This window comes from Canis lupus, chromosome 20 (assembly GCF_003254725.2).
Source record: "Canis lupus dingo isolate Sandy chromosome 20, ASM325472v2, whole genome shotgun sequence".
Lineage (NCBI taxonomy): Eukaryota > Metazoa > Chordata > Mammalia > Carnivora > Canidae > Canis > Canis lupus.
Window position 1 is genome coordinate 11963337 of NC_064262.1, and position 144179 is coordinate 12107515.

At 36.3% G+C, this 144179-nt stretch overlaps 2 long non-coding RNA genes across 11 annotated transcripts; one reads left to right on the forward strand and one right to left on the reverse strand.

Annotated features, from left to right (window-relative positions):
* Nucleotides 1-13427: 13427 nt before the first annotated feature.
* Nucleotides 13428-112643, reverse strand: LOC112662466 (uncharacterized). 6 transcript variants are annotated; one of them, XR_007404228.1, is made up of 10 exons: nt 111179-112643; nt 109959-110049; nt 108572-108754; nt 58715-58750; nt 56649-56730; nt 52564-52665; nt 39726-39891; nt 38957-39124; nt 32178-32267; nt 13428-14679 (listed from the first exon to the last, which is right to left on the reverse strand). It is a non-coding gene; the product is annotated as an uncharacterized LOC112662466 (long non-coding RNA). The 6 variants fall into 6 exon arrangements; XR_004807512.2 differs by lacking the exon at nt 13428-14679 and adding an exon at nt 22421-22868 and having other exon boundaries at nt 111179-112641; XR_004807510.2 differs by lacking the exons at nt 13428-14679; nt 111179-112643 and adding exons at nt 22421-22868; nt 110915-111162.
* On the forward strand, nt 42948-114339 carry LOC112662463 (uncharacterized). 5 transcript variants are annotated; one of them, XR_004807508.2, is made up of 6 exons: nt 42948-43138; nt 66976-67062; nt 67849-67945; nt 70301-70366; nt 92279-92366; nt 113101-114339. It is a non-coding gene; the product is annotated as an uncharacterized LOC112662463 (long non-coding RNA). The 5 variants fall into 5 exon arrangements; XR_004807509.2 differs by lacking the exon at nt 67849-67945 and having other exon boundaries at nt 113101-114337; XR_003138581.3 differs by lacking the exon at nt 92279-92366 and having other exon boundaries at nt 113101-114336.
* Nucleotides 114340-144179: the final 29840 nt, after the last annotated feature.

The window sequence follows — 144179 nt, forward strand, 5'->3', positions numbered from 1 at the left end:
TAATTAAATGAATGTTTGATTTTAATTTTAGCTCTGCATTCAAATGCAATGCTCCAAAGCTAGCCCTGCTACTCATGGATATATAGACCCTGTGCTCCAGCAGTCTGATTCAGACACTTGCCAAAAATATTCTAAGGATACCACAGCTTTTCTGTTTTCATCCTACTCAGGAGTATGCTATTCCTTCAGTGATGCATGCACAGAAGAGGTTGAGTTCCAAGCTGTGCAGACAGATAGCCCTGAGTTTAGAGAGCTCAGATCTACCACAAACCTGACGTATGACCTTAACTCCTTTACTTCTGCTATCTTATCCATAAAATGGGTATAATAATGTAAACTATTTAATAGGGTTTTTATAAAGATTAAATAAATGTTTTTAAACCATGTGTGAAAACGCTAACATAGACAGCTACTAATGTCTAGCTTCTATTTAACTCATTTCTACTATTAAGGCCCAGATCTTACTCTGGAAAATCATGCATTCCTCATAACCAGTCTGTAAGTTTCAGGTGTATCCCAACTACTTCTTCCAAGGGTGAAGCATGTCACCTAGATATAAACTAACAATCTCATTCTATCATATTTCTACTTGCTTCAGGAACCAACACAATGATCAAAACAAGGTGAAAGAGCCCATTAGTGCCAATCCCTAGCTTCTTCCCTAATTGTGAGAAAGTAGCCTTTGTCACTAGACTCAAATCAAAGATGTGAAACTCAAGTTGTCAGGGCCATCCCAGTCACCCAACTTTCTATCCCTCATAAGGCCTGAGATGGACCCCAACACTGACTGTCACATCATTTGTGTGCATGGTTCAGTGGTCTCTGACACTAATTCTATCCATGGATTTTCAGCTATGTAAGCCTGCAAATTCCTTATTTCTTTTTCTTACTTGGAACTACAAAAATTATGGCAGATGTGAATGCCTGGAAAATAGTATTTATTAAGTGCTTTTACTATTATTAGCTATAGGATTCCTTTGTGTCTTTCAGGACCTCCATCTTCCATTGAAACAAACTCTATGCAAATATTTAGAAGAAAATGGATTATTCCTACGGGTCATGGTGGGAAAAGTTCATGTCATTGATGGTTTCTTAGCTACAGACAGATACTTGTTGGCTTAGGAAAGGAGAAGGGAAGTAAAAATCACTTATTCTTTCTCCACTAACACATGTTTTAGAAGGGGAATTCGTCTTCTTGCCAGATTCAACATTACCAAAGATTTAATCAGATGACTCTACTTTCTGGAAATGTCAAAGGTGTAAGACTCCTCCTTTTACAATTTCTTAAATGAAAACAGTGCTTATTAATTGCATTATTGATTTGTGCCTTTTCAGTTTCTTAGTCCTCTTACAGAAATAAGGGAACTATGCAGTGAGCTTCCCATATAATAAATGAACCAATTTCCTTGATATTGTATTCCATACTGGAAATTCTCAGCATTCAAAAAGAGACTAAAGGACAAATATCACTTTACCAGTGGAATTATTTGCTAATGTTTTGCTCATCCTTTCTCCTGATTCTTTCACCTTGGTTCTAAAAGGGTATTTGATACTAGTTTTTGCTGTTGTCATTTGTTTGTTTTGCTTTTGGTGGGGGAGGGGGCGGATAAGAATCACAGATATTAGAGAAATTCCAGCGAAACATGTGTAGGTGTGTGCATGGGGGTAGGGTGCAGATATTGGGAAAAGAATAAGTTTGTTAAACTGGCCAGCAAAGAAGTCAAGTTACTCATTGCTCAGTTACTAATGTGCTAATGTAATAATGTGAGATAGTCAGAGGCTCTCCAGATATTAAATATAGGTTCACTCTTCATATTAGAAAGCACAAGTTGTCTTAGGTAACATTTTCATCTGTGTCTTAGAAGATTCCACTTACAATTAACTATAAACTAGCAATTTTTGAGTTTAGGCATGGCTAAGGAAACCTCAGTACACAAGGTCATGTGAAAATTAGTAACGGGAAGCTCATTCAAATGGAGTGGGGAGGCCAGCAGGTGAAGCTCTCACCATCTACTGCTCTTAGTCAATTGCAAAGCCAATAAGAAAAGAACTTGACCTTATACAGACTTGACCTTGCTTGTGGATACTACTCTACTACCCAAGCCAGGGAAAGACACACTTTCCTCATCCTCCTGGGCAACAGCTCCAAGAAGCCACCACACTGTGAACTCCCATCTACTTCCATAGATTTTAAGTTCAGAACTGCCTTCCCAACTTACCCCTTTTCTCCAGAGAAAAGTGTGCCTTTCCTTCCCCTGATCCTCCCATCCCCGCAACTGGCCTAAGGTTTTTTTTTTTTTTTTTTTTGGCCTAAGGTTTTGCACAGCTTACCTGTCCCAGATCAAAAATTTCCTTTATTCCCAAAAAACCCATCTCTGGCTGGTAAAATAACTTGGCAGTGTCTATTTTTAAGATTAATAGTAAAAAGGTGATATTCTGTGCTTTTCCTGAAGGAAAAGAGGAAGTCAACCCTGTAGTTCACCCAGCATTCAGGATATTACCACCTGTGAAAAGAAATAACAATGCTCCTCTAACCACTATGGTGAATCCTAGATTTACAACTAAAGAATGATTCTACATTCTCTTGGATGCATTGTCAAAATAAAGCCATCTTTTATAGGGACATGTGTTTTGCTCTCAGCTCTCAGCCATAGAGCAGAGTCCTCCTACCAGTCTATCCAAAAGTTTCTATCAGAGTCTAGTTTCTAGTTAACTTGGTATTGCTCATTTAAAAACAGCTAAGTCCAAAGCATGTTATGAAAGGGTCAGGTGATAGTTCCTGGGAAGTCTATAAATCTTGAGCTTCAGATTATAGCGTTAAAAAAAAGAATCTCAAAATGGAGTGACTCGTGCTAAGCCCTACATCAGCAAATCAAGACTTAATACCTAACCTAACTGCAGTTTCAGTCCTTCCAGGAATGTGACCTTTAACCAGTCAATCTGGAATTATCTGATCAGCACTGGTAAAGTGATTTGCCTAATAAAACTCTGCAGTCCCCCAAAAGAAGGTGCCCTTGCCTGCAATAATGTACTCTTCGCTAGAGTATCTTTCTTGCCCTGTTCCCCTGTACCTACAGAAGTCTCACATTTTGTACAGCTCCTCATACTTCCTTTCTATCTGCTAAAATGGGTTGCTGCCTAATTAATGAATCCTTAAAGCCAATAGGATCTTCAAACTTACTCAGTTGAATTTTGTTTTTTAACAATAGATTTGAGTTATCCAATAAATTCAGGTGTTTAAAAGTTAACACCTCTTTGTCAAACGACTTAATATCTGTGTCTGTGTGCATGTATGTATGTGTATGTGAGAAATACTGTAATTTAAAATAAAAAAAAATCTCAGTATTGTGATTTATAATAAGGAACATATATTTGGTCTTCATCCCTGTTTCTGGCATAGAACTAAAATACTTGGCATTTCCTAAATGATGAGAGCAATAAAGGTGTGTTTTGTTATGTTAATGGGTTGACTTTTGGAAGTCACCTAAGGATGCAGGCTGGTTACCAGTAGAGCCAACCATGTGATTAAAAGGCTGGGACTTTCAGTTTCACCCTCAGCCCTCCAACCTCTGCTATGGGGGAGAGGAACTGGAGAGTGAATTCTCTCAGCAATAGCCAAGGATTTAATCAATCATGCCTATGTAATAAAGTCTCCATAAAACCCCAAAGGACAGGTTTCAGAGACCTTCTGAATGGTGAACATGTGAAGGTGCTGAGAAGTTCCCTGTACTTTCCCCCAAACTTTGCCCTATGTATCTTCTCCATTTGGCTATTTCTGAGTTATATCCTTTCATTTTTAAAAAGGTGATCTAGTCAGTAAAATGTTTCTCTGTGTTCAATGAGCTACTCTAGCAAATTAATTGAACCTGAGGAGGAGGTTGTGAGAACCTCTAATTTATAGCCAGTTGGTCAGACGTACCAATAAACAGCCCAAACTTGTGACTGGCTTCTGAAGTGGGTTGGGGGAAACAGTTTTGTAGTACTGAACCCTCTACCTGTGGAATATGATGCTATCTCCAGGTAGATAGTGTCAGTGAGTTAAATTCTGGTATCTGAGAGTTGTTTAATAGTGTGGGGCAAACCTCCCCATGCCACGACATCAGAATTGGTACCAGAACCCTTGTACTGTGTGCTCAAATAATATGATAGCCTAGTCATTTATTTTAGGGATAAATATAAAAAGCAAGTTAGTTAATACAGTAAATTTGGGAGAAACTATATTTGGGTAAAAATCTTGTTATCTAAATGATTTCTGTGTGATGTGGGAGATGCCTCTAAACACAAAAAATGTTGGCTGCCATTTAAACATACAGTCAAATATTGATAATTCTAGGTACCCTGGTTCAAATAGAATAAAAAGATAATTTATATTTGGACTGGCATTTATTTAATGTAAATATTAAATAAAATTCTGTGATTCTTTGCCTTTTTGAACTCAAAAAAACTAAAGAAGAAAGAAAAATCTCATCTGCCATATGAAATTAGTAGTGGAGTTTCTACTTAATAGATAATCTACTCATAGATAATCAGGAGGCAATTTCATACATTATTTAGCACATCAGGAGATTTGAAAATAGGCTTTTTAAAAATCTAATGTGTGCCCAGTTCAAAGGAAAAACTTAAACACAGTGGGCCTAAATTAGTATATTTTTTAGGGGGAAAATAGAAGTATGCCATTAATTTTCTTTATGGTTGTAAGATGTTTCTAAGTCAATTTAATTTAAAACACTAATAATTTCATCAAAGGAAAAAAACAATTAGTGAGCATTAAAAGTTATTCAAATATGTAACTGAACATCCATCTAAATAGAATTTGTATTTCTCTAATTGTAGCAAGTCAATTAGAGAGTTAAACACAAATAATGGTGCTTGTGATTTAGTCTCCTAAATGCCATAGGCAATAAAATGTATTATTTTAATATACTGTGTGTTCTGAAGTTTTAAAGGTTTATTAACATTTTATGTTATTCACTGTGAACTAAAGTAACAGACCAATTACTTATATGGAATGAAGCCCTTAAAGTGATTCATGTTCAGAGTGACTGCTTGAAGACAGCACTAAAAAAACACAATGTTGTAATGCTCTGACATTAATACTTTTTTGGGAATGTAGCTGGTAACATCTCAGAGCTTCACCTCATTAGACTTTAACCTCATGCAATGAATCTGGTTCTATTTCTAAGTCATCTTTCCTGTGTAGTATAGAATTATTAAGTTGGGCACTGTTCCTTCCTCTGTTTTTATTTTACACTATTACTTAATTCTGAATTAGGATCATCTAGGACTGAAGCTCCTTTATGCAAATTGTAATCTTCTTTTCCCAGTCTACTTGGTGGCAATGAGGGAAATAAACTGTCAACTTTCTGAAGAGCAGAGCTTAACCTATAAGTCTAGGCTTGCCAAATCTTAGCCTCTGTGGAAGCTGGGTCACTGAGAGTGGTCAGGAGCAGAATATGAATTTGCCACAAGGACCACATATGGCCTCATATGTGTTCCAATACTTTCTGTCATTTTGCAGAGTCTTAGGTCACTGTCCTCTGTAGCAGTCAGCTCCCAGCTATCTCTCAATGATTTGAAAAATGAACTTTTTACTTGTAAGGTAGTATAGTATCCAGATGAGGGCTCAGGTTTAGACCCAAACCAACCTGGGTTCCAATCCACCAAGAATGACATAGGTACCCCTAAGTAAGCTCCTGAACATCTTAGCCTCAGTTTTATTAATGGGAATGAAAATGGTACTAACCTCACAAAATTATTGTGAAGGTTAAACGTGACAATGCATGTAAGCCTTTTACCACCACACTTGCCATATGTTAAGCATTCAATAAATGTTTATGTATTACAATAAGTTGGAATAATTAATTATTTATTTCAAATTTTACATTAGGGTCCTTTATCATGAATCACAACTTTGTATTTCTTTTACTACAGATGTCTGTGACATTATGTGCTTGGTTTGAAGGTTAGCAAATACAAATGAATTTAAATGATATAGACTGTTACTACCTTTGCCAAAGCAACAGTCATAACATGCATTCAAAACCAAAGGAAAATGGATGTTGAATTACTCCCCTTTCTTATTCGTTGATCATGATTCTTCCTCCACTGAATCCTTAGCCATATTTTCGACAGATATTTGGGTAAGTCTGAACTAGAAGATCCAGATCCAGATCGCTGCTGCAGCCCTAATCCCATCCTGGCAAGATTCCCCAGGTTTGGAGGGTTACGAGAAGCTAACAGACCCGCCTCCACTCTCAGCTCAGAGGAGGGAGAAAGGAAAGATCAAGATTAGCTGTAAGATTCCTTTGAGTGCCTAGGACACACACACCCTTCTCTGAGCTGTCAGACTCCAGTCATATACGTGATAGCCAAATGTCCTACTTTATTGCCACATACCTATGGCTGATTGAATCAGGGTGGATACTGACCTGAACCAGACCAATAACAGTCATTCCTTTGGGAATTTCTAACTACAGCTGACAGAGCTCATTGTCTTCCTTAGTCACCTGGATTAAAGAAAAGGAGACTCAGACACTGGTGAGCAGCCCTCAGCTGCCCTATAAATAGGAAAGCCAAGGAAGCTGTCCAGAGAAGGAAGAATGAAAGGAATAAAAAGGATATTCAGGAAATCTGAAAGAATCTGGCCTTTGTTTCCCATGTGTTTGGTTTCATTTGCTGCCTCTTTTACTTTATTCTTGGTCTAGAAGACAGCGTATATCCTTATAATTACTCCCCCTTTTTTCCCCCCTAAACCCATTTAAGTAAGCTTCTATTTGATCTGGCCGAAGTAAACATGAACAAAACAGTTGTTCTCACCATTGTCCTTTTCCTCACTAATTCAGAAAGTTTACTAGTTCTTTAAGGGATTTTTGTCTTTTTGGTCCCAGTAAGAATAAAGTATGATTTATGCTCCACATAAAAAATACAACTGTTGTTCTTTCAAAATAGAACCAAAAAAATCATGAATATACTTCCTCAGGGTGTTTGTGTGTGTGTGTGTTAGCCACAATAGGGAAACGCATAAATATACAAAATATATTTGTTTCCAGTATTTTGTAAATTTTTGGAAAATATACTGTAAAAGAAAATACTACAGGTAACATAAAAATGCACAAGTTTGTTGTTGTTTTTTTTTCAATGTGCCATCACATTTATTGCAGTTGACTCTCACAATGGCCCTGGGAAGGAGGCCAGTGAGACCATGAAGCATGAGAAGGCAAGTGACAAGTCCAAGATCACACATCAAATAATTCATCTGTCTTGGATATGACTCCAGGATATATGAATTAAAAGCCTTAATATTTCTTCCTTTATGTTGCTGTTGTTTTATTTTCTTTGTGTTTCCCAAAATGTATTCCATATTAGACTACTCTCATGGAATATTCCATAGTCCAGTAAATTTGGGAACTACTAAATACTCAATCCCTCTCTTAGAGATTTATAATGTACACTTATAGTCTATAAAGAAATGTATTCAACTTCATTGAATCCAGGGTTTGACCAACCTATTTTCCAAGGAATCATTTTAAAACATTGTTAAACCCATGTTGCCAAAAGAGCTGTTAATAAATTGAAGAGTGAATGGTCAGTTGGTTAAAAATTAAGACATCTGTAAATTTTGACATCTGTAACTACTATACTTTTTGAATATAACATTTTCCTACTGCTAAAAATACTAAAATACATTAAAATATGAAGATATAAAAATCAGCTTAAGTCTTGTGGCCCAGGGAGAACCACTGTCAAACCACTGTCAACACTTCATTGAGCGTAGTGTCATATATCTCTATCCATTTCTATGTGCAATTACAAATGGTTTTGCATCAATCAGATCTTATCATGTGATGATTCATCATGAATATCTCCACTTTCCTCCTTTTTTTTTTTTTTAAGATTTTATTTATTTATTCACAAGAGACACAGAGGGAGGCAGACGGAAAAGCAGGCCCCGTACAAGGAACCCGATGTGGAACTCGATCCTGGATCCTAGGATAACACCCTGAGCCAAAGACTGCTGAGCCATCCAGGCATCCGGACTTTCCTAACTCTACCTGCAGCATATGACCAATGTTGAAAATGTGGTGTGTAGTTTTCCATGATTAGATAGATGACCAACATTATATATGTATCTTTTCTCACTTTACAATATGAAAACTCCTGCAAGTTAACTGGCATAGAAAATAAAAAAGAAAACATTTGGTGCATATAATTAAATAATCTAGGAAAAGATATAGCTTCAGGTACAGTTGCCACAGAGGCTCAAACAATATCTCCATCTTTCCTTTTTCCTAGAATGATTATTTTTTTTTAGATAGACTTATCCCTTGAGGGGGACAAAAAGTAGCCTTTGGCAACCCAAAGGCTACATCCCTGCTGGTTTACTTTTTCAGCCAGAAGTGAGCATTTTTATCCAAATTCCCCTTACCACTCTTTCCCTCTGATTGAGTTGACTTAAGTCCTCTGCTTTTCTCCAAAAATCCCCAGGGTTAGGGAAATGCAAATCCCCAATGAGTGTAGCCCTTTGAACTGAGCATTCAGCCTTTTCAGACCTGATGGATTGAAATGAAGATGGTAAATCCCCAGCTAAAATCTGAGAGGGGCCAGGCCAGTAATAAGGTGAATGAAACTGGATTGCCACAAATAACCAAGGTCTTATAAATATGCTAAAATATGGAAACCAAAATCCAAAAGCATAATATTCCACTAAACATAGCATGGTTGTATTTCTCATTCTTAGAGAGTGAACTCTAGCATGGAACATTAGGACCAAATGAAACTGTTTACCAAAATGTATCCTGGATATCTTGGTCAGTCATCATAGGCTGCAAGGAACAGAAGTTATTTCACCTGGTTTAAGGTGGCGGGGACTTTATCACAAGTCTCCAGTAGAAGCTTAGAGAACCCCTTAGTGAGAAGTATAGCAAGTATAGCTGGGTCTCTTGAGAGATTAGAGTTTCTCAAGAAGGTTATCAAGGATTTTAGAGTTTTCTATCATTAGATTTCTCTGCACACATGCATCACTCTCTTGGCTTTAGATACATTTCCTCCATAGTCTAGGAATAATGATGTTCACTCTCTTGCTGATAAAAATGAGGTTTCTATCCCCTTTTTTTCTATCTTTGTGTAACTTACCACTGGAATGTTATTCATTTCCTGATACATCTGCCCAAAAGTGTTCTGTCAGTGGTTTTGAAATAAAAAAATGCTGACTCTGTTGTGCCCAGGATCGCAAATCGGAGAAACCACCAAGGAGCTAACACCGATGCAAGTGCATGAGGCTTTATTTGCAAGCTCGAGCTTGGGTCCAAGTATACCCCACACAGCAGAGCAGGGACTTGGACTCTGAAGTGGGTTACAGCTGGGTTTTTTATAGGCTGGTCTAGGGGATTTTCAGAGGGGTGGAGGAATTTCTCAAGTTCTGTTTAGATTCTGATAATAGGGCTTTCAAAGGCATTGAGCTCTGTTCTCATTCTAATATGGGACTTTCTACCATGTGCGTGGGCTCTGTTGTCTTTCCGAAGGACATTCTGCAGTTTTTCCTGTAAAGTTCAGCTCTTATTCACAGGGGCCCAAGATGGCTGTACTTGGGCTAATGCTAAACTGGAGGTGGAATGGCCTTGATTTTTCTCAGCCTCCACTACTCCAGTCCCATCTCCATGTGATCTTTCATTTGGAATATACTCCTCTATTTCTTCTTTTTCTTTATTTCTGTCTATTAAGTAAAACAGCCACCTCTCCCACTCTTGAAGGTGTGGCCTTTATAGATGAATCATTGAAGCCTGCCCTGGCCTTTGGTTGTCTCTCAACCCTTTGCCATCCTCCAAGCGGTCTATTTCGTTCTTTCACAGTTGAGCATGTGGCAAGTCAGTGTTCCAAGGGGGAGGATGAGGAGTCAGACCCTCGGGCAGCAGGTTTTAAAGTATGCAGACATATACAGTCCTATGGGGCTGGCTAGCGGGCCAGGTGGCCTACAAGGTGCCCCTTAAAGGGCAGTTGGAAATATCGGGGCTCCAGACCAGTGTGTAAGCTCCTTTCTGGGAGATCTGGCCAGGGTGAGTGAGGGAGAGAGAGAAGACAAGGATGGCATCCTCCAGCCTCCCCTGAGAGAAAGTCCGCAGGCCTCAGGCAGGTGTGCGCCACACCCGAGGCCTCCCCTCAGGCGGAAGCTCCATGCTCTCGGCGCCTGCGCTGCGGCGGGAGCCTGCCGGGAGCCGCGTGACCGTGCCAGCCGCGGGTTCAGGCCCGCAAGCCCTGCCGAGAGCGCCTGGTGGTCTGGAAGGTGGCAGCTGGGGCAGCGCGTGCCAAGCGCCGCCCCCGGCCCTGGGAAGGTTTACTCTCCCGCAAGAGCCGCGCTGGCCACCAGAGCCCAGGACGCACAGGCGTCCTCCTGCAACGGCCGCCAACACCCAGACGCCAGCTGCTCTCCAGGAGGCACCTGTGCCCAGGAGCGAGGCGGGCACCGCCAGCCTGCCAGCCCCCGTGAGCAGCCCAGCAGGTTCCCAGATGTGCAAGGCAGAAGCCTGCCTCGCTCACTGAGGCTCTGAGACAAGCAAAGAAGCTTCTCCCACGTGAAGTTGGGCGCCCCTGTAGCCGCTCGAACCAGGGCAGGTGAGTTGGAGCATGCCAGGCGTTTAATTTTTATTTATTTATTTATTTATTTATTTATTTATTTATTTATTTATTTATTTATGATAGTCACAGAGAGAGAGAGAGAGAGAGAGAGAGAGGCAGAGACATAGGCAGAGGGAGAAGCAGGCTCCATGCACCGGGAGCCCAACGTGGGATTCCATCCCGGGTCTCCAGGATCGCGCCCTGGGCCAAAGGCAGGCGCCAAACCGCTGCGCCACCCAGGGATCCCATGCCAGGCGTTTAAGAACAGCCTTGTGGGGCTCAGGTCACAGCCCTGTTGGCTCTCAAAGCTAGATGTTTGGGGGGCTCATCTCCCAGGTGGGGGTCATAATAGGTGGAGGAGTCTGGCCTGGCGTTCACACCCTTCACTCCGCAGGGCAAAGCTCTGGGTTTTGCTTGCCTTCTGGATGACTGCACCGAGAATGGAGTCCACGGTGAACTTGTGCCCCAGCCTCTCCTACTTTGTTGTGAGCCTCCTCTTTCTACTGGATGCATAAGGATCCCTCAGCCAGGTGGTGGTGGTGGCGGTGGTGGTAGTGGTGGTGGTGGTGGTGGTTTTTTTAAGAGAAATTCTTCCAAGCTGGAGATTCCATGTTATTGTGGGAGGAGGTGAGTTCAGGATCCTCTTGCATTTTCACCTTAAACGGGAACCTTATCTCCATGTGATCTTATAACCCCAGATTGGGTCCGACTGTGTAATTTAAAGTCTGTTTCTTAATTCTTATTTCTTGGATTGTGATATCGTGTGTCAAGTGTGCATTCCTGGTACAATCAGCCACAGCTGACAGGGGCAATTTGCATGTTATCCAAAGGATGTCTAAGAAGATGTGGCCAGGGGAGAAATGCAGGGCAATTTGCTGGAGGATTTGGAAAACCAACAGTTCTCAGACCTGATCTTGAGGCACTGTCATTAAACGTGCTGGTGCTGAAGGCAGACAGCCTAAATTTGAGTCATAGGTCCATAACCTATTTCCTATGTGGCTGGGAGATTTTTAAAATCTCATGTGCAAATATAAATAATGATAATACCTATCTCGTAGGGTTGCTCTGAACAACAAAGAAGCTAATTAGGCTAAAATTCTTAGATTCATGGTTGACACATAGTAAACACTAAATAAATATTAGCTATTATTAAAATAGTAGGTGCATAAACTGTGTCCAAACAGTTTCAGACAAGGACTCAATGCATTGAATGAAATGTACAGCAAAGAGTGCTGCAAATAGATCATCCGTGATCTTAGGTCTTAGTAATCAAAAGAACAGGGAATGGAGACTAAAGTTCTACCTGAGGGCAAAGGTCCCTGGCCCCCACGTTTATGAACCCCTGGCTGACTTGGCAGCTACTACACATTGCACCAAGGAGACCTGCTTCAGCCTCCAATGGACTTATTCAGTTCAAAACTCCTTGCTAAACTGCTGAGGCTTCTCTTGATCAACTTTATATGGAGTGAGAACCTGTCCCACTGAAAGGTTGTGGGTGGGTGAAGCCCAACATGGCATAGCCTCATTAAGGCAGGGAGTGAAAGGCAAGAAAGCCAATTATAGCAGCCTGCAGCCCCTGTGCAGATGCTGCCATCAGGGGCTGCCAGCCACTCTTGCCTCGGGGCACCAGATAATAACTTCAGAATAGGAACTTGGACAGCCAGCCAGGCTCAGCTTCTACTTCACAGCTCATGGACATGAAAGGCAATACCTTTCAGAACAGCAAAAATGTCCTGAAAGCAGCAGGGAGATGGAGTATTTAATAGGTATGTTCTCCTGGTGGGCGGGTGTCAAGGAAAATGGTCTCTGGTTGCTCATTAAATGTTACCAAGACATTGAGACAGAGAAGGCACAAGGCGCTGAAGAAAAACTCAAACACTTTCACAGCTAGGATGAGTGGGCAGGTTTTGTGAGAATAAACTTGGCTAACTCATGAGAGGTTCTCTATTCTGAAGGCACCACAGGTGTGGGATGAAATTACAGAGAAAGTCAAGAAGAGTTTAATAAGTTCACAGATGTTCCTAATGCGAGTAAAAGTTAGGAAAAGTCAGGCTCCACTTTCACTGGATCTATGGTCCTGCCTCCCCCAGGACACTGATTATAACCTTCATAATTATAGGGTATTTAGAAAAGACTTTTCATGACTCGTGTTTCAATATATGACTCTCTTTTGAAAATCGACCCATGTAGAAGAGGTCAACACGATCGTGTAAATAAAATGTAAAGCACAGTGCCTGACATACAGTAGACATTCAAAACTCTGGCCACTTTTTTCCTTTCCCTGTTTTGTGTAACTTTTCATCTGGACTAAGAGTTTCTCATTTATTTCTTTATATTTATATTTGTTTGACATACATGTATATAGTGTAACTATGTGCCAATCTTAGCACTTTATATTAATGCATTTAATCCTAACAATAAATTTATAGGATAGGGTCAATTATAAACACTACTTTACAAATAGGGAAACTGAGCTTTGGGATGTTAAGTAGTGTTTTAAAAAATTAACTGGGTAGGGATCCCTGGGTGGCTCAGTGGTTTGGCACCTGCCTTTGGCCCAGGGCGCAATCCTGGAGGCCCGGGATGGAGTCCCACATCGGGCTCCTGGCATGGAGCCTGCTTCTCCCTCCTCCTGTGTCTCTGTCTCTCTCTCTCTCTCTTTCTATCATAAATAAAAATAAATTAATTAAAAAATTAACTGGGTAAATTTAAAGTTCTAATTGGCTTTATTAAATGGTTCTTGAATCTGGAGGCATCCCATCTAGCAAGTAGAGGGATGCTCCAAGGAGTTGTGCGAAATGGAAGGTTTTTATAGGACGGAGGCAGGACGGGAAAAGTTATTAGCAAAAGTAAAGAAAGAACTGTTTCAGGCAAGATGAAACAGTTTCCTTCCTTTAGATGAAAGATAAAGGGGTCTTACTAAACAGATTAACTCATCTTCCTTTGGGGAGTAGAGAAGGCCCATGTGACAGATTACATCATTTATGCTGATCAGAAAATTCCTGACTGGTCAAGACGGTATTTCTGGGGGAGGTTGAAATTACAATTAGATTAGGCATTAAGCCCTGGTGTACTGACTTGGGGCCTTACTGTAAGTGATGCCATTTTGTACTTATGGTTTTCTTCTCTCTTCTTTTATTTTCCTTTCGCTCTTTACTTTTTTTCTTTTTAATACTAGTAAAGGGTGAAGCCAGAATTTGAAGCTATAAATAAATGTATGGTTTTAGTCAACAGTGGTCTCAGAGGACAGAAAGGAAATATATTTATCTGTGTTTTATTTGGCCTCAGGTAGTTCCTCCCCCCCGGGAGGCATTCAGTATCTGCTTATCAAACTTTGGAAGAGCAAGCAATACACCTTCCTAAGACTCTAGTACAAACCTTCCCCATGTATACTGAAAGGATTCAGATTCTCACTTAAGAACTTAGAAGTAAAAGAAATTAATGGACAGAAGTAGCTTCTTGCCTGTGTGCTATACCAGTTTAGTTGGAGACCAGACAGCAAGTATAATCATAAAAAATGTATACAATTTTCATTCCATTTTCCAGGCGCAGAACCAAAATTCAGAGGCTCTATGTTGAATCATCTTATCCAATTCTCAGGCTGCTTCCAGTCCTGTTTTAATCCCTGCTTCTGCCACAGTGGGACAAAAGACATCTTCTGTTAGGATGCCCTCTTCTTATGAGTCTTTTGATTGCAAGGGAGTGAGTCCATCTTCAGGTACAGCTGGATTTCAGACTTTAATGGTGGTGTTGGTATTTGGTTACTCTTCCCTATCTTCCATCTGCCTTTCCCAATTTGGCTGCATTCCAAGAATCCTCCTTTAGCATAGTCAAATAGCTACATCAGCACCCAACTTTATGTTTCCTCATTTTTATAGCCCATATGAAAGACAGAATTTCTCAGAAATTCTAGGCAGTTTGGTTATAATGCATAGGATTGGGTTGGGTTATATGCCATATATGAAAAAATCAATTAACCACTCTGGATCATGGGAATCAAGTTAGCAATCACTTTGAATCAAGGGAATCTGCTGTACTGATTGATTTCAGTCAGGACTAAGTGCTCTTCTGCAGAACAAAAAGAATAGATTAGTGGCTTTGCAAACAAATGCTACACAGTATTGACATAATGATTGTTCCTGCAGATGCAAACAACCTCCTTAATAGCTTCCACCTTTTTTCTCATCTGCCCTCCCACTTTTCGACCCTCAGGGTTTGTCTTTCTAAGGACATTTTCGTTTGGCTTTAAACTTGCCATTATTGGAAGATCTAAAGGCCACAGGCAGGATCCTGAGACATATAAGAACAGGAACAGGGTTTTGTCATCTTAAAAGAATTATCAGCCAAGGTTTATTCCCTGAACTACTTATAAGCATCTTTTCTCTCTCTCTCTTCCCCAAATGCCAAAATGAATCAATTGCTTACAGATAGATAAGTACATCTTCCTAGCTGTTAGATTCAAAGATGGGGCTTTTGATGCATTTCCTATTCCCACAGAAGAAGGCATACCAGGGGGACTCTGTGTGCTGTCAGGTTTGGAGTGAATAAGCAGCTCCCACTTAACTTTACAAATAATTTCTATAAGCAAATTTGAGTAGGAACAATGTTATTTGTGAGAAATTGTAAGAGTTAAAGAATAAGGACACAACGAACCCTTTTGCCCACCTCACAGCCTAAGAAGATATATTAACATTACTTTTGAAGGCCCCTCTGTATCCCTCAGTTATCTCCTCTCAAGTTCCCATGATTTTCACCATAATTTTTCCTCACATGGATATCCCTAACAACATACTGATTAGTTTGCAGATTTCAAATCAACTCAATAAAATCTTAACAGTTATATTTTATTGTGACTTGCTTTTTCACTCATATTCCCAAGAATTATCCAATTATACATAACTATACTATAGTTCATTTCACTGTATATGGCATTCAACTGCATGACTAGTCCTTGATTTATCCTATATTCTTGATAGGCACTTGTACCTTTTTCATTATTTGGCATTTATTAACATTTTCACACATGTGTCCGGGTACAATCTTTAGGGATTATCCTAGGGACTACTTTGCTGGGTCGTAGGGCTTGCCCATCTTCAATTTGACTACATAATGCCAACCTGTTTGCCAAATTGATTAAAACAATAGACACTTCCACCAACAGTGTGTCTGTTTTTGAGTAGATCCACATCCATGCCAACATTGATGTTGAAATACTTTTAATTACATTTTTACTTTTGAACACTTTAAAATTAATAGATAACTTGCGAAGAGAGTACAGTATGCCCCATACCAAATTTCTTCCATTAACTTTAGTATGATATGTTATTATATATTTATTTATTTATAGATGTATTTATTTTTTTATTTATTCATGATAGACATAGAGAGAGAGAGAGGCAGAGACACAGGCAGGAGAAGCAGGCTCCATGCCGGAGCCCAACACAGGACTCGATCCCGGGACTCCAGGATCGCGCCCTGGGCCAAAGGCAGGCGCCAAACCGCTGAGCCACTCAGGGATCCCATGATATGCTATTATATTTAATGCATGAATAATACTGAGACATTGTCATTAATGAAAGTCTACACTGTATTCAGATTTTTATAGTTGTTTCCTAATGTCCTTTTACAGTTCCCAGATATCATTGAAGATACCCATATTATATTTAGTCCCGTGTCTCCTTAGACTCCTCTTGGTTGTGACAGTTAATCAGATTTTATTTTTGTTTTTGATGATCTTGGCAGTTTGTAAGAGTACTGGTCAGGTATTTTGTAGAATGTCTCTCCATTGAGATTTGTCTGATGTTTGTTCTCATGATTACACTGGGACTATGTATTCTTGGGAAGAAGACCACAGAGGTAGAGTACCATTCTCATCAAATCACTGCAGGGACACATGTTATCAACATGACTTATTATTGCTGATGTTGACCTTGATCACCTGGCCAAGGTAGTGTTTGTCAGATTCCTTCACTGCAAAGTTACTCTTTTCCCCTTTTTTCCATAATTGTGTTATTTGAAAGGACATCACTGTGCAGTAGTGCACAGTTATAGAGAGGAGGATATGCTTTAGCTCCCTGAGGGTGGAGTATCAATACAAATTATTTGGAATTTTTCCGCATGGGAGATTTATACTATTCTATTTATTCAATCATTTATATGATTGATGTAAATTCATCTATATTTTATATTTTGGTTATAATTCAACACTATTTTATTTATTGTGCTGCTCAAATTGCTCTAGCTTTGGCTACTGGTAGCTCCTTGAAAGGCTTTTTGCTTTTGTCAGTATGTGTGAGTGAATGTGGTATCTCCTCAGGATTTCAATCTGCACTTCTGTAACCCTTTACTCTGAGAATCACATTTGCTAGTTTTTCTATTGGATTGTAGGTGTTTTATTTTTTTTTCATTTGTCTCAATTTCTTTCTTTTTTGCTAAGTAATTATTTTTAGTTATATGTGTTAGAGATATTAGTGTTTCCCAATTTTGTGCTTCTCTTTTATTTATGAACACTCTTGGCATACTGAAATTCTAAGGATTAGTACAAATAAATAGTGATTTTTTTTAAGGTTGTAACTTTATAAGATTAAGAATCTCTTGACTTCCTGGGATGCCTGGGTGGTTTAGTTGGTTAACTGTCCAACTCTTGGTTTCAGCACAGGTCGTGATCTCAGAAGCCTGATATTGATCAGGATCTGTATTCAGCAGGGAGTTGGCTTGAGATTCTCTCCCTCTCTCTCTCTCTACCCCTCTCCCTGCTCACACACTCTGTCTCTTAAATAAATAAATAAAATCTTTCAAAACACCTCTCTACTTCCTGAGATTATAAAGATATTCTCCAAAATATTCTTTTGTAGACTGCCTTTCACCTCAGTGAAATTGATTTGTGTACATAGTGTGATTTAGGGTCCAATTGATATTTTTTCCATGTAGATGACTAATTATCTCAGCAGCATTCATTGAAGAGTAAATTATTTTGTTAATGATCTAACAACATTTTAACAGTATTGTAAATTGAGTTTCCATAATTGTGGATCCTTGTCTAGAATCACTGTCTTAATTCCATTCTTAAAATTTCTGTCCTTCTTAGGATATCACATGTCCTTAATTATGAAAGCCATATTTATCTATTTATTTTATTTAGTAAGGCAAGTTCTACCAAGATATATTTTTTTTTAATTTTTTATTTATTTATGATAGTCACAGAGAGAGAGAGGCAGAGACACAGGCAGAGGGAGAAGCAGGCTCCATGCACCGGGAGCCCGACGTGGGATTCGATCCCGGGTCTCCAGGATCGCGCCCTAGGCCAAAGGCAGGCGCTAAACCGCTGCGCCACCCAGGGATCCCCTCTACCAAGATATTATCTTTAGGATTGACTTGGACATTTTTTGCCATTTGCTTTAACATATAAATTCTAGTATTGTTTTGTGAAGTTCCACAAAGATCAACCCAAAACATAACAAAAGAGTTGATGGAATTTAATTGAATCTATAGATCAACTTGGAAACAATCTCTGTACAATATTGAGCTCTTTACTATATTCTAATCCATGTATGTGGCATATCTCTTCATTAAAGAATCTTTAATGTCTTTCAATACATTTTTAGGATTTCTTGCATAATAATATTATCTTCAGCAGGATGCCTGAGTGGTTTGGTGGTTAAAGCATCTGCCTTTGGCTCAGGGTTTCATCCTGGAGTCCTGGGATCAAGTCGCACATTGGGCTCCCTGATGGAGCCTGCTTCTCCCTCTGCCTTTCTCCCTCTGCTTTTCTCTCTGTGTTTATCATGAATAAATAAATATTTTTTAAAAATTAAAAGTAAATAAAAATAAAAAATATCTGTACAGATAGCATCTATTAAGACCACCCGGTGCACAGAATAAACTAAATATATATATTGGATAATAGGAAGAAAGTAAGTAAAACAAGGAAAGAGACAGGAAGAAGGATAAGCAGGGACTGTTTCTTCTGGAGCCTTACAAGTCAGCCTTGAATTCTGTCCAGGAGATGAGAAATCTGTAGAGTCTTAGGGAATTTTTTTTAAAAATCAAATACATCTGGCAACCTCAAGAAAAATGAATCAAGGAGGAGCAAGAATGAATGTTGAAAGGAAACTACGGTGGCCAGATGAACCATTTGTAGGAAGTCTGCAGTGTTAAGCAGGTTGGAAAGAAAGATATTTATGTATTTGGTATGGAGAAATAAAGGAGTGATCCATTGAGAAAGCAAGTAATTTTAGGAATATTCTATGCTGTAATGCACTATAATTTATATCTGAAATTTAAGAGTTAGAGCAATTTAAAATTTATATCTATTTTTATAGGTTTCAGTTCTACTCTGGAACTTCAAAGATGTGGTGAGTCATTCATAGGTATGACAACTTGAGAGTTGAAGTTCCTATGTGTATGTCATTTTACCTCAACTGGTTATTTCTTCATTTTATATGAATTATTTCCTAATTTTATATGATTTAAGAATTTGATTTAGATTACTGAAGTGCCACCATATAATAAAGGGTTACGATTATGTCTTTTTATGAGAATAACTTGATATTGAAGCTGAACTGGCCTAATAAACACCAGATAGGTTTAAAGTTGCTAATTTAGAGGATATTCTCACTTTCTTTGGATAGGGGATATGGGTAAAACATATGGAAATTCCTAGATGAGGAGACATTGTTGAGAATGGAGAGAAAAAAATAGTATTCTACATGCAGACTCCTATTGTTAATTTAATCAGCATTTCCATAATATTTCCACTCATGGCCCAACTAACGTCCTATGTGCCATAAGGTAGCAGCACAGTTAGACTATTACATGAATCCTACTAAAGGACAAATTTAATGCCTGACTCATCTTTGAACTCCCAATGTTGAGAATGGGGCTTTGCACGTAATAAGTGCCCAATACAACAGATGTTTCAAAGAGAACCGTTCTGTCATTTTACTTGAAATAGCCAGTGATTTGTAGGCACATGCTTAGTGTCCCCTGGAGGTAATCCAGCCCTGCAAATGGTTATTTCTGCTGGGTTCCTGGGATCCCCACAAGGTACCAAAAGGGTTCTTATTAGATCTACTCAAAAATAGCTTCAGAAGAAGTTATGTGGGTATTGAAAAGTATCAGGAAGTGGAGGAAAATTTAAATGTTTGTACCGTTTACATGAATACCAAAATCATCTTTGTTAAAAGATCAAGAAACAAAGTATCAGGTAGTCTCTTCTCTTTTAGAATTAACCTTCCATAAATAATTCTTCTATTTGTGGCCAGTTAGTTGAAGCCAAGAACTAACTTCTCTGAGATAAATTTCAAATTTTCTCCCTTTTAAAATGAGATATTTGAGAAGTAATATCACTTGTAATTCAAATCAGGCCAAAGAGGCACAACTAGCATTTTTTCAAAGATTAAGGTATGAATGTTTTCAAACATACAGCAAAGTTGAAATAATTTCACAGTAAACATAAAAATACCTGCCACCTACATTCTCTCACTCATATTTCACTAAACTTGTTTTGTTATGTATCTATCCATCTATTCATATCTCTATGTGTAAATCTTTCTTGTGTTTAAGCATTTCAAACTCATTACAAACATCAGTAGGCTTTTCCCAAATATCTCAGCATGCATACCATTTACTACAAAATTGTAAGACACTGCATTTACCACCTTATGGATTATGTATAATGAGATAGTAGTAGCTCTCCAAAGCGTGGGCTGCTAAGATTTTCTAATTTTCTGTCTTCTTTGCTGACTGACACCAAAGATTGAGATTGAGAATCTCAGTATCAATGCCATTGAGATTGAGAATGCTCGACTTGTTACATAGATCATAATTAGTATTGTGTATTACAAGATAAAGAAGTTATTTCAGTAGAAAAACTTTCATATATGATATATAATTTGGCTGGATCACGAGCTACAAGTAGAATTTCAACATCAATGCACATAGCACAGTGCCCTGCCCCAAGGAAATACTTTAATGTATTTTCAAATCCATTTTAATATTTGTATACATACTTCCCACATTCAGTATTTATCTCATATGACTAACCTGAATTAGTGTAAAGATCTTTTACTCCCCAGAGCCCTTACCCTGTGCTGCTTTTTCTGATGATCAAACACTATACAATATAAAATAAAAAATAAAAATCTGCTCTTTCCCCACATTAATGATGTACTTCCACACTCTTCCTCTCATCATGGCATTTTAGTTTTTGGATACACATCTTACACGCTATAATGTGCACAGTCTGGTAACTTTCCTTTCTGCCCTATTATTTTTAGGAGTTGTGGTTTTTAAGTAAAGGAAAAGAATAAGTATTAAGACAGGAATTTAACTAGTCACTTCAAAAATCAATATCTATGCAGTGGAGCCTGGGTGAACAGTTTTTTGGCTGGCATGTTGACTTCCTTTTAAGTGATAATGTGTGTATCTATGCCTTGTCTGCCACCATTATGATTAATAATTTTGTTCTTAGCTCCAAAGAGGAAAATCTAATAATCTGGTTAACAGATCCATCCACAAAGGATGATTTCCCCAACTACTGGCCAATACATTGATATTGCAGTGAGTCTTAGTTTCTCCAACATAAATGAGATGAACTACATCTAAAGTCACTGATGCTGTTTATGCCTATGATTGGCTACTCCCCACCTAACAAGGGGCCTGGTACATAGTAGACATTCTATAAATGTTTTAATGCATAGATCTTACACTGTTATTTACTCTAACTGCAAAATCATTTTGAAATATGAATATAACAACATACTTTATTATATTGTAAATAGGCTATAATAACATGAAATCAAAACCTACAAGAATATACAGAATAGGTAGTGTGTTAATTTCCTAGAGTTGCAGTAATAAATTGCTACAAGCTCAATGGATTAAAAAAACAGAAATTCATTCTCTCACAGTTCCAGAGGCTAAAAATCTGAAATCTAGGTGTTGGCAGGACTCAACTCCTTTCTGAGACTCTGAGGGAGAATTTTGCCTTGCATCTACCAGCTTTTGGTGGCTCCAGACATTCCATGTGGATGCATTGCTCTGATTTCTACCTCTGTCTTTACCTGGCCTTGTCCTCTGTGTCTCTGTCTCCTTCTCATCTATCTCAAATCTCCCTCAACTTTTCTTTATAAGGACACCTGTCTTTGGATTTAGGGCCCAGTCAGATAATAAACCTCATCTTGACCTTCTTAATTCCATCTACAGAGACCTCTTTTCTAAGGAAGCTTACATTCACAGATTGTAGGGGTTAGGACAGGGACATAACTTTTTGAGGGCTACATTCAACCCACTACTCACTCAGTATGCTATGCACTCACATACTTTCCTGTAGAATAATGCAAATCAAGAGAATGTTGTGCAGCAAAGCTTTTAAATGAACATGCTGTATTTAAGGAACAGCTGAGAAATATAACTGATGTATTTTTAACCAAGGCTGCAATTTCCCTTTGTTAATATCTTTGCTCTATAAAATGTATCTGGAACTTAAATCATCCAAAAGTGTAGCAAACTGTTGCTGTAAAGAAAATTTCATTATTTACTACCAACAAAATTAAATTAAAACTACTATAGATCTTAAAGCTGCAATTCTAATGACAGAAACCCTCCTTGGAACATCTCCTCTATGAAGGTGGAATCACTCAGAAACTCTTCAAAATTTCTATAACCAAGGTTGTTGGCCACTGAACTGTAATCAGTGCAGTAATGAGAGACAGGAGTTAACATAAACTATGTATCTGATAGCTTTATTGATGCTTTTTCCCTCCTCTAAGTGAAAACATTCTTCAGTCATTTGAACACTTTCTTCAGTCATTTAATGACAATTGAATTTGGCACATCTAAAAAAAAATGTATGTAACCACTAGCTTGAATTAAGATTAATATTCTTTCATGTTTTTCTTCTGCTGTTGTCTGAGCAACCTCTAAGCTACTGATTCCATAGAAACCTAACAAAATTATTTGTGTGACAAGACAAAAAGGTATCTTAGACCCATGGTATAATATAAATCACATATGCTTTATTTTTGGGGTGGGGGGGACTTTCTTTCTGAGCTACACAATAGCAGATGACTGTGCTTTCATTTTATTTAGTGGACATTGCCCCGAGATTGGTGCTGTAGGTTGACTGATTGTTGTAGTTTTTCCATGCCATTCTAAACTTATATCCATTTTCTGGTCCTCCATAGGTATTTTAGAAGGATAATAGTCAGATGCCATCAAACTTAAAGCTGAATTTGGCAGGGCTTTGATATCTGAAACTAGAGGTAAGGTCTTTTATAGGCAGTAAATGTATGAAACAAGACAAAGAAGCCAATATCCAAGAGGCCTAGGTGAGGAGACCACAGATAGAAGAAGACTCATTGGTTGCTTCACTACAGGATACAAAGGGAAATGAATGGGACATGGGAAGGGAGGAGGAGGAGCATGCAGTGAGGTGGGGGAATGGTGACAAAGATTTGTGAAAACATCCAGAATGAGTGTTCACCATCAGGCACCACATGGTTGAAATAATGTGCAACTCCCTCTACTTTATAGGGTGGTCTACAGTTATTTTGTCCAAATGGTACTCTAGCATTTCATTGTTTCAGGCAGAAGGAAATATAGTCTACAAGTCATAGAATGAGCTTACCCATTCAAAAGATATTTATTTTTTTAAAAAGGTCTTCCAGGAAAACAAACAAACAAACAAACAAACAAACTATAGACACCTCTACTTTCTTTTCCCATCCATTCCTCACAAGATAGCAAAGTGACCCAGATAGTGGTATTTTCATGTAAAAGGGACCTGCAGAAAGTTAGAGGGATCTTCTGATCCTGGTTTAGCCTAAAGTTGTAGTTTGTCAAAGAGTTGAATTGGATAAGATATACAGTTTTGATTTTGGACTGGCTTTTTCTTTTTAAATCCTAAAAATGAGCCCATCTGTAAGTACCCAAAAGTTTCTAGAGGAACTATGTGATTTCCCCAAGGCTTGGTGATACCAAACAACATGTGCCAGAAGGCACTTTTTCTTTTAAATTTTTATTTATTTATGATAGTCACACAGAGAGAGAGAGAGAGAGAGGCAGAGACACAGGCAGAGGGAGAAGCAGGCTCCATGTACTGGGAGCCTGACGTGGGATTTGATCCCGGGTCTCTAGGATCGTGCCCTGGGCCAAAGGCAGGCGCCAAACTGTTGCGCCACCCAGGGATCCCCAGAAGGCACTTTTTAAAGAATATGGACAGGGCAGCCCTGGTGTCTCAGCGGTTTAGGGCTGCCTTCAGCCCAGGATGTGATCCTGGAGACTCGGGACCGAATCCCACGTCAGGCTCCCTGCATGGGGGAGTCTGCTTCTCCCTCTGCCTGTGTCTCTCTTTCTCTCTCTCTGTGTCTCTCATGAATAAATAAAATCTTTAAAAAAATAAAAAATAAAAATAAAAAATATGGACAAAGAAAAATGAAAGCGCTGTTTGCATCCTACTGAGTCCTGCCGACTCTTACATTGATTACAAGTTTGCAATTATATGGGGATCCCTGGGTGGCGCAGCGGTTTGGCGCCTGCCTTTGGCCCGGGGCGCGATCCTGGAGACCCGGGATCAAATCCCACATCAGGCTCCCGGTGCATGGAGCCTGCTTCTCCCTCTGCCTGTGTCTCTGCCTCTCTCTCTCTCTCTCTCTCTCTCTGTGACCATCATAAATAAATAAAAATTAAAAAAAAAAAAAAAAAAAAAAACAAGTTTGCAATTATAGAGATGAGAGCTGTGAAGGAAAAGAGCATAGTCCCTCAAAGCAATGACTTTGATTAGTGAAAGGGAAGAATAGGGAAACTGGATAAAAGAGAATTGTCATATGGTGACATCAGCATATGCAAAGGATAGGTGAGAAATAGGAGCTTGGTACATCAATGAACTGAGGATCACTAATGCAGCAAGATGTTAAAAAATAAGGGGGAAAGTGGCAGGACATGAGGCTTTGGAGTAGCCAGAGTTAGAGGTTACCTCCTAACTCTGTCTTTAAGCCTTGAATAAGAATTGTCTAGGGAGCGTGCATGGTTGGATGCATGTTCATTCCCTCTAGTGGGTGATGGGATGGGACAAATTGGAAGAATAGTACTATTCATGTGATGCAACTTGTCAAATATACATTTTCCTTCCTTGAAGCCTTTATGATGACACATCATTTTTCTTTTAACTTACTTCATTTACTTTAATCTGTCTGGTATTATAGTTTCTGGTATCCCTCTCTAATCCTCTTCATTAGATTGTAAGCTCCTAGCCTAGTACTCTTATAATAAATATTTGCTGAGCTCAAAGAAAAGGCATTGCAAATACCATGCTTATCCATGGATTAGCAGCAGATCACCAGGCCTGTGGGGCCCTGGTGGTATTTCAAGTTGCGGTTAAAATGTGTGAAATATATTTCTGGTCTTTGGAGGTTTTTTTTTTTTTTTTTCCCCCCCTCATGTATCAGCATTTTTCATAGTTCTTATTTTGGTTTCTTTTGTATGTTTTTAAAGTTTTATTTATTTATTTATTTATTTATTTATTTATTTATTTATTTAGAGGGAGAGGTGCAGAAAGAGAGGGAGAGAGAAAACCTCAAGTAGATTTGGCGCTGAGTGTGAAGCCTATGCAGGGCTTGATCTCATGATCCTGAGATCACAACCTGAGCCAAAACCAAGAGTTGGGTGCTCAACCAACTAAGCCACCAAGGCACTCCTATTTTCTTTTCTATTTTACAAAATTATTTCATATATTCAATACCCCAGACATTATATTAATTCATTCATGCATGCATGCATGAAATCATGCATTCATTATTCATGCATATTCATGCATGCATTTATATATACCACAGTGGGCACTAGAAAGTACTTAAGTTACCATTTGTGGGAATAAATTAATAGCCCTCCTGTCAATATGAGCATATTACTCAAAGTTTCTGGATCTCAATTTCCTGATAGCACTGATGATAAATACTGTGAGGCTTAAATGAGATCAACCACGTAAGGCACAACATCTATAATATTAAGTCATGAATCTATGTTACCAACCATTATTCTTTCTGTAATGTTATAATGCTAATAATGGGGGGGGAGGTGGAAAATGATATTTTCCAATGTAATAAATATATTTTCCATGTACTTTATAATAATATTTTCCATTTACTTTAATTATATTTGGTATTGACTTAATTAATCCATCATTAGTAGTGAATGTAGACATTTCAGGTATTCTGAATCCTGTGTTTACTTAAGTAAAATCATGAATAACAATAATTGCTACCATTTACTGAGTGCCTACTAAATGCTGAAGTGTGGGCAGTACTTTACATATACTAATTTATTTCATACATCAACCTTGCAAGACAGGTATGATTAATTCCATTATAATTGAAAAAGGTAAGGCTTAGACTTGCCAAAGGCACATTGCTTATAAACTATGGAACCTATGTCTGGCCTCATGAAAACGTGGAAGCATGATTTCTTATGATTCCTTTATACCATGTCAAGAAGCTGTCTTTATGTCATGTTCTGAGAGATCTACTTCTGCTCCAGTGTCAGTATATAACTTATTCTAGCACTTATATGTTATATCAATATCTTCTGTTTACTCTTTTTTCTGACATTCTTCCTTAAAGACAAGGAGAATAGGGTTTGTATCTATATATCTTCTGTTTAGCATCAGTTCAAACACACTGACTCAATGAATGATGAATCAGTGAGTGAGTGATGAAGAATGGCTAATATCCACATACGTGTTCATAAACATATTTGAATGCTACCTTGAAATGCAAATCTAGTTGTTCTAATGACTTGGAAAGTGTTATAATGGTAGGATTAGAAAGCAGTAGCTATACTCCTGGACTGAACTTCAAGAAAACCTGGGTCTAGTGCTGGATGAATAAGAATTCATAAATACTTGTAATTATAGATTAATGTTTTAGCATCTAATTTTTCTCATCTCTAAACTAAAACTATAGGACTAGATTACTTTGAAATACTCTTCTTGTTTTAACATATTATGACTCTGGATTTTTTTTTTAAGATTTTATTTATTTATTCATAGAGACACACACAGAGAGAGAGAGGCAGAGGGAGAAGCAGGCTCCATGCAGGGAGCCTGACTTGGGACCCAATCCTTGGTCTCCAGGATCATGCCCTGGACTGAAGGTGGCGCTAAACTGCTGAGCCACCTGGGCTGCCCAATGACTCTGGATTTGAAGGAGTTCTTTCTTTCCTATGCATACAGAACACCATACCTCCCAGCCTACCATGCAGATTGGTAGGAGACATGTGAGTAGTTCTGATGAGCCATAAGTGAAAATAACGTATAAGGGAACCTATGCATTCTTCCTCTGACTTAGCAGAAAGAAGCAATGTGTTGAGATGGCAGAGGAGTAAGATAGAAGTTTAGGGACAGTTGCCCTGGAGGGAATTTCCATTAGAAAAAAAAGGAGGGGGGTCGGGGGGAATCCCTGGGTGGCTCAGCGGTTTAAAGCCTACCTTGAGCTCAGGGCCTGATCCTGGAGTCCCGGAATCGCGTCCCACATCGGGCTCCCTGCATGGAGCCTGCTTCTCCCTCTGCCTGTATCTCAGCCTCTCTCTCTGTGTGTCTCTCATGAATAAATAAATAATTATAAAAAAGAAAGAAAAAAAGAAAAAAAGGAGGGGGGGGTGTCTGGGTGGCTCAGTTGGTTAAGCTTCTGACTCTTGATTTCCACTCAGGTCATGATCTTAAGATTGTAAGATCAAGCTCTGTGAAGAGCTCTGCACTGGGTGTGGAGCCTGCTTAAGATTCTCTTTCTCCCTATCCCTCTGCCCTGCTTTCTCTTAAAAAAAAGGAGGAAGAGGAGAAGGAGGAGGAGGAGGAGTATGAAAAAAAAAATCAATCCTCCTCCAAAGCCTGATAGGCACATTGAGTTGAGAAGGATGGAGGTGAGAGAGCAAAGAAATTTAAGACTTAAGAAAATCTGGGAATAAATCCTAAGTGTGGTCATTGGCACATACCGGGAAGTAGATTATGAAAAGATTAGCAAGATTTTTTAGGTCATTTGTTGCCAAAGAAACCTGAGTCTGGAGTTTAAAAAAAAAAAAAAGGCCTATGATTTAACATGAAACTTAAAATGGCCCTTGGTCTACCAATTCTTCTTGGATGAGAAAGCTTTGTAGCCCCTAAAGAGAGCATATGCCCCATGTCAACTTTACATGTGGCCAAGAAGGATAATGGAAGGAATGTGTCTCCAAGAAGGTAGAACCAGAGAACATGAATAACAGCAGCATGGAAAGCCAAGTCTTAAGAAGGCGGAGTCATAATATTGGAGCAGACGTGAACTTAGATGATAGATGACCCACAGGAGCTGGACCCAAAGCAGACTTGTGTAAGCCAGAAATACATTTGTATGTGTTAAGCCACTGAGCTTTGGAAGTTGGTGTGTTAACCCAGCATAGGCTAACTTAATCTGAACATTACAAGTCTATCTTTCATTTCTTTAATAGATGGTAACTTACATCTTACCAACCATACATCAATGACCAACAGATTCCCAGATAAAAGTCATCCCTATTTAGGTAAAGCATCCTAGGGCACTAGCCATCTCTAAGAGTTAAGGTCTAAAAAAAGCTTTCTAAAACATCTGGTGAGTATTCAGGGAACAAAACTTGAGAAGAAACTGGTCATTTTCCTGATTTTAAAAATTACTTTTAAAATTACATTACTTTTTAATTCCATAAACATGAAAAACCATTCTTCCTCTTAGGAAACTGAAGTCCTAAAAACATTTTTTAAATCTATCAGAGATTTGGGGGACACCTGGGTGGCTCAGTGGTTGCGCATCTGCCTTTGGCTCAGGTCGTAGTCCCAGGGTCCTGGGATTGAGTCCCACACCAGGCTCCCCAGAGGGAGCCTGCTTCTCCCTTTGCCTATGTCTGCCTCTCTGTGTGTCTCTCATGAATAAATAAATAAATAATCTTAAAAATAAAAATCTGTCAGAGATTTAAAGTAAGAAACATGTAGCTATGTTTAGAGTTCATTTAAAAATAATTGTAAGAGGGGATCCCTGGGTGGCGCAGCAGTTTAGTGCCTGCCTTCGGCCCAGGGCACGATCCTGGAGACCCGGGATCGAATCCCACGTCGGGCTCCCGGTGCATGGAGCCTGCTTCTCCCTCTGCCTATGTCTCTGCCTCCCTCCCTCTCTCTCTCTCTCTCTCTGTGTGACTATCATAAATAAATAATTTTTAAAAATTAAAAATGATTGCAAGAGAACTGTACTTTAACTCTTTCTGAGATCAAAGTATTTGTGTGTGTGTGTGTGTGTGTATGATATAGGTGGGACATGGACTGGGTATGTCCCAAGGACTCTTTTAATAACTTTATTCATGATTTACTAAGTTACTTTCATAGGTCAAATCCTTCTACTACATGTATTACGTGAAGACATTGTGAGAACAATGTGAAACCAAAGTTGGAGCTATTCTAAAACAGTTCACTTTTTGGTGAGCATCCAGGTTTGTCAGCCAGAGTGATTAAAAGCTTAAGAGCTACAGGGCTATAAGTGGCAATACTTTGGAGGTGTCAAGATGAGAATCCACTGGAGACCAAGTCCACTCACATACAAGGGGCCTCTGGGAGTCTATTTTAGAACTGTGTTTCTGATCTTGACAACAGGAAACACTAACACACTCCCTTTCCAAAAAGCAAAACTCCTTTCCCATTTATCACAAGGACCAAATTCACTGCCTTTTATTTTGTAGTTATTAGTGACTTAAGCATATTTATTACCATTTTATAAGTGAGGAAATAAATAGCATCAAAACATCCAGGATGTCAGGCCTTTCTCCAAAAGGGTCTCCAAAGCTTCTTATATGGAATTCCCACAAATAGCAATGTGAAGGGAGACCAGAGAAATACAAGAAAAAAGGAAAATTTTTTCCCTATTTAGTCAACATATTTTCCACACAAATATTGAGCCCCTCTACCCTTGCTTTCTGGATGAGAATCAGGGTTCTTGAAATTAACTGGAATACAACAGGCACAGAAGGGTCTCAGTGGCTTGAGACTGAAGTAATTCAATTCATGGTTAGATACTGCCCTTTGAGAGTTTGAAATCAGCCCCCAAAAGAACTTGAAAACGTACAATTCCAAAACAATCTATTCCAAGATGCCATAAAGGACATACAAAATAAGCTAAAGACATTTGTTATGTCAAAACAATCATTTCCTTTTAATTGACTCTGGGTTTTAAATATTGTGCTAATCCTAGATATGCTATCTTGAAAAAAATTAGAAGTGCCAGTCTACATCCTAAAATTTGTTTGCACAAAATCTTTTTAATATTTGGGTATTTGGGAAGCAGTTTGATATTTATTATAGGGGATTGCCTTCTTGACTAGGAAAGTAAGGCTTAGAGGTTTAATGACACGCTGAACCCATCAGGAGAGATGACGTCATGCTGCAGTAACCATCAATGCATGAATCTCAAAGTCTTAAACAACTAAGCTCAATTTTTCCTCATGTCATTCCATTGAGGATTGGGAAGAAGGCTTAACTGAACAAAGTCATTCAAGAACTTAGACTCAAGGAGGTTCCCCTCCAGACATGTATTTCTCAGAAGGTAAAGCAAGGAGCCAGGGGAATTGTATGGCAGTTCTTAAAGTCTCTGTTAGAAGTGACATATCACTTCTATACACACATCATTGGCCAGAGCAAGACAAAGGCCAACTCTAATGTCAACCCTATGAAGGAAAGTATGTTTCCCCAGTGTGCCATTTTCATTAGCCAATCCAGTGTCTCTTCCATCCTTTTAGACCCTGCTTTCCATCCCAGGGAGCTTATAGAAACTATCTCAATGGGTGTCCTGCCCTCTGGGATATTCAAGGGAGAAAGAAAAGCCAGGTGAAGGTGTTTAGTCCCCTGGCAACCTCCCTGTAAGGTCACTTCCAGATTGCTATATTTCTGAACCCTAAAATCACTGCTTCTCTCAAAGCTTTTTTTTTTTTTTTTTTTTTCTCTATAGAATTCTCTCCTTTCAGGTTCTGGCTCCTACTCCCTGCTCTCATCCATTTATGCTTAGATTAGTAACACCTTCCCCACATTTTTGGCCATAAGTTTTTAGAGTAGTAAACCTATATTCCATCCTGTCTTTATAAACAGTCCCTTCATAAATAACAACAACTGGGGTTTATCTTATTTTGGGTACACCATTGGTTTTCTATTGGGACAGAAGGAGGGCAAGGCAACAAATATCAGTGATCAGTAACTTGGTCTTCTACAAGTCCTGTGATGACAAAGTGGTTAGAGCAGGATGACATGATGACATAGTGGTTAGAGCAGGAAAGAGGGATAAGTAATGAGACCTCACTGATTTAGTGACAATATATCAGGAACTATCCTACAGGCATAAGAATATGCCTGTCAAATAATCAAAAGTATGATACTTCTTACCTGCAAATTCCTCAGAATAAGAACTTAAAATCTAAGAATATCCTTCCAGGCATTTCTGGGAATATTAAAAAATTTGTTGTCTGCTCTTTTCCCAAATAATACCCACTGCTAATTAGCTCAAAGTAATTCCTAAATAGTGTAGCAGGAATCCAAGAGATATGCGTTTAGATATCCGATAGATTAAACATTGATTATATTGAGGGTTTTATCTAAAAATCACTTCATCATAGCTTGTCATACTATCTTTATTGATTTGTTACTGGCCACACTGTTCATTAAAATGCCAGAGAGCAAGGAATTCATTTTTAGTGCTCTTCCAAGTACCAGACTTTTTTTTTTTTTTTTTATCTCTTAACAGTATAATTCAAGGTCAAGGGTGCTTATTGTGTTTAGACAGAAAAGCAATCAAAGTAGCTTGGGTTTAAAAACACACAGAGAGGGAAGTTTGCAGTTTTTGCTTACCCCAAGGACTGCAGCTTTGATCACAATATGCGATCTGAAGAGTCTCTGGATATTTGCTGAGGTTTTAAGGTTTAGAGTGGGAGTTGTCTTTTTTCCTTTTTTTATTTCACTAGTTGCAGAAAGAGTGATAGTAATTATTGCCTTTTATTCCCAAGCAATTTTGCTTTCTGAGTGACTGCATTTTAAATGCTGTGATCTATCTCCAAGGTAATCTTAAAGTCAACAGCCTGCTTAATTCACTACTTTCTGGGGCAGAAGGTTGAGTTTAGAAATGTCTCCAGCCAGCTTCACCTAATCTTAAAGTTCTCCAGAAATAAGATGTTCAATATTTTATGTTTGATCCCCATGAACCTGATGGACCTTTAAGAAAATCCAATCAAAAGGTGACAAAATGACATCTAGTCTTTTGAAGACACTATACTATGAACTTCCCAGATGAGAAAGTATAAAATTTTATTTCTAGTTATGTGCAAATTCCAAAAGCTCCCAATCAATTGATGAGAAAAAGAAACACATTTCCATAGAAAGGTTGTAAGTAGACAATTTTCAGGAAAGAGAAGGAGTAAGGTCAATACATGTGGTAAGAGGGCCTGAGCTGAATATTAGGAAAGAACATGTAAATTAGGTGAAAATGAGATAGCATTTCTCTTGCGATGAGAAGGACAAAATTTATCTGAACACTTACCCAGTCCTGAGGAACAGAGGGGAAAATGACTGCTTTTATGCGTGGTTGGTGAAAAATAAATGTTGTACCTCTTTTGAAATTTGGCAGCATCTATGGAAATAAAGAAGTAGAATACCAACTTGTGATCAAGCAATCTCAGTTTTGGTAGCCCGTATAGAAATGAAGGCAAAAATATATGTAAAAGGATATTTATTACCTTATTTGTACTTCTAGAAAACTGTGGACAGCCTGAGTCAGTAGGAGTGGAATAAATTAGTTCTAATGTTAGCTGCAATGTAAAGAATGACTTAGATCCTTATCTACAAATCCGGAGAAAGGATAGCAAGGTATTTTTCTATGAAAAAATTTTTAAAAAGGATTGCAAAGAAATATATATATCATGATTATATTTTTATAAAAATAATATTCCAAACTGAGTATATGGGTGGCAGCCAGCCTCCACACTGGTCCCCAAGGACGTTGGCCTCCTGGTGTTCAAACCCTCATGTAAGCCCCTTCCACACTATAGGGGGTTGGTCTGTGTGACCCACAAAATACACCAGAATAAATGATATGTGATTTTTGTAGGCTCGGTTATCAAAGGCATTGTAGCTTATGCCTTGTTATTTTAATTGAATTGTGGATTTTTTTGCCTTCATTTTTATTTTTCCTGAGGGAAGCCAGTGGCCATGTAATGAGGACTCTCAAGGAGCAATATGGAGACATTCATATGGGAGGGAACTGAAGCTACAACGAACAAATATGGAGTCCCCTTAAAATTCTCCAGATTCTCCAGCTTTAGTTAAATCATCAAATGACTATAGCTTGTGTCAAAACCTCAACTTTAATCAGAAGAGACTTTGAGCCAGAACCACCCAGCTAAGCTGCTCCTTAGTTCCTGACTCTCTGAAGCTGTGATGTAAGAAATATTTGTCGTTTTTGCAAGTGCTAAATTTCTGGGTAATTTGTTGCAGAGCAACAGTTCACCAATACAATATGGAAGAAGTTGTGGAAGGACACATCATACTGTTAAATTGTTTACGTCAGCAAGGTAGAGGTGGAAACGATTTTAGAAATGTTTTTATTTCCATTTTTATATTTTATGCTCTAAAGTTACCATGCAGAGCAATTAAATGCTCCAAACATCATCCTGGTGATCTATTCATTTAACCAACAAATACTGAAAATATTGACTGAGTAATTACTCTGAGTCAAGCACTGTTAGATGAAAAGGTAAATAACACTCTGTGTTCTCAAGAAGACCTCTGATATAGGAAATAAAAACTGATATCTACTTTCTCCCATCTTAAATCATCATAAATGTTATAACAGTGTACATCAAATGTCATTGGAACACAGGGGGAAAAGAGGATAATTCTATTGATGGAAAATTTCTGACAATTTTGCAAAGAAATTTACCTCTAAGGTGCATCTTGGGGGACCAAGTAGAGTTTTCCAGGAAGGGAAAAAGGGGTCAGGTGGGAATAACAATACTGGAAAATACTAGAATTTGAGATTTATATAATTTGGGTTATTCTCTCAACACATACTTCCACAAGTGTCTTCACGATCCCAGAAAATAAAAATTAAGAACCTGTGTTCAAAAGCATAAGACAAGTGATCCTTATTTACTTATATGTTGATTTGCTATGAGACATTAAGGGGGAAAAAACAGCTCAGTTTTTTCATTTCAAAATCTGTTTTTGATGGAATCCGATGATCTAGAGCAGCATCAGAGAACACGGTAGCTTGCTTGGGATCAGTCCTTACACAATGTATGGCCGCAGTCCAAAGAGCCAGAGGAAGTGCTCACCTGCATATTACCACGGATTCTCCAGGGCTAGAGACTAAATGACTGGCAGGCTGAGTGATGTTACTTTATAGTCAGTGCCAGTTTAATTGTACTTATGATAATGGGTGGTTTGGATTAACTCTGCCTTTTGTTTTTCACAGCTCTCCCTGGTTTTCAAAGACATCAGCGCTCATAAGCATCCCTTAAGTTACAAATGGTAATTACAAATAAGGCTTTTTATTTTTTTTAAAGCTCATGTGTGTGCAGAGCAAATATCAGCCTAATTTTTTTTTAGAAAACAGGATCTGGCGAAAATACAGGACAAAATATTAAATAAGTGAAAGGGTGCCATTTTCTTCCTCATCCCTACCTCTTACCCTGTGATTATGGAGACCTCAGGGATCCATCTCTGTTATTTTATTTTTTTATAGCAGTCAATTTCTGCATTTATAGGAAATGAGAGTTGTGTATCTTTTATTTGCCTTATGCCATTTGGATAGCAATAATGAACTGGCATTACAATAAGAAAATTGACAATTCTCTCAATGAAACTGTTAATGTTACATCTCTTAAATTCTAGACACTTATGCTCAGATCAGTGCAGTAGGGGACAGCTGATTTTGTGGACTTGTCATTTGCATAGCTGGTTTCAAAGACAAAGAATTATAGAATGTTGGAGCTAGAAAGGAGTTATGTAAATTAAGATTCTGCAAATTGTAACCGACAGTAAATCTGACCAATTTTTAGCTTAGCCAAACAAATAACGTATTGACTTAAGTAATAGGAAATCTAAAGGCCAGGATCACTTCAAGGAAGATTTCAGTCAAGCCTGGTGGGTCTTTGCTGTCTGTAGTCTGATCCCCCACCATGAATTGGATTGACTCCATTCTCAAGGGTCCTTTGCCCCCTTATAGCACCTAGATGGCTGTTGAAGTTCTGCCCTTGCATTTTCTCAGGGTCAAATCCACCAACCTAGAGGACCTCTCTTTTGTCCTAGCATCTCCTGAATAAGACAGCACTGTTTGCTGATTGGATAGCTAGATCTAATGCAACACCAGTCATATGGCCCAGGGAATAGGCCTCAGACACAGGCCAGCCCTTGGACTCAGGGGTTGGGTCAAAATCATTAGAGCTATAAGGACAGGGAGTTTCAAACCCATGATTCTGAATCTTTTTAAAACAGCACTACCTAGTATACTGATGAAAAGTATCAAAAGCATCATGAGGCCTCAAAGTCTACATTGTAGTCTGACTGCCAACCCTTGTCTAGGACTTTGCCATAGACGGAATATTTATTTCTCCCTAAAATTCATATGTTGATGCCCAGTACTCAATGTGATAGTATTTACAAGTGTGGTCTTGGGAGGTGATTAGGTTTGGATGAGGTTGTAGAGGTGGAGCCCCATGATGAAATTGGTGCCTTATAAGGGATGAAGAGCTCAGATTTTCCTCTGTCATGTGAGGACACAAAAAGAGATAGCTATCTCTGAACCAGGAACTGAGGTCTCATCAGACACCAAATCCGTGTACAGATTGATCTTAGATTTCCAGCCTCCAAAACTTCAGGATCTAAGTGTTTGTTGTCTAAACTAGTCAATGGTACTTTTCTTATAGCAGCCCAAACTAAGACAAACTTTCAAACTACTTATTTCATTTCCCCTGCTTTTCTTAAATTTTCTTGCCTCCTGAGCTTTCCAGAATTCCAACAAGAGAGAAGAAGGCATTTAAAGCCTACTAAGTCTACTTGGACTTCAACATTAGGAGAGTACTTTCAACTCTGTATACCGGTCTCTCCTCCTTACATATCTCATGCTCTAGGGCAGAGACCAATAACCACTTGAGTGTTTAAGGCCCATGAGCTAAGTGATTTTAATAAATCCAAAGAAAAGTACTATCTCATGAAACAGGTAAAGTACATGAAATTCAGATATCATGCCCATAGGAAGACCTTTATTGGGACACAGCTACACTCATTCATTTATATACTGTCTAAGCCCAATTTTATGCTGTAGTGACACAGTTGTGTAGTTGTGACAGAGCACATAGCCAGCAAAGCTGAACGTATTTACTATCTGGCCCTTTGGAGAAAAAAAGTTTGACAACACCTGTTCCAGAGCCGTTCTCTTTCTGTTATAACACTGGAGTTACTAGAGGTGCTGTAACAAACAGACCCTCCACAGAAAGTTTGATTCTAATTAGTAACACTGACTCCTAGGTTGGGGCCCAAGGATCTGCATTTAAAAATGTCTATGGTTGCTTCTATGAATGTCTTCTAAAGGTCACACTTCAGAAAAATCACGTCTTTCTCATAAAATATTCTAAGGAGGAGAATCTTGATAATGTACATTTGGATATTCCTTCAACACAGCATTCTGTTGGAAAGCAACATAAGGGCCTTGGCCATTAGAAGGACAAAAGTAAAAACCAAAGGCTATTTTCAAATTAACAATGGCACCTCATCAAAGGCAGTAGAAAATCATTGGCTTCTTTCCTGGTTCTTTCAGAGGAGTTTTTGTAGATGAGATAGGCTGCCATTTTCAAAATCAATGTTTTATGCTCCTTAGAGCCACAGCTTGGTTGAGTGTCTGACTTTTGGTTTTGGCTCAGGTTGTGATCTCAGGGTCATGAGATTGAGCCCCCAGTCAGGCTCCCCATTCAGTGCAGAGTCTGTTTAAGATTCTCTCTCTCTCCCCCTCTCCCCCTTCCTATCATGCTCTCTCTCTCAAATAAGTCTCTGAAAACAAAATGCAAATTCTTAGGTATACTATAGATCCCTTGAATCAGTAACTCTAGGGGTTAGATCCAGCCATCTGTATTTTAATGAGCCTAGTAGGTGATTCCGATGCAAGATTCAATGTTGTGGTCCTCCATTGCCTCATTTATAAAATAGGGTTAGTGATACTTTATATGCTTACAGATATAGCCCATGCTATACTGGGGATGAAATACTGAGTATCAGCCCATGCTGCCTCTTAACAAAGGCTGTGGGGAGGATGGTTAATAGTGTTACGCACAAGTGTCCAAAGTTGTACGGAGAGGAGGATCTTGTTCAATTCTTCTCAAATCTCAAAGGTCTCTCTCTACGGACTTAAAAGTAGCCTCCCATCAACACAGCACATGGAGTCCACAGTTACATAGAGGAACAACTTAAGTCCAAGCAGAAAGAAAACATAGAGTCACCAAGCTACTGCTTTCCAATGCCAGTTCCCTGCTAAAAAGATAGATTCAGAACCTTCTAGGATCATTTGGAGGCATCTTAACACATAAATCAGACATCCTGGGGCACATCACATGAGAAAACAGTGGTGTCACTTCCAACTAGATGAGTTTTATTCTCTTGCCACACAGACTAGAAAAGTAATAGAGCCTGGGTCTGAATTCCTTAGATAGGAAACTCAGTCTGTACTGTATTATCCATTGATACTGTCTAGAAGTGGGTGGAACATGTATATAATTTTCCTCACAGATTGACCCAATCTCAATAAATCCCTTTCTCATGTTTGCAAAGTCCTGTAAGGGACACTGTTGTCACACATCCCATATCCTCCAGCCCACCTCTTAGATCATTTGCTCACGCTCATGAGCTCCCCTGTTCATCAAGTGCCAGCCTCCCTCTGACTCCCTGCCTGTCTGGGGGCTTTGGAGGAGCTTTTGCAGCTCCTGGGTGGGCCCCTCAGATACAGCCCTTTGAGCAGGAACTCTCAGTGATGAGAAATGGGTCCACCTTCCCTGTCTTTCTGGGTGGCAGTTCCTAAACACATTCTACAGGGAATCTCAGAGAGGTCCTAGCTGCATTAGGTCCCCCTTGCCCACTGTGCTACCCAGCCAGTAACACAACACCATTGGTTTCTCTCTACCTTGTCTCCTTTTCCCTGCTCCTTCATCTGTGCTTCCTGATACCACCTTCCAAATGGACTATTCATACTAAGTCCCTGTCTCAGGGTTGGCTTTGAGAAGCAGGTGAGTTCACACAGCTCGAACATGGGAGAGCTGTGTTCCAAATGTAGATAACCCAACTCCACATCCTGTGTTTTTTTTTTTTTCACTATATTATACTTCTCAGTGTAGTACCTTAAATCTACAGAAGCACTGATCCTTGTCCTACATAATCTAGGAGATGAAAAATTCAATCTCAAGGAAATTAATCCCCAAACTTCATGAACTTTGATCAGAAATCACTGGGAAAAAAATCACTCCATCACTTAAAGAAAAATCCCTTTTTTAATTTATAAAACTATGAAGAACCTTCAAACCTAAGAATAATCTCTAGGTCACCAAACCATCAAGAGTATTGTTTGATGCTTGTCTCTGGGGAGACCACTAAGCACCATAAATGAATTCCAGCTTTTCCAAAGATGTCCACTGTAACAAAGGCACATTCAATATTTCCACCCGTTGAAACATTGTTGATTTTGTTATGCATCTCTGCATTTCAGAGACAGTCATTTAAAAAGCCAACTTGAATTACATGTATTTAAAAGAAGCTGCACTTCAGCTCATCTAAATACTTTTATTGTATAAACCTATAAAGAAAATAGCAGATTTCAGTAAGCAGAATAATCCCAGAGGAAAGTACCAGGAAGAAATAATGCTCTCAGCCATTTTCAGAGACAAGTAGAGAGATTAAAATGCCTTTGAGATCCATTCCATCTCAATGATCCTGCAATAAAAAGAGGAGGTGGAAACAAAACCTCTATATCCATCCATTAGCTCTATTTGAATCCCTTTTCTCCAGGAATCTTTCCTTCTGAAACTTACAAATGTTATCAAGTCCATAGCAATGATTTTGGCTTAACGTGTGAGATGGCAAACAGAAAAATGGGTAATGTAGATTTACTCTTATGAATATTTACTAATTATCATATACATTGTCATTATTATTGAAATGTTTGGCTTCTAATTTTACTCCCCCGCATTATTCTCCTATATTAAATTAAATCTGACTTGGAGATCCCACTAGCCAGAGTGATAAGAAATCAATTTAACTCTTTTTAAAAATATCACTTACTCGGGATCTCTGGGTGGCGCCGCGTTTTGGGCAACCAGAGTATTGAACAATCAGGACACAGAGGTGGTGGGGGCAGAGGAAGGCACAGAAGTTGATGAATCCCACGTCGGGCTCCCGGTGCATGGAACCTGCTTCTCCCTCTGCCTCTCTCTCTCTCTCTCTGTGTGACTATCATAAATAAATTTAAAAAAAATTTTTTTAAAATATCACTTACTCTTCTTAGGTTGTAAAAGAATCCAAGGGCATTATGCCATGTTTGGAAAATTGGGGAAGGGCTTATTAATCGTTATTCGGTCACAGTAGGCATGTGAATTGTGAATTGTCCAGTGAGATCCATTGGAGACAGGCTGGGTCCTCTGTGCCCTCTATGGGACCCAGAGTTATTTAATAAAATTGTCAAAGCCATACCTCTCTCTGACTCTCTTTTATTGAAGTATGATTGACACACAATGTTCCATTAGTCTCCAGTGTATGTCTAGTGATTCAACAACTCTGTTCGTTATGCTCATCACAAGTGTAGCTCCCATCTGTCACCATACAAGGCTATTTCAATACCATTGACTCTACTCCCTATGATGTATGTTTTATTCCTATAACATATTCATTCCATAAATGGAAACCTGAATCTCCCACCCTCCTTCACCCATTTTGCCCATCCTCGCACCCCATCAAAGGTCAAAGCCACATCTCTTATGATTTAGGCCTCTAGCATCCTTATGGCCCCACATCATCACCGAAATAGTGCTCTGTGGTGGACACTGTTGCTCACCACTCCTAGACCAAAACAGGCCTTTTCAGTCTGCAGTGTGCTCCAGGATTCCTGCTTGACTTCCAGCTCCTTTCCACCTAGCCTTTCCTTCCATCGAATCCCCTTCCAAGAGAAGTACTCTCTCCTCTCATTGAGCTTGTAGAAACACCAATGCCAGATCTCCTTCCTGTGGGTGGAAGTGAGTAGGTGGGAGAAGAAATAAAAAATAATATTTTTTTCCCTCTGAACTCACCATCCTCCACCTGCAATATCTGATAATAACCAAGAATTCTGTTACCAATCTAATGACAATAACTATGTGCTAAGCTCTTTGCAGATATTAACTCATTTAATCCATTAACTCATTAATGAAATAGTATTATTCATGCTATTTTGCAGATTATAAGCTGAAACTCAGAGAAAATCATGGCTCAACAATGTCGTATCACTAGGAAGATCCTGACTTGGGATTTGGTAATAGACTATCTGACTAATAGTTATTATATTCTTGCTAAGTCACACCTCAGTTGGATTAATAATAAAATGTCTTAATAGCTAAGAAGTTTTGAGCATTTACTATGCCCCAGGCATTGAATTTAACATTATTCTAGGCCCTGAAGATAAAAGAAGGAGAAATCTTCTCTGCTTTCATTGTGCAGGACCAAAGACAACAGTGGGGGGACATCTAAAGAGTTAACTGAGAAGACTCTAATCAGACAGCTACAGGATCCAGCTCACATGAATTCTCCTGTCAGGTGAAGAGTACAGGAAAATGTCAAAGATAGGAGTAAATAAAAATTGGGAGAATTCAGAGGCACCTGGGTGGCTCAATTAGATAAGCGTCTGCCTTTGGCTCAAGTTATGATCTCAGGGTCCTGGGATCAAGCCCCACATGAGGGGAGGGTCCCTGCTCAGCACGGAGTCTGTTTCTCCCTCTGCCCTCCTCCTGGCTCATGCACTTGCGTATTCTCTCTCTCTCTCTCTCCCTTTCTCTCTCTCTCTCTTCTTTCAAATAAATAAATAAAATCTTTAAAAAAAAAAAAAGCTGGGGAGAATTCATCTGGAAGTTTTGTCAAGTAAGGGATGTAATAGACTAGAGAAGCCAAGAATAGATTCACAATCAACGCAATTCAGTTATTTCCTTATTTTTAAATTTTTTTTCTGTGGATAGTAAAAGTATAAAGCCCATAATGTCTCTTCTGTTTTATTTCTTGCAATATCTGTCCCTTATATTTATAATAAAATGCAAACCCTTATAATGTTCTGCTAGACCCATCATGTTTTTGCCTACCTATCTGACATCAGGGGTCTCCTTGAATACTCAAACTCCAGAGTCATTGGCCTCTGCCACTTTCTCAAACACAGAAAACTCATTTCCTCCTTAGGCCCTTGGTATTTGCTATTCCTTGTATCTGGAATTTCATGTTCTTTTTCTTTTCTTGATCAGCTTTTTCTCATCAGTTAAGTCTCATTTCATATGTTGGAGAAATCTCTGCTACCCATTCTACAGTAACATTGCTCCACCTTCATTCATTCATTCATTCATTCATTCATCAGATGAATCTTTTGATTTATTTTTTATTGAGGTATAATTAACAGATAATTGAGGTAAAATTAATCTTTTGATTAATTTTTTATTGAGGTATAACAGTGTTATATTACTTTCAGGTGTACAATATAATGATTCAACAATTCTGTATATTACTCAGTGCTGAATGCTGTAAGTGTATTTTTAGACCCTTTTATATATTTCATCCATCCCCCTGCCCACTTCTCCTCTGGCAACTACCAGCTTCTTCTCTGTATTTGAGTCTTTTGTTTGTTTGTCCTTTTTTCTCTTTGTTTGTTCATTTGTTTTGTTTCTTAAATTCCACATACAAATGAAATCATATGGTATTTGTCTTTCTCTCTCTGATTTAGTTCCCTTAGTATTATACCCTCTGATGATAGATATATACAATGGAATATTACTCAGTAATAAAATAAAATGAGATCTTGTTATTTACAACATTATTTGATCAGTGTTGAGCACTGTGTTTCAACATTGTTCTTGGCCCAGGGGATAAAGCAGGGAATGAAATTGGCTAAGCACATACTTGCCCTCATGATACTTATATTCTAGTGAGAGTGTTGTCAATAATAAGACAGGGAGGAGAGCTTCTGAGGAGCATTACTTTCCTGGCTTGCTCCCTCTGATACTGCCATGAGCTGACTACATGCCTGCATGGAAGGTAATGGCTCCTCCTGGATTGTCCTCACCACATAGCCATGTACCAAGTTCTTATAATTGTTTCTTCTCCTTGAATCCCTCTTCATTGATCCCAGGGACTACATTTTCCCCTGTAGTTTCTCCATAACCTGCCTGTACCTTTAGTGTCTCTCTATTCAAATTCTCAAATTACCCAATAAATGAGTGCCAGGAGCCTAAGAATTATGGAAGACATCACTGGGGAGAAAGTAATTAGTTAGAAACCTGTAGGAAGTGAGGGAACAAGCAGAGAATAGCTAGGAAAAACATTCTAGAAAAGAACAGCAAATGCAAAGAAACTGTGTTAGTTTTGCATCACTGCCTAGCAAATTAAAACAAACTTAATGACTTAAAACAACATATATGTACTATTTCATAATTCCTATAGATCAGAAGTCTGGGCACAGGATGACCAGGTTCTCTGTTCAGGGTCTCGCACGGCTGAAATCAAAGTGTTAGCTGGGCGGCCGTAGGCTGCTGTATCAGGTGAGGCTCAAGATTGTCTCCCAGCTCATCCAGAATTCAGTTCTTTGCAGTTACCAAGCTGAGGTTCCTATCAGCTGGGAACTGCTCTCAGCAACAGGAGGCCACTTGCATTCACTGCCATGTGGCCTCTTCCACCCTCGAGCTAGCAACAGACAACACTTCAAATGTCAACTTCCCCTCCTGCCTTGAGCCTTTGACTTCTTTGTCTCTGACCTCTCAATCCAGATTTAAAGGATGATGTAATCAGACCAGGCTCTCCCAAATAATCTCCACATCTTAAAGTCAACTGATTGTAGACTTCACTTATATCTGCAAAATCCTTTCACAGCAGTACCTAGATTTATGTTTGGCTAATTAACTGGCAGGTGGTGTGTGTACATCAGAGCCTAGGAATCTTAGGAGACCATCTTGGACTTCTGCCTATCACACAGCCTAAGGCAAGAGCTAGCCTCCTGTACTTAAAAAATAACAAGGAAGCCAGTGTTCTAGGTCTCCATGGGCAACCAGAGTATTGAACAATCAGGACACAGAGGTGGTGGGGGCAGAGGAAGGCACAGAAGTTGATGAAAGGCCAGAGGACAGGCCACTGCAGGGACTTCAGCTTTTACTCTGAGATCATAAGCCATTGAACTTAGTGGCATGATTCCACTCATATGGTAGAAGTATTACTCTGGCTGCATGAAAATAGGCTGCAGGGGAGGTAAGAACAAAATCAGAGAGACCACTAGGAGGTTACTATGATAATACAAATGAGAGAGGATGCTGGCTTGGAGTAGGATGGAGATGTTGAGGGTTGAGAAGGAGTAAGATTCTGGGTATAATTTTGAAGAGGGGGTTAACAGGTTTTGCTAATGGATTGAATATGAGCTGTGAGGGAATGAGGGGTCAAGGTTTATTCTTCATCCTACTGTCATTCTTTAAATTATTTATGTATGTATTGCCCTCTTAAAATATTTTATATACTTATTTAACTATTGTCTGTTGTCTCCTTCTACAAAGAAAGCTTCATTAAGGGAAGGACACTCTTGTCTAATGCTGTAACACTGGTGCCTAACATGGACTCTGACACAGAGTAGGCATTTATAGACACTTGTTGAATGAATGAATGAATGGCTAATTAACCGGCAGGTGACCTTTGAACTTCAGGCATTCATGTTCTTTTCACAAGTTATTCCAATGCAGTAAGAGTGGAAAGCAGACGTCTCCTTTAATACGAGATCAGATCCAAATTTATCAAAGTATTTTGTTCTAATATATTAGAATATATTGGCTAATATATATGAATATATACATATATTCTAATATATTGGCTTCCTGATGAAAAAATAATTGATTTTTCCAATTGTTTACTTGAATTAGTATTTTAGATCGTCTCCAATGTGTCCTAGGTGTTTCACATCTAGATGTTTCAATATTCTCTTCCATCACCTCAGATTTCAATTAAGTAGTTCAAGTTTTTCTTTCTTTTCCTGTTTCTTTTTTTGTTTTGTTTTGTTTTCTTTTTTATCTCCAGCAGTCATATTTTTCCAGTTTTCAATTTTGTAGACTTTCTGGAATAGAATTCCACTGCATGCACTAAACATTAAAATGCATTGCCAGTTTTCAAGGCAATGTTCCCTTGGTTCCTTTTTGGGCAATATGAGCTTTGTAAACAGCAGAATTTCATGACAACCTGCCCATGTTGTGCTTAAAAAAAAACACTAAGACTGAAAGGGATGATGTGTCAAAGAGGTCAAGGCCTAATAGTCAGTAGAGAAAAGAAAGCCTGATAAATTTTAGGAATACTAGATAGTGACATAAAATCCAGCGTAAAAAGAACTTTTTTTTAAAAAAGAAGTTCTATGTTCAAGGTGGGGTTGGATCAAGAGTCACATGCTCTACCAAGTGAGTCAGTCAGGCACCCCAACAAGGCCTTTTAATTGGCAAAACATGTGAGTCATTGAAACCATGAAAGGTTATTACAAGGATGTTCATGGTAAATATATGAAGTGGATTATAAATAATGAAAATAGATTAAGCAAAATCCACTTTTTTTACTCATTACTTTTTAATGCAACTTCAGATTTAAAAAAATAGACTCTTATCAAGTATAGACTAAGATTTCCTACCCAGGAACAACTGAGAGCCTTTTTCCTAAGATAAGGAACATGACAGGGATGTCCACTCTCACCACTGTTATTCATCATAGTACTAGAAGTCTTAGCCTCAGGAATCAGACAAAAAGAAATAAAAAGCATTCAAATTGGCAAAGAAGAAGTCAAACTCTCATTCTTTGCAGGTGACATGATAATGTATATGGAGAACCCAAAAGACTCCACCCCAAAATTGCTAGAACTCATACAACAATTCAGCAACATGGCAGGATGCAAAATCAATGAACAAAAATCAGTTGCATTTCTATACACTAACAATGAGACTGAAGAAAGAGAAATTAAGGAATTGATCCCTTTATAAATTGCACCAAAAACCATAAGATACCTAGGAATGAATAAACCTAACCAAAGAGACATAGGATCTGTACTCTAAAAACTACAGAACACTTATGAAAGAAATTGAAGAAGACACAAAGAAATAGAAAAACATTCCATGCTTATGGATTGGAAGAATAAATATTGTGAAAATGTCTATGGTACCCAGAGAAATTTGCACATTCAGTACAATTCCAATCAAAATACTATGGACTTTTTTCACAGAGTTGGAACAAATAATCCTAAAATTTGTATGGAACCAGAAAAGACCCTGAATAGCCAGAAGAATGTTGAAAAAGAAAAAACAAAGCTAGGGGCATCACAATGCCTGACTTCAAGTATATTACAAAGTTGTGGTCATCAAGACAGCATAGTACTGGCACAAAAACAGAGACATAGATCAATGGAACAGAATAGAGAACCCAGAAATGGACCCTCAACTTTATGGTCAACTCATCTTCAATGAAGCAGGAAAGAATATCCAATGGAAAAAAGACAATTTCTTCAATAGTGTTGGGAAAACTGGACAGCCACATGCAGAAGAATGAAACTGAACCATCATCTTATATCATACACAAAGATAAACTAAAAATGGATGAAAGATCTAAATGTGAGACAGGAATCCATCAAAATTCTAGAGGAAAACACAGGCAGCAACCTTTTTGTCCTCAGCCACAGCAATTTCTTGCAAGACATGTCTCTAAAGGCAAGGGAAACAAAAGCAAAAATGAACTATTGGGACTTCATCAAGATAAAAAGCTTCTGCACAGCAAAGGAAAGAATCAACAAAACTAAAAGACAACCTACAGAACGGGAGAAGATTTGCAAATGACATAGCAGATAAAGGGCTAGTATCTAGGATCTATAAAGAACTTATCAAACTCAACACCCAAAAACCAAACAATCCAGTCAAGAAATGGGCCCTCTATTATTTCCTCATGTGTGTAGAACCTATGTTTTCTTCTGTTCTGTCTTGTTTCCTTAAACCCCTGATATTATCACAACATTAAGGTATGATAATCCAGAGGTAGACAGAGGGATAGGGATGGAGTAAAGGAGAAGGATGGAAGGGTGGGAAGGAGGAAAAGAGGAAGGAATTCCATTTCTCAAATATGTAACAACTAGACTTGCAAGATACTCAGAATGCTCTTCTATAGCTCTTAGGATCAAGTAAGTTCTTAACCAAGTCAAAATTAGCATGTGAGGGATGAGCTGTGTGGAGGAATCACAAACAATTCCCTTGACTTTAGACAATTACATTTGGTTGTTTGGAGAGAGCAGAGCAGATTGTGTTCTTTGGGATGTAATACTAAGCACCCCAAACCAATGTAAGACACTGTCAGGAGGGCAGCCCGGTGGCTCAGCTGTTTAGCGTCGCCTTCGGCCCAGGTTGTGATCCTGGAGACGCTGGATCAAGTCCCACATCAGGTTCCCTGCATGGAGCTTGCTTTTCTCCCTCTGCCTGTGTCTCTGCCTCTTTCTCTCTCTCTGTCTCTCATGAATAAATAAACCAAATCTTTTTTTTTTAAAGAAAGAAAAAGAAACTGTCAGGAAAAATGTCATTTAGAGACCTCCAGTTTTGTCAATGCCTTTTGACAGAGCACCTTCACTGTGTGATTCTTTTATCATTGCAAAGGCCACACTGTGAGAACTGTTCATGCTAAAATCAGATTCTTTTTTAAGGATCCACAGAGATATAAAAACACACTCTGCATGTGTGTTCTTTAAAAATACTCAGTGTGAACAAATACTGATAAGACTTGACTGGTGGGGAAACCACCATAATTTTCCTTGATGCCTAGAACAAACAGGGAGTTTCTTCTCTACTTCTTCCTCCATCATATTCCTTATCTTCCAACCAGTTCTAAGCCCTGTCCATTTTATTTATTTATTTCCCTAGTATATCTCTTCTCCATCACCAATGACATTAATTTAAACCATGCTTCTAAATCTCTGGCCAATGTGGATGGCTCCTAAAACTTCAACATTTTCTAAATTTATACATGTATTCTCAATGCATTTGATTCTTTTTTTTTTTTTTTTTTATTTACTTATGATAGCCACAGAGAGAGAGAGAGAGGCAGAGACACAGGCAGAGGGAGAAGCAGGCTCCATGCACCGGGAGCCCGACGTGGGATTCGATCCAGGGTCTCCAGGATCGCGCCCTGGGCCAAAGGCAGGCGCCAAACCGCTGCGCCACCCAGGGATCCCTGCATTTGATTCTTTAGGTGCTTTGTGCTGATTTCTTTTCTCTAGTGTTTCCATCTGGAGAGTCAACAGTTCCCCACCCTTCACCCCTGCTAAATATCAATCATTTGTGGCATTCAGGATTCAGGCCTTTTTCTTTGATTGTATACATTCATTTTGGAACATCTCTTCCATTCTTGGGACTTTTGTTAACATCTATATGTTGATAGTTTCTGGATTTTTTCCTACTAAGTTTCAGACCTATATATTGAATCTCTACTTGACTATATTGAGTATATATTGACATTTCTAAATAGGTATCTTACAGGAACCTCAAATTCAAGGTGACCCAAACTATACCCATTACCTTATTCCTAGACCCATAGTATTTCATAAGAAGGGTTTCCCTCTTATTTAGTGTACTACAACCAATCCAGTTGGTCAGTCTAGAAACCTGGAACTTACTTTGATTTTTCTCTTGCCCTCATCCCTGACATCTAATCTGTCAATAAACATGTCCTGGATATTATAACTCCAAATTTCAAAACTCTCCACTTTTATCCATTTTACTGCTATCACTGTCATTTAAGCCAAGGACATCTCTGGTCAGCTTTATCCCTACAGCATCATACAGGGCTCCTAATTCCAGGCTTGCTCCACAAATGGGCATTCATCATCCTCAAGCCAAAGGGTCTACCTACAATTATCACATTATTCCTGTGGTGGTTAATTTTTTCAGTGGTTTCCCTTTACTTTAGGAGCTATCTGCCTTTGTAGGTTTATTTCTCACCATCCTCACCTCCCCACAAAATGAACTGCTTTTGGTTTCCCAATTGTATGTACCATTTTCTCCATCATTCCTGGATCTTCATACTTGTTCTCTTCTGTAACTTGCACATTCTTCCCCAAATCTGCCTTTTCCTGGCTGACTCCCAGTCAGTCTCCATCTTTAGTTTATACTTCACTTCTTTTGAGAGGCCTTCCCTGAACTCTTGATTGGGTCCTACACTGTTGTTACTTGGTTTTCTGTACTAACTCTTAGTCCATAGGACATAGGCTGTATCTACCACTTTACTGCTATTAACACCATAGTCTGGCATAATACTTGGAAAACAGCAGGAGCTTAATAAATGATTGTTGAATTAGTCAATCAACTTATATGCTTGCTTCTGTTTTTCTCATGAGACTGTGATATTTGTTAGTATAGATTGTCTAACTCTTACCTCTGGGTCCAAAGTACTTTATATATAATAGACATTCAATACATATGTATTAAATGGACAGATTCATGGATGGATGAATAAATCATTATAAAATAACAGAAAAAAATGTTATTTTTTGAAAATATTTCCAGTAGTCCTTTTGGAGATTTCACAATAATGCACACAGGAGGTTACCAAAGTTGAGTAAGAAAAGAAGTCAGAGGAAATAAGGGATAGCAATAAAAGTTATGAAGAAATAAACTAGGGAGAAGATGTCATGACTCATCAACCAAATTATATCTTTATGTCCTTTGTTAAAATTATAAAATATGTATTTTATTAAATATATCGAGATAATTTTTAACTCTTTCAGGCCACTTTGGTCCCATACCAAGCTGTCCTATTGATACTTAGGGGAAAATGAGACTTTATTTTTGTATCCCCTTATCTCTGGCAAAAAAGAGAGTCAACTCACAGATGAGGGAAAAAAAAGAAAGATGGAAAGAAAGGAAGAGGAAAAGAAGGAGAAAGGAAGGAAGGAAATGAAGGAAGGAAGGGAAAAAAAGAAAGAAAGAAGAAGAAAGAAAGAAAGAAAGAAGAAAGAAAGAAAGAAAGAAAGAAAGAAAGAAAGAAAGAAAGAAAGAAAGAAAGAAAGAAAGAAAGAAAGAAAGAAAAAGAAAGAAGAGACAAGGGGGAGGGAAGGAGAAAAACATACTAAACTATCATTAATGAAGAAGCTTAATATTTTCCCTTAATTTTAAATTCCAAATTCATGACATTGAACATAATACCCTTTTATTTTTAAAAAAATCAACTAAACTGGTCCAGTTATTTATTGTCTTAAACTTAGTGACTAAAACAACACAAATTGCTCACAATCAACAATCTGACAGTTTGGTGCAAAGTAATCTTTGCTGTACTTGATGTCAGCTGGGGTGACTCAAAAGCTGGGAGCTAGAATCATCTGAAGATTTGCTTACATGTGTGAGGCTGATGCTGCCTATTCACTGAGACCTCAGCTAGGACTGTAGTCAGAACCCATACATGGTGTCTCTGGTTGCTTGGGTATCTTCACAAAACTGGTGGCTATATTCTAAGTAGAAGTGTCCCAAGGAAGACATCCAATAGGAGGCAGTATTGCCTTTTATGACCTAGCTTCAAGTCATGCAACATAAATTCTGCTTCATTCTATTCACTCAGATGTCATGAAAGCCCACCTAGCTTCAAGAGGAGGTGAAAAAAGCTTCCATCTTGCTATGGGGGAAGTGCCAAAATTAGTAAAACACGTGTAAAATATTACTGTAACCATTTTTATAAACTACAGTCTGCCTGTGCAATCTATATAAAGTTAGTTCATAACTGATCTTTCATGGATGGGAGGATTTGGAATGGAAATGGCTGATGGGCAAGTCCACAGTGCTAAAACAAGACCACCATGGGTTTAGGAACCATCAGAATTATGGGTAGCTTTACTTCTGCTTTTACTCCTTTCTCTCCTGATAATGGAATGACATTCTGCCTACTTTTTACTTGCCCTCATCTCATACTTAGACCTAAAAGGCAAAATTATGGGGTGGGACTGAACCTTTTCCCTGGTCTCCAAAAAAAATAAAACACCGGCAGCCACCAGGAAAGAGTAATGAAGCCTGTCACTTAGTCTGTCCTCATGTAGTGCGGCTGGTGACTTCCACAGAAGACAGACACATGAAGCAGAAACACAGAGACTCAAAAACTATGGGGGGAAAAAGAGACAAATGTCAGAGACTCAATCCTCAATGTGACAAGGAAAGAGAGCTTGGATTGTCCTTGCCACAGTTGTTATTTTATTGGTTCAAGACAGATAATAGAAAGTCACAAAGGCTTGAAGAAAAATTGTTTATTCCTAACCTGCTACAAGGAATCTGTCATCTAAGTGAAAGCAGTAACCCTTATATTATAGGAAGGTCAGCGTTATCAGAAGGGTAGACAGAAGAAGGTTCTCTCTGTGAGTTAAACCTAGTTCACGTTTATTTACAACTTCACACAATTCATACCATATCCACATTCCTTTACCGCGTAGCTGGTACAGTAGACCATCAAGTTTCCTTCATTTTCTACATCCCAAGAAAGATTGGAAAAGGCGGCTATGATGATTTGGGGGACTCCCAACCTTGTAATATTCTCTATAGAGGCTATGAAATGTAGGGGTGAGAAAACTGATATGAATATTGTAGTTCTAATTCCTTGGCTGAAGACTTTAGGGCTTCTTCTCAATATGGCATCCACATTTCTTTCTTTTTAACAACCCCTATGTTTCTTAGAGATCTATCCCTTGTCCACTTTTATTTCACGTGGTCTGAGTAGAGGCTGCACCTGAGATCCCAGGTGGACATGTGAGTCAATGATTCGTTTGGGCCTCAGCATAGAGCTCAATTAGATCAAATCAGAGCTAATCCTTCAACTTTCTGGAATGAATGTTTGATTTGATGTTGTAAAAATGTGAACCTGGAAGTGCCAGAACATAAAGGAAACTAGGATGAGAGATAGAAAAAGAGAGGCTGGATCCTGATGATAGCATTCAAATCCTTGGGTCCAACTCTACCTGAACCTGCTCTCTGAACTTCTTTCTACATTATGTAAGCTAATTAACTCCCTTTGACACCAGTCTGAGTTGTTTTATTCTACTATTTGTCTTATTTGAAAAGCAGTAGATAGAACTTTCTACCATTACGGGTCAGATTAATTGGCCTTGGTTTACAACTGTTTTTCTAACCTCTGTGTATGATCCTACAAGTGGGTACAGCACAGCTGATCCCAACTTTATAGTTGAAATTATGACCACAGCAGCAATAAGGATTTTTTCCACCGGTCTCAACTCAGGCCTTTGCTTTGGCATCCAGATTGTTCAGTCAAACTTAAGAATAAATTTTATTCATAACTGCTTTTTCAACTTTAAGCAATATTTAGATTGTGACTAAAGAACACACAAAATAATGGCAAAAGATGGTGGACTCAAGTTTCCAATTGTGTGGATTTCATAGCTAATTTAGAAAAACCCTATGTTCAAAGCTTTGTTATATTTTTTATTCCGGATTTGCAAGCTGTGATCTGAGACAAGTCACTTTTATAGTTAGTTTTAATACTACGAAGTTAAAGGCATTATAACCTATTAATGGTTAAATATCAATGGTATTATTAATGGTTAAATATCAATGGTATTATTATTACTAATCTTAATGTTAGAATCCAGCTTATTTTGACCTTATCCTTTTGATGTCATTCCTCAGGTATAGAAAATAGTTCACATTTTCATCATAAAACTGATCAGTTTTATGATGAAAATGTTACCAATATAGTAAAATCCAACATTAAAATGCATGAAGTCGAGCACCTAAACTTCTAGTATTTGTTGTCACAAACAAAGCTATACTCCTCTTTCTGTTGCTTATCATTATTTTTAAAATTCTAAAAATACTATGTTTCTTTAAAGGCTCATTAAACTATTTTTTTATGGGATTTTGCAATGTTCCTGAGAATCAAATGAATCTACTAGGTCATATGACTTTGGAGGCAGATACATTTTTTAAAAAAGTAGAACCGTGCATTAGGGCCACATAACAGCCATGGTAGCATATACTGAGAGAACAATACACTGAAAGATCACCATGAGACATCATAAAATCCTGGAAAGAGAACAGAACATTTATCAGAATAGCCTGGAGGCAGCCTGACTCCACGTCTGCTAAACTTATATCCAAGAAGCAAATCATATTCTGTTTACTCAATTGGTACCTAATGAGAGGAACAGTTAGGAATTATTTTTTGTAACACTCTGTCTTTTTATATTTCCATGATTGGAGAGTAATTTCAAAGGAGCCAAACATAATTAATTGTACTGAGTGGGTGCACTGTGTGTGATTGAAGTACAGGAAGAAAAAAAAGTAGCTGTATGAAGCCCATACCTGGAGAAGAAGGAATAAGTAGCTATATTAATTCTCTTGGTGACTTGGGAGTGTGCATGGTAACCTCTTGGTGCGCTGTGGACATGATGTGATAAGCAACACGAGTCACTTTACTTTCAAGATCTGAGAGACATCGTCCTATGCTGATGATGTCACCAACACCAACTAATGCTCTAAAGCTTCATGTTTACCAATGAACTCATGGACCCAATGTTTAAGATATTTTGGATTATGGTTCATCTTTATCACCAAAGGAGCTCAGTCCTTCAAGGAAACAACTTTTAAATAAATGATACAACTGTATTTAAGTCATTGGACTGTACTCACAGGTTTGGTCATCAACTCAACCAATGAAGCGCATTTCCATAGCTGCTTGTAGTTGAAGCAGTGCAGAACTAATTCTTAGACCGAGACTTCTGATCCATCACTCTTGCTCCAAAAGTCCCATAGAGAGTGACACAAATTAGGAAAAATAATTAAATAATAAGTCTTTGCTTCTCCCTTCCTGTCATTCCACATATTCAAGTCATCAAATAAATGTTCCAAAATATATCACACAGCCTTTACTCCTCTGGACATCATCTCTACTCCCTAGCCTCTGCTTTTATCCTCTCTCAGCGTTTCCACTCTTGCTGAAATTCATTTTTTACAATTTTGTTTAAAATCTAAACTCTTTAACATGACCTATAAAGCCCTTCTATGGTCTGAATCTTGTTCTCTTTCTTTTCTTATTCCTTTCTCACTTCCTACCTCCCTTGAAATTCTTTCTCTTGTCTCTTCACACAGTGCATGACCTTCTCAACCTTCAGGACTCCTATAAATGTTTCCTTTTCAGAGAGGTCTTCCCTGATACCCTCTCTACAGCAATTCAGGATGCTCTGTCATAATCCTCTTCCACTCCTGTACATTCCTTCATGTATATAACTGATCTTTTCATTCATGTGTTTGCTTCTGTGTTAATTATCTTTGCCTCTCACCAGACCATGTGCTCCATGTGAACAAGAATCCATCTCAAAACACCATACTCAACAAATACTTATTAAACTATTAGAATCAAATGCTCAGGCAATGTCAAGCTTTCAGAAATTGAAGAAGACCTAGATTCCAAAATAGACAGCTGGCTTATGTCCCAGGATGTTAGCACCAACCTGTGCCCTTCCCTTGCCTCTTCTTCCCTCCCAGTCCATTTCTCAGTCTCCCACATACTATCACTGCAGCTGAGGCAAGCTCTGCCACCACTCATTGCAACTTCTGACATCCAGGCAATCACATATCTGTGCTGCGATGGTTAATTTTATATGTCAACTTGGTAAGGCCATGGGACCCAATGGTTTGGTCAAACACTAGTCTAATGTCCCTGTGAACATTTTGTTGTTGTTGTGTTTATGTGTTTAGTGAATTCAACTTGTTGTGTCTTTTTTTTTTTTTCAAACTTTATTGTTTAGAGCAGTCTTAGGTTCACAACAAAACTGAATGGACAGTACAGATATTTCCCATATGCTCCCTACCCCCTACTCACACAGCCTCTTTCACTATCATACCCCACTCAAGAGTGTTGTATTCATTAAAATCTATTAACCTATGTAGATACATTATTATTTCCCTAAGGCCATTCTTGGTATTATACATTCCATGGATTTTGACAAATGTATGACAAGTATCTACCATTACAGTATCCTACAGAATAGTTTCAGTGCCCTAAAAATCCTAAGTGGTGTTTTGAATTCATCCCTTCTTCCCCTAATTCCTAGCAACCACTGATCTTTTTACTGTCTCCATAGTTTTGTCTTTTCCATGAAACCACAAAACTTCATCCAGTATGTAGCAGTTTCAGATTGGCTTCTTTCACTTAGTAATATGCATTTAAATTTCCTTCATGTCTCTTCATGGCTTAATAGCTCATTTTTTTTTAGTGCTGAATAATATTCCATTGTCTGGATGTACTACAGATTATTTAACCACTCACCTACTAAAGGACATCTTGATTGTTTTCAGGTTTGGGGAAGTATGAATAAAGCTATTGCATGTGCAGGTTTTTGTGTAGACAAAAATTTTAAATTCACTTATGTTAATACCAAGCAGCATGATTGCTCAATCATATGGTAAGAGTATGTTTAGTTTGGTTAGAAACTGTCCAACTGTTTTCCAAAATGGCTATATGACTTCACGTTCTCACTACCAATGAATGAAAGTTTTCGTTGCTCTACATCTCTGCCACCATTTGGTAGTGTGTTCTGAATTTTGAACTATATAATAGGTATATAGTAATATCTCATTGTTGTTTTAATTTCTAATTCCCTAATGACATATTATATGGAGCATATGCTTATATATGCTTATTTGCCATTTGTTTGTTTTCTTTGGTGAGGTGTATGTTCAAATCTGCCCATTAACTGCCCTGAGTTAATGCAGAGCTTTAACTCATGACCCCAAGATCAAGACCTGAACTGCGATCAAGAGTTGGATGCTTAGCCAACTGAATCACCCAGGCTCCCCTCTTCTGCCCATTTTTAAATCAAGTTGTTCATTTTCTTCATATTGAGTTTTAAGACTGCAATTTGTGTAATAGTCTATAATCAGAGAGATCTTTAGCAAATATTTTCTCCCAGTCTGTTGCTTGTTTTCTCACTTTCTTGAAGGTTTTTTTAAAAAACATGTGATTAACTTCTTACATTTTTAATGTGTTATTGAGGTAGAATTGACATAAAATGTATTAATTTTAGATGTACAACATAGTGATTCAACAATTATATACATTATGAAATGCTTCTATGATAAATGCAGTTACCATCTGTCACCATATAAACTTATTATGATATTATTGGCTAAATTCGCTGTTCTTTACTTTCCATCTTTGTGATTTATTTATTTTATAACTGGAAATTTGTACCCTTTTATCTCTTTACCTATTTCTCTCATCCCACCACTTCTCAGTGCTCTAGCAACAACCAGATTGTTCTCTATATTTTTAGTCTATTTCTGGTTTTTTATTTGTTGCTTGTTTGTTTTGTTTATTACATCCCAAATATAAGTGAAATCATGATATTTATCTTTGTCTGACTTACTTCACTTAGTATAATACTTTCTGGGTCCATCCATGATGTTGCAAATAGCAATATCTCCTTTTTTGTTTTGTTTTGTTTTTGTTTTTAAGAGAGAACACATGCACATGAAGGATGGAAGGAGAAGGAGAGTGAATCTTAAGCCCTGAGGCTTAATCTAACAACTCAAAGATCATGACCTGAGCCAAAATCAAGATTAGATGCTTAACTGACTGAGCCACCCAGGTGGCCCCATTTCATTTTTTTTATGACTAATATTCCATTTTCATATGCTTATTTGAATATAAAAATCAAAAATGAAATATTAAGCTCACACATATATATCCTCCATATCTTGTCTATTATCATAATAATTTCATTAAACATAAGGGTGCATATGTCTTTCTCAATTAATGTTTTTGTTTTCTTTAGATAAATACCCAGAAGTGGTATTGCCAGGTTGTATGATATTTCTGTTTTTAATGTGTTGAGAAGCCTCCATACTATTTCCCATAGTGGCTGGACCAATTTATGCTTCTACCAAAGGGGCAGGGGGGTTCCCTTTTTCACACATCCTTGCTAACACTTGTTTTTTTTCTTGTCTTTTTGATACTAGCCAGTGTGAAGTCATATCTCATGGTAGTTTTGGTCAGTACTTCCCTGATAATTAGTGATAATGAGCACCTTTTCATGTGTCTTTTGGCCATCTGTATGTCTCCTTAGGAAAAATTAAGTCAGTAGACTGAGTAAAGTAGATTACCTTCCATAGTGTGGGTAGGCCTCACTCAATCAGTTGAAGGCCTTAAGAGCAAAGACTAAGGTTTCCTGAAGAAGAAGGAATTCTCATCATGACTAAGTCATAGAAACACTGCCTGAATTTTCAGGCTGCTGCCTTGCAGAATTTGGACTCAAGACTACAACACCAACTCTAATCTGAATTTCCAGGCCTGCTGGTATACATTATAGATTTCAAATTTGTTAGGTCCCACAATTATGAATTAATTCTTAAAATCATCTCTCTCTCTCTCTCTCTCAATCTTTCTTTCCCTTTCTCTCCCCCACCCCCCAAAACCCACATCATTTGCACACACTAACATGACCATCAGGATTGATCGATCTATTGATCTATCTATCTCCTTCCCTCTCTCTGTTTTTCTGGACACCACTGGCTATACATGTGTATCATTAACTCCAAGAACTAGACCCAAAACATCAGCATGATTGGAATGAAATGAATCTCTCATGTGCATGTGTTTTGTTACAATAACATCCTACACAGATCAAGGACTAGGATTCTATAACTGAATTCTAGGCAAGGGAAATCCTGTTAGGTCAGATCTGAAAAAAATAAAGATTAATTTATTTTGATACCTTCAGAGCTCCATGTCTATGGCCAGACCCCCAGTGTTGGATGTCTTCTTTTGGTCCTCAGTTGCTCAGGGCCCTGTGAGACCTAAAGTAGAAGCATCATAGCAGAGTAATATTAGAATTCAGGCTTTCTTACCCATTAGATCTCAGGGCAAATCACAACTCTTTCCTCCCCAGCTGTTACTTAGTGTCTCAACATCTAATATTACTCCTCTCTAAAATGGGAGCATTGTTTTTGGGATAACGAGATGACACTTGTCAAGTGCTCAGCATAGAATAAGCATTTAAGTCAATAGCTGTTATTATCACCATTAAGTGCTTCACCAATAAGCACTCAATATATGTCACCTATCATGCTCTCCTCTCTGCTCTAAATCACAGCCTTTGCATATGCAATTCCTTCAGCCTCTGGCTTCATCAGCCACACTCTCAGTCTACATCCTCACTTCATTTGTGAAATTAGACTGATTTACCCCACAGTAGATTATCATAGTTCTTTCTTTTTGTAGCTATCCATCATTTGTTACTTAAAAAATAGCAGGGATTTGTGCCTGGGGCTGGTTTAAGTGCTTGCATGCATGCCAGTTACATTTAATCCTATAATGACTTTCTGGAGTAAGTACTGTCATGCTTGTATATTAACAAACTGAGGCTCAGAGGACTTAAGTAGCCTGTTTAGGGCCATCAAACTAGAATGTGATGATCATGGCCTGGAGATCATTGCCCATGATGCTCCTTTCCCCCATTCTCTGAAGGCATTTACTCTTTGGTTGATTAAGAAGTGAAAGTCTGATTAAAGATAAGCAACAGATTCTGGGTTGAAAACTCTAGAGTGTAATTATTTGGGGAACTTGGACAGATGGGAAAAAAAGGTGGGTGGCTCTTCCTGTAGACTTCCAGCACTTGACTTGAAGAAGAACCTTAATGGCCTCTGTCCCAGCCAAGAACAAAAGCTGCACTTTGACACTTTCAGTTGCTGACATTTTTGTTCCTAAGCACCTTCTTTACAGATGGAGAGTTTCATCCTGACAGAAATTGCGACAATCGGGTTATGAATTGCTCAAAAAGATAGAAGTACCACATGCGCTGGCAAACATTTCATTGCAGTTTGTGTACATCGAAGTACAGAAGACAGTATTAAGTGATTTGGTTACACCTTTAACAGAATTAATCAAGGCCAGTGGCTCTTCACTTTGATGTTTTTAGAATTACCTGGGAATGTTTGAAAGATTGCCGTTTAATCAGAATCTCTGGAAGTGAGGCCCAAACATCAGAGTCTTACAAAAGCTTTCTAGGTAGTTCTATTTTGGAGCTAGAGATGGGAACTCTAGAATCTCTAGAATCCCCAATCTAGGGTAATCTGTTGTTTCTCATTTATAATATTTAGGAAAGAAAAACATAGAGAAAGCATCTCTCATCTGTTAAATTTCTATGTTAGCCATGACACTAGTACAAGAAAAATATAGAGTTAAAAGAGACAACTATGAATATGAAATTTACCAACCAATAAAGAAAAGGCCATAGATAAAACAAAATATTGGTATAGTAATCGTGGTGAAGACAATTTTACTTCACCAACCTGTGATGAGAGCAGATATAATATCTGAAGAAAACTACTTGATTCCAATAAGATGGTGGGAAACTGTCATGGTAATAAGATGCTTTCCATTTATCTAGTGGTTGCAAGTCAGTTTTCATGTCAAACAGAAGAATTTCATTTATAACAACATAGTTCTGGGAGTTTAAAACTAATGATATGAATGCATAAGAAGTTTGAGACCAATAGCTTACCAGATATGGAAGGGCTATATTTAGAAACCTGTCAGTAGTTTCTCACTGATCCTAAGTTTAAAATGCTCCATAATCTTGTATCTAAACCTTTGCCATGTGGTTGAATAGTAAATCATTTGTTTAATTGACTAATGTCAAATCATATTCAATCTGAGCATTCCAATAGAGGATTTTTGGAACGATTATACGAATAACATCTTATTTTTATGGAGAGACATAACCAAGATATAGCAGACTAATTTCACATGTGTCACCAATATAGGAATAGAGACTTATACCTTGTATTTTCTCCAACTGCTTCCTGGTTGCTGACCCTTAAAAACAACATAGCAAAATGGTAGCAGGATAAGTGGCCAGCACAGGTTGTAATTTCATCATAATACTGATCAATCTCTTCCAGTTGTTCAGCCCAATAGTGGAGAGAGAAAAATACTCAAATGATCAGATAAATTGCATGGGACAGGCACTGTGTCCAGCTTGTCTTAAGCTGGAGCAGTGAATTTTCCTAAATGGCCTTGGCAGATTCCTTGGACTCTATAGCATACTACCAGGTTCCTTTAGGAAATAAATTTGAATTACTGATGACCATATTCTACCCTCCATGCATTCTCTTACCCACATATATACATGCATTTGAGAGAGTCTCTGCCTTCTGTGAGAGATAATCATCAGGTCTTATTAGAGAGGAAAATTGGAAATTACTAAATAATAAAGTATTAAAAAACAGGAATACTTAGATAAAAAATAAAATCTCTAAATACTGAAGTCAGGTAATGTGTAATGTCATCTTTTTTACAAATGCACTCTAAAACCTGTTGGTCACAAACAGCTAAGAAGCCTACAGGAAAATCAGAGTCAAAATTCTTATTTCAAAAAGAAATACATTATTTCCTCAACATTTAGGATATTTACACTCAAAGCACAGGAAGTTATTGATTACAACTTCCAATACCTGTATCTGAAAAAGCAACTAGACAATCAAAATTCAATCAAAATAAAAATAGTGAAAAAAATTTAAAAAACAAAAATGAAACACAATGAAAAGACAAAATAAAAATAGTGATAAGCCATCTATATTTATAGAAAACACTAGTAAATCATTTGTTTAATTCATTCCCCTGCCAATCTTAAAATAAAAATAATCTGAACACAACATATTATGCAATTTATATTTTCCTGAGAAGCTATACAATAACAAATTTTTTGTTACTCAAATCATATGAACAAAGTATAGGACAGACTTGCTATAAACAGATTTACAGATTGGATCTTAAAGAAGCAAGTTTCTTGGCCATGCAATCATTACAATATAAGAACTTATAAGTTCTAAATTTTACATATCAGGTTTTCTTAATATGGAACACAATAATACTGATGATATCATTTACATTTCTTTTTTTTTGTCATTTACATTTCTCACACAAATATTCAAATGGGGAGGTGAATTAAAGAGATTTTCTAAATGCTCTAAAATATCAGGACTTTTTAACATTTATAAGGTGCTGACCTTCATGAAGAAAGTGATCAGGGGTGCCTGCGTGGCTCAGTCAGTTGAACACCCAATTCTTGATTTTGACTTAGGTTATGATCTCAGGGTCATGAGATAGAGCCCTATGTTGGATTCTACACTGAGAGTGGAATCTGCTAGTCCCTTTCCCTCTGCTCCTCCCCTTTCTCTCTCTCTCTTTCTTTCTAATAAATAAATAAAGTCATTTTAAAAAATGAAGAAGAGAGTAACTGTGTGGGGCTTTTTTCTTCATTGAGACAGATTTGTCCTCAAAAGTAATTACTGAGCAAACAACTTAAGGATATTCAGGGTGGGATGCTGCCCTAATTCATGGAATTTCATCTAACCAGAATGTGTGTCTGTGTGTAAGATGTCAGTGCATCATATGCTATATTCTCTCTTTAGTTTTATCTGGGGCATGATGTCCACCTCCATACAGTAAAATAACGAGAAGAAAAGAAGTGATAATTTAGACCTCCCAGGAAAGAATGTGATACTTACTTTTCTTACAGGTTAAGTGCAGATTTCCTTCTACCTGGACATATTACAGTCAGAAAGGACAGAAAAAAATGTGAAGCACAATGGCACTGATGAAAATACCACTTAGGTTTCTCATTCAAATGTGTAAATTGTCTTTATTGAGGATCTTGACAAGGAGTTCTATTAAAAGAGGATCATTAGTGCTGAATACACATTACGTGCTCAATGTATTTGTTTTCTCATTGGTGTGATCGAATAGCTGTGGCATGTGCTTCTCCTATTCTGCTTTATTTTACCTATATGAACAAAGACTGACCTCCTCTAAGTAGTTTGTTTAAATATATAAAAACAATTAGAAAAAAAGAAATAGAGGAGAAATAAAAAGCAATTTGCTTTATCTGAGTAATTTCCAAAGAGTGATAACTTTGTATCCCCAGTGATTCACCAATTATTTTATGTGGAATGCAGGGAAACATTTTTTAATTTAATAATTCATTTTAATTATAGATTAGAAAAATATATAACAATATTCAGTACATATTACTGCAACTTCCTTTTAAAATAAGTTGATATAACTTAACTAAAAAAAATGGAACCAGCTTAAAGAAAAATACTGCCTTTGTAATATAGTTCAGGTGGTATGCAAAAATGATGATAATTATGGTGTTTGTATGTACTTGACCAAAGTTGGAAACACCAGGTTAGTGGAAACAAGCAAGGAAAGAGCAGGGCCCATACAATCATGATATTTAGATGAGATTTGGCCACAAATTTCCAGATTGTGTGCAACTAGAAGCAGAGCCCTTCAGATATTTAACAAACTTTTGAGATCATTGGATGTCTTTTTTGGCAACCTACAGAGAACTTCTTTCCATGAGAATGATTTCACCATGACATTCTCACACTGGCAAACAGTGTCTAGTACTTTTTTCATCACATCAAATTACCTCACTACTTCTTTCTACATAGAAGCAAGTAGAACAGTATTCTTGGAATCCAACAGGTGGCACTCTGAGGGAGACCACCAGGTAACTGACTTGGGGTGACATAGCTGCTGTCAGGGAAGTGAGGGCCAGACTCCTTTCCTTCTTTGAGGTGCCTCACTTGGCATAGGAGGTAAGGGATGCCCAAGGATAACCTGCAATAAAATCATTCCCTGGACCCCTGGGTGGCTCAGCAGTTGAGCGTCTGCCTTTGGCTCAGGGCCTGATTCCAGGATCCAGGATCGAGTCCTGCATTAGGCTCCCTGTGAGGAGCCTGCTTCTTGCTCTGCCTGTGTCTCTGCCTTGCTCTCTGTATGTGTCATGAATATATAAATAAAATCCTTTAAAAAAATAAAATCATTCCCTTTTTGTGATTTCAGATCAGGAGTGCTACAATAAATTCAAAGTCCCCTTCAGTGGAACTCCGTTGAACATTTAAACATGATATAGTTGCTTCCTTTGGATTTATCTCTTTTTTAAAGATTTTCCATTTATTTATTTGAGATAGAGAGTGAACAATCTGGAAGAGGGGCATAAGGGAGAGAGAGAGACAAGCAGACTCCATGCTAAATGCAGAGCCCAACTCAGGGCTTGATCTCAGGACTCTGAGATCATGACCTGAGTCAAAACCAAGAGTTGGATGCTTAACGAACTGTACCACCCAGGCACCCCATGGATCTGTCATTTTAAAGTGAATTATGTAATGTTATATAGATTCGCCATGTCTCAAAGAGGTGGATCCGGAGTCTAGATTTGTGCTGAAGAATATTTCAAGAATGTTGCTGGGCATATAAAGCAGATTAAATTCCTTGCTGGAGCTAAATAGTGCTTCTATATCAAAGACTTGTGGGTTTCCCCAAAGCCCCTCTTTACAGAAAAGGAAAAGTAAGAGAGTTTGGACAGCATTGTCTAATAAAGGCTGCCAATCAAGAGGACACTGGTGAACTCCTTATTCAAGAGTTAATGAGATATTTGCAAACTAATTCTGCATTTTTAATTAATTAAGGAGACTACAGCACAGCTGAGATAGAAATTATGAAGGAAATGCAGAATGTAATTCCACAGGAGAGGTAATTAGGAATTGTATTTATTATTTTGAGAATGGGAAACAGTGTAACTTGTTAAAGTAGAGGGCAAAAGTGTTTTTTTGTTTTGTTTTGTTTTGTTTAAGATTTTGTTTATTTATTCATGAGAGACACAGAGAGAGAGAGAGGCAGAGAGAAAAGCAGGCTCCTTGCAGGGAACCTGATGTGGGACTCAATCCTAGGACTCTAAGATCACACCCTGAGCCAAAGGCAGACACTTAACTGCTGAGCCACCCAGGAATCCCAGGGCAAAAGTTTCTAAACACAAGGAGATGACTCTTCAGTGGCTAAATCCTGAAGGACATTGCTTCTTTAACGTTCATGCTTTTATTATCTATCTATCTATCTATCTATCTATCTATCTATCTATCATCTATCTATTTATTTATATTTGTATGTTGTGTGTATTACATATGGTATTCTAAAAATGAAGTAAACTGGAGAGAAGAAAATACTAAGAAAATCACAAGGAAGAGAAAATATATGTATGGTACTGTCCGATATGGGAAAAAATCCACATGTAAGTGGACCCACACAGTGTTCAAACCTGTGTTGTTCTTTTTTTCTCCCCCCATGCTTTTAAAGCTATGTTCATCCTTTGGCATTAGAAACAGGGCTCTGAATGTCGACCAATATGCACTCAGTTAACTTGGTAAGCCTTATGTAGAAATTAGTTATGGGGCAGCCCTGGTGGCGCAGCGGTTTAGTGCCACCTGCAGCCCAGGGTGTGATCCTGGAGACCTGGAATCGAGTCCCACATCAGGCTACTTCCATGGAGCCTGCTTCTCCCTCTGCCTGTGTCTCTGCCTGCCTCTCTCTCTCTCTCTCTCTCTCTGTGTGTGTGTGTGTGTGTTTCTCATGAATAAATAAATAAGTCTTAAAAAAAAGAAATTAGTTATGTAGTGTGGAAGAAATGCCTCTATTTAACCCATTTTTTTTATTTTGGTGAACTATACTTTTTCACACTTTACCATTAACTATAAAGGCTACCTGTTTAATAACAATGCAGTTTTAATTATTTTACATGTTTTCACTATATAAAATAGAAATAAAGCACAGAATTCCAGTTTGGATCAGAGATTAAAATAAACTGTGAAGTCATAAATTACTCTAGGAGTTGACCTGTGGATTTTTGAAGGCACAAGCGGCCTGCCTTCTCTTATGCTCAAAAATGCCAGCCCAACCTAAGTCCATAACAAATTGGGTAAAAGTGTATCTGCTAGTGGGATATTTAGGTCAATCTTATCAATCCCCAAATATTTATTATCTTCAGTGGACCATTGGGTCCATTAGCACAAATCTTTCTCAGAAACAGTGAACCAATTTTTAATGGAATGCCTATACTGACTTGTTCATAGTGGTTATCTGGAGAAAACCATTAAAATTTTTCTGGGTCTGAAACTGATTTCTGTAGGAATGTGTGTTTGAATATACTGACAATGTCTTCTATCAGGGGGTAGGGAAAATTATAAGCCGGGTGCCATGAACTTGTCCTCTCTGTTCTAGCTAAGTCAATGATTCTCAACATTGGCAACACATTACCCTGGGCAGCTTTAAAAAATACTGATATCAGGCTGCCTGGGTGGCTCAGTGGTTGAACGTCTGCCTTTGGCTCAGGGTGTGATACCGGGATCCCAGGATCGAGTCCGCATTGGGCTCACTGCATGGAGCCTGCTTCTCCCTCTGCCTGTGTCTCTGCCTCTGTCTCCCATGAATAAATAAATAAAATCTTTTTAAAAAAAATACTGATACCTATTCTCTACCCTGAAAGATTCTGATTTGATTTTTCTAGATGCACCCAGATGTTAACACTTTTGTATAGCTTCCCAGGTAACTCCGATGTGCAGTAAGAGTGAGGAACCCCTGCTAAAGGACATACAGAGTTCAGAAAATCTCAAGTCTCCTGGGATCCATTTCTTAGCTTAGGTTTTACATGGTGTTTCCAGGAAGCTGGTCTTATTCTTTAACAGACCTGAGAGACCACTAAAAAATAACCATTTCTTTGAACCTAATAAATAGCATCTAACTCCTTTCGATGTATTTGCCATTAAAAGTCCTAAGAAAATACATGCTAGTTAGCAGACTCTGCATTTCCATGCGCCATCAACTCTCTTTTAAGTGACGCCAAAAGAGTCTTATTAGTGATTCATATTTTACACATTTATTAACCTGACTTGTAAAACAAGTAAGTGATAATTCTAAGTGATGATCATTTCAAAATGGTGGTGACACCTGAGTGCCTTTAATCTATTTTTTTAAATACACTTATTTAGCATTTACTCAATCTACTTTATTCTTCTGGGAATGCCACATCTCCAAAATAGCTTCCAGACTGTGTTAGGAAAATTTGAAATGATTTTAAAATAGACTTTCTCACTTCATGTGAAAATTGGATATTAAAATAGAAAAGGGAAAAGTAGGTTCCAACTGAAAGATGATTTTATTAGTCAATGAAACTGTGAAACTGTTTTCAAGTCTCAAATTTACTCAGACAATAATGTTTACTATTATATGAACTCTTCCCCTTCCTGGTCCCTTACCCCGCTGGAGTGCATTGCAGAAGGTATTATGGAGAGTAAGAAGATGCATCTCCATTCTTAGAGATGACTACAATCAGCATTGACTTTATACTTACCATGGATATATTTTACCCTTAGAGTTGTTTATGGTTCCTATTTCAGACCAAACATATAATAGGCACCTTCTATGTGCTTAACCTCATGCATGGTGCAGGGGATAGACAAATCAGTAAAACACAGCTACTATCCGTATGTAGCTTATAATCTTGCTCTTAAATTAATCCTGGCAAATGTCCATTTTTTTTTTTTTTTTTTTTGTTTTTCTGGCAAATGTCCATTAAAAATTACAACAAAACACCTGGTTTCCAGCACTGATGTGTGATCTATATTCAAAGTTATTCAGATTTGTGTGTAAATATAAAATCATTTGCATTTTTCAAGTTAAGAATATATAACAAAGATGCAAGATGGAAATTAATTGGGCAAAGAGGGAAGTCCTAGAATGATAGTGGTGGGGCTCTTGCAGATATAACCATCTAACCATTTAATAAAAATATGTTATTATATAGCCTCTTGACTAATAAAACATGTATTCACAAGAGGAGACCATAGAGCTGGGCCTATCATTTTGATAAGTTATTATCACAACAAGCATCTTTTTATATTAATCTTTATTTTGTAGGCAAAGAAACTGAACCTTAGAGAAGTTGGGTGATTTACTAACTTCATGATGTTAGGAAGCCTAGACTATAAACTTTACATTCTGAGCACTTTGTGTGGGCCTCTACTACATACTGCCTCCCCAAAGATGTACATAGGATACAGTACCTTGCTAAGCCTTCTAGCAAGAGCAACAATCATATTTTTTTTTACCCCATGCACCAATTTATACAGAATTTACATATACAGAAATTAAGATTATATTAGTGATATAGCAGCAGGAAAATAAGTACTTATCTCCAAATTTCCATAGGTTTGTATGTTTTATCTAAACTGTTATTTTTGCCTAGGCACTATTACATGTGCTAATAGGGGCATGCAGTTATTACCAGAAGTTGATTGATGGATAGCTTGGGAGATAATAACTTCCCTTCATGCTGAATTACTTATATTAGGTGGCCATTTATTCTAATATTCTAAATACCTACCATATAAAAATACATTAAATACCATAAATCTTTTATTAGTGTTTTTTTCCTCTTACATAAAAATTTTTTATTTTTGGAAACAAATGAGAAATGGGGTCTGGCCTTATAATTTTCCTGGACACCCAATGTAATAATAGCATAGACCACATTTGAATATATGCATATATTTAGATTTCATTTGCAGGGTAAAGTAACAAAATAAGAGTTTATTCCAAAAATTGCCCATTGCATAAGTATAAAAAGGGACTGCTATTACATAAGCAATATTACTATTTATAAAATAGTCTTAAAAGAAGTAGCATCAAAAAAGGTATTTAGTCTTCAAATGTTATCACTGAGTTTGGATGTTCAAAATCTGGCATGATGCTTCTTCACCAGTCAACACCAAGCAATGAGAAAAGCTACTACACCTCCCCACTAGTGCCAGGGAGGAACACACAAAAATAGAGAAAATAGTGCTACTCTTTTGAGGTGCCAATAACCATGTCAGTTAAACATAAAGCAAAAACAACAGCTAGTGATGACACTTGAAGATTTTCATTCTCCACTGGCAAGAAAAGGCCCACAATCCATAGGGACACAGGTGAGTTACTGGCTTCACCAAATTTATCTGTAGTAAAAAGCACACAAGTATAAGTGACATTGTGTCTTCATTCTAGCCCTAGATAAGAGATTTTTAAAGCATTAATGTATTTAATATTGTAATTTTCAATGAACCAAATGGATATGTTGCCTATTCTTAAATGCTCTCTAAAAATAATGAAATAGAAACATATTAAAGACATATTCTAATTATGTGTAATCTAAACTCCTGTAGGGCAAAAAAAGAAATCCTTTATCACCCACATTATCATGGGACATCAGAATGATCCATTCTGCAATCAACCTGGATTTTAATAATTGTGTAAGCTCATTCTTTTTGTCTTGTTAACAATGATATCTCATTTTAAAATACTGTTTGAGTTTTCTTATTAATTTTATTACATAATGTTTTATCTTCAGGAACCATAGTCTGGCAAGTATCTGGTCCACTGAGGGTGGTTAATAAATAGACATTGAATGAATCAGTAAATAAAGGAATACTGAATGAATCAATAAATTCTAAATCATTTTAACGAAAAGGATAGAATTAATTTAGCATCAAATTTTACCTATACTTGGGCAGCCCGGTTGGCTCAGCAGTTTAGCGCCACCTTCTGCCTATGGTGTGATCCTGGAGACCTGGGATCTAGTCCCATGTCGGGCTCCCTGCATGGAGCCTGCTCCTCCCTCTGCCTGTGTCTCTGCCTCTCTCTCTCTCTCTCTCTCTGTCTCTCATGAATAAATAGATAAAAAATCTTTTAAAAAAATTTTATCTATACTGATACCTATGAAAGTATACAAAACCTAAAAGCAAAAATAGTAATATAGTTTATTTTTAATTTAAATCAGTAAGTTTTTAGATTGCTAATGTAGAAAAAAAAACAAGTTTTCCAAGTGAAAGATTACTAGTTGCTTTTCCCTCATTTGTACTATATTCAAGATTATACCAAATGTAATATGTTTTATATGCATGTACATAAATATTATGTCTATAATATGCATATATCTATAATGCATGTATATTATATATATACGTTATATATATTATATGTTTTGTATATATGTAATATCTTATACTACTCATGATTTTGGCATATCATACCAATAGGACTTCAGAAGGAAGAGAGGAAGAGAAAAAGGGAGAATAGAAACAGTCTTTTTTTTTCCCTACTACCAGGAAGTATAGAAGAAAGACTGTTGAAGAGGTAAAGAAGGAAATTGCAAAGTTTAAAACAGAATCAATGCATATTACAGACTCACAAACATATGGGACAATTTTCAACTCTTAAAGCTTTTATTAGAGCTTACTCATCATTTTCTAATTCTTTGCCATGACATAAAAGGCTCTATTGAACTACCCTGCCATTTTCCCAGGCTCCATCTTACACGGCTCTCTCACTTGGCCCATATACTTTAGCCCCACGGGCTGTTCTGTCCCCCAGGCATATAGAAGTGACTGTTCTTTCTCATGTTAACTCTGAAATTTTACCTAAAGAGATGAAAAACCCTTTATAAAGTCCCTGCTGCTCATCCCCCTCCCACCTTCTCTGCATCCCCCTAACCTCACAACCTTTCTCTCAGGACTGGTTTCATGTTCTGTTATTGTCAACTTGAAATTTTCAATATATTTTCCTTATTAAGGGACCCCACATTTTCATGTTTCACTGGGCTCTCAAATTATGTAGCTAGTTCTACTTGCTAATATAATCACTTTTATTTTGGTCTTTAGATGTTTTATAATTATCTAAAATGTTATTTTTTATTTATTCTTGCCTGTACTAAAATACAAGCTCTATAATAGCAGAAACCATGTTTATCTGCAGAGCAGGAATGGAAAAAGTATTTTTAAATTAAAACAATTAAGAGAAGTTTGCTTTAGTTTGAATGTAATCTCTCTCCCCACACACCACCTTAACCTTAGAAATAGAAAGACAAAGACTGCACAAAATGCTTTCCATTGCTAAGTGTTAAAAGATTGGCTTTCCTCAGCTAAATGTGACAACAGAATTCAGATTTACAACCAACAAATTTAGTGCAAGATGGAAATGCAGTTCAAAATCTTCTAAGCCCCCCAAGATCAAAGGGGCAACTGAGTAATGCATAGGGCTCAGCAGTCCCCAGACACATGTAGCACTAAAAATATTATAAGGAATTACTAAGGAGTATCAGGCTGAAGATGTCTACAGTCTTACAAACACAGAAATAGGACAGTGTGAATGTGGGTTGGGAAAGTACCGTCAAGTAAGAATAATCAAAGGTAAGTTATTATAATTCCCAAACTCAAAGAAAGGAAACAATGGTTGGATCACTAAAGAACCAGTTCATTAATTTATTAGTGTGGGAGGAAAGCTAGTTCTCAAAACTAAAATGGAACTCTACTTCATACTATATGCCATAATAACTATGTATAATGTAGTTATTAAATAGTCTTAGTCTACATAGTAATTATGTGATCTTATAGTCTGCTTATTAAATACACTTATTAGAACCAAAATTAATGGCTACATATCTTACTCCTAAATTTTGAAGCCGAAGTAATGTTATACTCATTTGTAGAAGGACTGCCTATTTTCCCTTTCATTCCAGACCTACGACTAGGTCTTCAATTTCAGATCAAAACGAGTGCCTATGGACAAATTATACCCTGACTAATTTAACTATGTCTACTCCAGACAAATGTGTATGCATGTATTACTTTAATTAACATTAGAGTTCTTGGTTGTTGTAGTTTTTTTTTTTTTTTTTCCAGCTCACTTGGTTGACACAATCTGTAAGAAATGAATAATAACACCTGGCTACTGTGGGTCTACTGGTCTGTTCCTAACAGTGAGCTTGAGGCTGCCCATAAAGAAAGGAAAGAGTTTACAGAAAAAGTGGGAAACAGAGTAACATCCTCAGCTCAGCAAAGTGGCTAACCTTAGGTACAACTTAAGATGCATGAGCCTGTGCCAATGGATCTTTGTATAATGCCAAATGTTAGGAAATACTCTATTGACAGAGAGTTTCCATTTGTATTGATATCTTCCCAAATTGCAACTGACTACCAGCTATTCTATTGGCCCTTCAGAAATATTTCAATAGATGGATAAAGACATGGACAGGACATCAGTCCAATAAAATACCAGAAATTTGATACTAAACTGATAAATTGCAGATATTTCTTGTGACTGCTATCTACCTAGCCTACTGGTTCTATTTCTCTAGTAGAACAATGACTGTACCTTCAGGTAGCAAGCAGATGAGAAAGACATGCCTCATAAACACTAATCAAAAGAAATTAATTATAGAGCTATATTAATGTGGAACAAAATAGACTTCAAAACAAGAAATACTGTCACAGATAAAGAGTATATTTCAATATTACATGAGGGTGAATTTATCAGCAAGCTACAACAATCCCAAATGTTTATGTATTTAATAGCATAGTCTCAAAAGAAACAAAAGCATATAGAATTAGTAGACAAATAGACAAATTGATAACATAAATATTTGAAATATTAATAAGGATATAGAAGATGTACACAAAACTACTAACTAAATTATTTTAATTTATATTTTAGGACACTATGGCCAACAGCATGAAGATGCAAATCCTAGCCAGGTGCAGATAAGCAATATTCTACAAAGTAAGCCCAAATAAATTTTAATTAACTTAAAACATACAAACATGTTTTCTAATACAATAGAATTCAACTGAAATCAATAATAAAATAATAAATATAAATTAATCTAATGATAAATTAAGTGATATGCTTCTAAAAATCTCATAAATCAATGAAAAAAATCACAATGAAAATTAGAATGCATTTTGATCTGAAAATAATGAAAATATACTAAAATCTATGAACTATTCTGTTTGCTTTGGATACAGAAACCACAAAGAATGTTATTCTATTCTAATAATGAGGAAGTCAGATAATTTATAAAATCATAACCCTTTCTTAGACTATCAGAGAGCTAAAGTCATAAGACAAATGAGTGAACTGAATTATAGAGTGGCAAGTCCACCTGAAGAGACATAGAACAAATTATTTTATGTTTTCTAGAAAATGGAGCAGAAGGCAGCCATCCTGAAAGTGGGCAGCAAGAAAACAGTGACAGTTTTAACAATAGCAAAAACTCTTCCTACTTCCAGATGATATAATTATCATAAAATATATAGGAGTAAATCTAACAGAAAGCTGTCCAAAATTGCTTTACTGAAAACACAGAACAGTAATGAGAAAAAATTTTAAATACCTTTATCAACTTCACAGATTGGTAGAATTAATATTAATATAGATATTTTCCTAACATCGATTCATGGGTTGGTTCAGTGGAATCCCGGTCAAAAATTCAGTAACGTTTTGTTTTTTAAGAAATTGAGAAACTTACATCAAAACATGCACAGGTCCTAGTAGAACCAAATTTATTTAAAAATAGAAAATAAAAAATAAAACCAGATGACTTTACATAATACCAAAACAATTTAATAATAGACTGTAGATATAGATTAATAGAAAATAATAACTCCAGAAATAGACCCAAATGTATATATCAACTGATTTTTAACAAATGTGCCAAAGTAACTCAATATAAAAAGTAAAGACTTTCTAGCAAATTGTGCTAGATTAGCTGAATATACATATATTTAAAAATGAATGTAGACCTTTGCCTCATACCATGTAAAAATTAACAAAATGGATCATAGACCTATAGGTAAAACTTAGGACTAAAACTTCTATAATAAAATAGACAAAGTATTTGCAACTTTATAGAGTTTGCAATTTTCATTTTTATAGAACACATTTTAAAATCCAGAAAACATTAAAAATGAGAAATTAAACCATCAAAATTTTAAATGTTGCCTTGAAAAAAACAGCATTTAGGAAACAACAGGACAAGCCACAAATTGGAAGAAAACATTCATAACACATGTATCAGCTAGAGGATTATATCAAAAAAGTGTAAAATACTTGTAACTAAAAAACAAACAAACAAAAACATTTTTTAAAAAGGCAAAGATTTTAAAAAGGAACTTCATCAAAGACAGACAGATCCAGAGACAGAGTCAGAGGGACAGATGGAGAAAAGGGTAGAGATATTAATAGTCAATAAGTGCATGAAAAGATGCTACATCATTAGTCACTGGGGAAACGCAAATTAAATCTAAAATGACATGCCACTACATATCCATTAGACTATCACCTCCAGGATGAAGAAGGAAAAAAAATAAGTGTGTTTCATTTACATTTTAAAGAATCTTCTAGAAGTACTGCATTGCATATACTTTTGCTTACATCTTGAACAAAACTTAGTTGCATGAATATGTCAGCAGGAAGAGAGACTAGAAAATGCCATGTTTTGGGTGAACAAGTTCACAATAAGGAATAAGAGGAAAATGGACATTAAGAGAACTGGAGAACTCCCCAGTTATATAATTATTCCCAGATGTATGTGGATCATGCACTTTCATTTGTTTCAAAAATAATGTTTTGGAATGGCTTGAGCTTGCATTAGGCACAGTTTTGTTTGTTTGCTTTGTCAAATAGTCCTGTGAAATGATATATTACTGCATTTAAACAGCAGGTTTTTAAATAAAAAAGCAAAAGTACAGTGATTGGAGGGAGAAAGAGAGAAAAAAGAAACAGAACCTGCATTGGTTTTATTCTCTCATTCTATGGGACATGTGAAGTTTTATTTTTGTTGAAAATCAATCAATGTATCTGTGCTTTGTGTGAAAAACACCTTTCAAAGTAAAAATTGAGGGATCCCTGGGTGGCTCAGTGGTTTAGCGCCTGCCTTTGGCCCAGGGCATGATCCTGGAGTCCCGGGATCGAGTCCCGCGTCAGGCTCCTGGCGTGGAGTCTGCTTCTCCCTCTTCCTGTGTCTCTGCCTCTCTCTCTCTCTCTATGTCTATCATAAATAATAAATAAATAAAGTATTTAAAAAAACAAAAAACAAAAAAAAAACAAAGTAAAAATTGATTACAAGGTGTACATTGATTAACCTATCATAAGTGAAGAAAGAGTGACAAATCTGGCAATATCATTTATTGAACATAAATACGCAAAGATCAATTTTTATAAAGTCATTGACAAATTTGCAGAAATTATATCTCAAAAACTAAAATTATGATACTATTTATAAGTGCAAGGTAATACGAAATATAAGGTTTCCCCTTTTGAAAAAAACATGCTAACATCTCTTTTTTTTTCTTTTTCTTTTCTACTTTTTCTTTTTTTGTGGTTCATCATTGTGCAAGTTCAATCAAAAAATATTTCACTTTTTCTGGTCATTATTACTATTTGTTTCACTTAAGGTTATTATCCTTTCATAGGAAGAAGGAATATTAAAAATGATCTGTTCCGGTTGTCAAATCCATTAAGTATACCACTGATACATACAGAAGTGTCATGAGCTCCAGGTTTTATAATATGAGAAAATGGACTCTTTCTTCTTTGGCAGAAGTGGAATGGATATGAGGAAAATTCTCAGTTTAATTCCCAGTTTTGTCACTGAGTATGCAATCTCTGGGAATCCACTTACTGTTGTTGATCCTTTATTTACTCCTAATTAAAATTTGTATAATACCTCTTACTAAGTGGAGTGCTATAAAAATGTAACTAATTAATGCTATCAAAGTAGACCAAAATCATTAGAGAAATTGCAGAAAGAGCAAAGCATTACCTTTATTTTCATCTGTCTCAATCTCTTGTGTTTCCCTACACAGCTTGTTCTGATGGATTCTTTAACAAATTCAAAATTTGGCGAAAAATTGAAGAATCTATGTATGGTATACGAAAAGTATTAGTTCTCCAACTTGCTGCTTCAGATGTCCCTATATTCAGTTCTACCCACCACAATTGTAAAACAGCATGACTCACATGAACGCCCTCATGAGGGGAATTAAAGACAATTATAGTAACAAAGACACAGACAAAATCTGGAGACTGTCACATATGTAGACTAGTGGAAGGGATTAGAGCTAGATAGATCAAGATAGAACAAAGGCTTGTTTAGCTTAGTTTGGCTTTGCTTTGTTTTCCTTTGTTTGTTTCGCCATGTGTCAAATGTGAAGTGGTGCCATCTTGGAATTACTATGGCTTTTACTTCTCCCCTATTCCTATTTGTAACAGAGGTAGTGGTACCCTTGGTAGGCCAGTTCTTTGGTCTTGTTTGAGGAGATATTCCTGAAAACCTCACCTACAGCCTATTCTACTTGCCTTCCTAATTTTGTCAGTATCTAATTAATTCTCTGTTTCAAAAACATTTTTTTTTTCTGAAAGTAGCAAGAATGGATTCTGTTAGGTGCAACTAAATATAATGTTCAGTGTATGCAAACATCAGTAGCTGTTGCTTCTGTTAATACTACTATTAATTTACAGAAAGGAAGATTTTAGCTTGAAGAAAGAAATTTCAAACAATTAAATTAAAATGGAATGGGCTCCATATTGAGGTTGTGAGTTAACCTCCTCCAGAGGTTTCAAAACCATAGAGGCATAAAGAGATATAAAAGAAATTCCCCCATAAGGTATGAGGGCTTTTGCTGTAACCCCTCCCCCCCCGAAATTGCTTCTAGTGCTGAGATTTGGTAATTCTATTTTTAAAAGGTGCCACTAGTGAAACCCACAGGAACTGAAGGGGTGTGAAACATTTTATTCAGAGGCAGAAAGAGCGAAAATGAATCTCTTCTTCCCCTTTTGCTTCCAACCCATTATAACACTTGCTGATGAGGCTTCTCAACCTGCAGTTAGCAGCCAGCACATCACTGGGCATGATGCCTATTAGAGTAGCTAGGAAAATTGCTTTTCAACACTGATGTATTGCCTCCATCAGGATTTTGGTTAGTTCTACTATTTGAAAAAAAATTTTTAATTTTGTTTAAAAACATCACAAATACTATATGTTTTTATTATATAGATACATTAAATAAAATGAAACATGGTAAAATGTTTGATTTATTTTTATAAAACTTAATAGATGAAGTTATTTACATAGTATACATAAATGAGCACTACCATTACACTACAGTCAAAACTGTGGTAAATCACCCAAGGAAAATAAATCTCAAATTAACAATATTCCAATTAGCCAGAATGTCCTCCATTAACTGGAATACCTTCTCAAATCGCCATGTTGGACTAAGAAGTAAGTCATTATGAAAATAGATCATATATATGTTAGTTCTTGGAAATCACTGTAAATCTCCACAATTTCTCAAAGTTTGGCATTTATAGTTATTTGTCATATATTATAAACACCAAGAAAAACTCTCCAGACATACTTTGAGTTCTATAATAGTTAAACTCACAAGATTATATTTATTAATAAGAGTTGAAACAAGGGAGGATTTCTAATATTTTGATTTCCAATAGAATGTACCATTCCCTGAGCATTCATGATAGTGTTTTGTGGAAGATGACATGGGTCCTGGTTTCAGCTGCTTATGTCTGTGGCAGTAGGACTACTCAGCATCTTCCTGGGGGAAAGAGATAACCTTTTTACTTCATCTGTACAGACTCTCTTCTGGATTCTCTTCTGTCTCTCTGGAATTTTCCCTTGCCGTCTCTCCTATTCTACTCTCTTTAATTCTGACCATAAGTGGACCTTTCCCAGTCCAAATATCCCAAATCCCAATTACTCTGCCAAGAAACAGATACTCTTTTCCTTTTGCCCTGGAGATTTGGCTGCCCTGTTAGTCACCACATCCCAGGGTGAAACTGATCATTTCCTCATTACTGTGTTGCTTCAATTGCCCTGTGTCTGTTAGTGGCACCATTGTTCAGTAATTAAGCCTAGCAATGTCCTTAAAACTTGCCTGGCACATAGTGAGCACTAAAAACTGTTAGCCATTTGTTAATATTGTTGTCAAGTCCTCAGATCTCCATTTTTTTGGTCTTTGAGTCATTAGGCTCCTGATTCTTCCTTCCAAACATCAGTGGACAAGGGTTTTGGATACTATTACTTACTTACTTGTTTCTTAATTACCATCTTTCTGTACCCTTGGATTAGAACTATAATTATCTCTCACTGCTAAAAGAAACCATAACACTAACACACGAATGGTTGTAGCTAAAATTTATATCTATATATAAATACATACATAATATAGATAATAAATATGCGTTAAATATATCTGCATTTATAAATACCTATGTAAGACACTCTGTAAAGCACCTTATTTATTGATTTTAGTCAGGATTATGCTCAGTTGTGTGTAACAAACCCAACTAAATGAAATATGGGCGTATTTCTTTTATATGACAAAAAGCTTTGGAAGTGCTAATCCAGGTCATTCTAGTTAGCCAAGACAGTCCTCAAACATCCAAGTTCTTTCTGTACCACTATCTTTAAAATGTGGCTTTTCTCCTCACACAGAAAAAAAGACTATTCAAGGTCTGGGGATCATTTGGCATTTGCGGCATAAAGAAAATGAAGAGGGAAAGTCAAAATGTATATGTCAATGGAGTCTTTTGCTTACTATGTTTCATTTATCAGCAAATGAATAGCTTTCCCAGAAGTCACATTTAGTAGTATCTCACAATTCTTTGGCCATACTGCATCAAATGGCTACCACTACGTGCAAATAAGCAAATTGATGAAGTAGTCTAAGAACATTGCTGCCTCCTCCCACCCTCAAGTGTATTAGAAAGGCAATACTGGGGAATCGATGTTGATTGGGCAACAAATAGAATCTGCCCAATCATTTAATCCTCATAGCAGTGCTATTAGATGGACATTCTTATATCCCCATTATCAGAGAAACAAATGAAGGCTTAGAAAATTAAGTAACTTCCCCACAGCAAGAACATTTATCAGGTAGGTATTACTATATTCCTGTTTGTAGATGAGGGAGTTGAGTATCAGAAAATTGAAGTACCTTGTCCAGAAGTCAGGAGACAAGCCTGACATATGTAACTACAGAGTCACTCAATAATTCTAGACCTAATACCAGGACAATTACTATGGTCTTCTTGTCCCCACTGTCTCTTTTCCTATGTCCTCCAGGTAGATAAATCATTCTACCGTATACTTTTGGTATACTTTAGATATGTGTCTTCGATCTGCTCGTATACTTCCATTAGCATTTCAGCAGATGCTTTTTTGAGGTTCTGTATCACAACCCTAGGCTCATTCTTGATTCCAAACTCAGATGTAATAGAAGGCTCATGTGAATTCTGACAGCATCTCCACCATAAACACCTACTACATATTTCTGCTTCTTGTCTTTAGAACTTTCTCCAAAACCTCAGGAGCTTGCTTATTCCATGCACATGGAAAAATGAGGATTAGCACTGCTACAACCTGTAAATGATGGTGAAACTGAATTAGTAGATAAATGCTCCAGCCTGACTCTTTTTAAAGAGATGATTCCTTTTCCTTTTTTTTTTTTTTTTTTTTTAAAGATTTTATGTATTTATTTGACAGAGAGAGAGCAAGAGAGCACAAGCTGGGGGAGCAGCAGGAGGAGAAGGAGAAGCAGGCTCCCGGCCAAGCAGGAAACTGATGTGGGGCTTGATCCCAGGACCCTGGGATCATGACCTGGGCCAAAGGCAGATGCTTAACTGACTAAGCCACCCAGGCACCCCTACAGAAACGATTCTAAGGCAAATTTTATATGAAGTAGTTATAAGAACATTCCTTTGGTGGGTGTCCTTGGGAGTGTAGCTTGCAGACCTTCAACTACAAGGGACATCATTGAATGAAGATCTAGGCTGCGGGGCTCTGAAATCTACCTCCATATACACACTGAAGCCATGCTGCTCCCATCTAAGGACTGGCAAATCTGCTCCTTGAGAATCCTTTGATGGACAACTTTGACTCTAGCACTTCCCACTGCCCTTTTGAAATTTCTGTGGACTATGTGGCAGTCTGGGATGATTTACCCCCCTCATTTTATCTCAAGACCTTTCCCATAATAGTGTTTTCATATTTAACATAGTCCTGGGATCTCCTTCTTGGAGGACCCAGATTGACACAGCTCCTCAATTCGTCCCTATTGGGATTGCCCACAGCAGTAACCAGTTCAATAATGCACTTGCTATTGGCTACTCTTCCTTTCTTGTCCTTCTTTCCTGATCCCTCACTTTTGTTTCCTGGGATCACCTCCCAGATAAACAAATTGCAATCCCTAAGGCTCTACTTGTGGGGATACCTAACCTAAAACGAACTTCTTTCTAGAGAATAACATTACTATCCGAATTTCTTAGACATTCAGAGTCTGCCACAATTTGTCCTGAAACTACTATTCTTTCTTTCCATTTATTTCCTACCCTAGCATCCAGATACTTCTCTTATTCTCAATTCCCCTGCACCCTTTCCTAAGTACATAGGTTTGTATCATTTTGAAATACAGTATGCCAGTTTCCATCATCATCTGGTACCCTGGTACAGTATCATTGCTCATCAATATTCATTCCTCTTCTAAAAGGGAAGACTGTACATCCCACCTTTTCAACTATGGCATGACCATCTGATTTTCATAAATAAAATATAAAAGAGTAAAATATAAAAGAATTGATGAGTATCACTCTAGGTAGAAGCTTTAAGAGCCAGAACCTACTTTACTAGGCTCTCTTTTTTTCTCTTCTGTAAAGACACATAATATTGAGAATTTCTGTTGTTTCAGGACCCAGTAGGAAAATGATGTGAGTAGAATTGCATCTGAACTATACTGTACATGAAACACAAGTGAGAAATAAAGATTTGTTTTCATAAGCTACTGATATTGGGGATCATTTATTACTGAAGAAAACTTAGACTGTTGTGACAGATACATAATATTCTATATTAAGCTGGATAGAACTTTACAGACTCAGTGATCCACCTGTCTCCCATAAGATACTTGGAATATATGGCCCCAGTTTTTCCTATATCATTTTTAATTTCCTAAGTTCTTTGAAGACCTTATGCCCATTTGCAGCCCATCTGGTTTTCTTCTGATACTGTAGCTCTGGCATGATGACATTTCATTCAGCTTCAAATATTTATTCTAAAAACTTAAGGTCAAATGGTTTTTATAAATAGGCTTTATCTTATTACATTTTGGTACAGAACAACTTTATCTCAATTGTATTCTGGCTATAATCAGACTTGTCAAAATGGAAGCAAATACTTTGTTTTGAGGAAAATTTTCAGATACTGAAAATTTATTTATTGGTCCAGGAGATGTTTGCAAGGAATGAGTGATGTATTCAATGGAATAAATCAGTGGGTTAATTAGGGATTTATTCCTTAACTGCAGTGGCACCCAAAGTCACAAAAATAGGCTAATGAATGATTATAGAAATTGTTTCTGAAACACATGTTCACATCTCAGTGTTAAATGCTAATAATTATATTAGAAATGTAAACATAGAAATGGATCAGAAAGCAAAAATACAGTATTATTTTTTGTTGCTTACAACTGATGTATGTAATATATTACAGTCTAACCTTAATCATTCATTGTTTCTGGAGTATCATTTTAGATTTCCATTTTGTTCTTTTTGTTTTCATTTTAAGAGCAAAGTGCTAAGAAAAGCAGAATGCGTTTTTTAAGAAAACATGTTTAACTGCCAAAAAGAAACATAAGTACTTTAAAATATGAATGTACAGGATGACTCATGTGCCAAGTGTGTGTGTGTGTTTTAACCTGCCCTCTACAAGAGAAGTAGCCCATATGAAAGTGAACTTTGTAGGGTCAGAGTCAATCAGTACTCACTATAAAAAATATTCCCATGTACTTCATGCATTTTCTTACAAATCATCTGCTAGTTCTTTACCCTGTTGTTGCCTAGGCTCCATCTATCAGAGTTTTGTCATAATTTCTGTGAAAGCATTGCAATTCACAGTAAATATTTTGCTCATAGATTATAATAAGAAGCCAACTGTCAGCGAAAAATATTGTAATAAAACAACTCCTGTGCTTATGGCAATTTTGAGTTTTATTTAAAAGTGCTGACTTATAGATAATCATTCAGTCAACACTAATCAAGTTCTCAGTATATGTAAAACACCAGAATAGACACTGTCAGGAGATACAAAACTTCGTGAAAAATTGATAGTCTAACTAATGGGGAATGCCTAACACATCAATATGAAAAATGCATGAGAACATATGGTACTTTTATACAGGTGACCTTTGAACAACATGGGTTTGAATTATGAGGGTTCACTTATATGTGGGGTTTTTGTTTTTGTTTTTGTTTTTTTATTTTGATAGATAAAGTATAGTACTGTAAATATATTTTGCTTATGATTTTCTAAATAAAATTTTCTTTAGCTTACTTATATAACACTATATTATATAATACATATAGCATATACAATATGTGTTAATTAACTTTCTGTAATTGGTAAGGCTTCTGGTTAACAACAGGCTATTAGTTAAATTTGGGGGGATTTAAAAGTTATATATGGATTTTCAACTATGCACTGGTGGGAGGGTGGGGGATAGTGAGTGCCAGTACCCATAATCCCCACATTGCTCCAGGGTCAGCTGTATGCATACAGACACATATATGCAAACAAGCATATATAAGTATGACTATACATATGGATAATATGTATGTATGTATAACCTTTCTACATGCTGAAAATTTACTGTCTGAAGTAATAAATCAGTTATTCAAACCATTACTTGTATTTCACTGTTCTTTCTAAAAGGGTGCTTGGCATATAGAGCTTGACACTCAGTAAATTTTAATTTAAAAATAAGTTGGTGAATTAGACCTTAAAAGATAGAGACCAATTTTACAGTTCTCTCAGCAGATTGCACTTCTAAGCTTTATATATTTGATCCTCTATATTATTAGCCAGATGTGGCTTGGGTGACTCTAGGCTATTTTAAAAAATTAATTCCAACCTCCAAGAAAAAAGAGTTACATCACTAAGCATGTTTGCAAGAATACATTCTGATGATTATTCCAAATATTCCAAAAGATTTCAAGCATCAGGCAGAAGTGCTGTAATAAGTGTTTAGAACTCTGAAATGTTATATGAAAAGGGATCCATTTCCAAAATGTTATATGAAAAAGGACCCATTTCTATTGGCATAAGTAAATTCTGGCATGTTTATCATTCATGCAGATCACAAATTCTGATTATCAGTTGTAATTGTCTAATAATATGGCCTGCCCAATAGAAAGGGGTTTTGCGCAATTTAATATAAAGCACCATGGATTAAATCTATGTAACAAATTATTTAAAATACTCTAGGAAACAGAAAAGGGTCACTAATCATTTAAAAGATACTTTCACTGAAAACAAACTACATGCTCCAGATTCTGGAAATGCAAATTTGAAAGTTGATGCAGAAAAAAAAAGGAAACAAAAAAGTTTCTTGGCCTAAACTCTAAAGAAAAGTTAAAGTTAGGAAAAGGTAAGGGATTCCCACTACTATTGATGGTGGAGTAGTTTATTACAGATCAATTCTCCTACTAAGAACTAAAAAATTACCCAAAAACTGTTTTTGAATGTGTTAAAAAGTGTTGGAGAGCTAGCAAGGTAACCAAGACTTTAGGACTTTGCATTACAGACAAAAGAAAAGTACACAGTCAGTAGATATATGACATTTTTTGTCCTTCGGGGCATTTGCCAATATGTAAGTGGCACAGAGCGGAGACCCAAGGAAGTAGAGTAAAAGGCAGTGGAAAATGATCTGGAAAGTGAAGCAGAACTTTCTAGAAGCTCACAAAGCTGGGAAAACAAGAATTGGAATTCAGGGCCAAGCAAGAAGGAGGGGTCTGATGAGGATCTAGAGTTTTAATTAGAATCCTAAAAAGACCATTCCATAGGAGTAAGAGTGAACAAGTTAATTCGATTAGTTAACATGAAGACTGAAATTTCATTCAAACAAGCTCAATCCCAAACTGGATTATATGTTCTGTTTCTGGTTTAACTGACTGTCAAAAAGCAAAATAAATTCTCCCTGGAAGAAAATAGTATCAGCCAGAGCTTCAGACAATCACAATTTTTCACAGGCAATACCTGTCATTCAGTCAAAAGTTATTAGCCCTGACAAGAGACAGGGCCAAATAATACCAAAAACAAGAGGAAGAGAAAACAGACAATAGATACAAATCCTTAGAAGATTACAATATTGACTTTAAAATAGTTATAATTAATATGTTCAGTAAAATAGATGGAGAATTTCCCCAGAAAAATAGTATTCATAAAGAAGAATTAAATGGAAATAACAGAACATAAAAACCTAACTGTTGATGTGAAGAATGAAATAGAAATGAATAAAAACCTTCATCACAGCAGAAAAAGATTTATTAACTATAATTTATCAATAATAAAATATCCACCCTGAATGAGTAAAGAATAGGAAATAGAGAAATGAGTGTAAGAGACATACAAGAAATGCTGAAAATGTCTAACATACAGATGACAAGTCTCAAAAGGAATGGAGAAAGAGTGGTCTGGAAACAGTATTTGAGAATTTCCCCGAACTTATGAAGATATCAAGTTAAAGATCCAAGCAGCTATACAAACCTCACACAGGATTTAAAAAAAAAAAAAAGTTTAGGTCAGTATATTATAACTCCAATTACTGAAAATTATAGATGAGTGGTAGACAGGCTATTCCTATAAAGGGGCAGATAGAAAATATCTTAGTCTTCGAGGGCCATTCTGTCCCTTTTGCAACAATTCAACTCTGCTGTAAGCAGCCATAAGTGACATGTAAACAAATAGACATAGTTATGTTCCAATAAAACTTTATAAAAACAGTCAGTGGCCCAGATTTGCTATTGAAACCATAATTTGCTACAGACAAAAGGAGATTTTAAAAGTAGCGAGAGAGGAAAAAAAAAAGTAGCGAGAGAGGAAAAAAAAAGTAGTGAGAGAAAAGAAAACATCACTTTTAACAAAGCAACAACACTGATAGTTGAGTTCTCAACAGAAGTGGTGAAAGCTGCAAGGCAGTGATACTGCATCTATAATTTACTGAGAGAAAATAATTGCCCAATTTCCAATCCAGTCTTAAGGGTTATGAACTATCTCTCCAAAAAGAAGGCAAACTAAAGATATTTCCAACCAAACAAAAGTTGTTTGTTAACAGAAGAATTTCACTAAAAGAAATACTAAGGAGAATAGTTCAGGTAGAAGTAAAATGATCCCAGACAGAAGATAAAAGGAAGACATAAAATTACTGAGCAAGATAAATATGTAGCTAAATCCAAATGGACCCTTATTATAAATAATTGAGTATGTCTTACCGTGACTAAACTATGTACAAAATTAAAATTCAAGTCAAAAATAACCAAGGCACTAGACAATAGAATTAAGTATTCCAAATATGATAGAATTGTCTGGGAATTGGTAAAAATCTTCCTGTATTTTGCTTTCAATTAAATCTAAGACACATGTTGTAATCTCTGGGATACCCAGTAAAATAAGAGTAAAAGGACTTTGTAACTACCCAACAGAGAAGAAAATGAAATATTTTTTAAAAATTCTCAGATAAAAGAAGACAATATACAAAAAAGAAGAAAAGAATGTAAACCAGGAGAAAACAAATGTAAAAAGAGTAAAATGGTAGAGTTAAATTCACTTAAATTATATTACATCAAATGTAATAGATAAACTATTCCAGAAGTAAAAAGAGACAAAGATGGCCAGTGTGGATAAAAAGCTAAAACTCTAATACCTTAAATATAGGATGCAGGAGATAAAAAGTAAAAGAATGGAAAAACAAGAATGGAAAAAGACTTGTCATGCAAATACTAACCTAAATATAGGTGGCATAGAAACATTAAAATCACACAAATTAGACTTTAAGGCAGAAAATATTACATGAGATAACAAAGAGCATTTCATATTGATGTACATATTGATAAAGAGAACTATAAAAACTTAAATGTCACTTGTGGGCACCAAAATATATGCATAGCCTAAAAATAAGTAGAGCAAAAATAAAAGAAATGAAGGAGACAAGAGATGAAACTATAATCAGAGTATGAGACTTTTGCTCATATTTTTTGATAATTTTAGAATAAATAAACAAAAGTAAAGACAAAATATGTGTAGATGATATCAAACAACTAGCAATACAGAAAATTGCATTTAATGATGAAAGTGCACATTTCTTTCTGTACCTACAAAAATTTACATTATGCTAAACCAGAAAATTTCCACTGAGATTTCTTCTTTGACTCAAGTAATTTTGAAATTCATCACTTATTTTCCAAGTAGTTGAGTTTTTCTTGATGTCTTCTGGATACTGACTTTAAGTTTGTTCTTTGAGAATATATATTATATAAATAACAAACCAATCAAGAATAAAAAGAGAAATAATAAATTATCAATAAAAAAATGAAGAGACATTACTGAACTCATATAGGAATTACAAGGATATGAGAGGTTTTTATTAATAAGTTTATGCAAATAATATAAACTAAACTAAATTAAAAAGTGAAAATATGGAAGAAATCAGGGAAAGAAAGCATAGAAGAGCATAACTACCAAAATCAATACTGAAAACAAACAAACAAACAAAAAACCAAAATCAATACTGAGAAAAAATTTAAATCCAAATAATGCTATAGATATTAAGTGGATTGAACCAATAAGAAAATTTCCGATACAGGGATCCCTGGGTGGCGCAGCGGTTTGGTGCCTGCCTTTGGCCCAGGGCGCGATCCTGGAGACCCGGGATCGAATCCCACGTCGGGCTCTCGGTGCATGGAGCCTGCTTCTCCCTCTGCCTGTGTCTCTGTGCCCCTCTCTCTCTCTCTCTCTGTGACTATCATAAATAAATAAAAAAATTAAAAAAAAAAAAAAAGAAAATTTCCGATACAGAGGGCTTGCTTAGTAACTCCTTTCAAAATCTAAAAGAAAAATATCAGTATGAACAAAATCTTTCAGAAAAAAGTAGGATTCCCTTCTCAACTTGTTGTAACAGGCCAACATAAACTTTATTCCACAAACCAACATAGCAATTTATTATATACAAGGAAAATTATAGACTAATCCTCTTGAGAACTAGCCTTTAAAATTCTAAAATATTCTCAGAGGAAAGCAAATTAAGAGAATTTGTCACCAGCAGACCTACCCTAAAAGAACAATCAAAGAAAATTTCCTAAATAGAAAGAAAATAATAAAAGAAAGAATCTTGGGACATCAGGAAGAAATTTTTAAAAAGCAGTTTAAAAAAATTAGCAAGTATAGTAGACTTTCCTTCTCTTCTAGAGTTTTCTAAATTATGCTTGACAGCAGAAGCAAAAACAAAACACTGTTTGATGTGGTTCTAAAGTATATAAGGGACATATTTAACAAATAATTATAAACAAGGACTGATACATGAACAAAAGGGAGGAAAGGTTTTCATGCACTGTACTCCAATTGGCAAATGAAGATACCATTGGACTGTGATAAGGTGTATATATATATATATATATATATATATATATATATATATATATTATTTGTATATATATATATAATATCTAAAGTATATACTAAAAAGCTATACAGACACTATAGATGCATCAAAACACTGTAGGTAGATCAAAATGGTATCGTAAAGTAACCTACAGAAAGGCAGAAAGAAGAACTAAGAGAAATGACAGATAACAAAAAAATGGCAGACTTAATACCTAACATACTGATAATTGCATTTAATATAAATGCAAAGGTCTAAATAAACTAATATAAAGTATAAGGCTGGCATTAACTAAAAAATAATGACTCCACTCTATGCTGTCCATAAGAAACTCATTTCAAATATAATAGTATAAGCAGTTTGTAAGTAAGGAGATGGAAAAATAACCATAATCAAATTTCATCAAAAGAAACCAGGAATTACTGCATTGATATCAGATAATGTAGGTTTCAGGGAAGTAAAATATCACAGACAGTAAGGGAATTATACAGGGATAAAGAGTCAATCCGCCAAGAAGATATAATAATCCAAAATATTTATGTACCAAACAATAGGGATGAAAATATGGGAAGCAAAAATGGATAAAACTGAAAGGAGAAATACAAAATCCAAAACTGTTTATGGAAAACTAAACATGCCTCTCTCAAAAATGGGTAGGAAAACTAGAAAGAAAATCAGTGAGGGAAAAATCAACAGTGTGATCAACCAATAGGATCTAATCTACATTCATAGAATACTTCACCAAACAATAGCAGAATAGTTATTATTTTCATCAACATAGAAAATATCATCAACATAGAAAATCAAATACACAATAGAAAAAACAATATGAAAAATCAATAAAACTGAGAGTTGTTTTTTGAGGGAAAACAAACAAAATTGACAAAATGTTAGAATGACTATTATAAAAAAAAGAAAGAAAAAAGAAATAACAAATGGTTGTGACAAAATTGGGCAGCCACAGTTTGGGGTGGTTTTTTGTTTTTTACTCTTTTTAATGAGCCTTTGGCTTTAGTCTCACATCTTACATGATAATTAACACAAAATAGATCATTAACTTAAATGTAAAGCACAAAATTCTAAAATTTTTAGAAAATAATAAAACAAAATATTTGGTATCTGAGACTGCACTAAGAATTCTTAGACTCAACAGAAAAAGCACAATCCATAGAAAGAATTATCAACAAATTGTTACACATATCATAGACACAAAAGATCAGTAACCAGAATACACACAGATAAAGAAGAGTTGCTCAATCATTAGTAATCAGAAAGTGACATACTATTTAATAGGAATCAGAGAAATTTTTGTCAAAAAACTTAATGAACTAGGCGTTTGCAAGGATATGGAGACACAAGAACTCTTACACTTCTTTGGTAGGCTATAAGTAAGTGGAAACACTCTCTGAAGAGCAGAATATTTATCTGTTATCCAGTTACACTGAAGATGTGTACATATTATGGTTCAGAAATTTCATTTCTGGAATGTTTGCCTAGGGGATATTCATGCAACGTTATTTATAATATTTTTTAAAAGGAAACAAAACAAATGGCTGATGGATAAACCATTGATATAATCACATGATGGAATATGATACATGTAGCATGTCAAATGAGTGAACTAGAACTTTTTGTGTCCACATGGATTTATATAATTATTTAATAAAAGAGAAGATAATGCAGAAGGACATCATTCACCTAAACTTTTAAAGCAAACCAAATTTAAGTATGTGTAATACATAAACATATGTGTAGAAAGATAAAAACATATATAGGAAGGACTATACATCAAGTTCAGAATGGGGGTTACTCCTGGGTAGAGAAGGTGGAGAAATAAATGGGTGTTTGCTTTACCTGTAATACTGTATTTTCTAAATGGAGAAAGAGCAATTGAGAAGGAAAGTGAAGTTTGAATTCATTATGGCAAATTATTAACATTTCTTCATCCTAGCTGGTATCTACATAGATATTTATTACAGTATTCTCTTTAATCTTATAATTGCTGGCAATATTTCATAATAAAAAATATAAGAAGCTGGCCTGTGAGATATTTTTCACTAAAAGTACTCAAATACATACTTTCAAGAGCATTCTATACAAATACACCCTTAAAAGTCGTGTTATGAGGCTGTTACTCATCAAGTATAGAAAATCTAAATAGGTATCTGTATAAGCCCTGGGAGATATATGTTAGAGAGTGCAAAAGTGTAACAGGATTTGGAAAGTCTTTTCCAACCAAGAGATCTTACAAATAGAAATTAGAATTGTCCCTAATACTGTGTAAATTTATCAGCATCCTTCATAAAATGAAACTGTAGCGTAATGAATGAAATTAGAAGTCTTTTCCATTTACATTCTGCAAGTTGCACTCACCCTAGAGAAGCAGAATTTCACTTGCATTGCTCGCACCACACCAGACTGCGCCATTAAATATCAATTATCACCAACTTGGTCACGTTTCTTATGTGAATGGACTTAAAGAAAAATCCAAATTTGGGCATCTATTGTATTTTAGACTTCGCTTTTTAACAACGTAACAGTAGTATAGTAATACATTCTCGTTAGTCAAAGTACAAATAACACAAAGTGAAGGTTCTGTTTTGGATCTCCAAAATTCTACTTCAGGTTCTACTTGACCCTCCAGAGCAAACCATAGTTATCAATTTAGAGCAGGGCTTCTGACTGTGTCAGCATTATTGACATTAAGGATAAAACAATTCTTTGTTGTGGGGATAGCCTTAAGGATGATTAATAGCACCCCTGGCTTCTGTCTCCGATGTGCCAATAGCACATTTCCTGTCCCAACTGTAACAATCAAAAATATCTCTGGACATTGCCAAGTGTCCTTTGGGGGCACAAAATGTGTTCTGGTTTAGTACTGCTATCTATATATATCATTTGAGACTTTTTACCATGCATTATTATATAGTATTTCCTGAATATATTAAAGTATATAGAGATTTATATATGGATTTTTAAAATATAAATTGTATCATAAATACATATTATTCTACACCTTAGTTCTTTTTTTGGTTCTTTTCATCTAGTTACTACATCATGTTATTACAAAACTTTCAACATCTATATCTTTTGTTCATTATTATTTTTTTCCCTATATATCATTCCTTAGTATGGATGTATTACTTTTTAACCATAAACATTTAAGTTCATTTAAATAAATTCAACCTTCTAGAAAAATGGTTTCACCTATCTGCTCCCAGTCATACCTAAAATTAATGCCTTTCTAGTCTGGGTGAGAGTTTCTTTTGTTTTCTACTTCTGCCAAACAGAATAATAATATGCGATACCAATATTTCAAAATGCCCTCAGTCATCTCTCACATGTTTTCTAAATTATTCCAACCCTATCCTCTCATTGCTGATGAAGGAGCCACAATGTCTAGGTATAAATAGGCCTTGGGTTTCATTCATGCAGTACCTATCACAGTCTGTTCTCTTTCCTTGGGCATTTTGAGGCTAAGCATTATTGCAGCTATAAATCACCCATTTGCAAACTCATTTCCCCTGAAAGGGCCTAAGAGCCTCTCGGGTGTCCTGCGTTTGAGAAAACATTGATCTGAGCTGTAAGCTGTGTGGCAAAGTGGAAAAGATTCTGGATCAGGAGCAAAAAGAGCCAGGTTCTGCTCTCATATACCTTAAGCAGGTTCCTTTCTACTCTGAGCCTCTGTGACCTTGACCTCAGACTTGAGTAAGCTGGTTTTCAGGCTGAAGCTCTGAGATTTCATGACTCTTTTAGATTGGAAGACCAAAGTTTTGTGTAGATTTTATTCTGCTGGCCAATAATTATCCTACTGCACATTCCTTATGCTCTTTGTTTTTGTTGTTGTTGTTTTTAAGATTTTATTTATACATGAGAGACAGAGAGAGAGAGAGAGAGAGAGAGAGAGAAAGGAGGAGACACAGGCAGAGGGAGAAGCAGGCCATGCAGGGAGCCCGACATGGGACTCCATCCCGAGACCCAGGGATCACGACCTGAGCCGAAGGCAGATACTCAACCGCTGAGCCACCCGAGCGTCCCTCCTTATGCTCTTCGTATAGACAAGGTAGAAAACTGGGAGTTTCAACAGTTTCCTGTGTAATGAATTAGCCTAATGATGAAAAATGAAAATACATTTTATGCTAGCTTAACTAGAGTATTAAAAGAATTTTATCTCAAGCGGTCAGCAGCACACTTTATTAGTCAAAATGTTCATTATGTATATGTATATCAGATCACATTATACAGTTTAAGTATGTACGATTATCTCTATTATTTTCCAAAAAAGTTAAAAAGGTTTGTTATTTCCTATATCACAGTATAAATAATTATTTCTCTATGTTTAAATTATTTGAGTTTCTTAAGAGTTGAATATAATTAATCATTCACTTCATTTTTGAATGAACAGAAACCTGGTTATTTGGTCTGACTTCAATTAACCAAATATTTTTAAGATCACTTTGTGAATGGTGCAGACACTGCTTCCTCATATCAGTTGCCAAACAAGGTCTTTCTTTCAAAATCAAAAATTTATGCTAATTAAATGTTGTTGACTTTTTTCTGCATCTCATCAAGGTAAATGGTATTAGACATTTTGCAGGCTCTACCAATTACCCCATTCTAACAACACCATCTATGGTATATTTAGAAAAAAGTGTTCTTAAACAGTTCTTCTTGAGGTAAAAGTGTTCATAACTTTGATCCTATCTATAGTCCCAAACTCTGAACACAACTAATTGAACTACAAGAATAAAACACAGCTAATCTATAGGCTGGGAAGTGACAAATGGGAGCCTGGATGGAGAGAATCTTCTTCATTAGGAATAGTTAACTGTTGATTACCTCAATCAGATCCCCTCTTAGGGTGGTCTGATTAGAGATAGAGGAAAATGCACTGGAAATGGAACAGAGAGGGGAAAATGCAGCAACAAGAAAGTATGTAAATAGCTAGGTAAGAGAATCCAGCAAGAAATTAAAACTGCAGGTAAATAGAAGTCATAAATTTGAGAAGAGAATTTCAAAATGGAAGGTTAGTTGCAAAATAGAAACAAAGATGAACCAAGTTGCTTGTTATGGAAGGATCCAGAGATTCTTACCAATAAAAAGGCAGTGAGGAAGACTGAAGGCCAGAGTCTATAAAAAGCCTCAACTATGTTCTTCCCATCCCATTTCATACCTTTGGGCCTTTGAGCTAAAAAAAGTATCTAAAATATGTTGCTGGGAAACAACCTCAGACAGGGTAGGAAGCAAGTCAAGGAGAAGTTACCCCACACTAACAGTAAGTGCAATTTCTAAACAGAGCAGCCCACACTACATATAAGCAAGGTCAAAATAAATAGTGCAGCAACTAGGCTGACAATATTCTTCAATAGAGAGAAATAGAAATAATAGCTGATGAAGCCAATCTATAATAAAAAATAACCAAAGAATTAGAAGAAAATACCCCACACATGTTTTGTACTTAATAAGAAGAACTTATTAAGTAACTAAAATAATACAAGAGCTTCAAACAAAATAATTACAAAATACAAAAGAAACTTCAGAGCCAAAATACATTTAGGAATAAAACTATATCAGAAGATTGGGGAGAGGTGGTTAGAGAAAGTATGAGAATACTAGTTTTCTAATATTTTTAATAAGGAGGTTAACAGATAAAATTGCAATATTATTTAAAAACAATATTAATATTTATTTCTCAATGTTTCCAAAGTACTATTTTTTTAAACTGTAGAGGGATTATTGAGGAAAACAATAGTTTGTATAGTGAATAATTTTTGATATCCAATTCCTTCTATTTCTTTGAGTTTCTTTAATTTCTTTTTATTTCAAATTTAACATTTGCACGAAATTAAATTAACAATTCTGTTAATTAGTACTTATATAATGATGTCATTTTTAAAGAGTTTTTCTGATTTTGTAATGATGTATCTCTCCTCATGTAAACACAGACATTTGGAATGATATTCACCTAGTGGTAGTAATAGTTATTTCTGGAGAATAGAATTGGGTTTTGTCATTTCCAAATTTTCTGCATGTGCTTTCTATATTCCTTTAATTCCTTAATGAGAGAATGTACCAGTTTCACAAAAATAATAAATTTATTTTAAAAAACTCATCAAGCAGAGTGTAGCCCAAATCCTGAGCTGAGGCATACCAGTATCTCAGTTCCCTTTTCTTTTCTTTTCTTTTCTTTTTTTTTTTAAGATTTTATTTACTCATGAGAGACACAGAGAGAGAGAGAGAGAGAGCCAGAGACACAGGCAGAGCCAGAAGCAGGCTCCATGCAGGGAGCCCGACAACTTGATCCTGGGTCTCCAGGATCAGGCCCTGGGCTGAAGGAAGGTGCTAAACCGCTGAGCCACCTGGGCTGCCCTCATTTCCCTTTTCTACCATTGTGATCAGAGATTATTCCAAGGAGAACTAGATAATAATGCAAAAAGTCTTTATTTCTTTAAATAAATAAGTAAACAAATAAAGTCAAGATATTTGCACATGTTTTTCCTCACCATCATCAAACTTAAAGAAATGGAATTTCAATAACTATCTGCTTCAAATGTTCAGCTTCACTTTTTTATTCCTTAAATTTGGGGTTCATTACCCTCTTTGGAAGCTAAAGAACACTACAGATTGTTTTTAAAAGAAAAATAGCCTCTACCTACACAAAATATTTCATAATGCTTGGGAGGGGTCCATGAGACCCATGGAGTTTACCCAGTGGCAGCATATGATAATCCCCTCTGTGTGCTACATGTCTTTGCAAGTAGTGGCATTCTGGTTCACAATGTGGACTCTGCCACCTGTTCCCCCACTGTTTAGGTGGTATCTTTCTCATGTACATTTCCACATATCTGAGGATCCACATTATAATCAAAAGCATGAGATTCATACGTCAAGAACAACACAAAGGGCCAATAACTAAAATGAAGATGTGTTGCCGATAGAAAAAATGATCCTATACTAGAGCATAAATCAGTGAAATCATTCTCTGAGGAAACACATGAAGCTTTATAAATGACACACACACAGATGCTGAGATGATCAAGGACAACCACTGAGCATGCTTTGTCTTCAAGAATCACAACATCTCAAGATAGAAAAAAATCGAAATCGAGAACAAATGAGTCTGACTCCATGTCTTTGCTACTGCAGAGTTTCTGTCTGCCACCAAATCTGTATTTTTCCATTCCAGGTTCAAATTCCCCAGGTGACAGCAGTTCTGTCATTTGCCTCAGGAGATAAGTCTATCATCTAACACTGCCAGCAAGATGTTGCTGAGAGTAAGCCTAACTGTTTCCATTATTTTCATCCCATTACTCCTAGTTATCCCCTATTGGGCCATTCTAAATACTGTAATTCCACTCTCATCTGTTTTTATTTCTTTCAAATATTCACAGGCTATCATTATTTCCCCCTGTATTTGTCCCTAAGCTCTTTTAATCTTTCCTCATAAGTAAGCCCTTCCATCATTTTTTTCTCTGAAGACATAGTTGTGGGTATAAGGGTGCCTTTCATTTTTCTTCATTGTAGGGGAAAAATATGGTCCATTTATAAAAGTTTCCCAGGAGATAAATCACCTAGATTCTGGGGAGTTGGAAGGTTTTGACAATGCATTACTTGCTCTGCTGATGATGCTTGAATTTGGGGGCTGTTCTCATAAAATTGGCCCCAATGGATCATTTGACACAACCTGTGCTGTTGACAATATCCTAGAGAGTCCCTCATTGGCTGGCATTGTCAACGCTCACCATAGCACTTCTGTGATCCATGTAAGTTGCAGTGAAGTCGTGAGCTCCAAATTGGTTACCAGCAAGAAATTCATGAGATGTATCACTAATGAGAAAGCAAAGTTTATTAGGCAGTGATGAGTTCAATTTCAATTATTCAACTGTTTGCCAGGCTGCCCTGACCAACAGTTATTCATAAAACATATTCTTTGCACCTGGGATGCATCCATGATTCCCCAACTCATTTAGAAAGCTCTGAGACATGGTATGGATGATGATAAACTAATGATTTTCATGCTCTCTGAGCTAGAAGAGATCATTACTGTTCAACTTCCCAATTCAAATTAAGTCCTAGGGCTTAGCTGCATGTGTATCAAGATGGTGCAGAACTCCCCTGTGACAATAAATTGAAGCGCTTCCATCTGTAAATGAACACTTCATCCCCCACCATATTTTACACAGCTGGGTCACAGAAGCAGATAAGCTATTGGTACCATGATTGCCCTGGGTTAACTCATAACCCACAATGTAACAGAGGTCTTTAGAATAAAGCATACTTCAAAGCCCAAACCCAACAAGAATAGAGTATTCTGAAGAGAAAAATAGAACTTTTCAAAAGGGAATGAAAATGGAATTCTTGGAAAAAAAAAAAAAAGTAACAAAGACAGTATTCAGCATTCTCAACTATTCCTCAACTACTTTTCTTCTTCTTGTCCCTCTAAATATGGTTCCTCAGAAACCTTTTCTTGAACTGGAAGTTTGATTTCTCATTTTCTCATGTTCTCATTGGTAGTATAAACTACCTTCATTTTGTCAGCTTTTATATAGGTAATTCCTGAATCTCTATTTTGTACCTCAGGTACAACATGCATATCTAACTTGTTTCTGGAAATTACCTGAAATTTTCATAAGCAACTCAAATGTGGAACAGCTCAAACTGAATTAAAATTCCCCATCTCTCCAAGTTTTGCTTAAGGTTCCAGTTTTCCATTTATCACATTCCAAAACCTAGACTCATCTCTGAATCTTCCTTCCCTGCTTTTCTTTCTTTCCCAATACACCAATTTGCTGTCCAGTCCTACTTACTTTCAAATAGAAGTCCTTCAATAAATGTCCCAAGGTTTATTATCTCATTCTAACTCACCACATTCAACCTCTTCTTGCTCAAATCAAAGTCTTTTCCATGTATGTTGATATGTTAGGTGAGAAAAGATTTTCATTATTGAGTAGTTTTCAACAAATGTAGACTTAAAAAGATATTTAACCTCAGGAATTCTTAGGGTTTTTAATATCATAATATAGATTATGAGATACAATATGCAATATGCAGCATTTACCAAATTTATCAATGATGGAATCCCTTTTTGAGAGAAAAAGTGCATTTTGGAACACAGAGCATGTTGCTAGATTTATCTAACTAAAATATTTACCTTCTAAAATGCAGTCAGTAAAGTTTATTTCCAGAATTCTCATTTTGAAATGCATTGTTTTTCTAACATAATACCAACAGATTTTTCCCATACTATTTCCTTTGCATACTTTGATGAAATCAAATTAGTTAACATTCCCTTGTTTTCCCAATTCCATACCTTCAATTATAACAGACCTCTCAACCATATATCTTCCTTCTTTCTCCTTATCCCATCCCATAGTTTTCTTTCAAAATTTATCCATCCTTCAAAACCCATGTTAAAGGCCACTTTCTACAAGATACTTTCTCTAACAAAAATTTTTTGAAAGATGAACAACAACTAAATTCATTTGTTTTACAAGAATATTGTGTATGCACATTTACATGTGCTTTTGTGTATTTTCTTCCCCAGGTAACTCCGATTTCTCTAATGGCCTGAAATGTGCACAAACATTTTTGGATCTATAATGTCATCTCAAAATATGCAGAAGAATAATTTGATAACATTCAAAACCTCCATGATTTAAAAAATCTTATTAAATTGAAAAGAGAATAAAATGTCCCTAACCTGATAAAGGGTTTATACTTAACAACAGCTATAACAAATAGTATCCTAAATAGGGAAGTATTTGAAGTTATTTCCTTTAAAATTGAACAGTGTGAATTTCCTTTAAAATTATAACCAAAAAAGGAATTCACACTATTCAGTATTCTACTGGATATCCTAGCCAGCAGAACAAAACAGGAAAATGACATTTCAATCATAAGAATTAGAAAAGAAGAACTAAAATTTTTACTATTTGTACATGATATAAATTAGTCTTCATGGAGAAATCAAGAATTTGATTACATCACTGAGAGGCATTCCATTTAAAAAAAGACACGAATAGATGTTCACTAAGTGGATCTCATTTTATTATGACTGAATAATAATTCATTTCATATATATGCCCATTTCTTACCCATTTTATCCATGCATCTATTGATGGGCATTTAGGTTGCATCTATGTCTTGGTTGTTGCAAATAATGCTGCAATAAACATAGGAGTACATGTATCTTTCAAGTTAGTGTTTTCATTTTCTCTGAAGTGGAATTCTTGGATCATATGGTATTTAGATCTTTAATTTTTTGAGGGATCATCAAGATTTCTTAAATTTTTCTGATAAGAGCTTAAATTGGAATGATTGCTTTGGAAAACAATTTAGAATAATTATGTAAAGTTGAACATTCTCATATCCTACAATTAAGGAATTCTCAAGGTACATAAGAGAGTCTTTTATACATACACACAATTATGCAAAATTATAATTTTTGTAACAGCAACTCAAATACCCAATGAAATGAGTATAAATAAAGTGTAATATATTTGGGATATTATGCAACCGTCAATATTTTTTAAAGCTATGGGTATATGCAACAACATGGAGAAATATCAACATTGCAATAATAAGTAAAATGTTAGATCTCAGAGGATTACAAGCAGTTTCTATTTTTGGTAAACATTAAAAGAAATTAAACAATATGCTTTTTTGGATTACATATATATGATGAAATATCATAAGAAACAGCAAAGAAAAGATTGGAGATAATGGTTACTTCAGACAGGAAAGAATAGGAATAGGAAATAGGAAAGTCACAGAAAATGTCATGAATTAAGGATTATGATTAATCTAATTCTGCTCAGCAATAAAAAGAAGACAGGAATTGTAAATGGATTGGATGGTAAAGTGAAAGAAAGGACTTTAAGATTTTTGGCTTGAGCAACTAAATGGATGATCGTGCCATTTACTGAGATGGAAAAGACTTGATTTCATTTTGAGTTTGTTGGGGAGAAAAAATAATCTTCTCTATTCCTTTCTGAGGTTTTGGCTGAGACCTCTATGATAAAAGATAGATTCAAAACAGGAAAACAAATAGAAATTTATTAACATGTATACCTCATGTATATATGAGAGATACCCAGGGAAAAAATGAGTAGCTCCCCTAGGTGGCTTGGACTTCAGGATTAAATACTATCTTCATAGGGAAAGGGGAAAGGGAATGTATCCCTCCTTAAGGGTGAGTAAATAATTGAAAAGACAAATGGGCCCTTAGAAGAACAGATCTAAGTTATGGTAGTCTGTGACAAAGTCTGTTTGGGTACGTGGTGTCGACTTCCAGTCTCCTCTGCTGTGATGGGTCAGTCCTTTCTGTTGACAAAACTCCTGGAGAAGGGATTTAACAATTGATTTCCTTTTGGAAGAGCTGCCTTCAGACACATAGGGAGTTCAGAGAAAGCCTCTATGCATTTGTTGTTTTTCAACGGTCTCAAAATAATCAATATACTAAAGTGGCATATTTTGAGGTGGCATGTTCTGAACTCCTATAGTCAGATTTTGGGTTAGCATATTCTGCTACTTTTTAAGTTGAATATGAAACATCCATGTGTAGAGATCAGAAACTCAGAGTGGCATCAGAGCTCATGTGAATATAGAGGACATGGAGCAGTAGTTGTCTCAGTCCAGATCCTTATCACTGTCTGTGCCAGGTCACACAACTAGACTACATGTTCCAACCAGCCTTTGAGCTGGGTAATAGTTATATGACTAAGGTCTAGCCTGTGTAGTTTGAGTGGAAATGTTACAGGACTCCTCTGCTTTCCTCTTCCTGAGGCCCCAGAGATAATGTACAAAACAATAGAAGGAACCAATGTCTTGTAATCACCGTAAGGAGCAAAGGCAGAATGCCTTGGTGGCTCCGTCTGGTAAGCATATGACTTGATTTTTGGCTCAGGTCATGATCCCAGGGTCATGAGATTGAGCCCTGTGTTGGGCTTCATGTGTGGAGCCTGCTTGAGATTCTTTCTCTCCTTCTTTTTCCTCTGCCTCTTCCTGCTTATTTATGCTCTCGCTCTCTCAAAAAACAAAAACAAAAACCAGAGAGGAGCAAAGGCACCCGTAAGTTAAGCCCATCTTAACAGTTATGTGATCCAGAAATAAACTTCTTGTGTGATTGAACCATTCTATAGTTTAATGGTTTGAACCATTACATATGTTTTTATAATATATATCATATAAATTAATATATTATTTAGATATATTAATACACTTGTATTAATAAATATGTTAATAATTATTAATGTAAACCTATAAAGCTTCCCATAAATTGGCTGCCTTGAATAGTTTTGTGACCAAGAAATAAGTTTCTTGTGTGTTTGTACTATTTTATATTTTAGATATATATTATAAAAGTAATATACACATACAATATAGATATTATATAAATGTCATATAGCTCTATTAATAAAGTTATGTTATTTATTAATATAGATATCTAAATATCTAACACATACTATCTCTGTGTTAAAGCAATTCAATCTATCCATCTAATGCAGGAATTAACATTTTCAAGTGAAGTACTGCTTTAACAAAAAGTGATGAAATATGTAGTAATGAAGAACTTGTTGGACCTGCAACAGGTAGTGCAGAAATAGATTTCATAGTCTAGAAAGATGGAGATATGTCTGGTAAAACTGTCACCTACAATCATTTAGAAAGGAGATTATATCCTGAGCCTGTTGCACAGGAGCAGAAAGGAATATGTTAGAATATCAGTTGCTTATTGGCTATTTTTTGCTACTTATAGTGAGGAATTATAAGCAAAGGTATGCAAGTAGAAGTTAAAGAATGTACAGGGCTGAAAAAGCCAAATTCTTAAAGATTGCAAAGAATAGGAGACAATTGAAAGGAGGCCCATTAAGACTTCTCAGTTTAAAAATAATAAAAAACTCAGCCTTGTGGCAAAGATAGATTAAAGTTGTTATATTTCTACCCAAGCCTTTTGTTTCAGATAGCCTCAAGGCAAGCTCCATTAATTTGAGAGAAAGAGGCTTGGGACAAGGAGAAAAGAAATATGGAGGATACATCTAGGCAAAAACCTAAGACATGGTAGCTGCTACCTAGAACCCCCTAGAAGCAAATAGATCAAAAGTCTACTAAGTTTTTAAGAGTTTTATTGCTAATGCAAAAGCACAAGCTTGACCTAAAGGTACCTTTAACTGTTCAAGTCATAAAACATCTCAAGGGCTGAAAACTTGCATCAGTAGCAAGCAGGCTGCAACAGCTCCATATGGGCAACTATGTGCACTTGAGATGTGGCCAGGGGAGAAGTAAGCAAGGCAGAGCAACCCAGAGGGTGTTTCTCCCAGAGAACAGAGGGAGGGTGTAATGACTTTAATCAAGGAACTTCCTCCACTGCCAGGGGACTTCCTCGTACCTGTTCCCAGGATCCCATCATGGTAATGGACCAGACTGATGACTTTTTTTGTATCCTTCTCCTTTTGAATGGGAAGGTTTTTGTGTGTGATCATCTTATCTCTGTTCCACCACAGCAATATGAAATATATCTAGAAGTTCCCAGCCAGGGGTGATTTGGGAACATCTGGAGACATTTTCTGGAGTTACAACTGAGTGGTGGAGGGAGAGGCAGGGTGTAAGAGAAGAGGAGTAAGGAAGGGGGCTGCCACTGGCATCAGTGGGTAGAGGGTAACTATGATGCTAACTAAATATCCTACAGGCCATTCTCTACATAAAGAACTATCTACATCCATTTGCCTCCTTGAATGTTGCCCTTTGGATTTAAATAAGGTTATATGACTAAGTTCTACCCAGCAGAAGGTGAGCAGAAATGGATGTGTGCTGCTTAATGGCTGGCAATTTTAAGACAGTAGGTGGGTGGGTCTTCTGCTCTGTTGGCTAGATAGAAAAAACCTCAACTGATGATGGATCCACCAAGTGGAAAGAGCCTGAGCATTTCATTCACCACCCACTAACCGGAAACACTGCTTTAGAATGAGCAATTAAAGATTCAGTGTTTACTTACTATAGTAGTCCTGTCTACCTCAATTAAGAAGGTACTTTAGAGTTTGTACTTTATATAGGATAACCTGTGAAGGCTTAAGATAAAACTGGGTCTCACTAGACATTTCTTCTCTATTCATTTGAGTGCATCTTTTATTCAAGAAAATGTTTAATATACTTAGAATTGTGAAAATGCTATGTACATACACAAGTAAACAGCATTGCTTTTGACTTTAAGGAGCACAGGCAGTTGAGGAAGTAAGATGCTTAAAATAATAACCACCAATACAGGACAAAGAGTTCAACAAACACTTGTCTTTGAATGCCATTGTTTTGTCCATATATAGCTTCTACACACAATAGTAATTATAAACTTAAGTGCCAGCCATAACTTTTGCATATTAAACACAACCATTGCCTTCCTCATCTTGCGGCTGTGAGAGGAAGGACATTCTATGCAATCAGAAGGGAAATCGTAGGGGAAAGAATCTGCTGCTTATTTAGAGAGCACTTATCCAAAGGCAACCTATTTTGGAAGAAACTTGTGGGCAACTTACTTTGCTCAAAAACTTGTGGGCAAGAAATTCAGGAAGGGCTCATTTAGGCAGCTTGAATCTGAACCTTGTAGCATCAGCTGCTAACTGGGGTGAGGGAACCCACTGTGAAGGTCCCTTCATGCACACATCTGGTACCTTGGCACTCTTTGGCCTCTCTCTCTCTCTCACTACATGGTATTTCCACACTAGTTTAGGATTCTCACGGCATGGGAGTCTCAGGGTAGACACAATTCTTATGAGGTTGTTGATTTCTAAGGGAGAGACATATAGACATATAAAGCTCCCAGGACAGCTAAGGGCCATGCTTAAAACAAGCATAGTATAATTTTCTCCATATCTAGAAGTCAAAGAAGTACAGAAGCTGCCTAGATTTCCCCCTGACAGAAGAGTGGCCAGGCCACACTGCAGAGGAGCATGAGAGGGAGATAATATGGCCACTGTCTTTTGCAAAGACAATCTGCCCCACTGTCAAACACTCCCCAGAAAGCAGTGGGGTAAGACACATATGAAACCAGGACAATATAGGAGCTCTAGGGTGGTTCAGTCAGTTAAGCATCCAACTCTTGGTTTCGGCTCAGATCATGGGATTGAGCCCTGTGCTGTTGTTCTGCATGGAATCTGCTTGAGATTCTCTTTCTCTTTCTCCCTCTAACCCTCCCCCTATTTGTCCTCACTCTCTCGCTCTCTCAAATAAATAAATAAATCTTAAAAAAAAAAAAAGAGAGAAAGAAATAAACCGAGACAATACAGGGGGATCATCAGACTAAAAATAAAGGTCTTCCTGTCCAAAGACACAGTTTATCCAGCAATGCTAAGACAATGCCCAAATAAACAAAAACAAGGGATAAAGATAGAGATTAGTTTAAAAAGCATAAATGACTTTTAAAAGTAGGAAGACATGTACTCCAGAAAGTGGGCTTGAATGACGTCATTTGAAAGTACTAATAATATCAGCACCCACATCCCAAACTCTATTTTAGGTGCTAAGGATACAAAGATTATAAAACACAATTCCTTACTTCAAGAAGTTCACAGTCCAAAGGGAGTATTATGACCCCTTTAATCAATATTTTCTATCATTACCTACTCAGGCTGAAATTGTGGAATTAGAGAAAGAGGAAGAAAGAATTAGGACAGAGAGAATTTTTGCCTTAAAAACCTGGATTAAAAGAAGAGTGTGCTGATTCTTTGTTCAGTTAAGATCACATCTTCAATGTAAATCCCACCTAAATTAAATGTAATTTAAACACTCACATATTTGCAAGTTCAGGGGTGGGCAAAATATGGTATTTACAGCAGTACTTGTTCTTCCTTTCCATTGTAAATCACAGCACCATGTCCTTCTGAGATCATGTGTGGATTTAGGAATCTTTCCAAGATGGGGCTCCAGGTAGCCATTACTAATCTGTCAAGTTACTATGCAAGAGAAGACCTACTTGCCATCATGTTGGTGTGAAGAATTTCTCAATTAAAGCTTCTGAGACTAAACTCTGAGGTGACAACTGAACAAGCTAAAGACAAGTCCCCATTCAGTTAGTGTATTGATCCTCATTGTAAATCACCAGGGGATTTTTTAAAAATTATATTGCCCAGCTGTCCCACAGACCAATTAAATATAAACCTCTAAGGAGCAACATTTTTTTTTAAAGCACTGAAGACAATGTATGCAACCAAGGTTGTGACCCATTGTACCTAAATAAAGAATGCATCCTTAAACGTTTGGGTACAAAGACACTGATTATACAGCAGGCTCCCAACGGGGGACATTTGCTGATTAAGGCATTGCCAGATGACTGGTTTTTATTCCCAGTTGGCTTAATCCTCCAACTGATCTCCAGATGTAGAATATCTTACACTTGCTTCCATGTTTATATGCTGATAAAACTTCAGAATTAATCAGTGCATTACAAGCACAAGTTTGTGGTGTTCTTGGTCCTATTAATTTTTCATTTTACTTTAAGCAAGGAGTTTTTAAAGTATAATAATAATGGAGAAAGTAGTGTAAGGCTGTTTTGTTTTTCCTCTGGCTTGCTTGAAGTATTGACAGTATTGGAAAAAGTCACCAAAACAAAAACACTAGATAATAAAAATGCCCCCATTAGAAAGAAATTTATCACATCAAAATTAATGATTTTTAGCCAGTAACAATGCCACTCTTTTGCTGTCAAGTTAACTCAATTTCAATTTAACTGAGCCACTCTATCATCTGAATCAGAGTAACAGACAGAGATGAATTAAGGCGATTCAGAGGCTGCATATACTATGTGCCCTGGATAAAAATTAATCCTGGGGAATGTTTTTATCTTTTCACATTCTCTTCTCTCTTTCTCTTTCTTTCATGCTTATTTAAGAGTTATCTTTCTTAATTGCAATGATGAAGGTATCATTAAATTTATTCAATGTCTGTGATACTGATTTTTTTTTTGTTAAAAAAAATATCAAATAGAGAGTAATACCACACATTCAAGGGAACTATTATGGGGTCTTGATTCCACCTAACATTATAATCTTTCCTTCTGCCTTCTCACACAGTCTATGGCTATTTTAACAGATAACAGGAGTATCTCTGCTTAATTCTTTAGGACATTAGAAAGCTTACATTCACTGCATAAAAACAGTTCCATATTTTCTTTTTTTATGTAAGAAGAGTGAAAGAATGGGTGAATGGGTTCACAGGAAACTCCACTTGGCCTTACTTGGGATATTAATTGAGTAATAACTACCTGAAAGTGAAGACATTGAGGCACTTTCCTAGGCCATAGGGCTAAAAAGATGAGTAAGTCACGGTCCCTATACTCCAGAGCAAGCGTAGTACAACTTAATAAGCCTAACCATATTCCCCCTGGCAAGAGCTATGGAAGCCAGAGAGCAGTGAGACTGGCCACCTGCTGAAGACCTCTCTGTCCTGCTAGTTATACCAAGGCCTGGCCTCCCACACTTTGAGTACACTTGGACTCATGTCTTTTATTCATGAACACTTGGGTCATTTCCATTTCTTGCCTACTGTAAATAGTGTTGCAATAAACATAAGGGTGCACATATCTCTTCAAATTAGTGTTTTTCATTCTTTGGAACTTGTACTCATGTCTTATGTCCACAACCAGACAGCGAGTATCTTAAGAATAGTCTACTTTTTTCCTATAACTTTAATAAATTTTGAATCTTTCATGTGGTTCAGTTCTGTAGAGAACTGCACTTGAGAAACTCTTAGTAGTCTAACAGAAAGAAAAAAAGAAAGAAAGAAAGAAATCAAGTCTTTATTGTGTCTCCCCAAGACCATCAAGGGGGCCTATTCATAAGCCACAGCAAGTCTGCTCCAAGTCTCTCTCTTTCCTTCTCAAGGATCTCACATCTCACCACTGCCTTAATGTCAAAAGTACTTCCTTCCTAATTTATTCCCTTCTCTGCTGTCTCTTTCCAGCCTTTTTCTCTGCCATCTTTTCCTCCATGTCTCTTTGTATAATTGCTTTCATATTTTTCCTATTTATCTTTCTCTGGTGTTCTTTGGACTTTAAGCAGAGAAACTCCTCTTTTTCTCTTGCCCATCTAGTCTCATTCCTATCTACTTAGTTTTCTGATTCTGCTTAATAAAAAATTCAGGGAAGTGGGCAGGTAAATTCATAAAAGAGAGCAGGGAGAAAAAGCCTGGAGATGCTCACACTTTGGTCAAATAGATACATTTCCATCTCATCTCTGAATCTTAAAAGCTCAAGACTGTACTTTTCAAAAATCTGTTTTTCAGATCACCTAGATCAATTATTACCTGGAAGGTAGTTAAAATGACAAATTCCCAGATCTCTTGGTTTGAAATCCCACCTTGGACCTATTGATTCAAAACTTTGGGTGGGGAGCCTACCAGCCTGCATTTTAATAAACACCCGGCAGGGTTTTTTAAACAATTTGAGAATCTCTGCCATAGGAAGGTGAAGGAGTCAGGGCACAATTGAGGGCTGGAGTTTGGGAAGTCTGCATGGAACATATGGTTGTTGAGCCAAGTCTGGACAAATGAGTAGGATTTAGATAGGTGGAAGGCACGACGGAGGTACAAAGATATTTCAGGAATTACAAGAAGCAGAGGGGAATATGATGTAGTGAGTAGACAGTGTAAATTCTCCCAGGAGTGTGTGTGCATGTGTTTGGCTGTGGGTGTGTGGCAGAGCCAGACAGATTCCCTGCGAGTAAGATAAATTGTATGGCTTCTTAAGTGTACAGTGTCTTTCACACTATGCATGCTTAATCTTCAACTTTCCCACCCTAATTTGTAAACCATTATCCTTGCTTATTACATAAAAATGATTCTTGGGGCACCTGAGCGGCTCCGTTGGTTAAGCGTCTACCTTTGGCTCAGGTAGGGTCCTGAGATCGAGCCCCAACTCGAGCTCCCTGCTCAGCCTATTCCTCCCTCTCCTACTCCCCCTGCTTGTGCTCTCTATTTCGCTCTCTTAAATAAATAAATAAATAAAATCTTTTAAAAAATGATTATTGTTTCTCTTAGTCACTCCTTGCTAGTGATCTTCAAATGTTTGTTTATAGTTTTTCCTATATATGAGTGACTAAAATTCTGGTTGGTATTCTTATTTATCCAGATTATGTGATAAGCTTAGGTAAGAATGTGAACAACTTCAATAGCTCTAACTCATGCTCTGCTAATGTGAAGACTGTTTATCTGAATGACCTCTCCTGCTGGAACCAGATCTAACGATATGAGGAATTTTGAAAAAATATTTTAGCTGTGTATAATGTTCCAAGACTCAAAATTAAAGGGTTTAAAAAGATGGCTTTGATGTCATAAAGACTAGAATATCTGTGCCCCTGTGGTGTGGCCTTAGATTAGGCCTAATTTCTAGTTTCTAATTTCTCTAGTTTCCTGTTTGATTAAATTGGAGTGAGAATAATTGCTACATTAGAATGTTTTGAGAGGAATAAATGTTATTATATGTAAAGCACTGGCACACTAACATGGCAAACATTCAATAAGAGGTACTTCTCATTGTTTAGCTCATTGTCTGTATATTTATCTATTAATAGCCATTAAAGTAATTAATATATTAGGATGTTAGGGATCATGTATTTCTAGGAGTTTTGCATAGTGGTTCACAGGATAGTCTCTGGAATCAGGCTGTTTGACTTCAAATCCCTCCAGACTTTACCAAAACCATTTGAGTGACTTTAAGCACTTACTGTCTCAACACCTAAAGGGAAATAAGAATATCACTTTCGTCACAACATTGTTTTAAGGATTTAATTAGATAATCCATACGGTACATTTGGAATAGTGCCTTAATAATTGCCAGCTATAATTATCACCACTGTATAAATAAATGTTTAGATGACATCCTCTATATTTTGCATTAAATCCTGATGAGGAAAGGGTCAAAATATAAATTTAATACTTTAAGGAGACTTCTATACAAATATAGAATGATTATATGACAGTGATTTATTTATAAGGGAACCAGTAAGATGGTAAAGCTGATTCTAAGATCATGTAAGGAGTTCAATATTTATTCATAAGTCTTAAGAAAAAATCAGTATTAGAATCAGATTGCAGGAAAACTGGTTATTGCCTTATAAGATAATAAAACTGTAACATTTTGAGTTACCTTTTCTACCATACAGAAATCTATAAGTAAGCATGTATGTTTATAGTGTCTGGGTCTGATTAATTAGTAAGTAATTATATGATTATTATTAACAATTCTTTTGATGGGCCTATAAACAGTATAGTAGCATGACTTCCAGTGGATTTATTATAAATGCTTCTGCTTTATTTCCAAGTTTTAAAATTTTTTTCTTAACGAATATAAGGCATAGCCACACTGGTAATTAAGCTATAAATGGCTTGAAATAAAAAGCTCATCTTCTATATTTTGAGTACTTCTTGAAGTATTTATTCAGTAACATTTATTAAATATCTATTATAGTTTCCATACTAGGTGCTGAGCATAAAGAGATAATATAGAAATGGTCTCTCCTCTTTAAAGATTCACAGAGTGGATACACTCAATATATTCTTGTCATTTGATCAAAAAGATGTGTACTCCATTTATTAAAGTTTTTAAGAGCCCAGATTCTAATATTAGGCTGCCTGGATTGGAGTACTATCTGGCTGTGTGACCTTGGCAAGTTTTTTTCTCCTTCTGAATTTCGACTGCCTTGATTATAAAGAGAGGATAAAAATAATACCTCATAAAATGTGTCAGATTATTAGAGGAGTCAATACTTAGAAAAGTGCCTGGCACATAGTAAAGGCATAATAAATATTAGCTAGCATTATTATTAGTACAATAAACTATTACACATTGTGTATCTGGATTTCAAAGACAAAACTTGCCTGATCCTAAAATCTTAACAAAAGACTAACACAATGCCTGGCTAATAAAAGATACTTAATATTTAGTGGATGAGTAAATGAATGAATGAATGAATGAATATGAACTTTTGAAATGCCTGCAAATAAAGTGACCTATTTCCCTCCTCACCCAATGACAACAATTTTCCAATGCAGAGTACTCAATTGTTAAAACTTCACCCACAAATTTTCATTTCTTCTATCTTAACTTCAGTAGTTAGCCTAACACAGTTAGTGTAGCCATAGACCCAGCATCCTATGACTTGCAAAAAATTTATTGAAAATCGAGTTCCAAACAAATTACTGAGCTGAGAGTTAATTATAAGAAATAGAGATACTGAATAAAATTGTTCTGTAAATGTTGTTTACTTTTCAGCTTATTGTTTGTTTATAACCTTCTTATCCTTCTTCCAATTATCAGCAGAAAGCACATTCCCTCAAACAATCCAATTGGCTTTCAAACTACAGAAGCCTGAGTCTGCAGAGCTTATGTTGCTCTAAGTGTGTGTGTGTGTGGGGGGGGGGGGGGGGGGGGGGGGGTAGGGTGCTATTATAAATGCGTCTGAAGAGTTGAAAACATCCTTTGATTCCAGGTGGGGTTTTTTTCCCCTTCCCAAGTGTGTCAAACCCCCAAATTGTCAGCAAGGATGCTAAGGCTGAGTGGGCCAGATGAAATGACCACTGCTTTTGAGTCAGGACACATGATTTGCAGGAAGAACAAATCACATCTTTGCCATTTAGGATTGTGCCCATAACATCCACACAAAAGTACTTGAATCCAGTTTTCTTATCTGAATACTATAATGAAAAAGAAACTATAATTATTTCTAGCAATTGCCACCTAGATATACCCTTTCTTATTGCCATAGGAGATGTTAAAAACCTCTATTATTGTGCATACTATACTAATATTGTGATTATTGACTTACTTGTTTGGTTCTTTCAGGAGACAGTGAGACTCTAGAGCATCAAATCCATCTTATTTTTGCAACCCCAATTGTTAAAGTGGTGCCTAGTATCCACAAGACATTTAATAAGCGAGTATTCCACATACACAATTTCATTTTCACCTACTACTCACTGGCTTACAAGCTCACTTGCTTATGCTACCTGAGACATGTGGCAGCAATCCTCACTGTCCCTTACAAACTCCAGTGATGTTTACCCACCTCTAGACTGGTTTGAAGCTGTTTCCCATGCCTACAGGGCTCTTTCTTTCTCTTGGGACTTATTTGAAATATTCATACCCTTTTAACATTTCTTCAAGCCTCACTCCACCTGACACAATCCCTTCCTCCTCAACTCACCCTAAGTAATTGCCCTGTTTCCACACTTGAACTCCACCACCAGCTGTTTCATACAGTTCCTGAATTGTTCCACATTGCTGATCATAGTTACATCATGATGTCTTCTTCTCTTTTGTACACTCCATAATGCCCAGTGCTTTATACAGACTAAAAGCTCAAAAATATTTTTTTTTCAAATTGAACTTGCTCACATCTCATAAGCCAATCTCTTCCAGCAATTGCAATTGAAAGTGCCTTGTGTAAAACTGAAATCTCGGACATAAGAATGCCTAGACTATTTGATAATGGCAACAAAGCCAGTAATAGATTCCTTTCATTTTCAAAATCTTAAAAAACAAAACAAAACAACAACAACAAACCTAGTAACCAATTTGAAAATGTTAACTCGTGGTTCAATTATAAAACAAAACAAAGACTATTTTAATTTCTTTAGAGAGTGCACTCAGGAGAGTTGGGGGCAGGAGAGAAGCAGAGGTAGAGGGAGAAAGAATCAGGCAAGAACCTGGCTCTCAACCTGATTCTACATGTCCAAGGAGAGCCCCATGTGTGGCCTCCGTCTCAAGACCACTGAAATCAGGACCTAAGCCAAAATCAAGAGTCAGATGCTTAACCAACTAAGCCACCCAGGCACCCCCACTATTACTTTTTAAAAATCTGCTCTTCTGCCCCTTTCCACCCACTTGGGGTTATATCATTGCTCAGATGTACTTACTACAAAATGTAGTCTGTTTCTTTCTCTACTTTTTTTTTTTCAATTTTTAATTTAGAAGAACATTGTTTAGAATGTATTTGAAAGAGATAAAATCATATTGTTAAGCTTTTTAAGGAGAGAGTGAACTGATTGATGGATTCCCTGTCTTTTTTTTTTTTTAAGATTTTTAGAATTATTTATTCATGAAAGACACAGAGAGAAGGAAGAGACACAGGCAGAGGGAGAAGTAGGATCCCCACAAGGAGCCCAAGATGGGATTGGATCCCAGAACTCAGGGATCACATCCTTAGCGGTAGGCAGACACTCAACCGCTGAGCCACCCAGGCATTCTGATCCCTTGTCTCTTCTGAAATCTTTTTTAACTCTTGAATAATTTATTTATGTAATCATCATAACCTTCCTCCTTCTTCATCCCCCTCCTCTCTGAAATTTGATGGGTAGAGTTCTTTTCAATAGTCTTAACTTTCTTGGAGCAAATCTAGCCCCCAGTAAGATATTTTGACCCATAGACACTCAAAATAAGTAAACCAATAAATAAAAATGAAGGAAAATGAAAGGAGAGGGAAAAAGACTATACTACCTGCAATGACTGTTGACTGATGTCTTCCTGCACGACTGGCTTTGAAAATCACTACAGAAACTAAGAGCATAGTGCTTCATCTCATTAGCAGTATGTGAAAGCCCTAAGCCACAGTTATAAAAATAGCAGACATCTTCCAGTAATATGCATGTCTGGGCCACAGTAGATGCCACCTGTGGTCCCCTGTAATGGAAGTAAAAAGATAAAATCACCATTACTTTACTATTTTTGAATATAGTAAAAAACAAGTCTTGTAGTATTAAAATATTAACTCATTCCAATAGAATAGAATAGAATGCATCAAAGTAAATCTGTACATATATAGTCAATTGATCTTCCACAAAGATGCCAAGAATACACAATGGGGAGAGGATAGTTTCTTCAATAAGTGGTATTGGGAAAATTGGATAGTGATATGTGAAAGGATGAAGTTGGACCACTATCTTACAGCATAGAAAAAAAATTAAACTAAAAGTGGATTAAAGACTTAAATGTAAGAACGGAAGTTGTAAAACTCTTAGATGAAACATAAGCAGAAAATTGGTCTTAGCAGTGATTTCTTGCATATGATACCAATAGCACAGGCAACAAAAGCAAAAATAGACAAGTGGGACTATATCAAACTAAAGAGTTTCTGCACAGCAAAGGAAACAATTAACAAAATGAAAAGGCAACCTCTGAAATGGGAGAAAATATTTGCAAACCATATATATATATATATATATATAGTTAACATATATATATATGGTTAATATCTAAAATATATAACCAATTCCTACAATTCAAGAGCAATAAGTTAATTTATTAACTAATTAAAAATGGGCAAAGGACTTGAATAGACATTTCTCTAAAGAAGACATAAAAATGACCAGCTGGTATATGAAAAGTTGTTCAATATAACTAATATTCAGGGAAATGCAAATCAAAACCACAATGTTTTATCCCTTCACCTGTTAGGATAGCTATTATTAAAAAAAAAAGGATTAAAAAAAATTCATGAGGATGTAGAGAAATTGAAACCCTTGTATACTGTTGATGGGAAAGTAAAATGTTGTAGCTACTATGGAAAACAGTAAGGAGATACCTTAAAAAATTAAAATTATAACTCCATGTAATCCAGAAATCCCACTTCTGGGTATTTATCCAGAATCATTGAAATGAATACCTTGAAGAGATACCTGCACCACCATGTTTATTGCAGCATTATTCAAAATAGCCAAGATAAGGAAACAATCCAAATGCCCATTAACAGCTGAATGGATTAAAAAAATGTGGTATATACATACAATGGAATACCATTAAACCTTTAAAAAGAAAGAAATCCTGCCATTTGTGATAACACATATTGATCTGAAGGACATTATATTAAATGAAATAAGCTACTCACGGGAAGACAACAATTGTATGATTCCAATTAGGAGGTATCTAAAATAGGCAGACTCCACAGAAAAAAAGAACAGAATAGTGGTTGCCAGGGCCTAAGAGAAGGGACAAATGAGTTGTTCAATGATTATAAAGTTTCAGTTATGCAGGATGAATAAATTCTATAGATGTGCTATATAATATGGTGCCTACAGTTAACAATACTGCATTGATCACTTAAAAATTTGCTCAGAGGGTAGATTTCATGTTAAATGCTCTTACCACACACATACATATACACATACCCACAAATGAAAACAAAAACAACACAAAGAGACACAAGGATATTTTTGGAGGTGATGAATATGCCTATTACCTTGACTGTGGTGAAGGTTTCACAGGCATATACATATATCTAAACAATCAAATTATATACTATGTGCAGTTTTTAATATCAATTATACCTCAACAAAGCTGCATTAGATATAAATAATATTTTCCAATGAAGGATCTTGCAAATTATATAGCTGGTTCTGCTGGGATCATATTCCTTTTCCCACACTCTCCAGATGAATGGACAATGTACTTCATGTTCAACTTCATCTCATACGTAAAGCGGTAATCGTGATAGTTCAATACAATGCTGGGGAGATTCAGTGGATAATGTATGCAAAACACTTATCAATGTGCCTAACAAATATTAAGCATGCAATGTAGGTTGGTTTTTGTTACTATTATTTCTGGTTATGTTGGAAAGTGATGCATAAGGGAATGCCATCAGCTATCTCAAGTGTCAGGCAAGTGGATTGCATCTATACTTACAGCTGCATCATTCTCAAGTCAAGGAGTTTGGGCAGCAGTATAGAGAATATATGATCTATGTCATAAGGCAAATCCCTCTTGTTCTGTGGCTTTCTGGACTCCCAATGCCTGAAATACATCCCAGGCTTTCCCCAATTTCCCGGGAGCACCAGCACTCACATTCTGAGCCAAGTGAATCTGTTGGTACTCCTCTGGTTTATCACCATTCTCTGCCAACTTTAAAAAACATCACAGATGCATCAGAATCCCTGAACTTAGAATTTGCTATGCCCTGATTTGGGGTTGGGTAGAAAAACTTCCTCTCTGAAGATTTTTTTAAGATTTATGTTTCTATTTTTCATTTGTTTTCATTGGAAGGCAAAGTTGCACCGTGCTCTCTGAAAAACTCCAGATGCCTATGTTGTGACCTGTCTTTATCTTTACCTTGCGCTCACTCATCTCTAAAGTATAGTCAGCAGACAGAGGATCCTAGCACTCAAGTCTTGCTTCCTTTTCCAAGCTTTCCAACCAACACATTCTCCTTCTCCCCATGTGGGCTGGAACTCAAGGGACTGTTGCCTAGCTGCAAGGAACCCTGGCAATACAGGGGCATCTTTAAGATAGTCGAAGTATAATAAGAAAATTCAACTGTTTGATTTGAGAAAAGATTGGCCCAGCAGGCAATAGAAAAGGATGGTGGGAAACACTGAAAAGAGACAGCCAGTAAGTTAGGGGAGAAATACAAAAATAAAAAATAAAATGATACAGGATATTATTATTTCAGCTTTGCCCTAGCTTTATCTGACAACTCTCAAAAAAGAATACTAATCTAAGACAATGGAAGTAGCTGAACAACTTCAAATGTTCTTTTTTTTTTTTCTTCTTTGTGGAATAGTTGCAAAAGGAAAATTACTTTGATTATATAGCTCTGTCAAAATCTACTTTCTTATTTGGGGGTTGATACTTATACCACATTCAAAGTGTGGTGGTATAAGGATTTAGGAGCAGGCACAAAAGAATAAGATTATTTAGAAATAATCTCCCAGGCCAACAGAGAATTTCATCAGACACAGGCACCCCAACTACATACTGGGAGTTGGGGCTGGAAGACCATTAAAGGAACAGTATATTACAGGTATAAGTAAAATTAAGTTACTGTACTATGAGGAAAACAAGTCCCCTCCCTCCATCATCATCTCTCTTTGCTCTGGAATAATTTACAGGAAATGTGATTTCTTTTGATTCCATAAAGTTACTTGGAGAGTTGTGTTGAACTACTTAACAGCAAACTTATGAATGCTAATGTTTAAAGTACACAGAAAATGATTTAAGTACTATTGTAGCTTTAATTCCTAACACTAGAGTTTAAAGAAATACAGTATAATTTAGAACACTTCCAACAATTTCACTTAACCTTGGAGTCTGCCTACATGTGGAGTTTTGATCATTTTTCTACTTAGCTGGAAACCCATAAAAGATCCACCTTCTATTCTGCAAGGCCTAGCTCTCAGGTTCTACCAACTCCACAGGAACTATACCGTTGACTCACCAGAGTCTCCAACTTGCTGACTCACCCAGCAGTTCTTGGAACTTGCTCACCTCCATACATATGTGAGCCAATTCCTTGTAATAAATTCTCTCTCTTTTAGTATATGCACATCCCATTAGTTCTGTTTCTCTGAAGAATTCTGATTATGACCCCCTCCTATGGGTACTATAATGGAACATGATATCTAAACAAGAGGCACAACTGCTAATACTCTGACTTGGTACTGTTTGGGGCAAGTACTTGAACATTCTTTTGGTAAAACTAGTTTATTTTTTAGTTTGGGTTAACATTTCTTTTCACTAAAACAAAACAAACAAATAAAAACCCAAACTGGCAGTGCTGTTTAAGGAAAGGAATAGCATATTCATAGCATAGTGCAGTCATCTGTTGAGCACTAAACCAGCCCTCTGTGGATTACTAGATGTTCATATGTGGGCACCAACAGAAGGTATCCCAGTTCTTAAGAAGAACCATAACAATTATTTTTCTGTTGCTTGTCTCATATTTACAAAAGAAACTTAGAAACATCCTCTCTGCAATAGAATATGAGTGTGTGTGTTTGTGTGTGTGTGTATGTGTATAGTGGGGTAGGGGTATTAGGAGGGAGAGTGTTCCACACAGATTATATATACATATTTGCAAATCTTTTCCTTCTTTTCCATGGACTTCACTTTAACCTCTGCCTTAAATATCTTAATATCTGTGTTTATCAATGAATAATTTTCAGTTCTCTAAAATCAGTGTTGAGATCTTATAACCAGATACTGGCCCTTTCAGAGTTTTATAAAATACAGTTTCTTTATTTTTATTTTCTCAGAACAGGATTCTTCAAACTGTGTTCTAGTATATCTCCTCAAAAAGATGCAAATCCAAATTGAAGAGGAGACCTCAAAAATAGAAAAGAAGAAGAAGAAGAAGAAGAAGAAGAAGAAGAAGAAGAAGAAGAAGAAGAAGAAGGAAAAATACAAGTTTCTCTGCTTCTAAACCCTAAGCTTACTACAACTTTATTTTCCTTTTAGCTATCACCCAAAAGACATTGGGGTACGCACATAGCAGCAGTGTAAACCCTCGGTAGATTTCTGTAAATGAACATGCCAAGTTCAGAAAGGGTCAGGCTTTAAGTGGTATCTCAAAATAGAAGCCACACAATGACCTGACTAAATTATTGTAACCCTAAACTTACCTTATTGTTGGAAATCTAGAAAATGCTGAGAATGGTACCTGATTCTATTGGCTCTCTGGTGCAGACAGAGTGGTGTAATGGGAGTCAGAAAACTTGGGCTCTAGACCCAATCCCCTTACAAACCTAAACAAAAGAATAAACCAAAATACTGATTTTTTAAAAAGTGTATACATCTTTCTCTAAATAAAACCTCACACCAAAATTCAGGATATAAAACAGATAAAAGTAGCTGTCATTGACCGATTGCCCATCATCCTTATGGTGATTCCCCCAGTCAGAGCAGTTTGTAAACCAATGATCTTTATTTAGAGAGGTCCCTGATCCAGGTGAAAAGCCTTTTCATTTAATATGGATTCCTGGGCTCACTCCATCCAGATCATCTGAGTCAGAGTCAGGAAAGTATATTTTCCACAGCCCTTAGGTAATTCTTAAGATGCTCAGCTGGCTGGTAGGGATCAGCATTTAAAACTACATTCTACAGTAGAATCTAATTTTTTCAAGTATTCAAATCAACAACAACCAGATAAATAACATATGATTCCCTCTCCACAGTATAAGACTATTATTATTAGTCTCAAGTTACCATATTTATAACAGATGGCTTGTAAATTGTGCTATGATTCCAGCTGGGTCACACATACTTACGTAATAAAAGGTAAATACTGAATTATTTGCAAGAAATTTCCATTCCTAATCTCCTTACAAAAGCTTCTCCTTTTCACCATCAAAAATTTTTCACTGGTTCTTTCAAATTATGTTATCTCTTCCGAGAGAGTAAGAGGGGCCACCAAAATGCATCCCACAAATAGAGGAAATGTACCTACTGAGTCACTAGTCCAGGGATTATAACCAAGTTATCAAGAACTCATTTCATGAGATAGTGAATCCAAAACAGTTCCACCATATCAACTTTCAAAAGGGAAGTAATATATGTAAGGAAAGTGGCATGATCCTTGGGAAGTAATAAGCATTCAATGAATTTTAGCTACTGTTACTGTTTATTGTTAATATTATTATTTAAAGATTTTATTGGAGTGAGTGAGTGTGCATATGAGCACGTGCACTGTGGGAAAGGCAAGGGGCAGGGCGGGGGAATCTCAAACAGACTGTGCTGAGCATGAGCTCCACTTGGGGCTCAATCCCACAACCCTGAGATCATGACCTGAGCTGACACCAAGAGTCAGATGCTTAACTGCCACCCAGGCACTCCTGTTTTTTGTTATTATTGAAAGAAACAGTTTAAGAGATTTCCAGGCTATCTAGGTCTGGCAAATTGTTTAGACAAGGAAGATTTGTGTACGTGTGACAGACATTTTAAACATTATTACTCAAAATATGCTTTAAGTACCTCTCCTACAAAAGGGGAGGCATGTTTTGATACTACAACATTACTTCTCTACTTTTAGCATGCATTAGGATCACTTGGAAAGCTTGTTAAAAACACATATTGCTGGGCTCCACCTAGAGTTTCCAGTTCAGTAAATCCTAGGAAGGGCATGAGAATTTGCTTTTCTAAAAGTTTCCCTGTGATGCTGTTGCTGCTCGTCCAGGACAGCAGTTTGAGAATCATTGCACTAAAATATACTTCATACTCCATGATCCTTAGAAGAAGGTCCCTTGTAGCCAAGGCCAAAGGTTATGATTAGAGGAGGATTGTCCTTAAGATTTTCAATTATGTGTAACAGCACTCTTATGAGCTAGAACTGGTTAAGCAAATGTATACTCAAATGCCTCAAGTCTTTAAGACGTGAGGTGTAATGATCAGATTATCTGTTACAAAACTGACAACTAGAACTCACATTCCCTTGACCGTTCAAGAGAAATTTATTAGCTTAATTGGGAAATCCAAGGCACAAGTGGATCTAGACATGGCACCAGATAGTTCGTGTTCCGACTCTCTCCACTAAGTGGTTCTGTAAGCCTCCTCTTTGTAGCTAACCTTAGTGTTTCCTGCCACAGACAACTCTTCTTCAAGAGACAAAAGAGAAGGCATCTCACAGCTCAAGATCTAGAAGGAGGAAAGATACACTCTATCCTCAGGTGAAATACCATGGAAGATTTATGATTGGCCGCACTGGAAACATATAACCACCTTTTAGACCAATCATTATGAGCAGGGAAACCAGATTGGCCAGCCTTTGATCACATGCTCAATATAGTAGCTGGGAGACACAGAATGTTTTGAGGGTTGGAGCAGATAGAGCTACCATCTGACAAAAAAAAAATCTAACAAAAAGGACTCTGTGTTGAAAATAGGGATTAAATACTTAGATTGGACAGAAGATCAAAAATGCTGAAGATAAGAAACTGAGATCAGTAGAGCAGGGAACCTCAGTTCCAATGGATTAAAATCTACAAGATCTCTGCCACAGCACCCTACAATAGAAAACTTTTCACGGGCAATCTGTTCTTTCAGTTGCTTGGTGATGCCACCTTCCTGTCACCCCTGGGGCTTTCTTCTGCCTGAAATTCTGAGTCCTGCTGCTGTAATTCCTGAAGTAGTTAACTCAAAAACCTGCATCACATAAACCCTTAGGATATGTTATTGAAGAAATAAATAAGTGGAGCAAAGAAAGAAGGAACCAACTTGGGTAAGTCAAGGGAGCTTTCTGAGTTCATTTTCTCACCTAAAAAAAATGGAATATGGTTTCTTTGGGAATTAAATATACATATGTCTTTGAGAATTGACAATGAAAATACAAATGCAATACTAATGATGCTGTGGGAGATTTGTTGGTTCTCTGTATAGCAAGACATCTATTAATGTTGCAAATTAAAAACCCCACAATATTGCCTAGTAAAGCTCTCTGAAACAGCTCAAATGTTATTGTAGGAGTATTTATTTCTTCACTTAAGCCACAGGTTCTCGATGCTGGCAGTATATACAAATCACATGGGAAGCTTTGTGACCTTCTCCTACCTAGATTCAACCCAGAGATTTTGCTTCAAATCATGAGGAGGGGTGGGGAGGGTCTAGGCATTTGTATGTTTTTAATCTCCCTAATTGATTCTTATATGCATCCAGGATTGAGGACAGACTTCAGCCCATTTTATCTTCATTAGTACCTAAATGCTTTTTTTGCCTCTTGAAAATAGGCTTCTCACTTGACTTTGGGTGAGTGTCTTAAACCTTAGATAGGGTATATGAAAGTGTCATTTCCCTTAAGTCATCATCCTCCCCTTCAAGAGTATGACAGGCCACTTTTGTAACAGTCCTTGAAGCAGAAAGTCTCTTCTAAATGTATCTTTCTTGCAGGGAACTGAAAGGAACAAATAAAGTAAAACAATTTAACCCTGTAGCTAAATTGATGACATGCACTAGAGATGAAATTTGTGCCTAAGAGGTTTGCAGGTATTAAAAGTTACTCCTGCTTTTAAGCACTTAGTAAATTAAGAGAAAGAGGCTGAGAGGCCAATTTAATTCAATTCAGAAACCTTGTAATCTGAATTCTAACTACAAATGTACTCTCAATTCACCAAATATTCCTTGCAAAAATTAACTTAGATGGGGTGGGGGAGACAAACCATTCCTTTGGCTGCATTCAGGTCATCAAAATATTATTTACTGCCTACTATAGTCAAGCAAAGCATAATTGCTTGAGTCAATGGGAGCCAGGGAATGCAAACAAATTTGGAAACAAAGACAGATGCCCAAGCTTTATGCTCCCCTAGGAGAGTTACAGTGACTGATATTGTGGGGTAGAGTGTTTCATTTGCAATCCCATTACATTTTACATGAGCTGCTTCTGTGTTGTGGGGTGAGGCAAGGGGCTATTCTGTGCATTATAGATTCTGGCAATATTTTTTATTTCTACCTACTAGATGCCAGTAGTATCCAGCTAGTTGCGACAACAAAACTGTCTAAAGACTTTGCCAAATGTTTCCTGGGGCAACAAAATGGCTTCCAGGCAAAAATCACTATTTTACAGTGACCACAGACTTAAGTCTTGGTTAGAAAACCATTTTACAGAAAGGTAATATTAATAACTGCAAATAATAATAATAGTAATAATACGATTCATTTCAATTATGCCATCACAGTTTACCAAGCTCTGTTCCATGACCGGGAATATATGATTTCATTTAATTCTCCAAATTTGGATAGGTTAGATGCTCCATTCATGGTCATTTTGGTAATAATTGACAGAACTAGGGTATAGTTTCAGATCTTTCTTCCTCTGGAGTCACGTATGGGCTCTATATTCTGCTTTCTCCATTCCCCCCTCCCACCCCACCAAAAAAGTTTGAGCTCTGAAAGGCAGGATGAAAGCTATAGAGGTGAATGAGACCAATGAATTCCAGTGTGTTTTAACATTGAGGCATGAGGGTCTTGATCTTACTTAGTAACCCTGGGATGAAAGTCCATGTGTTTCACCCTCAGCTCAGAGCTGCCACTTCAGCACCCCAGGAGCATTCTAGCACCAAATTCCTAGTATGGCAGGCCTGGGCCTGGCACAATACAGGAAGTAAGCACCTCCTTCCGGAGGAGTATAACCCCATAAGCAAATCCTCGGAAGTCACTGTTCTCTATTAAGAATTTATGCCTTCTCGAATTGTCAGTCTTTAAGTGGTAAGCTATACATATATCTGTGGGTCCTCATAGGACAAAAGGGACAGGAAATATGAGTGAGCTTTGGGGATGTATTAGAATTCCACATGAAGTTTTAGCTAAAGATTTCACTGAGGAACAATTTGGAAATGAGTCACCCCTGTACCACCAGGCCTCTTGCCCACTTAGCTCCATGCCCACAGGAGCCCTTTTGTTTGTTCCTCCAGTGCACCAAGCTTCCTCTTACTTTGGTTGAAAGTTGAGCCAGATACTTGTTTATTGGAATTAGGAGGAATCACTGTTTTATTCTAGTAGTGATAGAGGGTCAATGGAAAGTTCTAACTGGAATTATTTGTCTCATGAACATTTTAAGAAGCTATGGACTTCACAGAGCATTGTATCAAGGGCATGAGTCCAAAAGTAAGACACTAAGAGGTAGTTTTATTTAAGCTTTCAGTCAAGTTAAGAGCAAATGGCTCCAGTTAGAATGATGACGGTCCATATGAAGGGAAGTACCGAGTATGAGATATATTTTGGAACTTGAATCAAAAGAACTTCCTAATGAAATTAAATTTAAATTTAAAAATTTAATTTAAATTTAAATAATATTAAATAAAATTTAAAATAATTAAATAAAAGAATCAAAACTGCTCTTACCACTGGCTCATTGCATATACCATAACTTTTGCCTGAAACTTTCAACTTTCAACTTTCAACTTCCTGCTCCCCTCTGTGCTTACTGCCAGAAACAAAAGTATCATGTCTACAATATCCTCCAACTTCTACTCAATTGTCACTTCAACTTGGAAGCCCTCCTGATTTCTCTGACTTCTCTGACTAGACCAAATTCTCCAACTAGTGACTTATAGACTCTGAACATTCATTTGCTTATTCATTCATTGATTCATTTTAGGGAACATATGCATAATGCATGTATTACGCATAGTTTGTGGCTTTGGGTACAAAGTCTCTGCTCTTAACAAATGAGAGTATTTTTTATAGTACTAGGCTGAATAATAAGTAAATTATTTCTAAACCACAAAAAGTTCTTATGGTTCAACTGATATTAAATGAAACAAATGGAATAGGGTATTGAGGATAGAGTAACACTGTTTCAACACTGTGTTCTTATTTTAGATGGAGTCCTAGAGAAAGCCTCTCTGAGGAGTTAATTAAGACCTGAAACAGGGTAACTCAGCAATAGAAAGAAACAGAGAGCATTCCAGGAAGGGAAGTAACAAATGCAAAGGCCCTGAGGCAGAGAAAGAAGGTGGAGCCACTAGAAATTGAAGAATGGAAATAAGGGAGGCTATAGTTGAAAGTTGAGAGTTGAGATCCCTGGGTGGTGCAGTGGTTTGGCGCCTGTCTTTGGCCAAGGGCGTGATTCTGGAGTCCCGGGATCGAATCCCGCATCGGACTCCCGACATGGAGCCTGCTTCTCCCTCTGCCTGTGTCTCTGCCTCTCTCTCTCTCTGTGTGACTATCATTTAAAAAAAAAAAAAAAAAAAAAAAAAAAGGTTGAGAGTTATCTTGTGATGGTGGTATAACCGTGAGACCTGATGAGTCTACTTAGGAAGGGAACAATCATTAGGTTCAAAACTGAACACTGGAAAAATTCCGAAGTTGAGTTAAGTGGAGAACCAGCAAACGAGATAGAAAATAACCTCATTATAAAGTGAGGCAGAAAAAAAAAATAAAACAGAAAAATACAGTATTCTCAAAGCTATTATATAAATGAAAATACAAGGTTAAGAAACATCTTATGTAGCCCTGCTTGCAGACCTCTTAAATGAGGATTAGCTGTTGACAAAATGTTCTTTGACAATGAACCAGATACGTAAGCCTGAGGGAAGGAATCTACAGAAGTGCCTTAAAAGGAGATGGGGTAATATGACACTGCCTGATTGGAGTATGAAAGATAAATTAATACAAAAACGATAAATGATCATTTTCCTTGGAGATTGGTCAGCCCTGAGGAATGGACCCTGGATGCAGTTGTTCTCTGGGCAGAGTCCTCATGCACATCATAGAGAGATGAAGCTGACAGGCTGATACATACAGACCCAAGCAGCAAACATTCCATGGCAGTTGCTCCAGACCTTTCCACCTCTGCTTAAACCCTCTGCTCCCTACACCAAATTCTCCAGTTTTTTAAAGATTTTATTTATTTATTCATGAGAGACAGAGAGTGAGGTAGAGACACAGGCAGAGGGAGAAGCAGGCTCCATGCGGGGAGCCCAATGCGGACTCGATCCCAGGACTCCAGGATCACACCCTGGGCCAAAGGTGGTGCTAAACTGCTGAGCCACTGGGGCTGCCCAAATTCTCCAGTTTTTACTGCCATCTGCATTAGCCTATAAATTATAACCATGTGACTCATACTCGGGAATTATAATGGCATTTATATATAATATAGATATATTTGTGTATAATATGGTTTTGCATATATGTATATATGCACAGTAGATATACAAGATATGTAATATATATGTACATATGTTTTGTATATCTGAAAATTATATATGTATAAATAATACATGCTACCTACATATAATATGTGCTATATATAATAAATATAAAAGCAATATAACTTTCACCTGGCCAAAATATCAATGATAATAATAATGATAGTATTTGCCAGTTATTAAGTCTGTACTGTATCTGGCTGTTTTGGAAAATTTACAAACCAGGAGCTTTTCCTGGCAAAGTGATAGAGAAATGACTAAGTGACACAGATGATTTAATAAATTTACATAGCTAGTATAATTCTCTCCAAAATTTATGTTCCTTTTCCATAATCACTTTCTTTTGGAGTTAATCATCTGAATAACTCTCAGAGCTCTACTTCATTTTATCTCAGCAGACTTAGCCCATCTCTTATTACTTCTAGATACCAACATAAAAATAAATTATAAAGCTTTTCTTTCTTTTTTTTTTCCCCAGAAATTTACTAAATATCAGGAAATTAGCAAAGATAATTTGGAAACTATTTCTCACTTTTGGTTGCCTTTTTCCTTTTTACACTTTTTACAGTTTTCACCAGCCAGGTACCCATTATTTGTTGAGATTTAAATTTTCAAATGAGGATACTTCTTTTCCACCTATACCAGAACTTAACAAACCAAGTTTCCACATGTTTTGTTTAAAAAAGTTTTCTGCTAGAGATCCAAGAAAAATAGTTTCTTTTGGTTATGTGTTTTTCTGACATCCTCTTCCTCCCTTAGTGCCTTTGCGTCTTGGGAAATTAAAACCATTCCCAATAATGAGTAGATGTAAAAGACCACCTAGAAATGGTAGCTGAAATTAAAAGAAAATATGATACCCTTTTGATATTAAGTTAACATTAAGGAATTTGCCAATGTATCTAAGTGTCTTAAAAATTTACTCAACTGGTCTGTAATTTATTTTATACTTGGTAATTAAAACCATACCAGAAAAGAAGATGCATGTATTATCATTTGCTTTCTATTTGAAAATAGTATTCCCTCCTTTTTAATATAAGTACAATTAGACTTAAATTTTTTGAGCAGAAAAATAGATCGAGTCTGTTTCTGAGCTTTCCTTTTGTTAGACAGTTATATAAAATGCTATATAAATAAGGCCTTTTGCAAAGCTATGGGGATCAAGACAATATGGTATGGCACAAAAACAGATGAACAGATCAGTGGAACAGAATACAAAACCTAGAAATGGAGCCACCTGTGTCTCTGCCTCCCTCTATGTCTCTCATGAATAAATAAGTAAAATCTTAAAAAAAGCTTCTGCACAGGAAAGGAAACAATCAACAAAACTAAAAGGCAACCTTCAGAATGGGGAAAAAGGTATTTGCAAATGACATATCTAATAAAGGGTCAGTATCCAAAATCTATAAAGAACTTATCAAAGTCAACAACCAAAGAACAAAGAATCCAGATAAGAAATGGGCAGAAGACATGAACAGACATTTTTCCAGAGGACATCCAGATGGCTAACAGACACATGAAAAGATGTTTAACATCACTCACCATTGGAGAAATACAAATCAAAACCACGATGAGATACCACCTCACACCTGTCAGAATGGCTAAAATTAACAACTCAGGACATAACACATAAGTATATGGAATATTACTTAGCCATAAATAAGAATGAACTCTTGCCATTTGCAATGACAAGGATGGAACAAGAGTGTATTATGCTAAGCAACATAAGTCAGAGAAAGTCAAATACCTTATGATTTCACTTATCTGTGGAATTTAAGAAACAGAAGAACACATGGGGAAAAGAGAGACCAGCAAACAATAAAACAGATTCTTAACTATAGAGAACAAACTGAGATTTGTGGGAGGGGACGTGGGCCAGGGAATAGGTTTATGGGTAATGGTTATTTAGGAGGGTACTTGTGATGAGCCCTGGGTGTTGTATGTAAGTAATGAATCACAAAATTCTGCTGAAACTAATATTATACTATATGTTAATTGACTGAAATTTAAATAAAAACTTTAAGTAAGGCATTTTTTGGCAAAATAAAAAATTGAATTCAAACTGGATCAAGACGGAAGGGGAACTGAATTGAAATACACAAGTTTGGTTTGTATTAGGCTTGGCTGAACCTTGGGGCTCTCTTCCCATTTCTGAGTTCTTCTTTTTTTTTTTTTTTTTTTAAGATTTTATTTATTTATGAGACACACACATAGAGAGGCAGAGACCTAGGCAAAGAAGAAGCAGGCTCCCTGTGGGGAGCCTGTTATGGGATTCGATCCCAGGACTCTGGGATCATGCCCTGAGCCAAAGGCAGGTGCTCAACCACTAAGCCACCCAGGCATCCCTCTGAGTTCCTCTTCTTTGTAGTCTTCCATGTCAACGTTCTTATATCTATGGTAACATTTCTACCAAATTCTATAATCCCAATGATCTAAAGAACTTGCTTCTTTTCCCTAAATTCCAACAAATTCCTGGCATTTTCTTTGTTCTAGTAGTTTTGAGCTATTTCATGGTGGTCAGGAGAACTTTTGATGGGCTATTATCACATTTTAACCACTTCAAACAGATTAATAATGGAAAATAGTTTCTCAAAAGAAGATGGGAACTTCATTACAAGAATCAAGGAGAGTGGATTTTGGATAGTTTAGGGTTTTATTTTTCCTCTACTGGAGAATCAAGAAAAAAAACCTTTCTTAGTCACATGTTTTTGTGGACAAATTATCTTGGACATCCAAGGAATAGCCCTCACTCAATGCTTATATTGTATTTGCTTCATAAAACTGACTCCATTTTTAAATAATTCCCTATTTGGGCCAGTCACCTTCTGATAATTTCAATTCCTAATTTAAATACAGCTCTACTGAGAAAGAACATAGATGCCTACTGCTTTTATATATATGAACCAATATTTATATATGAACCAATATTTCACTCGTTTCTTTCTGATACCTGACTTTCCTCAAGGTTTCTTTTTTTTTAAGTTTATAGTTTATTATCAGAAAGGTACATTACATAGAAACCAAATTTTAAACAACAATAATTTTAAAAATTTTAACTCCATATACAAAAACGAGAATCAGTGAGGAAACCCAAGATAGTTGTGTGGTAAGCATTTCTGAGGACTAGTGGAAACTTGTTAAAATGAACATATGTTTCAGCATCTTTACAAAATGCTAAAAGTAAGTTTTTATTACTATCTTAAGAGCCAAGAGTAGCAAGTGTCTGTTAAGAACTACTATGTGAGGTGCAATTCTTTTTCAGTTTTATTGGAATATAATTGATATGCAGCACTGTGTAAGTTTAAGGTGTATGGCACAATTATTTGATGAAATATATTGTGAAATGATTATCATAATGAGTTTAGTTAATATCCATTATCTCTATGCAGGTTAAAAAGGTAAAGGAAAAAATCTTTCCCTGTGATGAATATTCTTAGTATCTACTCTCATAACAACTTCTGATGATACCATACAGTACTATTAACTACAGTCATCATGTTGTACATCACATCTGTAGAACTTATTTATCTTTTAAGTAGAAGTTTGTACCTTTTAACTATTTTCATCCACTTCATTCTCCTCTACTCCTTCACCTCTAGTAACCATAAATCTGATTTCTTTTTTCTATGAGTTTGACAAAGTCCATTCATGTTGTATCAAAGATTTATTTCTTTTTAATGACTGAATAATATTCCTGTGTGTGTGTATACATACCTCAGCTTCCTTGTTCATCTATCAATGGCCACGTAGGTTGTTTCCATGTCTTGGGTATTGTAAATAATGCTGCTATAAACATGGGGGTAAAGATATTACTTCAACATAATGTTTTTGTCTCCTATAGCTGTAGTCCCAGAAGTGAAATTTCAGGTTCTTGCATTTTGAATTTTTTGAAGAACCTCCATACTATATTCCACAGTAGCTATACCAATTTACACCAATTTCCCACCAACAACACACAAGTGTTTCCTTTCCTCACCGGCATTTGTTAAGTCTTATCTTTTCAATACGGCCATTCTAACAGGCATGAGGTAATATCTCATTGTGTTTGTGATTTGTAGTCCCCTAATAATAGTGATTTTGAGCACCTTTGTATGTCCCATTCATTAGCCATTTGTAGATCTTCTTTGGAGACATGTGTTCAGGGGCTTTTCCCATTTTGAATTGGACTATTTGTTTTGCTATTGAGTTATTTGACTTTATTATATATTTGGGATATTGATCCCTTATCAGAAACAGGGTTTCCAAAATATTTTTTTCCCATTCTGTAAATTGTCTTTCCATTTTGTTAGTCATTCATTTTGCTGTGCAGAAGCTTTTTAATTTGATGTAGTCTCACTTATTGATTTCATTACTTATGCTTTAGATTTTATATCCAAAAATTCATTGCCAAAATCGATGCCAAGGATTGTTTTCCCTAGGGTTTCTTCTAGGAGTTTTATGGTTTTCAGTTTTACATTTAATTCTTTAATTGCTTTTGAGTTAATTTTTGTGAGCAGTATTAGGGTTCCAGTTTTATCTTTTATATGTGAATATCCAATTTTCCCATAATTGTTGTTGTTTATTTTTTAAAGATTTTATTTATTCATGAGAGACACAGAAAGAGAGAGAGAAAGAGAGAGAGAGGCAGAGACACAGGCAGAAGGAGAAGCAGGCTCCATGCAGGGAGCCTGATGCGGTACTCGATCCCAGGTCTCCAGGATCACACCCTAGACTGAAGGCAGGTGTTAAACCTTTGAGCCACCCAGGGATCCCCATCCCAACATTGTTTACTGAAGATACTGTCTTTTATCCACAGATTATTCTTGTTTCTCTTGTCAAATATTAGTCGATCATATATGCATGTGTTTATTTATTGTCTCTCAGTTCTGTTCTGTTGGCCTATGTGTCTGTTTTTATGCCAGTACCATGCTATTTCGATTAGTGTAGCTTTATATTATGGCTTGAAATCAAAAAGTGTGATGCTTGCTGTTTTGCTCTTCTTTCTCAGCATTGTTTAGTTTATTTGAGGTTTCTTTGGGTACCATATACATTTGGGAATTTTTTTCTCTTTCTGTAAAAAATGTCATTGGAATCTTGATAGGGATTGCATTGAATTTGTAGGTAGTTTATAGTAGTATGGACATTTTAACAATATTAATTCTCCCATTTCAAGAACACAGATACATTTCCATTTATTTGTGTCTTTAATTTCTTTCATCAATAATTTGTAGTTTTCATGGTAAAGACATTTTACCTCATTGGGAAATATATTCCTCAGTATTTTATTGTTAATTTTACTGTAAAAGGATCATTTGCTTTATTTTTCAGATATTCTGTTGTTTGTGTAAAGAAAAAATACTGATTTTTGTGCATAATTTTGTATCTTGAACTTTACTGAATTTGGTGATTAGATCTAACAGTTTTTTGGTCGAGTCCTTAGGATTTTCTGTATATAAAATTATGTCATCTGTAAATAAAATTTTACTTCTTTCTTTCCAATTATGATGTTTTTATTTCTTTTTCTGGCCTGATTGCTCTGGCAATCAGTATATGTTAAATAGACGTGATGAGTGTGGACACCCTGGTCTTATTCCTGGTCTTAGAGGAAAAGCTCTGAACCTATCATCACTGTGTATGATGTTAGGTATGGACTTGTCATATATGGCCTTTATTATGTTGAAGTATGTTCCTTCTGTACATAATTAAGAGTTTTTATCAGAATGGATATTGAATTTTGTACAATACTTTGTCTGTTTCTATTGAGACGACCATATGAAATTCTATCTTTTCAGTTTTTTGCAGTCACACAATATTTTTAGGTATGCCAAAACTTGGTGGATAAGAGAGCCCATACTCACCAATTGGCTTGTTTGAATTTGGTGAGTAAGATTGAGAGGGCTTGGGGATCCCTGGGTGGCTCAGTGGTTTAGCACCTGCCTTCAGCCCAGGGAGTGATCCTGGAATCCAGGGCTTGAGTCCCATGTCAGGCTCCCTGCATGGAGCATGCTTCTTCCTCTGCCTGTGTCTCTCTCCCTCTCTCTCTGTCTCTCATGAATAAAAAAATAAAATTTAAAAAAAAAAAAGGATTCAGAGGGCTTTAGTTTCTTCCCCTCACTGAAGTTTTCAGTTTTCTTGGAGATATTTGTTCAAAAGGAAAAGAAATTGGTAGGTTTGATAACTATTGAGTGATTTTATTTACATGTAGCACTTTACATGTCTTGAGAGGAAGATGGATAAAAAAGACAATACATCCTAAAGTTTAATTTGGCCATTCTATATTTTCATATATCCCTAGAGGCTTAGTTGTTATGACAGTGTGTGTGCCATTTTTCTTTTGCCCTCTTTCACTTAGCATGTTTTTCATCTCTTAACACAGTCTTCGTAACTAATATTCTAAAACCTTCCTGGCTGTTATAGACATTCAATGAATCTTCTTCTACCTATATGGTTCTTTTGTTTTTTTTTAAATCAGGCTGTAAGTTCCAGGGAGTAGGATATGTGTGCCAAAGAGACCAAACATAGTTTAAGGTAGTAACTCTATAATAATATATTGTCTTTCAAAAGTGTCAGGTAATTCACCCTCCTGGTTACAGAGCAGGAGTGCCATGATTTCAACATAAGGATGAACCACAGGGTGTTAAAGAAATCATGAAGACAGTCAGATGGGTTTAGCACTTTGGAGATAGCCAGCATGTATGAAGATTCCTCAACTTGAAGCAAAAACAAAGGAATGACAACTTTCACCTCAACATTTAATAGAGATCATGACCTCAAATGCCTTCAAAACTCTGGCAGGGAGTATGAATCAGCCAAGCAAGGTGTCCAGGAGCCTGTAGAGAAGGATAGAAACTACTCAAAATGAAGTGTTAGGCCCTGTCTGCCCCATCAGCCCCATCCAAAGAGCCATTTCTACTAAATAAATTTCCCAATTTCAAAATATGGGCCATTAATTCATATTTAATATGTATAAAATGTACTAATACTTGGCAGACAAAAGAGATGAGAGGGCAAAGGGGGGGGAGGAAGGAAAAAAAGGAAGAAAAGGAAAGAAACAGTTGGTTTGAAACCTCTGCATACAAACTTTATAATTTATCTTTAGCAATCATCATTTCTTTATGGAAGCAAGGCAAGTCACAATGAGAAGATGCCTTGTAAAACTGATTACTGGGATTGGTGCTAATAGGGAAAAAAATACAAATGAAAGTGCTAAGCAACCAGCAACATCTAAAAGAAATGTCACTTGTGATGATGTACTGTATGCATGCATGAAAAGCAATAGATGTTGGGCTTTAACAGATGTAATTATATAGCATGATAAAGTAAGACACAAAAGGAATTGAACCACTCTTTCCAAATTACAAAGCTGTAAAGCATTCAGCAGTCAAGTAGTAAAAAGGGGAAAAATGTGTTTTACTTCTTTAATTTGTGTAACCTATTTTCCCCTCATAACAAAATGCCTAGGATGAACAGTGCTTTCAGGAATTGCAGAATTACTGTCCCTCTTCATTCATTTTCCAACTGATTTAATTTCTTCAGTAACACCAGCTACACAGGATCGTAAGAAGCCCTAGTTAGTGTGTCTTTTTCTAGATTTGCCTTTGGTTTTTTTTGTTTTTTGTTTTTGGTTTTTTTTAGATTTGCCTTTGTGACAAAAGAATATCTAAGTGATAGCGAGGAGACAGAGAATCCTCTAAATCAGAATAAGCTGTTGAAGAGATAAGAGAATTCAGGCTTCCAAGAGCAAATCTCTCCTCTCAATTCTCACTCCACTATAGAGTTTATTCTTGCATGTTTTGGTGGAAGGCAGGGGTTATCTGACAGGCATGACCACTTGAAGTTGTCCATAGGCCATCTGCTTTCACAAGGTAGGTGGAGTGAATGTAAGATTAAGGAGGATTTGGAGGAATGGGAGACAGGAGAGTGACAAAGACAAAAACCTAGAGGCATTTTTTGTTAGGAAAATATTTCCAACCTAAGAATGTAAGCAAAAAGGGCAACTGACAAGTTCTAGAAATTGCCCTTTACTATGAAAATGAAAGTCTGGGGACTGGCAGGAAGACAAAACCAATCCACAAATATAAGACATTGTTTCCTACTGTTTTTTAGCTATCTTTAGGCAGAGTTCTTGGTGGCACCATTTTGGCAGCTCTAAGTACACTTAAACTTAGCCAGTTTGCAGGGGCATCATTAAGAATGAGGGCATTTGGGCAGCCCAGGTGGCTCAGCGGTTTAGCGCTGCCTTCAGCCCAGAGCATGATTCTGGAGACATGGGATCGAGTCCCACGTCAGGCTCCCTGCATGGAGCCTGCTTCTCCCTCTGCCTGTGTCTCTGCGTCTCTGCCTCTCTCTCTGTTTCTCATGAATAAATAAAATAAAATCTTAAAAAAAGGAAAAGAAAAGAAAGAAAAGAATGAGGGCATTTGAGGGGCACCTGGGCGGCATAGCTGGTTGGGCATCCCACTTTTGGTTTTCACTCAGGTCCTGATCCTGAGGTTGTGGAGCCCTGTATCATTCTCTGTGCTTAGTGGGGAGTCTGCTTGAGATTCTCCCTCTCCCTCTGCCCTTCCCCCCACTCACACTCTCTCTCTAAAATAAATAAAATCTTAAAAAAAGAAAAAGTATGAAGGCATTTTTAAATCATATACTAGGGCAAAAATCCAGGTAATTCTAGCAAAATTAGCCTTGGTCTTAAAACTGCTTAATAGGTATCTTGATCCACAGGCCTGTTTTATCAAGGAGTTGTTTGTTATTAAATCCCTCCATTCCTAAGCCTGGCTGATTTGGTAAAACTCCTTTGTGAAGGACACTGCAAGACTTCCTTGGACTAGAAAGTGTAGTAAATAATCCTCTACAAGATCCTTTTAATCAAATCAAGCTCTCCCTCTCATTTCCTCCACTTGTTTTCTTGATCTGAAAGTGCCCCCGTGACACACAAGGTTCTCAGACATTACATCTCACTCTGTATCTCTTCTTTAGTATATGGCCCTGTGAATCAGAGATGAGCCATTCAATGGAGATGAATAATCTGCTCTTGAGATATTGACTCTGTTATAGAGAGATGACATTATCATCATCACTTATATTGATTGGGCATTTACTGTGTGGTAGGCACTGCTCTAAAGTTGTCACCTGTATCATCTCAATTAATTACTACAGCAACTAAGTGCATTAAGGGCTGCTTTTTATTCCCAATTTGAAGATAGTAAAACTGAGGATGAGAAATAGGAAGTCATTTTTCAGGGTTGTATATCTCTCCAATGACAGATCTAGGACAAGACCTCAAGTCTCACTCCAAAGCCAAAGTTCAATAATATAAAAGATGACAAAGAAGAAGACAATAATGATGATAGCTGATGTTTGTTGAATATTTTTTATGTTCTAGGCAAAGTATAAAGCACTTGAAATAGAATAATCTTGTTCAGTTAGAGCAACCACTATGTGAGGCCAATAATCTCATCATAGTTATTAGGTGATAAAAAACAAGGTGTATAGAAGTTACTCCTTACAAAAGGTCATTGAGTGTGGTCTCATTAAGCAGAGTCACTCCCTATAGTATAGCAAAAGCAGTTTCAAACTGGCAGGTATCATATCTATCTTTGGCTTTAGGATCAGTGAAAGCAACATGAACAAATTATGTAGCGAAACACAATGTATAGCCCTGCTTGCTTGGAGTAATGTGAGGAAATAACCAAATGAAAGCAAACAAATTACCCAAAAATATTAGCTACTAACTACCCATATCCTAACACCTTTGCAGAATTCCTTGGAAGCTATCAGTCATTCAGTTGTCAAATCAGGGACCCAAATTTCTTTTTTTTTTTTTTTTTTTTTTTTTGTCTCAGTATCCCCTTACAGCATCCTACCATACCAAAACTGTTTGGGACCACTTACTGCCAAAGGGTCCAGCTCCTAAGTAGACTGTAGTGATGTCTTATGTGTTTTGGAATTCCCAAACCCAGCTGAATGCTAAATTGTCCTTTGTAAATACTCATTGATTTCAATTATTAATGCTTAGGAATCAAGTGGTTAACAACTGGTTTCCTTTGACATAAGTATTCTCTCATATGCCCTGAGGCATTCTACTTTTAAAAAATTGTAACAATACACACTTATATTTATCCATAAAAATCATGGTTATGATATTGTTCTTTTCCCATTATATTACTGTGAAACTTCCTCGAGACTATTAAAGTTTGGGGACATAATTTTTAAAATATATATGTTTTAAAAGGGTAGGCTATCATTATTGTTTATTTACTTGGCAAACATTACTGAGATCCTATTATATGTTAGGCAGTTAGGGAAACCTACCAAGGGAGACAAAGATATATAATATATATGGCTCATTCCACCCGTAAAATGTTAGTTGCGAGCTTCACTATGCTGAGGATAAGCATCTTGCGTCATCTACAATTTGTTACCCACTTCATGTTCTTCATTTGCAAAAACAATTAATGATCCTGTTAGCAAATGTGTAAACAATGGCTATTAAATAAGTAAATATACAGATTTAACTACTCCTTTTGCTAATAAAATAAATCTTCTCTCTTAATAAACTGCTATGCACAAATGTAGTTTATAGATGAATAGCACTTAGACATGAAAAAAGTGCCCTGAGTGTGCAGTGGTAGAAAGCATACAGGTATCTAGAAATGAAGCATTAGAAAAATTAATCACATCCCTTCAGATCTAATTGCCTGTAGTCTTCATGGTAGCATTCATTAAAGAATTAAAAGTACATTCATTTTCAAGACTTTTGTTAAGAAAATGATAGTTTTACTATACCTTTAGGAATTATATCTGCAATTATATTACTTAATACTTTGTTTTAATACATTTTCTCAATGAGATGTTTTTACTCATTCAGATACTGACTATAAAAGCAAAATGAAATGTGGAGTTGTTACGATAAAAAAATTAAAATTCTATTGCCAAAAAGGGAGAAGTGGTAATTTTATATTCTCATTGCTTTCTCTAAATAACTGTCCAATCTTCTACTTTATGCTGGCAATGTAGGTAATGAATATAAATCCCTTATATTTGTAAAGCACTTGGCTTTTTATTTGCAGTAGTAAGGCAGATGAAGTACTTGGCCAAACCAACTAAAATTGGAGGTAATTTTTCTTTTGCTTATTGAGGTATAACATATATACATGAAAGCATGTAAAGTGAACTAACCCTAGTGTACAGCTAGCTGAGTTTTTATGGCTCTGTAACCACCACCAGATCAAGATCTGAAACATCTCCAGAGCCCCAGAAATTTCCTTCATGGCCTTCCCTAATCAGTAATGAACAACCAACCACCAAATCATAATAACCAGTAATGTGGCTTCTATAACACTGTTTGCTTTTGCCTGTTCTTGGATGTCCTACGAGTGGAATTATGCAACATACATTATTTTGTGTCTGTTTTTTTTTTTCCTTCAACAAAATGGGAGATTCATCTATATTATGTAATTGGTGTGCGTAGGTATATTTTTTTATTGCTGCAGCATAATATATGAATGCAATATAATTTATTTCTTCCTCCGTTGATAGATATTTGGATTGTTTCCAGTTTTTGTGTAATATGAGAATGAAATATTTTAAGCAGAAATATCTGCTTAAAAGTTTCGATAAGCCAAAACAAAGTAAGAAACACATGAAAAACCAAAAAATAAATAAGATTGAAATTAGCTTTAAACTTGAGATCATTTGTTGAACTAGGTAAACCTGAGCTTCAATTGTCACAGCCTCTCAGGACACAAGACAGAGTAAGCCACACAGCCAAGTAGCCAGAGGAAAAAAAAAAGAATCTAATAGGAACCTAATCTATTAAGCTGGAACTCTCATTTTAGGGTAAATGAGAAGGAAATCTAGCTCTGCATGGGACTGCAAAGAAAACTGCCCATCTTAAAATGTAGTGCCAAGTATAGGAGAAAAAAATTTACTCTGAAAGTTTATATCCTCAAGTTAGGCCGATGTGAGTTTGAAGCCAAATTTGTAGCTCTTACTTGATGCTAAAAACCTCAAGACTAAAACTTAGTTTTTCCAGTTATTGGTGCCACCCATGTATCTGGACTAAATTCTTTCTGAGAGAATTCACTTTTAAATAAAGCCTCAAAAATTCTCACAAAGATATAAAAATCACAAAACACAAAATGTGGCACCAGAGCAAAAGTCAGTAAATAAAATCTGCGTTGGAGTTATAAGATATAGGGGCCCTTGGGTGGCTCAGTTTGTTAAGCATCTGCCTTTGTCTCAGGTCATTATCCCAGGGTCCCAGGGTCCAGATATTGAGCCCTGCATCAGGCTCCCTGCTCCATGGAGAGTCTGCTTCTCCTCTCCCTCTGCCTGTCACTCCCCCTGCTTGTGCTGTCTCTCTCTCTCTCTGTCAAATAAATACATAAAATCTTTTAAAAATAATTATATAATATATATTATTAAAAAATGATGAATCTGCTGAATGAACTAAGAAATTAAAACTGTGAAAACAAGAGGCCTTAAAAAGACTAAGCAGTTTTAGATGAAAAAGAGAACCACATAGATCGTGTAGTGATAGAAAAAAGTAATAATTAAAAATAGAATAAAAAATGGAATCAAATATATAAACTACACTTAAACAGAATTCAGAATTCCAAAAGTAGACGTGAGAATGATGAAAAGATAATATTTGAAGAGGTGACAGCAAAGAATTTTTCATAATAGCAAAGAATTTTTCATAATCTTCCATAAATGGAAGACCGTTTATTGATTCCACAATGACAAAAATGAAAGAAATAATAACAAGATCCACTTCTGTGCACATCATATTGAATATGCAGGAAACAGACACAAAGAGAAAGAACTAAGATACGCACAAGGGCTATTACTTTCAAATGAATGGTGCTTGAACTGGCAACTGGCATCTTAAAAGCAACAGAAGGAGCCAGGAGTGAAATATATTCTGTGTGCTTAGAAAGTAATTAATCTAATTTAGAATGGTATGTTCCATCAAAAAGTTTTTTTTTTAAATTTAGATATATTTAACGTATAACATCTTGGTTTTAGGTGTACAATCTAATGATTCAATATTAGTGTATACTTCAAAGTGGTAACCACAGTCTACTTGACATCTCTCACCATACATAGTTACAAATTTGTTATTGTGTGTGTGGTGAAATCTTTAAGGTCTATTCTCTTAACTTTTAAATATGCAATTCAATATTATTAACTACAGTCCCATGCTATGCAGTATATCTCCATGACTTACTTAGATTATAGCTGGAAGTTAGTACTTTTTAAATGTTTTTGCTAATTTCGCTTATCCCCAACCCCTGCTTCTAGTAAACACCGATCTGTTCAACCACGGGTTTGGGTGAATTTTTTGTTTGTTTATTTATTCTGGCTTTTTCTTTTGGTTTTGTTTTGATTCACTGATAAAGTCAAATGGTATTTACCTTTCTCTGTCTTTTCTCACTTAATATAATGCTGTCAATGTCTACTCATGTTATTGCAAAAGGCAAGATTCCATTCTTTCTATGGCTGTATAATATTCCATTGTACATATGCCGCATTTTCTTTATCCATTATCCATCAGCAAACACTTGTTTCCATATCTTAGCTATTGTAAATAATGCTACTATGAACCTGAAAGTGCAGATATCTTTTCAAGTTAGAGTTTTTGTTTTCTTTGGATATCTGCAACCATCATAAGTTGAGAACCATCTGTATAAGATTGCAAATATTTTCTTTCATTCAGTAGGTTGCTTTTTTGTTTCATGGGTGATTTTATGTGCTGTGCAGAAGCTTTTTAGTTTGATGTAGTCCTACATGTTTATTTTTGCTTTTGTTTCCTTTACTTTTGGAGTCAGAGCCAAAAAATCATCACTAGCACCAAAGTCACAGAGCTTGCTATCTATGTTTTCTTTTAGGAATTTTATGTTTCACATTTTGCATTCACATTTTTAATCCATTTGGAGTTAATTTTTGGGAAGGATATAAGCTAGTGTTCCAGTTTCATCCTTTTGCATGTGACTGTCCAATTTTCCGTTTATTGAAGACACTGTCCTTTCCTTATTGTGTATTCTTGGCTACTTTCCACAAATAATTGTATATGTGTGGATTTATTTCTGGGCTCTCCTTTCTGTTTATTGACCTATGTGTCTGTTTTTATGCCACTACCGTACTTTTTTTTTTTTTTATCACTAGCTTTGTGATATAGTTTGAAATCAGAGACTATGATGCCTCCAGGTTTTTTCTTCTGTTTTTCAAGATTGGTTTGACTGTTTAGAGTTTTTCATAGTTTCATACAAACTTTAGGATTGTTTGCCCTCTTTCTATAAAAAAAAAATGCCTTTGCAATTTTTTTTTTTTTTTTTTAAATTTTTTTTTTTTTATTTATTTATGATAGTCACACAGAGAGAGAGAGAGGCAGAGACACAGGCAGAGGGAGAAGCAGGCTCCATGCACCGGAAGCCTAACGTGGGATTCGATCCCGGGTCTCCAGGATCGCGCCCTGGGCCAAAGGCAGGCGCCAAACCGCTGCGCCACCCAGGGATCCCGCCTTTGCAATTTTGATAGGGATTGCATTGGACTTGTAAACTGCTTTTGGGTAGTACAAACATTTTAACAATACTAATTCTTCCTGTCTGTGAGGATGGATATCTTCCATTTATTTGTGTCTTCAATTTCTTTCATTAATTTTTTATAGTTTTCAGTTCATAGGTTTCTCACTTCCTTGGTTAACTTTATTTCTAGGAATTCTTTTTTGATGCAAGTATGAATGAATGGTTTTCTTAATTACTCTTTTTTATTAGTTTCAGAGTTAGAATTTAGTGGTTCATCAGTTGTATATAATCCTCAGTGCTTATTACATCAAGTACCCTTCTTAATGCCTATCGCCCAATTATCCCTTCCCCCCACCCACCCTCCCTCCAGCAACCCTCAGTCTGTTTCCTAGAGTTCAGTGTCTCTTGTGGTATGCCTCCCTCTCAATATTCATCTTATTTTATTTTTCCTTTCCTTCCCCTATTTTTTTGTGTTTTGTTTCTTAAATTCCACATATGAGTTAAATCACATGGTATTTGTCATTCTCTGACTGACTTATTTTACTTAGCATAATCCCCTCTAGCTAATCCATGTTGTTGCCGTGGTTATGGCTGAGTGATATTTCAGTGTTCAGTTTTTTCAAATGTTTTGTTCTTTATCTGTTGAGATAACCATATAATCTTTATCTCTCATCTTGTTAAAATGGTATATCAAAGCGATTGAATTGTGTATGTTGAACCATACTTACATGCCTGGAATAAATCTCACTTGATCACAGTGTATGATCCTTTTAATGTATAGTTAAAATTGATTTGCTGGTATTTTGTTGGAGATTTTTGCATCTAGGTTCATCAGGGATTTTGGCTTGTAATTTTGATCTCTTGTGGCACCCTTATCTGGTGTGTGGATATTTGCCATACATATTTATGTGATCCTATGTTGAGTGTGTAAATATTTATAAATATTATACCTTCTCATTAGATTTAACCCTTTATCATATTGTAATGCCTTTCTTTGTCTATTATTATGGTCTTTCTTTTCAATCTATTTTGTCTGTTATAAGTATAGCTACTTCAGTGTTTTTTGGTTCCCGTTTATATGGAATATCTTTATCCATCCTTAACTTTCTTTCTGTATGTGTTTTTACACCTGATGTGAGTCTTTTATAGGCACCATATAGACAGCTCTTTTTTTTTAATCCACTTAGCCACTCCATGTATTTTCATGAGAAATTTAGTTCATTCAAATTTAAAGTAATTATCAATAGATACATACTGATTGCCATTCTGTTTAATGTGTCTGGCTGTGCTTCATTCCTTTGTTCCTTTGTGCTTATTGATCATCTTTAATGTTTAGATTCTTTTCTCTTTATATTTTGTGTATTTACTCTAGGGTATGTTTTGGGGTTATGAAGCTTACATTTAACAACCTATGTCTATTTTAAGTTGATTCCAAAAAAAGGTAAACACATTCTAAAGCTCTACATTTCACATTTCTATTCTTCCCTCCCCCCCTCAGTTTCTTATTGATGTCAAATTTTACATCTTTTTATCTTGTGTATCCCTTAACTAATTTTGTAGTTACAGTTATTTTTACTACTTTTGTCTTTTAACCTTGATGGTAGCTTTATAAATGATTTGTCCACTATCTTTACTCTATGCTTACTTTTACCACTGAGATTTATACTTTCATGTTTTCTTGTTAGTAACTGGCACTTTTTCAGCTTAAAGAAGTCTCTTAGTATTTTTTGTAAAGTCAGTAGTGTTGCTGAGCTTTTTTAAGTTTTACTTTTCTGAAAAACCCTCTCCTTCAATTCTAGACGATAACATTGCTGGAAAGAGTATTATTTGTTGGATTTTTTTTTCTTTCTGCATTTTGAATAATCATGTCGTTCCTTTGTGACCTACAAAGTTTCTGCTGAAAACTCCTCAGATAGCCTTATGGGGGCTTCCCTGCGTGTAACAAGTTGTTCTCCTCTTACTGCTTTTAAGACTCTCTCCTCTAACTTTTGACATTTGAATTATATGTTGCTCTGCTATCTTTGGATTCATCTTATTTGAAACATTCTGGGATTCCTGGATCTGGTTGTCTTTTTTCTTCTCTAGTTATCAGTCATTATTTCTTTAAATAAGTTTTCTGCCCCTTTTCTTCCCTCTTTTCCTTCTGGGTTGCTATAATGTGAACATTAGTCCACTTGATATTGTCCCATAAGTCTCTCAATCTATCTTCAGTTTCCTTTTCACTTTTTCCCCCCTACTTTGATTGGATAAGTTCCACTGCCCTGTCTTTGCATTCACTGATCCTTTTTTCTGCTTTATTTAGTCTGCTGTCCCCTTAATGTATTTTTCAATTCAGTTATTGTATTCTATATCTCTGTGACTTCTATTTGGTACTTTCTTACATTTTCTCTTTTTGCTGAAGTTCCTACTATGTTCATCCTATCTTATTTTAAGTTTGGTGAGCAGCAGGGCTGACCCTTGACATCAGGTAAAGTACTTATTTCTATTTCATTAAGGTCTTTTCCTGAGGTTTTATCTTATTCTTCTGTTCAGAATGTATTTCCTGGTTTATTTCTTTTTAACTCTCTGTTGGTTTCTATGCATTGGATAAAATAGATACTTCTATTAATCTTGAAGGAGTAGCCTTACGTAGGAGATGAATCTTATTGTTCAAACTTGCCCTAAATTTTAGTTTTTGCTCAAACCTTTGTGATTGTCCAAGGAGACTATTTTATTTTTAGTGACTCCTAATAATTGAGCATACATCAAAACCTGTCGGTGTCCCAAAAGGGAGGATCTCAGCACCTAGATCGGAGTGATTAGAATTAGACCTTTGGGCAGCAGCCTTTAATGTCTGCAAATATATACAGGCTTAGGATTCCATAAGTGTAAGCTCTGCTGTGCACCAGTACCTGGTGACCTAGAGTGTCTACTAGGCCCTGGTTGACAAATCAGAGCTCCAGACAACTGTATAAGCTCCTATCTGGGAGATAGCAGTGAGCTGTATCAAGGCAGAAGGAAAACACAGAGATGGCATGCACCAGCCTACATTCATTGAGAACATGCCTGGATGTTTGCCAAAACTAAAGCCTGCCCCTCTGCCCAAAGCCGCAAGACACACAAGTCAGGCTCTTTCACACAAAGCCTCGGTACCTCTAGATGGTGACTTCTGGGCTGGGCCCCAGGCTGGGAGAGTCCAAGCACACAAGCCTTTTAATTGCCATTTCTCTGATTGTTTTAGTCTTGTGGGTCTCATGAATGTGGGCCCCATTTGTTGTCAAAGCTAGAAGTTTTAGGGTTTTGTCCTTATGTGCAGGACTTAAAAATTGGGAGTGCCTCATGAGGGAGCAAACTCTTCACCCCTTAGGGAGAAGCTCTGGCATTCTAGTTCCCTCTTGACCATGAGGCACCATGTCATGCAGAAGTGAGGATTATGGCAAGATTGTGTCCCAGCCTTTCTTATCACTGTGATGTGTGTTCAACCAGTGTGTAGGTGTCACTTAGCCTATTTGTAGGTCTTTTTCAGAGGAATTGTTCCCTGTTTAGCTATGGATTTGGTATATGCACAAAAGAGGGGATTTCAGGATTCCCTTACATCACTGTCTTAAATTGGAACACTAATTTTAATTTTTTGAGGAAACTCCATAGTGTTTTCCACAGTGGCATGCCAATTTACATTTCTATGAAAAGTGCCCAAAGGTTCCCTTTTCTCCACATCCTCACCAACACTTGTTCCTTCTTTCTCTTTTGATAATAACCCCTATAACAGTATGAGGTGATATCTCATTGCGGTTTTGATTTGCATTTCCTGATGATTAATAATGTTGAGTACCATTTCATATACCTGTTGTTCGTCTTTGAAAAACAATGTCTATTCAGATCTCTGCCCATTTGTTAGGTTAAATAGTTTATATTTTGCTATTGAGCTTTAGGAGTTCTTTATATATTTAATTTCTTAGCAGATATATGATGTGTAAATTTGTCCTCCCATTTACTAGGTTGCCTTTTTATTCTGTAAATGATTTCATATGCTTTGCAGAAGCTTTTCATTTGTTTTAATAATAATCCCAGTTGTTTATTTTTGCTTTTGTTTCCTTTGCTTTTGATGTCAAATTAAAAAAAAAAAAAATCCTCTCCAAGACCAATGTCAAGAGATTACCACCTACATTTTCTTCTAGGAGTTTTATTTTCAATTTTACATTTATATCTTTAATCCATGTTGAGTTAATTTTTGTGTAGGATGTAAGATATTGGCCCAGTTTCATTCTTTTCCATGTGGCTGTTCAATTTTTCCAACACCATTTATTGAAGAGACTCTCCTTTCCTCATTGTATATTCTTGACTGCTTTTTCACAAATTACTTTTTCCATGTATATGTGAGTCTATTTCTGGGCTCTCTTCTGTTTATTGATCTTTATGTCTGTTTTTATGCCAATATCATGCTTTTTTTGTTATTACTGTAGCCTGTTAGTATAGCTTGAAATCAGGAAAGATGCATGATGCCTCCAGAGTTTTATTCTTCCTTCTCAAGATTGCTTTGGCTATTCAGGGTCATTTATGGTTCCATACAAGTCTTAGGATTATTTGTTCTATTTCTGTGAAACGTGCCATTGGAGTTTTGATAAGAATTGCATGGTACCTGTAGGTTACTCTGGATAGTATGGACATTTTAACAATATTAATTCTTCCAGTGCTTGAGCACAGAGTATCTTTCTGTTTATTTGTGTCTTCTTCAATTTCTCTCGTGAATGTCTTAGAGTTTTCAGTATACTGATCTCTTGCCACCTTGATTAAATTTACTCCTCGGTATTTTATTCTTTCTTCTTTTTTTTTTTTTTTTAAGGATTTATTTGTTTATTTATTCATGAGAGACACAAAGAGAGAGGCGCAGAGACATAGGCAGAGGGAGAAGCAGGCTCCCTGCTGGGGTTGGTGGGTCAATGCAGTACTTGATCCCAGGACTCCAGGATCACAACCTGAGCCAAAGGTAGACACTCAACCACTGAGCCACCCAGGTGTCCCAGTATTTTATTCTTTTGATGTGATTATAAATGGGATTGGTTTGTTAATTTCTCTGATAGCTCATTATTACTATATAGAAACACCACTGATTTTCGTGCATCAATTTTGTATCCTGCAACTTTACTGAATTTGCTTATTAGTTCTAATAGTTTTTAGTGGAGTCCTTAGGGTTTTCTATATATAATATCATGTCATGTGCAAATAGTGACAGTTTTACATCTTCCTTTTTAATTTGGACGCATTTCATTTCTTTTTCTTGGCTAATTGCTTTGGATAGGATTTTTTTTTTAAGATTTTATTCATTCACTCATTCATTCATTCATTCATGAAAGACACAAAGAAAGAGAGAAGCAGAGACACAGGCAGAGGGAGAAGCAGGCCCAATGTAGGGAGCCCGATGTGGGACCTGATCCTGGGACTCCAGGATCATGACCTGGGCCAAAGGTAGGCACTAAACCACTGAGCCACCCAGGGTTCCCCTTTGGGTAGGACTTCTGATCAAAAAAATAACTTTCAAAACATAAGTGAAGTTAATATCTTTTGAAACTAATAAAAAGACCTAATTTTCCACCTGCAGACTTGTATTCAGAAAAATGCAATATGAAAAAAAAGAAAAATGTAATATGGGCAGAAGGAAAATGATTTCTAGATGAAAGATATAAAATATGAGAAATAATCATGAGTAATAAATGTTATGAATATTCAGGTAAATATAAACAATGTTTATAAATGTTATAAATATTCAGGTAAATATAAACAAATATTGACTGTATACAGCAAAATTAGATAAAAAGAATAGACAACAGTAGTATATAAATTGAGAGGGAGAATAATTGTGGTTAAAGTGTTCTAAAAGCTTTGTGTTTGGGGGGTAAAGGTACTGATTAGCTTTCATAATTAAGTATAGTTATACTTAAGTATAGTTAATACTATAACCTTATAAATTAGGGTTAACTTCCAAATGACTACATGGAAATATTGAGTGAGAAAAGAAAATATAAAATATGGAAAGAATAGAATACAGAAAAAGTGCAACAATAGAAAACACAAAATAAGATGGAAAAAAATCCCCAAATACTAGTTGTTTTAAATGGATGTAAATGCTTTAGTTAAAAGACACAAATTGTCAAAGTGAATTAATAAAAATTCTAGCCATATGTCTTTGTTAGAAGGAAATCTAAAATATTATAAAAGAGGAAGTTTGAAATTACATAAAAGAATAGAAGATTTATTGAAGAAATATAAATTTTGGAAAGTTGAAATTATCTATAATGACATAAAAGGAAATGGATTTCAAGGCAAAAACATCAGAAAGGAAGAGAGTACATATGATTTTTTAAAAAATTCAATACAGAAGAAGACATAAAATTCCAAATGTGTATGTAACATTTGGAATAAATAAACAATAAAACTTCAAAATAAATTTAAAAATTGAGAGTATTATCAAACAAAAACCCAGAAACTGACCAACATAAGTACAGCCAACTAATTATTCACAAAGATGCAAAAGCAATTCAATAGAGGAAGGACAATCTTTTCAACAATTAGTCCTGGGGAATTGGATATTTATAGGCAAAAATGAATTTTGACCTATACCTCACATCTTTTGTGAAAGTTAATTAGATTATAGATATAAATGCACAACTTACAGTTACAACAATTTTAGAGGAAAACAATGAAAAAAATCTCTGGGACTTAGAAAATGATGAAGAGTTCTTAGACATAAGAACAATAGCATGTTCCATAAATGAAAAAAAAAGGATTTTATAATAAAAAGTTTCTCTGAAAGATCCTATTAAGGTAAGAGAAGATAAGTTAGACTGGGAGAAAATATTTGTGATCCACATATCTTACTTGACTCACCTAGAATATACAAAGAATTCTCAAAACCCAACAATCTAATTAAAATACAAATACTTAAACATGAAGAGACATTTCATAGAATGGCACATAAGCACATGAAAAAGATGTTCAATATCACTGTGCATCAGGGAAATGCACTTGAAGACCATGATGAGATATCTTGGTCTATTCTGTTAGAATTCTATTAGAACAGCTTAAAAAAATATTGACAATTTCAAATGCTGATGAGGATGCTGAGAAAGCAAATCTGTCATCCAGTGCTTACAGAATGAAATGTAAAGTGGTCAGCCACTCTTGAAAATAGTTTGACCATTTCTTAAAAAACTAAACATTTGCTTGCCATATGACCTAGTAATTGACCTGCTGAGTGTTTATCAAGAAGAAAATACATGGGAAGCCTGGGTGGCTCAGCAGTTGATCATCTGCCTTTGGCTCAGGGCGTGATTCTGGAGTCTCCCAAGATCGAGTTCCGTATCGGGCTCCCTGCATGGAGCCTGCTTTTCCCTCTGTCTATGTCTCTGCCTCTCTCTCTCCGAGTCTCTCATAAATAAATAAAATCTTTTAAAAGAAAAAAAGAAAAAAGAATAAAAGAATACATGCCCACACAAAAACTTCTACACTAATAACTATAACAGCTCTATTTGTAATAGCCAAAAATTGGAAATATGCTTCTGAATAGGTATTTGTTTAAACGAAATGTGGTATATCCATACCATAAAATGCTACTTAGCAATAAAAAGCAACAATTAATGCACTCTATTTGGATGGATCTCAAGAGCATTACTTTGAGTTTTAAAAGCTAATCTTAAAATTGCATACTTGAATATTCAAGTTATATAACATTCTCAAAATGGCAAAATTATATACATGGAAAATGGCTTAGGGGTTGGCAAAGGTTAGGGATAGATGTGACTAACAAGGGAGTGAAAGGAGATCTTAGTTGTGATAGATTTTTTTGTATTTTTGATTGCAATGGAATCAATGTTACAAGGTCTACACATGATTAAAGGACATAAATCTATGTGTACACTTTGCACCAAAGTCAATTTCCTTGGTTTTGATTGTATATCATAGTTACATAAAATATAACCATTAGAGGAAAAGTGGGTAGAGTATAGGCAAGATCTCTTTGTACTCTTGCAATCCACCATTGCAATGGGAGATTCTTGATATTTCTATTAATAACTAATAGCACAAGCAAGCCAAAAGGATGGATAGGTGGATAGATAGATGAGTGAATGAATAAAAGAATGAATCAATCAATCAGAAGAAAAGAAAGAAAACTAGATGTAGAAGATTTTAACAACTCAATTAAAACATTCGTTTTATATATATAAACATATAGGACATCGAACTAACACAGTATGAAAATTCTTTTAGAGCACAATTAAGTCATTAACACACAAACATGCATACTGACACATACAAGACACCCCAGTCTCATATAGCAATATAAAGCAAACACCAATAAACTTCTTAAAAATCAATTATAAATTACATTTTGTATCATAATTAGTAAAAAAAAAAAGAAAACCTCGACCACATATGTTTAGAAATTAAGCATACTTCTAAATAATTTGAGTCAAATAAGAAATCATAATTGAAATTAGAAAAAAATGTACTGAATGATAATGGCATATAAAAACTATGTCATGCAGCTAATGTTGTTCTGAGAGAAATCTGTAGCTTCAAGTACTACAGAAAACAAAAAAGCCTAAATATAAACATATTAAGCTTCCATTTCAAACATTACAAAACAAACTAGTGGATCCCAAAGAAAGTAGAAATTTAAAAAAATATGTGAAGATAAAAGTGGAAATTAATGGTATACAAATTAATGATACAATATTCTCAACAAAACCAAAATTTGGTTCTTTACACAGGCTAATAAAATTAACAAATCTCTGCCAAAATTGATCAAGGGACAAAAGAAAGGGGGTGCAACTAAGGGATATTAGAATCATATAAGGGGATATAAGTACAGATACTACAGAATTACAAAATGATGAAATACTTAGAATTCATTAATGCTAATTAATTTGAAATTTGAATAAAATAGTCAATCACACAGAAAGGTGACAAACACAAAAAGAATAAATTGCCCAGACAAATGGGAGATCTGAACTTTTTTTTTTTTTTTAAGATTTTTTTTTTTATTCATGAGAGACACAGAGAGGCAGGGATATAAGCAGAGGGAAAAGCAGGCTCCCTGCAGGGAGCCCTATGTGGGACTGTATTGTCAGACCCAGGATCATGACCTGAGCCAAAGGTCAACCACTGAACCATCCAGGCATCCCCTGAACTTTTTTTAAATAACAAATTACTCAAGCC